Source organism: Podarcis filfolensis (assembly GCF_964270895.1).
Source record: "Podarcis filfolensis genome assembly, chromosome: 17".
NCBI classification, from domain to species: Eukaryota; Metazoa; Chordata; class Lepidosauria; order Squamata; family Lacertidae; genus Podarcis; species Podarcis filfolensis.
In genome coordinates this window covers 32,889,668-33,013,375 of record NC_139621.1, presented here as the reverse complement: position 1 = coordinate 33,013,375, position 123,708 = coordinate 32,889,668, and the positions used below count along the sequence as shown (strand labels likewise).

Below are 123,708 nucleotides of genomic sequence, written 5' to 3'. Positions count from 1 at the left end.
TTCGTGACCCCCTGGACCAGAGCACACCAGGCCCTCCTATCTTCCACTGCCTCCCGCAGTTTGGTCAAACTCATGTTTGTAGCTTTGAGAACACTGTCCAACCATCTCGTCCTCTGTCGTCCCCTTCTCCTTGTGCCCTCCATCTTCCCCAACATCAGGGTCTTTTCCATGGAGTCTTCTCTTCTCATGAGGGGGCCAAAGTATTGGAGCCTCAGCTTCAGGATCTGTCCTTCCAGTGAGCACTCAGGGCTGATTTCCTTAAGAATGGAGAGGTTTGATCTTCTTGCAGTCCATGGGACTCTCAAGAGTCTCCTCCAGCACCATAATTCAAAAGCATCAATTCTTTGGCGATCAGCCTTCTTTATGGTCCAGCTCTCACTTCCATACATCACTACTGGGAAAACCATAGCTTTAAACTAGACAGACCTTTGTTGGCAAGGTGAGGTCTCTGCTTTTTAAGATGCTGTCTAGGTTTGTCATTGCTTTTGCACCCCAATAATGCACTTTCCCAGGATCTGTACGAGGTTGAACATGGTTGCGGAAGAGGCGGAGAGGCTCTTTACTTTCTAAAATAATAATAATAATAATAATAATAATAATAATTAATAAAATTTATACCCTGCCCATCTGGCTGGGCTTCCCCAGCCACTCTGGGTGGCTTCCAACCAAATATTAAAATACAGTAGGGATGCTCCTTCTGCACAGATCAGAGGCAGAGATGGCAGAAAAACCTGTCTGTTTATAATTTGACACCCTGGTGGCTAGCTTCCTGCTGGTGGGTGGGTGGGTGGGTGGTAGATGGACCTCTGCCCTGCTTGTTGTGGTCCACTCTGCTTGTAGTGGCTGGATCAACAGCTCCTCCTCCAGCCCAGAGTCCCAAGGGCTGCATAGCTGTATGTGTGTGTGTCCCACACAGGGGCAGTGAGGGAAGGGCTTTCTTTCTGGGCTGCCCGATTGGGAGGATTGGGCCCTCTGACAGATTCCCACTTCCCTACTGGGGGAAAATGTGCAACTGAACCAAGTGGTAGGAGGTGGTGGTTGCTGCCTCCCTGGGGCAGCCATCCACCCCCCTGCTCTTTTTCATTCACTTTCCCCTTTTTTGTGGGTGGTAGTCTCTGGAGAATGGGGCCTAGTATATAAGTAAGTAAGCAAGGGGAGGAGTTGCTGCTGCCTCCTCCTGCTCTGTTTGGGCAGTCCAGCAGGGAGGAACAAATCCTTTCAGGTAAGAGCTGCCTCTGTCCAGACTCCCCCCCCCCCTTCAAAAGAATAGCAAGGAGAATTGGTGATTACTTAGCTGCCCAGAAGGAATGCCCATCTGTTCTCTCTCTCTCTCTGCTAATATTGGACTCACAGCAGGGGTGATGAGGGAAGACAAGAAGGCCTTGAAAGTTCTCTGACTGTGGGCCTGCTATAAACTAAGCCACCCTGGAGAGGTGAATGGTCAATGAGCTTTTTAAGTTCTTCATTCGCCACCTCTTAAAGGACAAGGGTGTAGACTAGAGGCCCATAGGCCCTTGATGTTAATTTAAGGTGAAGAAGCATCAGATGCTTCTAAGGGCATCTTCACATATTGCAACATTACTGCTATTAATATTTCAGGTGTATACTGTAAAATGTTGATGAGGCAAGCACTTGTATCCTGTTGGTACAGGTTTTAGCACAGTAGTGAATGTGTTATCCTCAAGATATTGTTGGACTCCAGTTCCCATCAGCCCCAGCCTGCTTTGCCATTGGTCAGGGATGATGGAGGTTGTAGTCCAAAAACATCTGGAGAGCCCCCACATTGCCTACTACTGCATTCTGTGTTTGAGGTTTTTATGATACTTTAGACTGGTATAAGTTTTTGTGAATTGGAATCTGTTATTTTTCTCTGCAGATAACTGCTACCATGAGTTGCCCACTCTGTGTGAGCAGTTTAGTGTTGGCGTGATAAACTTGTGTGAGATTGCTGCTCTTGTCCACAAAAGTACAGTGTGATTTATTGAGTTTGCGGAATATGGAGGGAGAGTTTGCATGTTACTTTATTTGTTCGTCACTTTGTGGCAAAAAAGTCTGAAAGTGACTTAACAAGATAAAATAAGAAATAAATAAATTTAAAGCCAAAAATCTAGCAAATGATGTGCAATACAAAATTCCTAAAACGCTTATCCTACAACACAATAGGAACAAGAAGTCCCACCTCGCCCCCACTAAATGAGCATTACATTTTAGAATGCAATGAGGAGAGCATTCTACAAATGAAAAGGCCACCACTGAAAAACAGATTTGTTCACATGAGCAGTTAATTGTGGAAGGGGGGATTATTGGGTTGTTGTTTTTTATTATGATTATCTACTTTGTCGTTTTATATTCTGATTTTATCCTGTGAATCTCCCTGAGACCTGCGGGTATAGGGTGGTATGGAAATTCAGTAAATAAATAGGCTAGTTGTGAGAACTGTCTGAGAGCCAGCAGCGTCTGCACCTCCTAATCTAGTGTATTCTTGTTGGCAAACTTCAGCTTTTGTTGCCATGTAATGAGTGAAGAGGCCCTAATAAGTACAGAACTAATGCTTCTCTTTTCTCAAAAGTATTGTGTATCTTGGGACGTGGGTGGCACTGTGGGTTGAACCACAAAGCCTCTTGGGCTTGCAGATCAGAAGGTCGGCGGTTCGAATCCCCGCGATGGGGTGAGCTCCCGTTGCTTGGTCCCTGCTCCTGCCAACCTAGCAGTTCAAAAGCACGTCAAAGTGCAAGTAGATAAATAGGTCTGGCATTTCCGTTTGCTGCTCTGGTTCGCCAGAAGCGGCTTAGTCATGCTGCCCACATGACCCGGAAGCTGTACGCCGGCTCCCTTGGCCAATAAAGCGAGATGAGCGCCGCAACCCCAGAGTTGGTCACGACTGGACCTAATGGTCAGGGGTCCCTTTACCTTTACCGTGTATCTTAGTTAGAGCTGAGGACTTTAGGATTTTTCCTGAAAGTCACACTAAAAGGACAAGTCCACATCTGTACTGTAGTTGGAAGGGACCCTGAGGGTTATCTAGTCCAACCCCTGCAATGCAGGAATCTCAGGAAGATCATACATGGCAGGTGTATACCACTCAGTGGTATCCAGAGTAGATCCACTGAGATGAATGGACCTAAATTGGTTGTGTACATTAATTTCAAAGGGTCTAGCCTGAATATGACTTAACATTAGATACAATCCATATTTATGTAGCTTTTAGACTCAAGAGGACATCAGACCAGTATCTGGTGTTTACTTCATATAAAATGTTTACTTTAATACCCACGGTTTTAAAGGATTTATGTGAACTGAAGAAAGTGTTTAAAAAGTTGGTTTAAAAGGGTTACATGAAAAAATTGATGCAAATCCCATGGGTATTTATTAGATTTGCTGAGCTGACAAATAGGATGTGTCTGACCTTAAGGAGCCCAGCTTGGGATTTCCTAGGGTGTTTTTCTGTGCCAAGTTCATGGAGCCTTTTTTAGTATCAAGGGCAACTGATCCACAGAAAAACATCAATTCGGGGGCTGCACACAACTATTAGTCAGGTAATTAACTGTATTCTATTCTCTTATAATTATCATAGGTTCATATATTGTAATGGCTGGAAGATGATGCTGGGGTTTTGCTTAGGTTCTCAGGTGGGGATCAAGTGAATGGCCTAAACCAGGCATGGCCAAACCAGATGTTTTCGGACTACAATTCCCATCATCCCTGACCACTGGTCCTGTTAGCTAGGGATGATGTTAGTTGTAGTCCCAAAACATCTGGAGGGCCAAGTTAGGCCATGCCTGGCCTAAACAATATAACTACCACTCCTAGAGAGAGGCGCAAGTGAAGACACTATGTTGGAGCAGGAAAGACTGGTGAGGGGGGAATCTTGGAACCCTTTCCAGTAGCAGCACTCAATTGGTTGCTGTACCCACTGGCCCTTTCTGGAAGGAAGTGGCTCCCTAGAAATGCTTAGAGGCTGGTTGAGATTAAACATGTGACAGCATCACCTCATAGATTAGAAGTTCCCCATCCTTGGTGCAGGTCCCCCCTCTTCGAGGAGACATATGTTCAAATCTCTACTTAGCCATGAAGCTCACTGGCTTGCCCTCCCAGCTTATTCTACCTCATGGGGTGGTTGTGAGATAGAAGGTGGGGGGGAGAATGCCCTGAGCAATTGGAAGAAGAGTTGGGGGGGATGTAGTGTCTCCTGCACTACACGGATGGCTGTCTTCTGGTGGACCAATTTTTCTTTTTCCTTTTCTCTGAACAAAACTTCTTGTAGCTCAGTGTAGCAGCTGAACAATATGAGGAGTAAGCAAGTTTTTCTTTTCCAAAAATAGCTATTCCTTCTTTCAAGTAGGTTTCTCCCAAACATAGGTGGCCCTAATCCCACACTAGTTATCAAATTTAAGAATTCCTGAAAGGCATCCATGTTGTCAACTTCTGTCTTGCAACTCACAGACAATCTTGACAAGAATTGGAAACTGCTGTTTATTAGGTTATATGTGATATGTGTTTTTCCCAAATCAAATTCATATTTTTGCTTGCATTACTTATTTTTTCTATATAGGTACAATTTTACTCACTATTTGCAGTTATTATTTAAAAATTATTTTGTTTACACCTTTGTCTAGGACAGCAGTTTTCAAACTTGTCATGTACCCTTTGAAAATGAGTGGGGACCCCGGTGGATGACTTAAACATTTTTCTTCAGTGCACCATCAAAACCAGTGCAGTATTATGAAAAACATGATAGTTGGGAACCAAAGGAATAAAACTGGAAATTTGTTTGTCTCCTTTATATGCCGGTGCCAAAACCAGACAATCCCAATCAGTAACTTTTGGGCAGTTTGAGATATATGGCTTCATTGACCAATAACTAAGAAAGCTGAACATGTCTGATACACTAAAATTACAGGTTGACTCAAAATACAGCATTGGGCACCCAGAATATGAACCCTAGGCCTTGTTACCCTATGCAATAAATTCAGTATTGGCCCTAGCAAGCTTGATCACTGTTGTGTTAAAAAAAAAAATCGAGTTCAGCACCAAGTACAAATATTCTTACCAATTCTGCATTCTTTCCACAGTCTACACAAATGGCATCGTAAGCCACCAAGAGCTTCTGGACTAGGACAATTTGCAAATAAAAATCTTAGTCAAATCCAGTACTAGATAATTTAATCCTGTGCTCTTGGCAGTTAATAGCTAGTTTGGTATATGTTCTGGGGTTTCAACCCTGAAGGCAGAAAAATGTGGACCTCATAACTACAGAGTAGGCACATTTCATTTTGGGGTGTTGTAGAAAGAGTCAAGTAAAAGTGCCATTATTAAAGCCGTTAGCGCTGTCTCATTTGGGTTACAATACCCATCCTTAGTCAATTGTGCTCAGAAATGATGAAGTCAGATTACAAGTGCACATAATAGCAACTGGAGCTACTGCTGAATGAAAAACCTTCAAGAGATGAGACTGGAAATAAAGGGATCTCTTTATCCTTTTTTTAAAAAAAGTGGTGAACTGTGAGAAGAGAACACTAGTGCTCCACATATCTCATAGGTTTTTTTGGGTTAAATATTCTAGTGTAAGAACTATTGATTTAAAATTATGGTTTTGTACTCAGGCTGAGATTATGCAGTAAGGTGATGCTGCTTGCTCATAATCTCAGATACAAAGAATCCTCAGCCTCAGAAACAACACTGGGCATACTCAAAGTAAAAAAGGAGGGGTTCGTCTCATCATGAAGTTTGGTTGTGTATGGGAGGCTGACGCAATTTACCAGCACTGTGGTCAATAGGTCACCCGGATCCCATTGGAGAATACCAAAAGAATGCGCCATCTGCGGAAGCGTTTTGCTATAGAAATAGAGAAGCTAATATATTAAGCATTTCACTGGGTTCTTAAGCAGGGATCTTGTGTTTGCTGCCCCATTTTCTTGAGCATTGTTAGCTTTATGGCATGGTATTTCAAGCTGTTCAGTTCTGTGCCTGTCCTCACCTGCACTAAAATAATTACTCATATGACCCAAAGGTGTGCCTTAGAACAGTACTTTTTCAGTGCTCTTATACCATTGATAACATTTTTGTTATTTATACTGATAGGAAGGAGAACTTGCTAAAATGGCAGTTTCATCAGGGATTTCATCAATAGAGGAAAGGGTTGAATCTGCGTCCACATGTTGTGTGATCCTAGTCCAGATTGGGACTCCCTGTGGTTACTTCTTGAAAACCACCACCAAATACACAGATGCCAATGCAAAAATGTATTTACTGTTGTAATTTTGTCCTCTGCTGGTACAAACAGGTAGGACGGAGCTACCCTAAATGACATGAAATTAACAAGAAAATAGTATTCCATATTCATGAATGCAATCTACGTCTTAGTTTGCACAATGTACTAGGTGGAATATATGTATATTTGTTTGTTCTAAATTCCGTATATTTCAACATTTTAATGGTTTTTCTTAAATTACATATTTTTGCAGGTTTTGGAAGAAAGGATGTAGTGGAACACTTATTGCAGACAGGAGCCAATGTCCATGCTCGTGACGATGGTGGATTGATACCTCTTCACAATGCCTGTTCATTCGGTCATGCTGAGGTAGTCAGCCTGTTGCTGTGTCAGGGTGCAGATCCAAATGCCAGAGACAACTGGAACTATACTCCTCTGCATGAAGCTGCTATCAAAGGCAAGATAGACGTGTGTATTGGTAAGTGCATCTTTCCAAAAATATGTCTTTTTTCCCAGTGGTTTTAAATAGTATCATATCTTATGGGCCTATAGTTACTATTGTATTTACTCAAGTCTAATGCGCCATCGAATCTAATGCACACCTCAGTTTTCAGAACCTTGAAACCAAAAAAAGTATTTGCTGGCGAATGTAAATGTCTCATCAATTCTAATGCGCACATCAATTTTTGCAACTTAATTTGGCCCAAAAAGGTGGGCATTAGAATTGAGTAAATACGGTAACTTGTACAGTGGTACCTCCGCTTACGAATTTACCGTATTTTTTGCACCATAACACTCACTTTTTTCCTCCTAGAAAGTAAGGGGAAATGTCTGTGCGTGTTATGGAGGGAATGCCTACGGGTGGCATGCCTACGGATTTTCCTCCTCTAAAAACTACGTGCGTGTTATGGTCGGGTGCGTGTTGTAGAGCGAAAAATACGGTAATTCGTTCCGGAGGTCCGTTTTTAACCTGAAACCGTTCTTAACCCGAGGCGCGCCTTCACTAATGGGGCCTCCCGCTGCTAGTGCGCAACTTCTGCTCACATCCCGGGGCAAAGTTTGCTACCGGGAGCACCTACTTCCGGGTTAGTGGAGCTCGTAACCCGAAGCGTTCACAAGGAGGATGGCACATAACCAGAGGTTCCACTGTAACAATAATACTGATACCTAAGCAAAAATATTCAGGTGCTACAGAATGTCTGAAAAGGCCTCTTTACATCAGTTCCTCTATATTTTTCAGCAAACTATTATGAAATATACAGAGAACTTAACTGATACAATCTTTGTTTTGGCTGTTCATCAACTTCCTTGGTTCTTTGTTTTTTGATGGATTCTGATTATATCTCCATTATCAGCTCACAGGTATTATCCCCAGACCAACTTGCCCATCGTGCATAAACCTCTTGTGTTTATCTTTCTTTCTGCAACTAGATTGTTAGTGGCCTCCTGTTGGAAGTCCAAATTATGTCTTTCCTGAGAGGAGTGGCTAGCGAAAGATCAGAATATCTGACACATAAATAGAGAGTCCTTAAGTGTTCATTAAAAACATATCTTTTTTATTTGACATGGTATAAGTTTTTTCCTATGTTAACTCTGTTGAGCAGCCCACTAAACCCCCTGCAGGTAAACTTGTGGAGAGGCTTTATTGAGAACTGAATTGACTCTCTCACTCACACCCCTTTATAAATATGTGATAGTTGAATGCGGTATTGAATTCTCAATTGTTTTCAGGTTTTCCTTCCCATTGTATTTTTCCTTTTATTTTTTCTATTTCTGCATGCGTTTGTATTCAGGTCTCTTTTCACTTTTAAGGTATTTTTGTATTGGTTTATATCAACAAATTTCTTTTTTTTTTAATGAAGGATTTTGGTCAGATAAATTATATTATTTGTTCACCCTAAAGGATAAAGGAGAAAAAAAGGAAAAGTGAGCATAATCCTTAATTATCCGGAATCCCTTTTGAAAGAAAAAGAAATTTACATGGCTGCCTGCTAGTGTAAAACACTGCACAATACTTCAGTTTATTGCTTTAGTTTCATGCTTTCATCTGTATAGGAGTGTAATAGCTAATATATGAAAAACTGAGCTGAACAAAAATCAGCATTATTAGTAATCCAAAGTCAGACAACTTGCTGTTACTGCTATGCTACCACCACACTATTCTATGTATAGCCTGTGCAGATTTACAGTCTAATAATTGTCTGGTAAGTCCTTGTAGCTTGCTAGTCTTCTGGAAAAAAGATAACTAGGGATGCAATTCTGTGGACTTTTCTGGTAGCTAGGCGTGTTTAGCTCAATGAGACTTGCATCTGAGTAGACATGTATAAGATGACACTGCAAATCTATGTAAGACAACTATACTTGATGTTCAGGAACTGCATGGCTAACTCCATGGGCCAAATGAGACTTTTTTCTTTGAGCAACAACTGCCCCCTCCTCTCCCTGGATAAGATACTTTTGAAACATGTTTCAAAGTCATTTGAAATGTGAAAATGGAGGGGGAGATGCTGGGACCATTTATGGCCAATGTATTCATTCTGCAAGTCAGTTTTCAGAGCTTTCCTCCTTCTTTGCACAGTGCTACTGCAGCATGGAGCTGATCCAAATATTCGAAACACAGATGGGAAGTCGGCCTTGGATCTTGCAGATCCCTCTGCAAAAGCTGTACTTACAGGTGAGAAGTATTCAGGTTATTGTTACCCTACTTTGTGTAATCAGTCTCTTAAACTACTCCTTCGTTTTTCTACTATAAAACAGCACAAATGTACACAGCATGTTTGCAGATTTCATTGTAGTACTTAGTGAGGACCAAATGTTCTAAATATTATTTATTTCATAAAATTTCATAAAGTTGCTTGTTGTGCTTCCTTCCTTACGGCACTCTACAACTAACTTGCAGTTAATGTATTTTGGTTGAACTGTAATGATACCAATATCATTTTTCTATATATTTACTTCATTTACTATAAACCATTTCAATCCTTTACAACTTATAAACAGAAAGGAACTGATGATCGTTTGTAGAATTAAAGAGAAAGCATGTCTAAAGTTTACATGACCAAATATGCTGATTAAATGAAGTCTGCAGTTTTCCATATCTGTTTTAAAGGGCTTAGGAGTTGTAGCAAGGGATGAAAAGCTAAAATCTGTATTTCAATTTTGGTGATCGATCATGATGTCACTGTCTTTCTTGAGAGTCTCACATTTTGAGGCTGTAAAGGAACAGAGTACTGAGTGAAATGTTAGGAATATAGTTTATTTTCTCATCTGTTTCTTTATTCACTTGCAAGCGAAAAGGAAGTCCTTTGAGACTCATGGGGAATAGAAATGAGGGGTGTTTTTTTATTTACGTGAGGATGACATAGTAGCTTGCTAGAATTATTATGGAAAGAAGAGTTTTGAGTCTGCAAATTATGTGAATCCCTGATGACTTTTCTCCTCGGACTGATTTTTTTTTAAAAAATTGTTTAGAATACTTATATCCCACTTTACAGCTCTGAAAGACTTTCATAAGCAGCTTACAAAAGGTTCTCAAGCTAAAATCATGCTCAAATCGAGTACAGGGACAGAAATTACATGGAGTCCATATGGAACCAAGATTATTTAAGGCAGCATTTCTTTCCCTTGCCCTTTAGGGTGTTACACCAGCTCCCACCAAAATCCTCTGCAGCAAGGGTGTGGAGCTGAGCACCTGGGATCCATGCAGTTAGAGCAGGTGAAATACTCCTAGAGATGATAAAATAAATGTTTTTTAATGACACGAAATAAATTAGTCAGCTTTGGTCATTCCTTGGAGAAAATTTTCTAGTTCTGTCCTGCTAGACCTGATAACCTTGGTTAGTGCTTTAAGTAAGACAGCCATGCCTTTGTTATTTGTCAGCAGCTTGTGGCTTCTGAAAAATTTTCTCTGCACTTTGGATCTGACAATTTAACTCTGTAGCCTGTAGTTTAAGACAGTGCTTAACCAGTGTTCTTTTTGGCACCACATCTTCATTATATTGATATGGCACAAATACATCAGGCCAACAATTTGGGTTGCAACTAGAAACATATCAGTTACAGTACTTCTGTTAGCATTTACTGTTTGTTAAAAGAAAGGTGCTATTGTTGATTCCTGGAGTAACAACGTTGCTTGGTCGGGAATATGGCTGAATTGCTCCATATGTATATTGCAAATTGTTTACATCCCTTTTCTCCACAAGGTACCTAGAAATGCATTCTAAAAAACGGAGGGTAAAAGATCACAGATAGGAAGATGAAGGACCACCTTTCATTGCTTTCCAAGACCCCAGTGTTTCTTCCTGCCTTCTATGTTCCTGAGTAGGCAATGAGGGTTGACTTTTGTTTCACACAAGCCAACATTCCAACACAGTTTAGGCCACTGTGTCAATTTCACAGGCAAAGTTCTATAAATGCATAATCAGATCCTATGTCTTCAATTGCAGCTAGTGAGTTCTTCAGTCTGATGCTGCTCATCTGCCAGGAAGGTAGAGAGATTGCTGATTTTAGGCTCAGCTAGTGCTGTAGCATGTAAGACAAGTCATCAGCCTATGTCAGTTCTTAGGGAAATTCCAGAAGTTAAAACAATTTCCTATTATTTATTTAAATAGACTGCAATAGAGAATTCTGTATGTTTTGTTAAGAAATCAAATTATTTAAAGTACAATTGATAAGATCTGATCAAAAGGGATTATGAACAACCTCCTATAGCATCTCAGTTCACATCCTTGCTTTGACCTTTTAGCTAAGCTGTGGTAGAGTCGTACTGTACTAAATTCGGCAGATAGTGGCAGCTAACAATCCATTGGGCTATTATTTTTATCCTTACGATAAGGTGAGGCATTTAGATGTCCAGTTAAATTGGTCTTCCAAGTGACCCCTACAATGTGCTGGGGTACAGAGAGGGCTAAGAACTCGCTCATAAAGACCATTGGGTACATCACACATCCAGGTGAAAGAATACATGGAACTCAAGCCACTGAGGCCTCTGATACTACGTTTGGAAGACTCAAGATTCATATAAAACCCAAAGAGTTACAAAGAAGTTAAGTCAATACTCCACCTTGCCTTGTACAGTCAAGTCTCTACCTGGGGACCTCAGACAGATCTTTCCCAGTCATTTATTCTGAGAGTAATACCTGGAGATGTACTCCAAATCTCACTTAAGCTGTGTGCCACGAACCGACACTGCCTTATTCCTAGCTTTTGTGATGCTGGTGTGTGAGAGAATCTGCTGTGAAAGGTATAGACCTGCACTATTTTCAGTTTTAAGTGTTTTTGTGTTGTTAATTATATCACCCTTCAGTTTAACTTCCCTCTCAGTCTTTTATCTGTTTTTAATGAAGGAGTTTATGTTTTGGCAAAGAAATGAAAATCCTGATAATGTGAATTTTTAATACTACATCTGTTCGCAGGAGGAAGAAAACGTGCATTCACCAGCTTATAACAAAGGGGAAAGAAAAGCAAATGTTCCCAAGCAAGCACATTGCTAGGTACTTAAAAAGATTAAGGGCACGGGTCCATAGGCACACATTAGCATATGCTAAATTATTTGTATAGACGCAAATTGCAATTTAAATGCCACAGAAGGCAAGCCAACTAATTTCCCATCCAAATCACCCCATATAAATTATTTAATTAACATGCACCCCAGCCCAGATGATCCCAAATCATTCCTCTTCAGTGTATTTACCCCGAATTAATTTCCCAACAGATTTCATTCCAAATGATTTTGGTTTCCCTACATATACCCCATCATCTATAGTTAATCTTAATTTATTCCTCAAATTTATACATTACCCAGTAACAAAGATCACCCTGCTCAATTCAGTTTCTTCAGCTCCATTACCCACCAAGAAAAACTTTGAAAAAGATTTGAAGCTGTGGACTAATTTCTAGCAATGCCGCTGTTCCCAAGGAATGAATGCTGGGGAAAGGGAGAAAGCCCTACTCAAAAACCGCTCCAGTGTTCCCTAGCTTACTTATTTCACACAAAAAGGGTGGGTGAAGTTTTTGCCACTTTCGTTAACCTTAAAATACAACCTTTAAAACGTGTCACAGAACCAACTAGTTTTATTATAGGTTGGTATTTTGTTGATGTAGCAGACTAAAATATCTACTTTTTGACATTTGTGTTACATTGGTTGTGCTTGGGGATCTTGGAAATGTATCCCTGCCCCAATAGAGGCTACACAAAGTAGGAGCATGCATTTTGAGGGGTAGAGGGAGGGTGATTCAGGGAGGGGAGATAGCATCATTTCTGGAAGCTGTACATTCCAAGGGGCCCTCTGCTCACCTGTGCTCAGATGCTGCGTGTCTGCCCTTACCAGCCTGGTGAACCTTCTGGAGGGCACCAGGATGGTGAAAGCTGTTATAGGCTAATCTATATTCTTACAAAGGGACACAGGTGGCACTGTGGGTTAAACCACAGAGCCTAGGACTTGCCGATCAGAAGGTTGGCGGTTCGAATCCCCGCGATGGGGTGAGCTCCCGTTGCTCGGTCCCTGCTCCTGCCAACCTAGCAGCAGTTCGAAAGCACGTCAAAGTGCAAGTAGATAAATAGGTACTGCTCCAGCGGGAAGGTAAACAGCGTTTCTGTGTGCTGCTCTGGTTCGCCAGAAGCAGCTTAGTCATGCTGGCCACATGACTTGGAAGCTGTACGCTTCCAAGCGAGATGAGCGCCACAACCCTAGAGTCGGCCACGACTGGACCTAATGGTCAGGGGTCCCTTTACCTTTACTATATTATTACAAGTGACAAATAACTGCTAACAGCCTTCTGCTGTCTAATTAAATACATTTTGATTTATTAATTATCAGAGTTTTAATCTACAGACCTTGGACAAAGCGTTCAGTCCCGTAGAACTTGGCAAACATGCAGTGGATTTAGTTGTGAGGAACTCGGGCTGATAGGTCACGCTCAGGGAAGACCTTTTGGGTAAAAGTTGCACTTCTGAATTCTAGCAAAAAAGCTGTTTGTAACTTGATGAACACAGCAAACCATCTGTGCTAAGGGTAGGGAACCTTTGATCTTCAGATGTTGTTGGAATCTTAACATCCATCAGCTCTAGCCAGTGTGACTAATGATGACAAATGATGAGCGCTGCACTCCAACAGGGTCACAGGTTCCTCACTCCTCTTCTCTGCCCTCAGGAACATCCTCCCCGCCAATACCCATCAAATACATGTATGTATGCATAATTCCTCGTGATCTTGTTCTGAAATCATGAAGTAGAAGTTTTGCTAAGAGGTATTGGCAGTATTGTAACTTGGGTAAAAATAAGTGAGGAATCGCAGCTAAGGGTTTTTATATTGGCCAAGGTACGACTTACGGTTCTTGGTTTATTTTCAGCTTCCTTGGAGTAGCATTTTAAATTTGCCAAAGTGTTTTATGTTCTTTTATTCTCACAACAACCCTTTAAAGTAAGGCCATAGTTTAATTTTATCAAAACATGGTTTATTCATATGCAGCCGTTCCACAGCTAAGCCAGGCTCAAGGTGGCTGCAATTCCCCCCAAAAATTACATAGTTCAGTCTGTTACAAAAATATAAGAAAATTTTAAACAGTCATAGACGATAAAGGGCAGGTGGAAATAGGCCAGCAAAACAGGGAGCAGGTCTTGTAGGTAAGATGAAAAGAACAGTACTACCACCTTAAGGACTATTATGTAGATTATTGCATAAGCTTTCTTGGGCCAGAATAGTCTTCATCAGATGTATCATTCTTGGTATTCCTTGATGTTTATATGCAATACTACTGTTATACACTTAAAACCAATTCATCTTGGCATAGCTACCTAGGATTGGATCTTACATGGACCAAGAACCATAAGCCGTACCTTGGCCAATATAAAAACTCTTAGCTACCTAGGTGGTGAACAAAAGATGAGAGCTAGTCTCATCTGGAGGTCGGAAGACATGCAGACTTGACTTGCTCTATGTGTTGTGTTCAAAGCTATGGCTTTCAGGGGTTCCCTGGAAACCTAATGGGTAATGGGGGAACAAGATCTGTTTGACTGTTAATTCTGCGAGTCCTTCCATCTTATGCTCAGCCTCTCTCTCTCTGTAAATAAAAATCCACAAAGACACTGCATTCTCTTGTGACCTTCATTCTAAGAAATCAAAACCCAAGGTAAGCTCTGGCACTCCCTAGTGTCTCACATTGGTTGGAGATTGCATCACACTGGCACCCTCACTCCTAAAGCAGTGGGAGATAAACGTATTTCCTCCTTCTGAAAGCATCACTAGCTAGTTGTTTCTGTGTCAGCATACATGTACTTGTGCAGATCTTTAGACATATGCAAAGGGTGCTTAACAAAATAAACTGGTTTGACTGCTTTAGCAGTACCTTCTGCTGCAGAATCTCATTTGACAGATATAAAGCCTGGAGGGACCCAAGATATCATTCAACCCAACCCAACTCAACCCAACCCTCCAATCCTTTATTAATACATTTGCTACAGGCTTAAAATGCCACTGGGCTATTTTTTCATTTTTATTGTAAGCAGTGGCTAGTAGGATATCCCTTTGAAAATGTACCACATCATTTTAAGTAATGGTACCCCACAGCTACACCATGCAATGGGTCTATGGCAAAGAGGAGGAATGTTAAATTATGGCTCCAAATCAACACCCCCTGCTGGGCTGAATTTTCTGAGTGGGTGTTTGGGTTGTAATTCTATATAATGAAATTAATAGTGAACTATAAATGAGGGGGCCCCCCAACATTTTATTGGAGGTCAAATTATTTTGGTAGACTTGGTCTGCCTTTACAAGATGGCTATCCCCCTTTGAAGAGAAAATGTTCTATGAACATGCTAGCAGCTGCTATTCAGACAGTGGAATGTGCTACAGTGACCTAGCAAATTGAATTAAAATGTTAGATGTTATCATCTGCAAAGAATTGTAGCAATAAATGGTCAATCATCCTGACTCCAACATCTTCAGCAGTAAAAGCAGTGATGTTAGGAGTGTATTACAACCGTGAACCAGAGAACTGCTGCTGATTTGCATGTAATTGCAGAAAATTGTAGCAGCTTGCATTTTTTTTAATGAGGTGATTGCGAGGACATAGCTGATGGAGAGCTTGTACTCTTTCCTGTGATATATTTATAATTCACTGTGTGAGTCTAGACGTAACAAATTTTTTAGAGACAGTAATAAGATATGGATTTACATTTAGATATCAAAATGACAGTTTGCACACTAACAAATTTTCAGCATAAATATTTGCAATGAAGTTAAAGTGGACATCTTAATGGAAATGCATAACGTAATCTGCTGAAAGACCAATGTTTCATACCAATGTTAATACTTAACCTTTTTAGCTATATGACCAGTTGAGATGAATGGGAATGAGTTTAGAAATCATGGTAGTTGGCATGATTCAGAACTTATTAACACATATGTTTGAAAGGTGCTGATAAACATGTGAATGTGAATTTTGGACTTTGCAGTGTTGTTGCCTGATCTGTCATCACTATTTCTGTTCCTCCTCCCATGGCCCTTGTTCAACTGTCTGTTTTCAGCTGTCTCTTACTTCCTTGCAATTTCTGTATTGTTGTCTCTGGTTATAGCATATCTCTTTATATACAGGTATATTTCCCACCACGACTTGGGGCAAGTTGTTTTTGCCTGCTTTCTTCTAACAACTCAAGGCCCTCTGGCAATTTTGATCTTGCGAAAATCTATCACATATTCCCCCTCTTTTCTCTATAGAGTAATGAGCTGTGGATACAGGAACTGCTTGTTTATATACAATCACAATAGTGACATCTTACAGTTGTGTTAAAAATCTCCTGGTAGCTCTAATCCACCCAACCCCAGTTGTTGGTTAACTTACTGTGATACCATGGAATGTTTACATACACAAATATTACCAAAAAATGCCTTGGGATTTTAAAAAATGCAACTGTGTACCCTTCCTCTGCTGCTGGTGTTCTGTCTCCATTGTGCTGCACTAACCCAGATGTCTAGCATCACCTGTTGACAATAGGAAAGGCAATTGGTATAGTGTTATAACAATTTACTGTCACAAATAGCACAGCACTAAAGGCTTAAAAAAGTCACTGTGTTGCATTAGATTTATGACATCACTGTCTGTTTTTCTTGTTAGATTAAGACAGAACATAAAAACTTTTCATCTTGTAATAATACGCTGCTTCAGATTTTTTTTATAGGAAATAGATCTCTGAGAGGCATTATTGAGTTTATATCTGTCCAAGTTTGACTTTTATGGTAGTTTGTTTGGTGCAGCCACAGTTCATCCACAACTTCATTGTAATGAGCTGCAGAAGGTGTGGCTATAACTGATAGAGCAGTTTTGATATGATTCTTGTGCATTGTACAAAATGCATGTGGATCTGTTTTAGCAGGGGTGGAGTGACAAGGCTCTTTGGGCCAGCTCAACTCCATGACAACCATAGGACTGTCCCACGTTGTCGCTGGCCGAACACATGGTTAGGACATACCCTTGATTTTAGTCTGGGGGTTAGTCTGGATTATTTTGTTGTTGGTGGTGGTGGTGTGTGATTTAACCCTGTTGGAATGGTCAGACCATCATCTGTAGCTTGGTATTGCAGCGCAGATCCCCACTGCAAAGTTGAGGGGCCCATGAGGATGGCCTGCCCCTGGATACTTACAGAAACTGACAGATGCATGAATGCTTTGGGAGATTTTCCAGAAGTCATATTTGACAATCATGTTGAGGTCTTGGTCTTGCTATAGAATGGCGAGATGCGCTGGGCTGTTGACATGATTGCACTGTGGATTTCCAGTTGGTCCCTGCTTGTCCAAGGATATTTTTAATATATTAAGCAGTTTATAAAGTCTAATTAATTAATTAATTAATTAATTAACAACACTCCCAGGTTACTTATCTTTTTGTTCCCCTGCCCCCAAGATCCACAGACTTTGGCAGCAGTGACAAAAACAAAAAGAATTAAATACAGCACTGGGGTGGATGGAGAGGTTTAAGACTCTGTTCAACCGGTGCTCTGATGGAGATGCAGTTTTCCCCTTCTCCTGCCGCAATACTAATAATCTGATGAGTGGAGAGAGGACTGCAGATGTCTTAACTGCATAGGGGTGGCACATGAAAAAACGCCTATCACAATGATATTAAATGCTGACACAGGTAAAGGTGGTGGTCTTTGAGGTATGGGATAAATGACAAAATACCATCTACCTCAATGCTTAGATAATGTTTCCAAAGTCTAATAAGTGGTAAGTGCTCATCTACCTTACTGTGAATCTTCATGGAGGCTTTTAGACTGTGCCCTGGTCATGCTTGTTTTTAAAGGCACATGGCATAGCCACCTTACTGAAGCCAAGCAGGACTGCATCTAGGAAACAGATGTAATCAGCTTTGAGTTGTATGGTGGAGAAAGGCAAGATATATACACACTAAATAAAATACAGGTATCCCATAGCAGTGCTCTTACTTTAAGAATCTTTTCCTTCAGCACTCTTACTTTCAAAAGAGAAAATGCCAAACAGGTTGTTTCCCTGCAACAAAGCCATCACTGCTGCAGGTCTCTCCTTCATTATGTTGCTGCAATTCTGACACTACTGTAGTAGCATTGGCTATCCCCAGCATTGAGCTAAGGCAGAAATCCCTCCCCATCCAGCAAGCATGGTCATGTATCCTCCTTTGTTTGAAGGGCTGTCCAATCATCTTGTTTAAAGAAGGGAGGCAAGGGTCTTGACGTTGCCCATCAACAGTTAACATCTTGATTGCTTAGGCCACCTGGTCTCAGCCTTCCTTGTAATGTTGAGATTCATTGGATTAAAAACAAAATCTAGTAATTGCTTCTAAATATGCATTTATACATACATATTAGCACATGCACATTTTATTGTGTGTGTGGATGGCCATTCTACTCCCCCCGATGGTTGTTGGTACAAGCCTTAAAGCCAACAACCTTGTTCTTCATTTGCCCTTCTGGAGTGATATAGCTTACAATTTCTGGGTGCATCTTCCCTTAATTCCTCGGTTCTGTTGGCAGGCTGCCAACTCATGAGCCTGGGAGACACTCCACTCCAGTACTTCCTATATGCCTCTATAGTTTTAAAAATGGCTTCAGTGATTCACTTTGCAAGAGAAGACAAGGAGGCTGCTTGAGGCCTGCCTGGGGGGAAAAGTAGCTGAAGAAGTTAAGTTGGTCATCTCAAGGGAGTGCATGTTGCAAGTCATATGTGCAGGACACGACCCTGGGCAGTACAGTCCAGTTAGCCATCAGTACAACAAGTGCCCCTTCAGGTCTATTATTCCAGTTTAAAATCCAGTCATGCTAATCAAGGAGTCGCCATGTCAGCTAAAGCAACAAAAGAAAACTCAATCAAGAGTAGTAGTGGGGTAGGAGAACTGAAAATAATGCCAATATATTTCACATCTGGCAACCAATGTGTCTCTTTGGTTTCAGATAGTACATGGGTAGATGAGTTTTAAAAGCCTGGGGCACAATTTTTCAGGGCACTCTAGAGGCTATGGTGGCTCATCTACCAGAAGTAATGTATTTAGTTTTAACTCTGGAAGTGTATATGCGATTCTGACCAAACTAGGCATCCTAGAGCAAAAGATACACCAGGAGACAGGTATTGGAAAACATGACTGCCCAGGAATTATGCATTTCTTGTATCAAATCAGTTTTGGAATTTGCTCTAAAGTCTTTGTTTACAAGTGACTATAAACTCCAGGTTTCCCAGTAAAAAATGTTATGGTTGCCTAGATCCACTCTACCTACCTAGATCCACTCTATCTACCTAGATCCACTCTACTGTAATCACTTACTGAATCACTCAAACTGCCAGGCCAGTACCTGTTGTCCTCCTTTGCTTTTCCTCCACTACATCTGGTTTCTGCTCCTTTGGGCACGTTTGCTGTATTTCAGGCTTCCTCAACCTTGGCCCTCCAGATGTTTTGAGACTACAATTCCCATCATCCCTGACCACTGGTCCTGCTAGCTAGGGATCATGGGAATTGTAGGCCAAAAACATCTGAAGGGCCGAGGTTGAGGAAGCCTGCTGTATATAGTCCTTTTAAGGACTCCATACAGTCTCCTGCCTCCTGATGGCTGAAGGAGAGTTCTCTTTTCCAGTTGCCAAGAAGCCTTTTTAAAGGGCTCCCTCTTGCTTACTGTTCTTGCTCTTGGCTTCAACATGCCCAGGTTCTCTTTCCCATTGCCCAATGGTGCTTTGATTGGTGATTCTCACTCTCTATTCTGCCTTCTGGAGACCCTTTCCTTACAGATCATCTGTTCCTTCTGTCCCCCGTGCGTGTGTGTGTGTGTGTGTGTGTGTGAGAGAGAGAGAGAGAGAGAGAGAGAGAGAGAGGGAGGTTTTTGTATGTCACCCTCTGGTCCTCCCTTCCCAGTTGCTCATAACTGTGCCCTAGTTTGTAAAATGAGTCCACAGAGAAATGAGTCCACTACTGTTCTTCCTTAAGCAGCACTGACCTCCACCTCACCCTTCCTTCTCTTACACCCTGTGTGCTTGCTCTTTCTTGTATGCATGTTGTTAGGTTAGTTGTGGTTAGAATCAATTGGCTAATTCCCTCACACTAAAGAACTGTGTATTGTTACTGAGTGATCACCATTGCCATAAAAGAGATGCATTGTTGCTGAGCTATTCCTCACTGAAGTGTTAAATATGTATATTTTGATTCTCTCCATTTTAAGACCTGCGTGAGTGTAAGTTGCTGGGTAAATCTGCCAATGCACTTTGTTGCCATTGTCTACATATCCTAATTCATGACTCTTCTAGAACATGCATATGTAAAACAAGTGTCTCCTGAAAGCCTAAGTATACAAATAATTCTGTATATTAATTCATGGATCCGGTTTTCTTGGCTGGCCAGGAAGAGGAGTGATCTGAGAGTGGAGGATATCAATATCAGTCCCTTGTCATGACTACATCACTTGTTGCTGAGATTTTGACTTTCAGCAGCTTACCTTCTCCGCAGAGGCAGAGGCCCTATTTGGATGGTCTGCTTTTGGAGGCTGATGGAGCAAATTGGTTTTCAGATGACTCGGAGCCAGCGGGGCAGGGGTGGGATTTTCTGATGGGTACAGTTGATGCTTTGTTGAAGCCCTGGCTGATCTGTGGAATATGCAGAAGGATTCTTGGTCTGTTAACGTTATCAGCCCTAAATATCCTCTCTTGCTTCATAAAGCTCTTCTAACTTCTTGGTATACATCAGAGCTTAGGGCAATGAAGCAAGGTGAGAGGTGGCTTCTTCGGAGGCAAGGGGAGCAAAACTTCAGGTGAATACAATCAAACACCCGTGAGTGCTCTTTATCAAGCCTAATCTTTGCTAGTGAAGAAGACATACATTGCTGCTTCCATTGCATCCTCACTGTGTTGTCTGGCGGAGCTTTTCCAGGTAGTATGGGGCCTTTTACATTGCCCAAAGGAGGCAATAGAATGGACAATGGCTTGGTGTGTCTTGTTTGCCAAGCATTTTGAGGATAAAGTCTTGTGCATCTGCCAGGATCTTGGCTCTGCTATTACAGTGCTTGGTTTGCTTTGGTCATCCACTTGTGCTCTTGCTGATAGCAACTAATGGATCACCAGCTGGGCCAGGGGGTGGTTAATGCCTCATTGCAAATAGGGGGTAGTCCATACCTACCTAAAGAAGGTGATTGTAAGACCACTGCTTAAGAAATCCTTAGTGGATTCAAAATCATTAATTATCTAATGTCCCCTTTGAGGGGAAGGTTCTTGAGTGTTTGGTCATGGGCCAGAGCCAAGCTCTCTTGGATGAAACCAATTTTCTAGAACCATATCAATGGGGGTTTAGGCCTGGTTTTCACACAGAAAGTGCTTTGGTCACCCTGTATAATGACCTTTGTCAGGAGAAAGTCAAGGGTGTGTGTATGCCTGTTAATTCTCTTTGATCTCTCAAGATGTGTTATGGTACAGTATGTTGTTATTCTGGGGTGAATGCCCTAGTTGGGGTGGGCAGCACCACTCACATCTACATGAAACCACTGAGTGAGGTCATCTGGAGTTTGGGAGTGGTTGTCAGCAATATGTTGATAGTAGGCAGATCTGTTTCTCCTTTAGATGTGGCAATGGACTAGGTGAGAACCAATAAACTGAAGCTTAATCCAAATAAGTATTGGTGGGTTCTCTAGATTGGCTGGGTGGGCCCTTGCCTGTTCAGGATGGGGGTTGCACTCCCTTGGAATGAATAGTTGCACAGCTCGTGGGTGCTTTTGGAACCACTACGCTTGTCTGAGACTGACATGGACTTAGTGGTCAAAGTGCTTTCCATCAGCTTTGGTTGCTGGCCCAGCTAGACCCCTGTGAGGATAAGGATAGCCTAACTTCTGTGGTCTGTGTCCTGGCAATAGGTTAGATTACTGCAATGTGTCATATGTGGGGTTACGTTTGGAGACTGTTTGGAAACTGCAGCTGGTGTAGAATTCAGTAGACTGATGGCTGACCTGAGCGAGATGGACTGATCATATAGCACCAATCTTGGCACAAGTGCATTGTGTACTAGTAGGTTTGTGGACTCAATTCAGGATGCTGTTGGTGACCTATAAAGCTTTATGTGGTTCAGGGCCTCGGTATACCAAGATATACCTCTTCCACATAAATCAGTCTGGACTCAACATTCATCACCTGAGGTTCATGTCTGTGTGCCCCCTCTGAGGGCCTTCTCAGTGGTGGCTTTCTTTTTGTGGAATGCTTTTTACTCTTAATTTGTAGGGGAAAGTCTCTTCTGCTCATTTTTTGAGTGGCGTGGGTTGATTTAGATCCACCCATTTGTGTACTGTGTACAGTATTATGGATGAACATTTTAGGTATTTATTTTATTCCTGTTCTTATGCTTGGCTTTATTTAATGTTTTGTTTTTATATTGCAAGTTGCTTTGCATCACTTTTGTGAAAAAGCAACGAGCAAATAATAATGTAGTTCTTTGAAATCATTCTGCAGATTGAACAAAGAAGCTTGTGCACTTTCCAATTTATTCATGCTTCGGCAGGATATGGTAAAGTCTGAAACATGCTTGTAACCTCGTTTTGTGTTGTGGTACTAGCAAGGTTGTTGAATGTAAAGCAAGGATGCCAATGATCCTCAAAATGCGTAAGTGTATTTCACCTAGAGATAGTAGGTTATCTGCTTCGAATAAAATAATTATATCTCTCTAGCACTGTTAGCAGTTTGTATTTGCATGTGAATAGTAATGTTTAGTGTTTCCACTTAGGTACTGCATACAAGGTTGTAACTGATGGCCAGGATCCAAAGTAACAGCTGGACTAGTTCCACGTGCCTAAGGGGAATTTATTGAACAGCAGAACCTTGTCTAGTTTATGATATGGTATTATCCATTATTCAGAAGAATAAAAAATCCTACTCGTTGTACAGAAGTCCTTGGACATACCCAATAATCCCTCTAGCACTCAGGCAGCATGTTCTGAATTTCTTTTTTCTTTTGAAAGACCAAGGAGCAAAAATACAGTGCAAGGGGGAGTGAATAAAACTGTATTTCCCTCTAGTCCTTATGGTGATATTACAGTATGAGAAGGATTAGACGACATACATTGGACGCACAAGGTCTCTGGTACTTCCAGCTAAAGCAGGCATGTCCAAAGTCTGTTTCGGGGGCCTAATCTGGCCCCCGTGGCAGTCCTGGGGTAAAATCCTTTAAAAAAAGCTCAGCAACTTTGGGGTAAAATTGTAAAAAAAGCTCAGCAAACTTTTGATCGGCCCTCACATATGTTCACTTCATCAAATCTGGCCCTCTTTGAAAAAAGTTTGGGCACCCCTGAGCTAAAGGATCTTGGCTAGCAGGGTTGGGAAACATCTCTGCCTGAGGCCTTGAAAAACCATTGATATAGTCAATGTAGACGATGATGGGCTAGCTAGGCCAATGGGCTGACACTGTAAGGCCACTTCATAGGTTGAATCCTATGAAGGCAAGTCTGTATTTATTCTTCACAGATATAAGTTGCATTTGCATGTAACAGTGAGCCCAAACTGCATGGTTTCTTTTAACTATAATATGTATGAGGTGTATTACCAGTGAATACTCCTGTTTCCTCCTCCGTTGAGCTGGCAAACAAACCATAGAGTTACTTCTGAGCAAGGATTTGTGCTTTGTTTCTCTCAAACTGCAACAAAGGAGCCCATGTTTTGTTTTTGGTTTGTTTGAGAGAAACAAATCATGAATGCTGATTAAGATGTGATGTTAAGCCAGCCACTTCAGGGCTTGTTTCCCCACCAACTAAGGAAGGAGTAAAATGGGATCTCTTGACAAATTACACAGCGTGGCTTAGTGTTGTGTATCTGTGGCCATTGAATAGAAATTATATGTGTACTCTCCAAATATCCCCACATTGATTTAACATTCATTCAGTAGTTGTGTCTCTGTGTGTGGATTTGTGCAAGTGTCCCTGGCAGGTGATTTTAATGGACATGTCGCTAGCCATAATTGTAAAGTGCAATGGTTTTTAATTGTAATATTTCTGTGAGTGAAAGGGCAATGTTAAGATGGCCTGGATACCGTAGCTGCTATTGTGATGGTTATTTTAGTTGTAATTTCCTGACTTTATGGCTCTTAAATTGAGGTGTACTCAGCATTTCCCAGTTCAGGTTTTTGCAACTTTTAAAATTTGAAGACCTGAGGGTTCAAATAATACTCTTCAAATCAAAAATGCTTCAGATATTCCACGGAACCCTTGGCACTGGGAGTTTAGCTAGAGTTCAGGACGTGCATTTAGAATTTTGCCCTAAGATACGAAAACAGCCAAATAACCTTTTAATGGTAGGTTTTAAGTGCAGCTTTCTGAATGCTTTTGCCCTTCCCCATCTCTTTTGATGCATTGCTTTCCTTAAGGCCAGAAGCATGCTCTTATGAGGCAGAGGCTTAGGAAGTTCTGACGTAAAATAACTGTTTTGCAAGATACTGTCAAGCTAGAAACAGATTCAGGGGGGTTGTGGCTTTACTTTTTTCCTTACGTTTTCACGCTATGCTAGTATGCCGTGATACAGTGAATAGGAAAAGTGGGGGAGGAGACATTGTATTCAGCTGCCATGCTGTTATCGGAGGGATTGTTTCTAGATACAGGTTTAGCATTCATTGGTTGTCTGAAGAAAGCCATTTCATCCGAGGATTGGACAAGAAGCTGCGTCAGTTTGCTGCCCGTCTCCAAGGCACTGGTGATGCTGCCTCCACAAGCTGGCTAACGTCACAGCTCCATCACCCAGCGGGGTGTGGGCTCACTCTCCCCCCCTCCCCCGTTCTGTTTAATTCTGTATTTGCTTCCTGCTGCATTTCTTAATCTGTCTTCTGCCAAATGCTAACAGCATGATATTTTGCAATCATTTAGGTGAATACAAGAAAGACGAACTCCTGGAAGCTGCTAGGTAAGTGCTGCTCAGAATACAAATGGTTTTTGAAGGGAGGATGTAGAAAGCCGGGATGAAAAATGGGCTTTTATGATCGCTGTCATTCTGTCATTACCCTATTATGAAATTATGCAGATAAACAAGGCTTGTTAGCATAGGTTGCTTTGGATTTTAGCCACTTGCAAAAAGCAAAAGAATGTGTTTATTTGTAATCATGCAGTATGATGGGGGTGCTTGCATTTTGACATAATGTACTCCAAATTCCATTTCTGTTTAGAGTGATCATTTTAGAAAGAAACAATACATTAGGATATTTTCTCTTTATTTTATACCTGAAAGGCATATTTTGCGTTTTCTTATTAAAGCCCCTCATAAGAAACCTTGAGCAAGAGCTCTGAAGCTATTTATAGTGTCTTGGGGAATGTAACAAAAATAGGTGTTTGGGAAACGTCTTTTCGGCAGATACATAAAACCAAGTAAAATATAAATTAAACATTAAATTGATGTTAATCTTTTACATGGTGTACCCTTAAAGGAAATGTTTCAAGTGTCTGTTTTTTGCAATTTGAAATGCATATTAGGTGGGTTCTTTGAACATGCCAGTATATAGAACAGTATATAATGTGAAACTCCATTTCAAATATTTTATAAGGGGCTCTCCCTCTTTTTTACTTCTCTGTCATGCAGGAGTGGTAATGAAGAAAAACTAATGGCTTTGTTGACACCTTTAAATGTGAACTGCCATGCAAGTGATGGGCGAAAAGTAAGTCTGTGCATATTTAACACATTTTGTCATTTTTACCCCTGACAGCTAAACTGCATGCCTTGTCAATTTGAAAATATTTTTAACCCATCACTTATGTTGGAAGTGTTGTAATTCGTGTCTGTTAACTATGAAATTAAATGATGCTATGCCTAATATTGATGGTTTGTGACAGATTGACAGAGTCAGTGGAGCGTGCACTTGAAATCATGCTATTTGTTTCAAATGTCAACTATTGGGCTATGCTTCAGATGGTTCGGCTATAAAAATAAACTGCATGTTTGGTCTGTTAATAGCTGTAAAATAACAGTCTGTCTAGTATTTTCTTTTTCGTGGTATTGTTCAGTTAAGAAAGGTAGGAGTCCAAGCCCCTACTACTATGCTTAGCATAGCTAATTCCATATCGGTATGATTTGTGCCTATTGAATTCTCTTAACTTTTGATATTTTTATGCTTTTGATGTCTGGCTGCAGCTTTATATAACGGGGATGTTGAATGAAATGGATTGGGTTAGAAGGGGAAGGGAAGAACCTACAATGACAGGCTACCAGCCAGACTTCATGACATGTTCTCTTAAATTACATAATGTGCATTTGACCATTTAATTTCGCTGCTTAGCTTTGAAATTTTGTAATTGGTATACTGGAATTTGCTCTTGGGACTGACCCAGGTCCACACAGATTAGGAATCTTATCCTTCGGTGGCTATTTTTAGGGTTTGCCAAAATCTTCATAGCATAGTCTCAAACAGGGATGACCAGCTGCTTTGGCCTGCAAGGCTGGTTCATTCCTGCCCAAGCTGAGCTGAAGAGGGAAGACTCATAAAAACTGGGGCATGTTGTGGCCCTTGGTCTCCCAGTTGTCTATTTTGGAGCTAAATCTTTTTTAAAATAATTTCATTTGCAATGCAAAAAGGGCCAGTTCAAACATTTTTTGACACAAACACTACAGAGCAAGGCTCATGTAAGTGCCATTTATTTCAATGTTTATAACTCCTTATATTTTATGGGACCATGCCCTTTCTTTTTAATAATGGTGTCTGTATAATCTGTAACTGAGCTAAAATTATACCCACCAGATTCTTGATTAGTTGTACTGATTTAAAACTTGGCGGCATGCATTGCGTGTGTGCGTGTGTATGATTATATATATTGTTTTGTTTTTACTTATATGTTAGAATGACCATCAGTTGGTTTTACTGTCACAATGAACTGTATACACTATTCCCCCCCTATGTGTCCGTAACTAAGTAGTTCTGAATCTCCTTAGAACTGTCTGTGCAAGCAACTTATCTTTAGGAATCATTCAGATGATTTGTAGTACTGTATTCTTAGTCTGATAGCATGGGGAAGTCTTTTAAGTGATGATATGCAACTGTGTGTGTTTATTTAAAGAGTTTTCTTTTATAATTTGTATTCTTAATATAGAAGTCCTGAGCAGAACTTTTTTATGTAGCTAAATCCCCACAGATAGTTAAATGAGGCCCAAAACAATATGCCATCAAGTGTAGTATTAATTGTTCAGGAATATAATGTATCTGAGTGTTCTGAAAGGAAATACAAAGGAAAGAAGTTCAGTGTATTTAAAACAATTGAGATGCAGTAGCAGATAAATCGATCAAAACCAACAGATTTCTATTCAAAACAAAAATAAAATTATTATTAATAACAACAAAACATTTATATAATGAGTATATTTGGTAGCTACTGTTGAGCTCCTCTGTTGAGAACTGTTCCTACCATGTGATGGATCTTGGGGTATCCCTACAGGTCAGCAAATGCTTATTTCTTTTTAATCTATTACTGTAACTGTGGAGGCGCCATTCAGTTCTCTCCCCTATCAAAATGGCTCATGTCTTCTTTGTTGAAAGCATACTCTCCAGTATTCAAAACTCTGCAGGACTCTGACCTGTTCACAGATATCCACCTGTGCAGCGATTGCCCTTGCTTCTGTCAGGGAATAAGTCACATATCACATAGGGAACAGTGCATACGTAATGCTTTTGAACCTTGAACCTTGATTGGGGTTGGGGAATGCTGCTGGCTTCTTCATTGACCAAAGGAATGCGATTTTGAGACTCTTGCCTTTCAGTATGTTTCATTCTGTGATACTGCTGAAGCCTTTTGCTCCTTTCCTTCATCTGGCATCCCCAAGGTTCAGTAGTGTACCAAACTGGATAAGTGTCTCGTTGCTCTGGTTTCACCATTAGTATTAAATCCACCCTAAAAGCCACCAAAATCAACAGCTGGCTTCAGGTAGAATTCAGCATGGCACTATTACAAATGTTCAGTCTATGCAAGCATATCAGCTTGCCAGATGACTCCCCATGTGCTGTTCAGGGTATGTGTGTTTCCCCCCCCCCCCCATGCCATTGAGGGGCACATCCACCCTTCATCTATAGGTTTCAAGACTCCACTATATTAGGCAGGAAATACCTAAGTTGAGTACCAGGTTACATTCTGCCATCTTTCCATGTCTAAGCATCCAATTAGGCCAAAAGGATAGGCGTTAACCAGGGGTGTGAACTTTTAGTTGGCCTAGTAAAGATTGCCCTCATGTGGATTTGGAATTTATCTGGGAAATTCCCTTTATTCTCATATTGTCTGTCTCTCTCTCTCTCTCTCTCTCTCACACACACACACACACACACACACACACTCCCTTTACTTCTCTGTTATGTTCAGATAAATGAGTAAAATGGTTTGAGCTTCAAATACTTGACATCGTTGATATAGGAAGATAGGCTATGCATGCCTAAATAAGAGACCATGGAGCAAGCCTTAATTTTGGGTTAGGAAATCCCAGCAGTCAGAGAAATGACTGCTGGCTGTGAAAGATTCATGTGCACAGCAGTCATTACTTAAAACACTAGTGTTTGTGCAACACAAACTGGTTCTAGGCACCAACATTAATTGCTTAGCTGAAATGTGAGGATGCGCTTTTTGGTATACAGTTATAAGAGGCTGTAATTCTTCAATAACATCTTCAACACTGAATATTGTATAGAATTTTGAAGAAACATATATACTGTTGCATTCCATCGTTCAAGCTCGTATTCTACTGAAGTTGTAGTACCTAATAGTCTCTGCTTATTAATAACAGCAAGAGGTTGGGGTGAAAAAAATAAGTCCAAGATACTATAAGTAATCCTATCAGTCATCCTGTATATTTTTAGAATCCATTTGTGCAATTTTTTGTATTATTTCTAATGAACCCATGACCCTATTATCTGTCAATGAATTGAATTGTAAATGAAGAATTGGCTAGTATCTGTGTGTGAATTCAGAATGCCAAGTGATGATACATATTGGCAGGAAATCAATGGCAAATATGCTCATCAAAGATTAAAAAATTAAACAGTAACACCAGGAAAAATAAATTCAATTAGATAATTCAGTTAGACAAACTATGTGTATTGTGTTGACACAATACAGAAGAAAATGATACAAACTCAATTTTACATTACCAAACAACTTTTACAATATTGCATTAAAATAAATTGCCTCTGCATTACTCTCCAAAAAGATCTTTTAAAGCTTAGCTCTGCATAATTGCTTCTGCGTGACGTAAGGGAAGTTTTTATAGTGGGCAGCAATGGAACCACAGTTATCCCTTTGGAAGCAGTCATATACAGCAAGGCTAGGAAACAAGAAGTTACCGAACTCCTTCTCCCACCAGTCAAAGCCTGCAAGGCCCAACGGTCTGGGATAATGTTGTAGTCTGACAGCATCTGGAGGGCTGCAGGTTCCATATCATTGCAGTGATGTCCAGAGTCCTTTTACCTCAGCAGCTCTAGTGGTTAAAATGGTAGTTACTTATTCCAGCTTTACTGCTGGTGCTCAAACCATCATAAAACACATTATAACAACATCTGCTAATTTATTTACTTCAAAGCAGTGAGATTCTGAGGGTTGTCATCAGTGTTTGTTTACACTGGATGAGAGTTTAGACCAGAAAAGGTTTCAATGTGCGATCTGTTTGTGTAGACTGGCCCTTAAAGGTAAAGGGACCCCTGACCATTAGGTCCAGTTGTGGCCGACTCTGGGGTTGCGGCGCTCATCTCGCTTTATTGGCCGAGGGAGCCGGCGTACAGCTTCCGGGTCATGTGGCCAGCATGACTAAGCCGCTTCTGGCGAACCAGAGCAGCGCACGGAAACGCCGTTTACCTTCCTGCCAGAGCGGTACCTATTTATCTACTTGCACTTTGAGGTGCTTTTGAACTGCTAGGTTGGCAGGAGCAGGGACCGAGCAACGGGAGCTCACCGCGTCGCGGGATTCGAACCGCCGACCTTCTGATCGGCAAGTCCTAGGCTCAGTGGTTTAACCCACAGCGCCACCCGCGTCCCGACTGGCCCTTAGTGATCTGCAGTTCTCCAGACTGCTAATTCTTTTAAAAGTTCTGCCCCTCACCCCATTAAACCTTTATAGTGCAAGTTCGGATCTCTGGACTCGCTTAACTGTTTGCTTTCTGTCATGTTAAAGTGTGTTTCTGGAACTTTCTGCAGTGTTGTTTCATGGTGCTGGAAACTGGAGAATAAAAGCAGCTTGATACAGAAATTAACTTCCTTTTCATGCTGTGCATACTTAACAACAAAGCCCCTAAACATAAATGGAGGCCCATAGGGAGATGCAAGACCAATGCAGAGCCAAAAAATAACTCATCATGCTTTCTGCAGATACAAATGAGCCAACTGAGTGCATCTTATTTCAGAAGACAGAGCCTTTATAGTATTTCACTACTTTCCTTAACTATCACCTAGGGAGAGGGAGCCATTTCATCTTCTTGCCGTTGCCTTGTATGCAATGTGGGAAAATGACTAGCACGGGAAGTCTTAAAAGCCTTTTCAATTCTGCATGTGAGAGGAAATAGGGCAAGTGTTTCCTTTCTTGCTTTGCTGTTATAAATCCATATAATTACAATGATGTACCATACCCAGACAATCTTTTGTATAAACTTGAAAAGAAAACTAGGCACATCTGTATTTGGAGTGGTTTTGGACGCTTCATGTGGGGGGGGGGGAAAGGAAGTTCTTACCTTCTGTTCTTGGTTATTCATATATTCTACCCTACTTGGGTATCATATATTGTTCTTCGTCCAAACCCTGTTCCCCCTTTATCCTTCAGCAGCCCTGTAATGGTACATGTAGTTTGAGAGACACTAGCCCAAGGTCACCCAGTGAGTTTCAGGACTGATAGAGTGACTGCACCATACTAGTTAGTTCAAGTTCAAATTCAGATATTAGAAGTCACTTGTTTTTCCTATTCACCATTTTATATACTGTACAAAGCCATTCTTTGTTTACAGGCTGTAAGTCTTAATTCTTGAGGGAAACAAACTCAAGTCCCCATTTTGGATTAGTTTCCCATTGTGTTTACATTTAACTACCATAACCAGGATTCTGGAAGACAATGTTTGCTTTTGTTTGGCTTTTAAATGATGATGCAATTGGAAAAGTTAATGGATTTTCACAAGAAGATTTTCTGTTTTCCAAGCATTGTGTGTTTCTTACCCTTAAATACAAAGTAATTTGAGAAAGTTCACTCTTACTGGTTACCTACTGAAATGCAAACTGGAAGATTTTCGTCAAACCCAGCAATCACATTCTGTATAACCACCCCAAATAACTTGTGCTAAGACTGCTTCCATTAGTCCCCAGATGACATCAATACACTATTCTACAGTCAGGAAGGAATCTTCATTTGTTTACACAAAGATCTTAAAGAGGATCATTCATAATGCTGGAATACCTGTGGAAGTGATAGGCTCATTGTGGTATGAGCAGAGGTGACATAATGGTTAGATTGAGTGTTCAACTAATACAAGGAAGATGCCACTGAGCCATTCAGCTTACTGAGTGATCTTAGCCAGTCACCATCACACTGACTTCTCATATATATATATATATATAGGCACTGTTTACAACCCTTTTTCAGTTCCATGAAAGAAAGATGGCATATAAATGTAAGACATACTAACACAAAAACAAAAAACAGCCTTTCAGTTTGAGCAAGGAAAAAGGTTTCTTTTGTTCTTGTGATGTTTTAAGCCCTTCATTGTTTTTCTCATCTGTAAAGTAAAAAAAACCTGCTAATGTACACATTCTTACCAAAGTGCCAATTTCTTACACTTTTCTTCAAAAGAGGAACCGTGATGCCAGTAAAACTCTAATCATTAAAGTTTCTTAAGTAACCAAAAAAAAAATAGTTAAATGTCTTCAAAGTCACCCTTTTTTCTTTTGGGGGGATGTGTTAACAGGATTGTAAAGTAGGGTGGTCCATTTTCCTTTTGAAAATGCAGGGTGGGAAAGCTGTTTTGCAAGGCTTATGATGATGATTTTTCACTACTAGGTACTAAATTATTTTAGACATAAGAATTTGAAAACTCAAGTAATGCAATGTTTCACTTTGGAATGTTTTAGGTGTTCAATATTTGGAAGGAAGAGTTAGAGGATTCTGTAGATGGAAAGAAAGCAGTTTGTTTTCAGCTTCAACAATTCAGACTATAGCAATGTTTGTTTACCGTTTACCTATGGCCAGTCACCTCATGTTTACCCTCAAATGAAATAATGCTTAAGGCATTATATTTATCATGTTAAAAGGGCTGTGTTTAGGACAAAAACACTGTCCTTTTGCATTACATCGGTACTAGTTTCTTTGTACTGCAGGGGTCACCAACCTTTTTTGAGCCCCTGAGGTTGATGAGCAATGTGTGTTCTTGAACATAGGTGTAATATATTTGGTTGCTTCTCTTATGGAGCTCCTGCCAGAATGTTTTTTTGCATCTGATTCTGATCCAGATTAGATGTGCTAGGATACCCAGTTTGCATCTATTAGAAACTGACTGGTGGTGTCGTGGTATAAACGCTTTACAATCAAAATACTTTCTCCCTTCTGCAGTTCTCTTTCCATAGGCAGAGCACTGTTTTCAACACCAAAGCTAAAAAGGCTACGATCGCCATATTTCCCTCCACAGAAGATGTCCACTCCAGGTTTTCTGGTGACCTGCTATTCCCTAAGAGCACCTCAGTTTTCCTGCATGAAACCGGCAGGGAATCTTCATCCTTGGTGTTTATCTTTAAACAATTTGCTTAAAACTGTTTCCCCCTTTCTGGAGTGAGAAGTGAGGTGTGAGGGAGAGTCCTGCTCTGAGTGTACCTCTGCTGTAGATGCCGCCAAAGAGACTGGAGAAAAATTATGCTGAGATGAAGTCACAGGGAAGAGTGGCAGATGAAGGCAAATACAGAAATGGGAAATAAAAAAATGGAGGGAAGTAAAAAAATAGGTTTTAGAATGCCGCTCCCAGAAGCAGGAGCTGGCGTGGAAATGTAACACAGCTGCCGGCAGGGAGAATGCTGACAATTTAAAGAAAAATAAATACCGTATTTTGTGCTCTATAAGACGTCACTTTTTCCCTCCTAAAAAGTAAGGGGAAATGTGTGTGCGCCTTATGGAGCGAATGCAGGCTGCGCAGCTATCCCAGAAGCCAGAACAGCAAGAGGGATTGCTGCTTTCACTGCGCAGTGATCCCTCTTGCTGTTCTGGCTTCTGAGATTCAGAATATTTTTTTTCTTGTTTTCCTCCTCCCAAAAACTAGGTGCGTCTTGTGGTCTGGTGCGTCTTATAGAGCGAAAAATACGGTAAATGCCAAAGGCGAGCACTGGTCGCACTACAGAGCTTGCCCCAAGCATGCATGTGTTAGGGGGCACAGAAGGAGCCTACACATGGCAGCTGCTCATTCTTAATTTCTTCAGTGCAGACATGCTAATCACATGATGTACCTTCAGTGTGTGAAGAAGGCTCCTGGGACTTAACGTGGCCAGAAAACTACACCCTAATTCTGTTCACCAGATATAAACTCTTGCTTGCCATGGCAACTGTAATTGTACTTCCTGGTTGCTGAGAGGACCATGATGGGACAGCAGGGTCACTTAAACAGTCTGGGCTAATTTCCCCAAAGCTGGAATGCAAGAAGCGTTTTCCATTAATTTGGGGGAAGCTAGACTGATTTAACCTAGAGAATGCTAATTAAGGTGAGACTTGGATTTGGTATTGGCAGTCAGTGAGAGAAGTTGAAAGTAGGGCAACCACTTTTAATCAATTGATCTGTTCAACAGATTAAATACCTTTTACATCAGTTTTAAAAAACTTGATCTCTTGGGTAGTGGTAGCTAGGTATGTCACTGGAAATATTCAGTCTGTTGATAAAATGCATATAATGTTATATATAATGATGTTATAACAGGATCTGTGATGTAGCCTTTTAAACTAAACGTATAAACTGATTGAACATTTGTAAATGTTTTTTTCTGTCTAAGATGAAAGTAGCCAGTTTCTCTTTTGTTGTGAAAGAAAGCAAATGAACACACTCAAAATGGAGACCGTATTTTAATGGTTAAATAGTGGGTAGAGGATGCACTTTTGATAGATTAATAGGGAGCTACAGAGAAGGCAGTAGCCAGAAGAATTTTTTTAATCGACTGGGAAGAGAAAACAGAGGAGAGGGGTATATTATTGAGGATACGTTTATCTCTATGCCCACCTCAAGTAGCTTATGCATGCCAGCTGTTCTGGTGTTTTGAGGCTGCTGCTCATGTGAGGTGGTTCCCATAGGAAATCTGTGCAGAACATAGAAGGTGCTTTGTAATTGCTCCCCAGCCAGAGTTGCCATTTCTGCCTGCAGTATCTGTCTGTGTGGAAACTTGCCTTACCCAAGGAAAGAGTCTTAATTTCATTCTTTTTGTTTCTGCCTTTTCTTACAGTCTACTCCGTTACATTTGGCTGCAGGATACAACAGAGTCCGGATAGTCCAGCTTTTGCTTCAGCATGGTGCTGATGTCCATGCGAAGGATAAGGGGTACGTAAGACATTATAATGAACTTTTTAGCGCTCGTAAAGCAGGTGGATACTAGTGAAAGGGCCTCTTAAATAGTGGTACCTAACAAAGGCTTGGAGGGACGCGGGTGGCGCTGTGGGTTAAACCACTGAGCCTAGGACTTACCAATCAGAAGGTTGGTGGTTCGAATCCCCGTGATGGGGTGAGCTCCTGTTGCTCGGTCCCTGCTCCTGCCAAACTAGCAGTTTGAAAGCACGTCAAAGTGCAAGTACATAAATAGGTACCGCTCCGGTGGGAAGGTAAACGACGTTTCCGTGCGCTGCTCTGGTTTGCCAGAAGCAGCTTAAACGTGCTGGCCACATGACCTGGAAGCTGTACGCCGGCTTCCTCGGCCAATAAAGCAAGATGAGCACTGCAACCCCAGAGTCAGCCACGACTGGACCTAATGGTCAGGAGTCCCTTTACCTTTTTAACAAAGGCTTATCCTTTGGGCAACAGTAAAACCTTGATTATTCTCCCAAGGATTTCAAATCTTGTAGATGTTACAATGATGTACATTTGGAGTAAAGTTTTGAGATCACAGAATTGATTAAGTATCACACGCTGCAGCTCCCCCCCCCCCAATGGCTTAGAGCAGTGGTTTTCAAACTGCATTCTGGGGGAGGTAGAGTGGTTCCTCGACAGATATGTCTGTGTGGAAAGTGAAGGGAGATAAACAGCAATGCTGTAGAGTAATTCAGAAATATCTTAAGACTTTTTCATATTTCCTACTGCATTTTTTTCTAGTGTGGTCGGGGTGTTTCCACGCCATATTTTTATTTGTCACACCTTTACAAATTAGTCTGTTAGATTATTGTAACAATTTTCTGTTCTTCTAAAGCTTTCCTTTGTGCTCTGACCTCATTTTTTGCATTCAGGATTTTTTTTTTTAAGTTCCTCTTCCCTTGCTTGTGAAGTAGTTGGAACCTTTGTACGAAGGCAAGGAAGAGGCGCATTTCAAATGCTGGAATAAGATACAGCAAAGTGCTTTAAGAAGTGGCTTCACCTAGGGCTCAGAAAGGATTTTAAAAGTTGGTCGTGTGGAACAGCTGCTGTGCTGCCTCTCTGGATGAGTTCAAGCAATCTTCTCATCTGTGCATCAGAATTCCCATTTGTGCAGGCCTGAATCATGTGACTGATACCCTGCATGAAACTGGGCAGTGCAGTGTTGCTTTTGTTACATGCTCAGATTTTCATAAAATCCTGCACCTGGCTAGAATCTATGACCAAGCATCTGTTTGAATAATAATGTATTGAGGTTAAATTACATTTTACATCTTTAAATGTCTCTCTTGCTGCAGCCAATTTGGTTCTAAGTTGCCTAATTATTGCTTTTTAGGTAATGTAATTTTAATGCTTTATTTATTGCAGTGGACTTGTACCCCTCCACAATGCATGTTCCTATGGACATTATGAAGTTACAGAACTGCTGTTGAAGGTAACGTTAAAGAGAAGTAATACCTTAATGTTACGTAATTAATTGAAGGAAATAATTAACATGTAGTGTGCTGTCGTGCTTACTATTTGTGTGTTGTTCTTTATTGTATGTTTATTCATATTTTTAAGTTAAATTGTGTACGTAGCATTGAAGACCCCGTGAACTAAACATGGCAATAGCAATATAAATGTCCTTAGCTGCTGTGCACAGCATATGCATGGAAATATGGTATGGCTTGTGGGGGTCTTTCTGTGTGGTCAAACAAATGAAAGAACAATATTTGAGGGACACACATTTCTCATCAATGAGGCCATTTTTCAAACAATAGCATATGATTAACTGAATTTGTGTGTGATTGTGACATTTGTGATTGAATTGTTCCACCTCTGAAGAATACACTGTAAAAATTAGGTGTTATGCCATCCATAACATGTAAATTTGCTAAATTTACTCTTTTACTGAAGTCCATAATATTTTCTATTATGCCATCTTATTAAAAACTAAGGGAAAATAACAGACCTGGTCCACATTCCACACATAGGAGAGTATATCCCCCATATTACAGAAACTGGGTTACGTCTAGCTAAATTATTACGTGATTGGAGTGACTTCTGCTCACACAATGGAACTTCTCCTTCTATGCAGCCCCATATATATCTGCTCCAGAGGGTTTGGGAAACACCCCAAGCAGATTTGGAGAGTTGGAGGAGGAAGTTCTGTTGTGCAAGTGGAAATCATGCAATAATCTTAAATTAGATACAACCTATTACTTGCCCCAAGCCAACCACTGTTTGTGGCTAAGTCGAGATTCAGCATAGGATGTTTTTTACCTGCTATGCTACACCAAGACTTACTAAAACTGACATTTATTTATTTTTTAAACTCCGTAATCTCATCATATTCTGAGAGAGACTCTGGGCTTTCACTAAACATTTGTTCCAAGGTTTCATTAGATAACACCTATTCTGTTTAGCACTGAAAGTTAACTGTGGTACTGACACTACATAGTAGGACTTGTACAGTTTAACTCTTATTCTTTCCTTACTTAGCACGGTGCCTGTGTTAATGCGATGGATCTTTGGCAGTTTACTCCATTACATGAAGCCGCTTCTAAGAATCGTGTGGAAGTTTGTTCTTTGTTACTCAGCCATGGTGCAGATCCAACGTTGGTCAACTGTCATGGAAAGAGTGCTGTTGACATGGCCCCAACGCCTGAGCTGAAAGAGAGGCTTACCTGTAGGTATCACTAGGGTGCAAAATACTGTATTTCACATCTAGAAATGCTCTTTGTGCTCTACGGAGTGTGATATTGATCACAGAATTCAGCTCCTTGTAAACCTCAACTTTTTTTTTTTTTATTAAAGCAAAGATGGTTGCAAAGATCATTTTGATGTGGGCATTTCTGGTGAAATCTTAGAGGGATTGCTGTGTAACATTTTGAACAGTCATAGGGTAGGGTTTCAATGCCTGGGGTTCCTTCGCATCCCTCATCATGACCAGCAGAAGCAGAATACATTGTTCGAATTAATGAAAAGTACGTAATAAATTATGCAAACTGAGAATAATCATGCTAGTTGCTTGTGTAATATTTAATTAATTACTTAATTACTGCCCTTATAATATCTGCTTCATATGTGTTAATAGATATCGCTATTGTCACAAAATTTGGGTCACTTTGGGACAACATTCTAATTTATTTCAGGCATTAAAAGTCAGTTCAGAAGCCTTTCCCTGCAACCTTTTTTCTTGTTAATCTTCTCTTATCAACATATTTGGCAGATCAGAAGTGTGTGTGTGTGTGTGTGTGTGTGTGTGTGTGTGTGTGTGAAGTCCTTTAGGCAGCATTTATACAAGTCACTGAGCATCTAAACTAATTTTGCATTTAGGCTGAGTAGCATTGAAATAGAAACCCCCCTTTTACCTCTCAGCCCAAGAATGTTATTTTGTCTTCACAATCTTCACTTGAGAGGACGCAATAGGACAGTTCTTGGTGAACTATGTGGAATTATATTGTCCCTCTTAACTGTTGTTTGGCTTTTCTAAGCTAATGCTGTATAATTCTGACAGTCATGAATATTGTTTATTCCCCTGCAGATGAATTCAAAGGACATTCCTTACTACAAGCAGCAAGAGAAGCTGACTTAGCCAAAGTAAAGAAGACACTTGCCTTGGAGGTCATTAATTTCAAGCAGCCACAGTCCCATGAGACAGCACTGGTGAGATCATAAGAGTCACTCTGCTTGCTTTAGGCAGCATGTAAGGTTTTGTATACATAATTGTGGCTGAAGTTATCCCATAGTTAAGACTGGCGTTTTCAAGGTAAATCTAGTTCAGCCCATCACATATCTAATGATGCTTGACCTGCCGTTGACTTAATGCTGAGCTAAGGAAGAACCTATAGTTAGCATCTTCTTTCATGATTACACCATTTTAGCAGGGATCTGAGAATTCTGCCATTCAAAATTAAATGTTTTTCAGTTGTCTGCTTTGAAATGAATAGTTTGATCGCTCAGTACATCGTGTATTTTTACAACTGTAATTGCTTCAGCAGCTTTCAAAATCTGCTAGAGTAAAAAAAAAAAAGGTTGCGTATCTGTAGGCACGATGGCACAAGCTGTAGCCTGTGCTGTGAGAGGCAAGGGAGGCAAGCAAACCAACTAATTTAGCTCCTCCCTTTATCCTCACTGCTGCCACCAAGTGTGGATAACCTGCCTGCCTCCACTAAAACAGTCCTTAACGCCTGGAATTTATTTAATGGCCCAGCGAACTTTCTATATCAAGTAGTGTGGTAAGGCAATTAGTATGGTGTGAACTACAAAGCCTCTTACACGTTTAACCCAAATTTAGATTTTGTGAAAGATTTTTTAAGGCGGCAATGTAAAAAGTAATCATGAAGGTCTTTATTCAACAGTAATGATTTGAAACAGTTTGAGCAAAGAAGATAAAATGAAAATAAATAGGAAAACATGTTCATCTAAACCTAGTCTAGATTGTTTCCCTACCCAAGTTGATACTTTTATCAGGCAGTGTCCATCTCTCTCATAGTTCAGCATCGTCTGTTCCTGGATTCTGGATGTGTAGCTGTCCTTTAGCTTCCTTCTTTTGATTCCAGCTCTTTCCTATTTCACCAGCACTGTGTCTTTCTAAACTCCATTTTCTAGCTTTACTTACACGCATTATTTCAGGTGACCAGTCAGAAGGGCAGTAGAATTCTGCTTGAGATTCTCTTTTCCATAATTTCGTCTTATTCATGTTTAGGTTTCATTTGCACCTCACGTGTTTGCTTCATGCAGTGAACTTCTGAGCTGCCTGGTTATAGAACAGAGAGCGAAAAGCAACCATTTTATAACCCAAAAACAATAGACAAAATGGTTGAAACAGTTTCATACTTCCACAGTTGGAAAGACACGACTGTAGAGCGCCAGTTCAAATATATCATAGTATGTCCTCTAACAGCGACCATGCTGAGGTTAAGATGAGGGATCATACTGTCCCTCTCACCAGCCCCTCCTCATTGGTGCTCAAATTCCCTTGCCACTGTTTGCTATGATTAAGGGCTACATTTGCATCACCAAAGAAGTGTGTGATCTTGTAACCTAGGGGTAATGAACCTGTAGCCCTCCTGATAAAGTTAGACTTCCACCAGCCACAGCCGGTATGGCCAGTGGTCAGGAATGATGGAGTTGCGGTTCAGTAACATCTGCAGGGCCACAAGTTCTCCTTCTCCCAGGACCAGCCCATCCATGCCTCAGGTGGTAGAACTCAAGGTGCACCCTCCCTCAATATCGGAGAAGTACCTTTGAAGGCTTCCACATTCTGATAAGACCTTGCAAGAGCTCCACAAAGTCCCCCTGGGCTCTTGCAAGATCTTGCTGGAAGCCACATCCACACAACCCTAATAAGTGAGGCTTTGGCATGGGGACGCATGGCACCTTCCTGTTTTGGCTCAGGTGGCAAAGCGCGGTGGGCCATCCCTGCCAATCTCTGGGATACGTAAAACCTATCCCAGAACATCTGGTGCTTTCTATTATAGTTTTGTACTAAATACATATGGAGTAGAAGCAACAGTTCATGTTTACTCCAGGGAAATGGAAAATGATTGATGCCCCCAAATTATTGCATTACACCTCAGCACCCCCCCAAAAAAGGCTGTTAGAGGTTCTAAGTGCACTTTTTGCATTTGTACTAAGATTTTCACATGAGAACAAGTTCAAAATATGATAGTACAGTATGTGCGCTATATTTTATATATTACCTGGTGTCCACAGAAAGGATACATGCATATGGAACCATGGACATTGCTGGAGCTCTGCTTGTCAATTTGTTGTGGTGGTTCCTACAGAAGAAGCAAGCCGTGATTCCATTTAAGGAGCAGATTGCATCTTTGGCACAGGGAATTACTCTGGCACATAAAGGGCTACTTGAACTTCAATCACTTGCATACAGTTCCATTTTGAATCCCTGAACCAGTCCTGAATCCTAAGAAGCAAATTCCTTGTTGGTACACTATTACGATTTATACAGGTTAACTGCAGCCTTCTCATCTTGTATTTCCAGCATGTCCTTCAGTTTTCCATGTTCTAACCCTTGGCTTAAGTTTTCCTACATTGACTTTTTTGCAGCACTGTGCTGTGGCTTCCCTTCACCCCAAACGGAAACAAGTCACTGAGTTACTGCTTCGGAAAGGAGCGAACGTCAATGAGAAGAATAAAGAGTATGTTTTCTTCTTTAAAACAGCAACATTTGTGTTTAGATGAAATGGACGCATTCTGAAACTTATTTATTTGTATCTTTCTTTTCCAAACTAGTTTCATGACACCTTTGCATTTTGCTGCTGAACGAGCTCACAACGATGTTATGGAAGTTCTTCATAAACATGGAGCAAAGGTAAATATTGGATTATGCCTAATTTTCCACACACTGTATTATACCTGTGGTCTTGTGTGCTAGTCCTACAGGTGTGAAAAATTAGGGAAACATTTGCTCTGATATTTATTTGTGGCTCTATGGAAACAGTGGGGGTTCGACTCTTTGCCTCTTTTCACACAAACAAATGTAGTCGTTACATTTTCATTGATACCAACTTTGATAGTTGGAAGTAATTATTTGCACACATTTCCTTTCCAGACATCTGAACAGAAGTCTGGGTCTGCTAGCATGAGGTTTCGGAAGAAGCTTGTTTGTCATAAGTTCTTTGACTTTGTAATCTCTGCTTGATATGATCCTGGTAAAAGTCTGCCTTGCCTTTGAAGAATTTACCGGGATAAAATGTTCTCCTTGTATAATTTCCTGCCAAGCTTTTAAAGATTCAATTTGGATGAGAGCTTTGATATTAGACAGGAAATCATAGGGTGCTTTCACATCTGAAGTCTGCAGCTCAGACCATGATAATACTGAGTATTATGGAATAAGGAGAGCTGCAATATGCCTTTTTTCAGCGCACCTGTTAACTATCTCTGCACTGAACCATCACAGCTACATTTCGCCCATTTAATTGTTTGGCACTAATGCCCTAGCTGCAGCTGGGCCACAAAACTCGTAATCTACCCACTTTTGTCCGGTCTAAATTTACATCTTTTTGTTCCAACCAACCAGTGTATAATCAAATAAAAATGCTAATTCAAATTGCTCCTGATATCCAGAGTGCTTGGGCGCATGTAATGTTTACATATTTTTCAAAGATAAAATAATGTTTTTCAAAGCCTATTGGGTATCATTGAGGCTCTTTCATTAGCTGTCCTTTTCAAGTTCCTTTTTTCTGTTTCTTTAAAACACAGAGGTGCAATTTCATAAATTAATGTATAAATGTTGTTACATATACTTCTTTCTTACTTGAGTATAGACTTGTTAGATTCTTGTTAGTTTAACTTGTTTTATGTCTTCTTTAAAGTGCAAGTTTCAAGACTGCTTATAAAGTGAGGATTTCTTATATGTTGCCAGGGGTCCCCAACCCATGAGATTCGTTCAACTGGCATGCTGCATGTCCACATTCATACGGATTTTTAATTGTCTTCTATTGCTTCTTTTTTTTCTTGTATTGTACCACATTTTGAATTTCTGTGGCATTCAGAATGTAATACAATATAAGAAATAAAAGAAGCCATAAAAATACAAATAAAGATCTAGCATTGTGCATTACAATTTCTATAACAGGTTAAAAAAAAACCTTTCAGTTGCCCACCAAGACAATCAGTAATTTTCAAGTGGTCCATGGGCAGGAAAATCCTGGGAATCACTGAACTCCTGAATGGTGAATTATACTTCTGATTCTGTGTGTTTGGGGTTCTTCAGAGTCTTTTCTGGAAATATGGTGACACGAGCCATACTTTTGGCTGAGATATGGTCAGTTTATTATTTGAGAGTATTAAATAGAGAAGTTCAGATAAAGAGATCTTGGTTGCAGTTCACAAGTAGTTGCCTTGCTGACACAGGCGAATGAAGTCGCTAAGGCCCAAGGGTACCAAGGCTTCAGGAAGCTGGAAAGTCCATAGCTTTGCAATAAGTACCAGCCTTGCAATAGTAGCAATGGTGGCTCCTGTTCTTAAATGGGTGAGTCCAGATTTGCAGTTCTTAAGTGCAACCTTTGAGGTTTCTTGGTGGCTGTTGTATGGCCTGGATTGAGGGGACCTTGAGTGTGGAGGAGGGGAAGAGAGAGAGTTTGTGGTTTGCATTCAAACCCCTAAACAGTTAAGTATATCTTCTTTATTATATCTTATTAGAGAGATATAACATATATAAACAATTCTTCAATTATGTCAGACAGATGCGTTTTAATTTAGGAATCTATTATATAGAAGTGCTATTCTCCAGACCTCTGTTTCTGTATTTGTTCCAAGCAGGTTTAATAGGATCATAAAATACAGTGATATACAGAATCGTGAATGTGTAGTGTGTTATGTTCCAGAATTTTGAACCAGCTGTTACCTTTTTTCTGTGGGGAAACATTTTAGAGAAGAGCCTTTGCGCTCACTGAAATGGCAAAATTGTTTACTCAGGCTGCTAATTAAATGACTTCCCCAAATTGCCATCTAATAAAATTTCAGAAGTGGGGATCCTGTTTCTTGATTAAAATAATGTATCTGGCCAATGGGTTACAGGAAAATGAGATTATTTGAATAACAGTGTCTTTTGAACCCAGTAAAGAAGCCTTCACCCACAGCTCCTAACCATACACTGGAGAGAATAGATGAGAAATGTACATCGAAACATTTACATCCTCTACCTCTAGAAAGTAAGGATTTAGGAAACACTGAGAATTCGAAACGGGAAGGAAATCAGTAATAAGAGGCCCTGTCAAAATAGTCTTCAGTTGCTGAGCTATTACAGATGATTGGCAGAACATAGGACAGTTATAGGTGCGAGTGCTGCATTGCTACACAGGAGCAGTAAAAAGTGCTGAAGTAAAAAATAATTGCTCGTTGAACAATGACATACATCCATTTTGACTTTCAGTAACATTTCACATAGGGAAGGGACTTGGATGTAGTGAAAATAATTCATTTCAATGGCAAACTCTTGCTTGATAGACCTGGGCAACATGACTTTGAAAGTGATGTTAGCATTGCTTATTTTAGCAGGTTTAAAACATGTGACTATCAGGTCTGCGCTGATGTCTGTCTGGTGGAGCTGATAGACCTGTCACTTTGTAAGCTGAAAGAGCTCTTCACAGTCTGCAGCGCAATTCATCACTGCATCAACATAATGTGCACAACAACAATCAATGTGACTGCCACAGTTTTTTGGGGAGGGGTTGTTGTAGCTTTAGTGAGCAGTGTAACTTTTAAGTGTATATATCGTTGGGAAGCCAAAAGTGGGCTGATGAATGAAGCTTTCATTCCATACCAGGCAAATAGTCGTTTTGGTATGTTAGCTCTAAGCCAGTTCTACTTAGGTCAGTTGGAATTTTTGTGAACTACAGATTTTGAAATTTGCAGGGTGCTGAATGGATATGTTTGAAGGGTTTTTTTTGTTTTGCTTGATATAAATTTAATATAGAGGAACCAGATACTTCAGGCAAGAAATTTGGGTCTGCATGGTGAGGGCCTTCTGGCCAGGGTCCCTAAGAAGCCACCTCTACTTACACTTGGGGAACTTGGAGCTATCAATTTAGCTCTCATTTTCCATAAATGAGGAATGCAGTGTGTGCTGGTTAGGACAGACAGTATGGTAGCTAAAATGCATATGTCACAGACAGAGAGGTAGTTGATCAAAATCAGTCCTGAAGGAGGGAAACTTCTCTTATGTAAACACCCATCTGCCCACAAGGGCAAAAACACTGGAAAAGGTTCATTTTTAACCTTCATCCAGATTGGCTTGGTTAACCCCAGTGGAGTAAGCCTTTAACCCAAAGATATTTGATCAGATCTGATTCAGTTCTGAGGGCTGATCATGTGTCTTTTTACCTCTTCTTCCAACAAGAAGTTGTTGAGGTTCAGCATAAGTTTTCAGGTAGGAGGAGAACCAGTTGATGCCCTAAAGGCAGATTAGCCATGCTGTTAACTTTGTACTTCCCTGCCATAACCTCTTCTTCCAAGAGTAATCTGGAAAATCAGGTATAAGTGTTAACTGGCCCAAGATTGCTAGCTATAACGGCTCCGATACCATGAGAGAGCTTGACAACTCAAAGGCAGCTTTGCAGGATGTGTCCCTTTTCACATAGCTGGGATGATGTCAAATGGTTCATGGCTGTTGGATTTCTGACCCTGGATGCACTGCAATTTCACATTCTTGTGCTTGTTGCCCTCCCCTTGAGAAATTCTGAATTTACCTGTGAAGTTCTGCTCTTCTCAAGGGAAGCAGGGTAGCCAAACCCAGCCTTAGTGAATCTGCTCCTACATACAGCGGTCCGTATATTATAGCCAGACGTATATGCCTAGAGGGGAGAATCAATTATCTACAGGGATCCCCTTTCTGACCCTGTGCTTAAGTTCCCTTGATATCTGGGCAAATTGTTCATCCTAAGTGGTAGGAGAGCTGGGAGTTGGGTTATGTGTGTTGTTTGAAGAATATTCAGCAACTCGAGTTAGTGTTTTGCTACGTACTACTGTATGTACTATGCTTTGATCTGCTCTTCAGTCCCCCCCCCCTTTTCTCAGCCAGACAGGTTCTTGTACTCTCAGATTGATTATTTTGACTACAGGGGAGAGTCCTTCCTTTAGGCACAAAAATGGAGACTGGTCTGTCAGAGCAAAACCCTATTTAAATGCTAGCTGCCCCCTTTCTCTCCCAAAACACATTTTCACATATAAATCCAGCATTTATGTTTCCATTTGTTACAGTAACTGGATATTATTTAATTTGTCAGCAGAATTGAAAAGCATGCATTTATTTTACAGTTAAATAAATGTGCTTATTGTACATTTAAATTTATGGTAGCCCCATTAATTTTTTTTACCTTGGTAACAATTTCCGTTAATCACCTACTTCATATGAAATAAATGTGCCTTCAAAGTAACGTGGAAGGACTTAATTGATCCTTTATTGTCCTGCTGTGTTACTGTTTAAACACAGCAGGAGGGGTAATGAAATTAGTGTCTTGTAGCCTTGGTTAACTTTTTCCCTTCCATCCACAGATTGTGAGGTAAGGTAGATTGTAAAGCATTTATAAGCTCTGTTTGGGTTAAGCACACACACATATATATTTCCCCCCTCAGATGAATGCACTAGACACACTTGGACAAACAGCTTTGCATAGGGCTGCTATGGCAGGTCACCTGCAGACGTGTCGCCTCCTGCTGAATTATGGTTCGGACCCCTCCATCATCTCCTTACAAGGTTTCACAGCAGCGCAGATGGGCAACGAAGCAGTGCAGCAGATATTGAATGGTGGGTGTTCTTTCAGACGATAATGATAACCAATGATGTGCATTTGTAATTTGCAGGAAAGGCTGATTGGTTCTTATTTTAATTAAAATAAAATTGCTTTGCAAATGAGGCTCAAGGCAGCGACTGAAAAGGATAAACAAAATGACACACTGAAACAATGTGACTCGATTTACAATGACTGTTAAAAAGTCACTGTAAACAGGATGACAAGCTCTACATGAGCTAATTTCAGACCTAGGAACTCTTTCCAATGTTTAATTATGTCAATTCTCTTGATACTTTAGTCACCCACTCCCTCTCCCCCTCCTCCTCCTGCCTCCCAGACTCTTTTTTATGATTTCCTTTACTGAGCTTGTTTTGAATGTTTTACATGCATCGTGTACCTATTTGCCCTTGGGCTAGGCAAATGGGAAACTTCCCAGTTAGTTAACTCATTAGGTGAATTTTTGAGAGCTGCTTTTGATGTTCCAAAGCCAAAGTGATTCTAAGACCACAGATCATATGGAACTGGGATTATTTAACAGCTGGAAATATGAATGGCCAATCTTGGGGTTTTAGCTTTTATAACAACAAAGAATCTTCATATGCATAGTTCTGGCTGGGGGATCAGAGAGAGGAATGGTAAATGCAGCAACCCTGTCCAGTGGCGTAGCGTGGGTTGTCAGCACCCGGGGCAAGGCAAGTAATTTGCGCCCCCTAGAGTGAGTGAGCCAGGTAGGGGCAGAGAGCTGCGAGTGCGAGCGCCCCCCCCCCGATGTTGCGCCCGGTGCGGCCGGCCCCCCCTGCACCCCCCACGCTATGCCACTGACCCTGTCCAGCTGTTCAGATCAGGACATAAATGCTTTAAAATCATAGCTTCTAATAATAAAAGCTGCAGCTCCACTTGAATGCTTTATTATTCTTTTCAGAGAAACACATCCCTTCAAGAAAATAAGTATGTTATAAGAAATATCCAGTTTACTACACCAAAAGCAAATTAGCCTTTTTTATCCATATATTTAAAATTCCAGCCAGCACATTATTTTGTACAATGTCCACAATCATGCAATCGGACTTAAGATCACGCAGTGGAACTTTCTTTCCTCTTCCCTGCCCTTCATCCCCCTGAAATTTGTGGAAGTGGAATCTATATGTGCCAGTAGTGTCCAGCCTGCCAGAAGACAGACACCATTAGATTTCTTGGGTTTTCTTTTGTTTTTGTTTTTGTTCTTGTTTTTATGTCTTTTGTGTTTTTCTATGTAGTATATTTATTATGTGAACCGTTCTGAGATCTGCAGATGAAAGGTGGTATACAAAACAAACAAACAAACATCTCCCTTTGTCACTTCCATGAAATAATTAGCATTAGTTACCCAAACTTCACCAGCAGATGCAATGATGTGTTGCAACAATTTGAAATTCAATATCAAAAACAGTGAACACATTAGACGTTACAAAATGCTTTACTGTTGCTAATTCTTACAGCTCCATAAGATCAGCTAGGCTGGATCAGACCCTGGGCCCATCTGGTTGAGCATCCTGTTTTCACAGTGGCCAACTAGATGCCTACAAGAAGCCCTCAGGCAAGACTTGAGCACAACTGTGCTCTGCCAGTAGCTGGGAACCATAAATGAGGCATGGAGAGTCCATGAACTCAACAGTGCTTAGCTTATTTTGTTGTTATTGCTATTTTGTTAATGTTTTATAGATTATAAATGCCATATTGATTGGTTATTCATACAATATTATGCTGTAATTGTGATGTCCGGCTTCTTTTTTAGTTGCTGTTTCGTTAATAGTGTTTTATATATTATAATTGTTTTATTGATGAACTGTTGATGATTTGTGGATTATTTTATATATATTATGCTGTATTTGCGGTGTTCTGCTATTGTTCTGTATTGTTTGTAAGCCGCTTTGAGATTCATTTGAATGAAAAGCAACATAGAAATTCAATCCATCAGTCAGTCATTGCTCTTTCCCCCCTAAGCTAGAAATCCTCAAATGTTATAACATTTCCTAAATGGAGAGTTGCTCCAGCCCCATGGTATGCCCCAGTATGTTCCTCTTATGGGGACTGCAGCTGACATGTAATTACTTGTCTAAGTTGATCCATTGAACTCATGGGGAAGGTGGGATTTATAGAATTGTAAAGTTGGAATGTACCTCGGGGGTCATTTAGTGCAACCCCCTGCAATGCCCAATGTGGGGGTTTGAACCCATTGAGATCAAGAGTCTCGTGCTCTACCAACTGAACTGGAACGTCCTGGTTTGTAGTTCATATTTCTGCTTAAAAGTTGTTTCTATAAATTCAACCTGTTTATACTTTTTTTGTCCCTTGTGTAGAGAGCACTCCTGTACATACATCTGATGTGGATTACAGACTGTTGGAAGCCTCTAAAGCCGGAGACTTGGAAACTGTGAAGGTAGGTTGGAGCAAATAACATCCAGTGTGTGCCTGTATACAGTGGTACCTTGGTTTAAGAACAGTCCTGTTTATGAACGATTCGGTTTACGAACTCTGCAAAACCGGAAGTAGTCTCCCGGTTTGCGAACTTTACCTTGGTCTAAGAACGGAATCTGAACGGTGGAAGGGCGGTGGGAGGCCTCATTAGGGAAGGTTTAAGAATGGACTTCCAGAACAGATTAAGTTTGTAAACCAAGGTACCACTGTATTACTGTCATCGCTTGTGTGATCTGCCTAAAAAGATAGGAGGAGGTATTTGGCACCACCAAAATCAGCCCTACCTTTCGTGTGTGATGATTCCCTTTTGGGTGCATTATAATGCAGCTTGCTGGTGGGCAGGTGCGTTTGACTGCTTTAGAATCAGTGGGATTAAATCAATCACAATTGCAAATAGAGCACAGTAAGACAGTTATGACTCACAGACCAGCTTGGATGTCACGATAAACCCATGGCTTATTGTGAGTAGACTTAAAAACCCTGTCTTACTCAAAAACATTTTGAATTGGTGTTCTTTATTGCAAGAGAGTCACTTCATGGTTTAAAATTTAAATAAGCAATTCAAGAATTTGCATCTGTAAGGCAGGACATGGCAGTAGCCACTGAGGCAAAAAAAGAAAAGAAAAAGAGAAGCATTAGCAATGAAACCTCCTCTCATTTTTACACTTTGAGAAGGTGGTAACTGCTTGAAAAGGTCTCTTTCACGAGTTCCTTTATGGATGTTTTTCTCTTTCAATTTTCATTTCACAGCAACTTTGCAGTCCTCAGAATGTGAACTGCAGGGATTTGGAGGGGCGTCATTCAACCCCATTGCACTTCGCTGCAGGTTATAACCGAGTGTCAGTCGTGGAGTACTTGCTTCATCACGGAGCGGATGTGCATGCAAAGGATAAAGGGTAACCTGGGATTCAATTTACGGTTTTGTGTCTGAATAGAATAGCTTCTTGCTTTCCAAGTCCTTTTGCTTCTGTGCTTTTCAGTACCTTATTCTTCAGCTGTATGGCCACAGTCCAGGGGTTCTATTTATATGCTCCGGTTTTGCAGCCAACAAAGGCAAACTCTTGATTAAATTTCAACCTGTTGGCCCCATCCACTACTGCCAGATGCTGTTTTTTTAGACGAAGATTTCTGCTTCTGGATCTCGTGAGGAAAAGGGGTTGCGTTTCATCAATGTTCTGATGATACCTGTCTGTGGACAAATTCCGGCTCCCTCAACCTGAAAAGCGAGATGAGCGACGTACCACATAGTCGCCTTTGACTGGACTTAACCAACCAGGGGCCATTTACCTATTTTACCTTTACCTTTTTACTAAATGTATATAATTTTTAAGGTTTGGAGGTCCATCACTTGTAAGAGACAGATGATGTCATCATTTGGAATGCTGATTTATCTTGAAGGATAACTACAATTTTTACTTACTTCTAGATCCTGACATGTTAAAAGCTGACATGTTTCTTTCTTTGATTAGTGGCTTAGTGCCCCTCCACAATGCCTGTTCATATGGACACTACGAAGTGGCAGAGTTATTGGTGAGACACGGGGCATCTGTCAACGTCGCAGATCTGTGGAAGTTCACACCGCTACATGAAGCAGCAGCAAAGGGGAAATATGAAATCTGCAAGCTCCTTTTAAAAGTATGCAACTTACAATTTCTTTAGACTTTTGAAGACGTGAGAAAGAGCTGAGTAACAGCAGGGCTTTATTTTTTTAAGAAATGGGGATCAGCTTCAGCATCTAGCCTGACGATGAGTACTAGAGAATGTGCTTACCAGTTGTGACATTTTGTCTGTTCTAATCAAATTTCAAAACTGGATTTTGAAATTTTCCAACTATTGAATTTTCTTCTACTAAAGAGCCTTCATCTAATGGAACCTGTGGCACGTGGTACCGCATGCAACATTTCTGAGCTAGTCAATAGTTCAGTTGGTACAACATGAGCCTCTTAATCTGGGGGTTGCCCACATGTTGGGCAAAAGATTCCTGCATTGCAGGGGGTAGGGCTGGGTGATACCAACTTTGCAACATCGCGATGTGTTGCCAGCCAAACATTGTGGTTTGGCGGTACACGTTGAAAAAACAAGATGCATTGGCCTCTGCCCGCGAGACACCGGGTGAAACTGCCCCATCTCTCACCTTGAAAGCTGAGGCTGTTTCCTCCAGGCGTGGGCTGGGACAATGCAGCTTGTTTGCGCAGCTAAGCTGGGAGGAGGGAACATTCCCCACCCCAGCTGAGACAGCCCCAGGGCTCTTCCCACTTGCCCGTGAGTGGGCAGAGCATCAGAGCTCCTTTAACTGCTTGCTGTGGGGAGTGGCAACCATGTTCCTCTCAGCCAAGCAGTTTTACAGAGCCCCACTCCACCGCCAACTTGCGGGAGCCAGCACAGGACTGAGGGCTCCTTTAACTGCTCGACTGAGGCAAGGGCAGCTGCACACTCTTCAGTTGAGGAGTTTAAAGATGCAGAAGGAGGAACAAGGTGTATCGACACCTCAACGATACAGCTTGTTTCTTCCTCTCCATCGTATGAGGGCAGAGTGGGATGGTAGTTTCACTAGTGATATATCCGCCGCCACTCCTGAGTCCCTCTGCTAGCAATGCCCGTTGCAGGAAGGAATTCTTGACTCCCTCCAGTGGATGCTGCTAGCAGAGGGACTCAGGAGCAGTGGCGGTTTCACCAGCAATATACCACTGAGTAAAACCAACATCATGGTCTGCTCCTCATACTGCTCCTGGGTGATACATTGATAAATCACCCAGGCCTACCAGGGGGTTGGACTAGATGACCCTTGTGGTCCCTTCCAACTCTAGGATTTTATGATTTCATGATTCTATGAAAATAAGATCAGAAATGATAATTAAAATTAAAATTACATAATGAATACAATTGTATTTTTACTTATAGGTTAGACATGGTACTCTTTTTCAGATTTACAGGCAGCCCCCCCCCATTTATGCGGGGGTTTCGTTCCAAGGCTCTGTGCGCATTGATGAAATCACACGTAATTCAAAGCCATTGAAAAAGCCTGCAAACACCCCAATTCACCCTGGTCCGCTACCATTTCACTCATTTAGTGATGGTTCAGTGGTGTCTTTATGACGTTTCTGGGTCACCTCTGGGTTTGGCGCAATCCGTGTATACACAGTCACACGCACATGGGGCTGCCTGTATAGTATCTCTGCAAACTTGCATACCTTTGCAAATAAAATCAGTAGTTTGTATGTGCAGCATGCCATGGAAAAATCTGAACTCATAATTCCTGGTTTCTAATTCATTGAATGTTAGCTGCAATAATTAGGACAAATTTTCGAAGTAAATCTGTTGGGGTCGGAGAGGCAGCGCATTAAATTTCTAAAGGTAGTATTTGTTTTTATGCTCTTAACAGAAGTGGTTCCTTTCTACAACTTAGTTGTATTTTTCTCCCTTTCTTCCTCCTCATGATAAGAATCATGTATCACTCAAATTGCCGCCATTGTGAAAACCATTTGAGTCCCTTACTGGTGTTTCATAGGTTTGACTCTGGACTTAAAAGGAAATTGCTCTTTATGTCTGCAGAAATATATGCATTGCATCAAAGCCTTCCCTCCAGACTGCATAAAATGTTAAAATTTCCTTTTGGTAAACTTCCTGTCACAACTTTGGCTTCACTGTATTAAAGTGAGCATGTGCAAGTCCACCATTTTGCTTCAAATGGTTTCCAAGATAAGCATCACTTTTCTCCCCATTGTCTCTTGTGGGAAACCATTTGAAGCTTGTCCAAGCATTTTTAAAATGTTCAGAGGATAGACTCTCTATTTGCTGGATTGAAACAATTGCTTAATCCAGACCACCATTTTGATTCCAACAGTGGTCATCCATATTATTCTGGGGAGCTTAAAGGAGGGCACTAATATCCCTTCTCTAGTTTTTTTCTCAGCAAAGAAAGGGTGTCATCCGCCCTGCACCAGTTATATAGTATTGCTGGATTGCTGACTATGTGAATGGGTTCTACATCTTTCTGTTACCCCCACAGCTTATGGAAGAGCAGTGCTTGTAATAACCATCCGTCTGGGGCTATTTTTGCAGGAGGAACCAGCTTAGTGGGGGAGGGAGTGTCCCTTCCTGGTCCTCCTCCATCAAATTATCAAGATAATTATTTACAATGTGATGTTGTGCCTGCAGCTGTCAACATCTAGTTCTGCACTGCTGTGAAGCAATTTCAGCGCAAGGGCAGGATTTTCTCTTTGAAAAATCACAACACCTGTAGTCAGACTTGTGGCTAACTGATTAATATTCTTTCATGGGCTTCTCACAGTTTCCATGGTATCAGCATTTCTGTTCTGGAAAGTCTCTACCCACAAGCCATTTTTTTTTTTTTGGTATTTTTAAAGGAACGTCTTCAGGAAGGTAGTATGAAAATTATAAAATCTGCTTTTACGACTGGGCCTATTTGAGGAGAATTGATAATTTTAAAGAAGAAGCAATCAAAATAATTACAAACCTTTTCTTCTTTTCTCTTTCCTCCTTCCTTTTCTTTGAGTTATATGTGGAACATATATTCATCTTGTAAGGACTCATAGCATAATGCTATTTTTCCTGAAATTGTGGGGGGATATCCCTGTTTGGGTTGCACCTCCCATTCACTTCAGAAGGCAGGGCTATGTAATTTACCTTGCACAAGAGAGAGAGCACTGCTCCCAGTTTTCAGTCCTGCCTACTCCTGGAGACAGGCTCAGGCAATGTTTGTACCTTCCGCCATTTTCTATTTCTGATTTTATTCTGTTTGCCCTGCCTTCCTCCCAGCTAGTCTGACTTACCCTGAGAAGAGGGATTGGGGGGGGGGGTCTTGGCTTGGAGATCTCCCTGAGAGGCAATATAGAAAGACATCAGGGCATCTTATCACCAGAAAGATGATAAAAGGTAAATGGACCCCTGACCATTAGGTCCAATCGTGACTGACTCTGGGGTTGTGGCGCTCATCTCGCTTTATTGGCCGAGGGAGCTGGCATTCAGCTTCTGGGTCATGTGGCCAGCATGACTAAGCCGCTTCTGGCGAACCAGAGCAGCGCATGGAAACGCCGTTTACCTTCCCGCCGGAGCGGTACCTATTTATCTACTTGCACTTTGACGTGCTTTTGAACTGCTAGGTTGGCAGGAGCAGGGACCGAGCAACGGGAGCTCACCCCGTCGTGGGGATTTGAACCGCCGACCTTCTGATCGGCAAGTCCTAGGCTCTGTGGTTTAACCCACAGCGCCACCCACGTCCCTGTAGAAAGATGATAGACCAGTGCTATTGTTAGACTTGTCCAAAGATCGATTTGAAAGAGCATTATCAAGTTGCTGCCAGAGCTTTGGCTTGTCATCAACCTTTCAGGGGACAAAGTTCTCCCTACTGGACATTTTGCTTGGTTCTTGATGCCCACCTTCATTTGGGGGTGACTAGTCACATGCAGTGAAGTATAACTAGAGCTGCAGCCAGGACCAATTCATTTTCATCCTAATGAGCTATTTAATCTTGTTAAAAGATGTAAAATAAGTAAATGGATTAAAGAAGAGAAAGCAGATTTAGTTCTGTTGCAGTGAACACATTTCAAGCCACCAGAATCTCACGGTTTAAGTACTGTATTTAAAGGAGATTCTCTTCGCTTGTGCTGCGATATAACACAAGGAAGTGAATACTTAGATCTTCCAACAAAGGGTATTTGGGTGTTTATAAGGATATGTGTTTGTAAGAGGGAATATTGAGAAGATAAGAACAGTAGTGGATTGAGTTTTGGATTTTAAGGTTTTCCTATGGTACTTCTGAAAGAGAGAGCGGTGTGTTGGATAATTATTGATTGGAGATTTCACAGAGTTTATGAGCTTCAAGGCAGAGTAACGTAACACTCAAACACAGTGCTAATCTTAGGCTTAAGAAATGAATAACAGAATAATTTATTTAGTGAGGGAAAATGCATCTCTTTATCTTGAATATGTGGTGTATATTAAAATATGTTTGCCCACATATTCTCTACTGGCATATACTATTAAATACATTAGGGTCTGTTTTAAGTAACACCTGCTGGTATTTATATATTCTTTCTTTTAGTACTGCATTACTTTAATATAGTATTAGAGGGGTATACACTATGAGTTGCACTCTTGAGTAGACCCATTTTAGTTTTACATCTGGAAATATTAAACTGTAAACAGTATATACTATTCTGCTTTTGTGGTCCTGTGGGGAGGGTGAAGGAATTGGAATCTTAGCCACCCTGCATTTTATTTCTGCTAGTAAACAGTAGAAATGTTGTTTATAGCATGGAGCAGATCCAACAAAAAAGAACAGAGATGGCAACACACCTCTAGACCTCGTGAAGGAGGGAGACACAGATATACAGGACCTGCTGCGAGGTGATGCAGCTTTGTTAGACGCTGCCAAGAAGGGCTGCCTGGCGCGAGTTCAGAAATTGTGTTCTCCAGAAAACATCAATTGCCGAGATACCCAGGGACGAAACTCAACTCCGCTGCATCTTGCTGGTAAGTGGTTTGTCAAGCTTTCTTTATCACAGCCACATAATTTATTCACCCCAAAATTGTCTTGGAAACAGTCCGAGCTATTTAAAGAATCATACATGAATGCAGCAGGAAGTGAGAGGTTCTCCATTAAAAATACAAGCGATTTTTCTATTAACCGCTGGATGTTCCGTTGATGCTTTGTTTTTCTTCATAAAGCCGGTTACAATAATTTGGAAGTTGCTGAGTATCTTCTGGAGCACGGTGCTGATGTCAACGCTCAAGATAAAGGAGGATTAATTCCACTACATAATGCAGCATCCTATGGGGTAAGCATTATTCATTAATGTATAGATTTTTAAGACTCTTATTCCCCCTTTCTGTAGAATTATCAAGGCACCTTACAATGCAAAACAAAGAAAAAAAAAAAACCCAGCAAGTAATAATAACAGCAATAAATAATGAAGAAAACAATCTATACCCCCAAATAAGGTGCAGCAGCAATATACTATAAAAGCTTGCTAAAACTGGTATAGGTGTAGAGTATATTGGTAGCTTCTAATTACTGCAGTTTTCCCTTTAAGTGGAAAGCCTGTCAGCTGGGAACCAGAAACATCTTTCCAGGACTTTTAATTGAAATAGGGTGAATAGATCATTTTTACCGAAACTGCTCCTTGCTTGCATATAGCTATTTGATAAGCTGGGGGTGAGAATTTTGCACCTGGCGAAAAATCTGATCAGCAGGGGAATGATGATTCTTTGCACGACGTGGCAGAAAAATGCACATGACTGTTTTCTAGTGGTCACATGACTACCATGATAAGTTACCCCTTGATAAATAGTCATCAGTATTTGCCAGTGGACTGGTGAAATCGAGATCAAAGTATTAGGGGAGGACAAGTTCCTAGGTTCCACCTTATCCTGCTCCCTTTATTTCATATATGCAATCAATAAGCAAGCCTTTTTCAATTTCTTCTGTTCCCATCTTCCTATGTAGAAATGGAAAAAGGCTTGCTTATTGATTGCAACTAAGAAAAGCCCACTTTAGGGAAACTCCAGGTAACTGAAGAACTGCAGGAGCCTCAGTATACTCCAAGTATGTTAAGGAGCTTCCAGCACTTAATACGTCCATCCATCCAAGACTTATAAACGCATAACCCATCATTTAAGAATGCTTTCTTTTGCACTTCCTTTATGGGTAATGCCTGCTTGCTATTCTACTCTCTTTTTTTATCTCTCTCTCGCCCCGCCGGCAGCATGTGGATATAGCTGCTTTGCTGATTAAGTACAATACCTGTGTAAATGCCACAGATAAATGGGCATTTACACCATTGCATGAAGCAGCACAAAAAGGAAGGACGCAGCTGTGTGCCCTACTTCTAGCTCACGGAGCAGATCCAACGATGAAGAACCAAGAAGGCCAGACACCTTTGGATTTAGCTACAGTAAGTCCATTCTGAAAAAGAAACAGCAGCTATTTCTATGCTGCAGATCACTAACTAGTACAGCAGCATGCTTTTCACCTACCATATTTTTCACTCCATAAGACGCACCAGACCATAAGACGCACCTAGTTTTTGGAAGAGGAAAACAAGAAAAAAAATATTCTGAATCCCAGAAACCAGGACAGCCAGCAGGATCGCAGTGCAGTGATCCTGCTGGCTGTCCTGGCTTCTGGCTTAGCTGCACGCAGCCTCTCCCAGGGAAGGGGAGCCTTCATGCCCTGCCCGGGAGAGGCTGCGTGCGGCTAAATCTCCCCCAAGAGCCGTTCTCCCTTTAAAGAGCGCATGGAGTGTGTGTGCGGCTCTTGGGGGCTTTTCCTTCTCCCTCCTTGGGGAAAAGCCCCCAAGAGCCCCACGCTCTTTAAAGGGTGCACGGTTCCTGTGAGCTTTTCTACGAGGTGGGGGAATCCCCCCATCTCCCGCAAAAGCCTGCAAGAGCCGCGCAGATCTTGTGTGTGGCTCTTGTGGGCTTTTCCCGCCTGCCTCCCACCTGCATTCGCTCCATAAGACGCACACAAAATTTCCTCTTACTTTTTAGGAGGGAAAAAGTGCGTCTCATGAAGCGAAAAATACGGTAATCAGCCACATTTATATCCTGAACTTTCTGTTAAGGAGCTCAGGGTGGCATATGTAAAGTAGGCCCAATTTTATCCCCTCAAACAACCTTGCAAGGTCAGGTAGACCTCATAGTGAGTTTCAAGACTAAGTAGGGACATGGGCCTACTTCTCTCCAGCCCAAATCCAGCACATGATTCATTATACTACAATTCTCTTGTTTTACATGAAGAGCAGGCAGAACTATGAATCTTATACAGATTGTGCATCTTTGTTTGTAAACCCAACATTTCGTCCAGGCAAATTCACTATGTGTTCATTCATTTGGTTACTATTGAACGATTGCTTTCCACCTTAAATTAGATTTTGACCCTGCTCCTTGAACTTTTATATTGAACTTTAAAAAGCAAGTGATGGCACCTGAAATGTGAACATGCGTAAAAATAATCTCTGTTTCAAAACAGCAGAACTTAATGCTTCCAAATTTGGTGTCCAAGGCTGATGGTATTTAACATTCACAAGCAATGCCAGTTTAAAGAACAGCTCAAATATTGAAATAAAAATTATCTAATCGGGGTACATCTTCAAGAAACAATTGAACGCTGGTTCTAATTATTATTTTTTTGTATATGTGATTTTCATGTTTTCAGGCTGATGATATTCGAGCCTTGCTGATAGATGCGATGCCCCCAGAGGCCTTGCCAACCTGCTTTAAACCTCAGGCTACTGTTGTTAGTGCCTCTATCATTTCGCCAGCATCAACTCCATCCTGTCTCTCTGCTGCCAGCAGCATAGACAACCTTGCAGGACCTCTGGCAGAAATAGCGGTGGGAGGGGCATCTAATGCTGGTGATGGAGCAGCAGGAACAGAAAGAAAAGAAGGAGAAGGTAAGTTTTTGTTGACAGTGCGAAACACTCAGGCTACAATCCTGTGCACACTGACTAGGGAGTGAGCCCCTGGTACCTAGTGGGACTTATTTATATTTATTCATAAAAATATTTATATATCGCTGTATCACAAAAATGTATCAAAGCGGTTTACAACAGTAAAAACAAATATATGTAGGATTGCACTGTGACTACTGTAATCTCTCACATTATCCTAATAAGTTTGCTTCATTATTTGGTCCAGCTGTAAAAAAATTAGAGTCCTGGGATTTGCTTTAATCAAATGAAATTTCATTTTGAATCAATAATCTTCCTGACCTTTTGTTAGCAATTGATTCCTGGGGTTTTTTTAATATTTCTAATTAGTGAAAGATGTGTTCTGTTTGTTTGTTTGTTTGTTTGTTTCTTTGTTTGTTTCGGCCTATAGTGGAAGTTTGACTTGTAGAAAGGAATACATGAAAATATAACCAAAGTTGTAAGGCTTTAGAAATAGTGGTGATCGTTAAGAGGGGATTAATACATTTGTGTAGTTTAACTATTGACAGTTATGAGTGGCCTCCTCATGCAAGCGATGCAATATCATCGGGTGATACTGATAGAAAAGCAGGCAGGAAGCATTGAACGTGCAATTCCTTATAAAAGAAGCAGTTGCTTAGTTTTCTTTCAAAAGTATTCTGTAGCATTAACCTGTACTTAACAGTTTAAATGTCACAAACTGTGAATCAAAGTTTCTGAACCTGCTTTTGGAATCCACTTTGTAGAAAAAAACACCTCAGCAGAAATACACCTAGTCTTCATCTGAATTCCTTAATAATTCTTCATATTTAGGTTTCTCCCCCTCAATCTACTTTCAATGAAAGTTTTCTCAAAGATGGATTAGTTTTTGCATTTAAAAATTGCATTTTGCAATTGATGTCTGGTACATTGTTCAGTATGTGTTTTCATCCTTTTGTGAAAAACACACTGCTGTGTCTCTCATTGTAGTTGTTGGACTTGACATGAACATCAGTCAGTTCCTGAAGAGTCTTGGTCTGGAACATCTTCGGGATATCTTTGAAACAGAACAGGTAAGATCCTGCTTGCTCCAAAGTAGTGCTCCACTATTTTTTAGTCTTATAATACACCTAGAATAGTAGGAGATACTGTCTAAGATTGGAGGAACTGATGCAGCTAGTTTTGTGTGTGCAGGGGCCTTTGGACTTTAGTTTCCAATCAGCATAGGCATTGGTAGTTTTACTTTCCCATTCATTTCAGTAGGGGTAAATCAGTCAAAAAGACAGATCCCTGTCCTAACATAAAATACTTATTTTTGTTCTTTTCTGTGCTTCTCAGATTACGTTGGATGTACTGGCAGACATGGGGCACGAGGAGCTGAAAGAAATTGGCATCAATGCCTATGGGCATCGTCATAAGTTGATAAAAGGTGTAGAGAGACTTCTAGGTGGGCAGCAAGGTGAGTCTGCTAAAGCATCCTGCATCAAAATCAATTGGAGCTTTGTCTACAGACAGTAACCGCCATCCTTCATACGCTGTAGAAATCTTTCAGGAAGGTCCTTAGGTAATGAGCGATCTGGGCAACTCTATCTATTCATTTTTGTAGCCTCATCTCTATTAGAGAATCTCAGGCTTGAGCACAGCAGTTTTGCCTGATGGACTTGAAGGCAACAAGGAAAAGAGCATCAGAATAAAATATAAACCTCTTTTTAAAAATGCAAATGAAATGAGAGGGTTTTATCTTCATGCCTAAGTCATGACCCCAATCTCAAACTATTCCTATTGCCACAGTGTCGGAAGCTTGTCACCAACCCTTCCCATGCGCCTTTTAAACAGCAATTCCTCTTATGGTCCCAAGGAACCACCATGCCAACCTATTTCCAAAGCCCTTTCTCTTAACGGCGGTCAGGGAGTCAGCATGTTACATGCACTTGGCTAAGGTCTTGTTCAGTATGTATTTTCAAGAGAATTGAGGGCTGTGGAATATAAATTACTTGTAGAATGGATGCAGTATTTCAATGTGCATGTTCTGTATTTCAGGCACCAATCCTTATTTGACTTTTCACTGTGTCAGCCAGGGAACTATCCTGATAGACCTTGCTCCTGACGACAAAGAGTATCAATCTGTGGAAGAAGAGGTAATTACAACTGTAAAGACATTTGGGACTGGCTCATTCGTGAATGTATTAAACTTCTTAAGGCTGCTTCCACACCAGATAGAGAACTGAAAGTTGGCGATCACCTGATCGTTCAGTAGAGGGACTAGTAATTTAATTTACTAATTACCTAAACCTTCTGAAATAGGTACTTTATACCTGTCTGTTGCAATGTGGGACGCAAAATAATTTCCTGAAAGACACAAGTAGTCTAACACAGAGCAACACATGGGGATGGAAGGTTGTGGTGTGAAATTTGGTTTCTCCCTTTATACACTTGAATCCATCTTTTCCTGGAGGAAAATTCCATTGGCAGACAGGAGCCTATCTGTGTTTGTAAATACAGTTTGTATTGTGCTGATAGAGTTGCAAAATATCCTAGGGTTAATTTTGTACCTCTTGTTTCCAAAACCTGTGTAGTTGTACTTTAAACATGCCTTGGCTTAGGGCTATGTTGAATGCTTCGTGTTTCTCACCCTCTAGAGATAAAATGAGCATTCCTAATTACTATGTCTTATGTTTTAAATGCCCCAAATGCTAAGGCTGCTGGATGACTTCTTGTTGTTAATACATTTGTAGCTGGAGTTATTCAGGGCCCTGCCCTCCTAGGCAGGAAAAAGCCCTGCCAGGCAGGAAGCAGGTCTTCTAGGACTCACAGCCAAGATGGTCTCTAGATATGAAAAAGAAAGAATTCCTTCTGTAAATAAAAGTTTTATCTACCCACTCTCAACAAGGTTACAGGGGAACAAATAGTGGTAAACCTGATAGGCTTCTCAGTCCCCATAACTCAGCACAAGTTCTCATTCACTAAAGGGAAACAGTATTCAACCCTTTATCTGCTGTGCTCATCTGGTTAGATGCCCTTACAGCCCCACGAGGGGTTGAACCTTGTTGGGAGCAGATAGGAGCTTATATTAATTGAAGGAGGTGCATGAAATGAGGATGGGAGCAACTCAGAAACATGCCTCCTTTCCAGATTATACTGGGCATGGAGCAGGTGAATGGGAAAGTTCCTTCTCTGTAACAAACAAGACTGCGGGCATCGCTATCTCTTACTCATTCTTTTACTGAAGAAAAATATTGCAGAAATGCCCACCTTTCTCTTTTCCATTGCTGCCTCCTTCCTCAGAAGGATAGGGAGAAGAGTAAGAAAGGTTTATTCAGAGCTTTCCTCTCTGGGCTGGGGAGATAAACACTGCTTCTGTATTTGCTCCCCCTCCAGACAGTCACAGAACGTAAAAGGCAATAGATGTAAACACCAGATTAAGATGCAGGCAGTATTTCTGAGATGTCCCCTTCTGGGTGTCTTACTGTATACCACTTGACTGTTTTACAGATGCAGAGTACCATCAGGGAACACAGAGATGGTGGCAATGCTGGGGGGATCTTCAACAGGTATAATGTCATCAGGGTAAGTGTCAATGACTTTGAAAGCCTTCATATGAAACCGCTACCAATTTTGCTGATAACAAAATCCTTGCCTGGCAGGATAGAGGACCCTTAGGTCCTCTAAATAAAGCGATCGTAGGAATGGATGGAGTACTGTTGAGAATTTGAGCAGCAGCTTTGAACAGAAAGCCTTTACATTACTGTTTATACTGGCCTTTTAGACTGGGGGCCATAATTAAGGAAGCAGGTGAAAAGGGACCACAATATTCACGAGGCTAATATATTTCCAGTTCAGGATCTTCATAAGTAATCACACCCAGTGCTCCTCCTGACCTTATTTCAGTTGCGTCTTATGACCAGGCACCCCCAACCTTCAGCCCTCCAGATATTTTGAACTACAATTCCCATCATCCCTGACTACTGGTCCTGTTAGCTAGGGATCATGGGAGTTGTAGGCCAAAACTTTTGGAGGGCCGCAGGTTGGGGATGCCTGCTTATGACCCTTCAAGGTTGGGAGAAACCAGTTCAGTGGTGCTCATTTTCCATATCAGAGTGCTTGTTGCCCCTGCCTTTATCCGCTTTAAAGGTAAGAGACCTGCAGCAGCACCCACTGCTTTTCCAGTTTAGAAAGAGTGCCACAGCAGCCTTTGAAACCTGGTGGAATAATGTTGCCATATGCCTTTTCTCCTTGGGGCCAAATGTGTTTTGGTCCAAGCCATTTCTTCTCTGAATTATACTACATTGTACTTAATCTACTAACATATATTCTCCAGAGAGTGTTAAGTATTTCTATTCTGGAGGAATCGTGGGTGAAGCTGCAGCTTGTTATACAAGGCTACAAAAGGGGATAATTATTATAATGCTTCCCATTGTTTGTGCACATGACCCAAATTCAACCGAGGCTCCCACTGGAGGAAGGATGGGGGGTGCAGTTTTCACCAGTTCCTGCTGCAGCTCTGAGTACCACTTCCCCTTCCTTTTCTGAAGGATCCCCCAATTCTCTGGAGCGCCTTTTCATGGGATTGCAGGAAAAATTACCTCTCCTCTCTTTCATTCAGTGGAGTGTCATACAAAGAGAGCTAGCCCTAAGATCTCCCTTATATTTAGTAATACTGTTTTCTTTTATTTAAGATAATCCCACATATTTTTAAAATGTCAGTTTATATGGAAATAGTTTATCTGGAGTTCTGTTTCTCTGGTTCAGTTATTGCTTATCTTTTATCCTTTTAAAGATTCAAAAGGTGGTGAATAAGAAGCTGAGGGAGAGGTTCTGTCATAGACAGAAAGAGGTCTCAGAAGAAAACCATAACCACCACAATGAACGCATGTTATTTCATGGTGAGTAGCCTTGCCTCATCTAGTCATCTAGTCCAGGCTTCCTCAAACTCGGCCCTCCAGATGTTTTTGGCCTACAACTCCCATGATCCCTAGCTAGCAGGACTAGTGGTCAGGGATGATGGGAACTGTAGTCTCAAAACATCTGGCCAGCTGAGTTTGAGGAAGCCTGATCTAGTCCAACCCCCTGAAATGCAGGAATCTGAGCTACTTCATATATGACAGGTGGTCATCCAACCTCCAAGGAAGGAGAGTCCGCCACCTCTCGCGGGAGTCTGTTCCACTGTCAAACAGCTCTTATTGCAGAAAGCTCTTCCTGATGTTTCATCAGAATTTCCTTTCTTGTAACTTCAATCCATAATTTGTGTTTTTGTTCCCTTTGGGTTGTATCCAGTGTTAGTCACACACACAGCAGGCCCATTGAAGTTAATGGACATTAGTTTTCTGTTTCGACATCATTTCTTCACCCCCAGTTCTTCCTCTGTTAGTTAAAAGTAGGGTGCCAGGGAAAATGATGGAAGAGGCACCCTACCCCTGGAGTCAAAGGAGCTTGCCAAAGATTCTGGAGAGTTTAACAAATGTTATTGCTCATTGGTGGCCACAGTATAAGGAAATCCCTTTGCAGATGTTGAAAAGGATCAGAAGTCCATGTTGGTGCTGGTGGTGTTCAGAGATTTCCTATATGTCCCAGGCAGTCTCTATCAGAGAAAGGGACTGGTTGAGCCTTAGTATTAGCCATGCAGTATGAATGACTATATTTCTATTGTACAAGTGGGGGGGGGCGGAGAAGAGCCTTCCTTCTTTCTTTGCAAACAAGCCCAAACTCTTTCCAACACTGGTGGTTTGTCCAACAACATAATCAGTAGAAATTCAGAACTCTGGCTGTAAGTGACAGTGCTATCTAATCCCAGAGAATGGCTTACAAAGCTAGGCGGCTTTGTTTTTGTGTATATTCAGCAAAATTTGAAGTAGAGAGCTTGCCGTTTCCTCATATATATGGAAATCATAAATATGTACTTGAAAATCTCCAGTGCAGTTTCTTACCCATTTGTCCATTGCTTCCGAATTTGATTTAATTAATTTGCATTTGAACATGGAGGCTGTATACCACATGCATAAGCAACGTGTTTTACGTTCTGTTCCAGGGTCCCCTTTTATTAATGCTATTATTCACAAAGGATTTGATGAAAGGCACGCATACATTGGAGGCATGTTTGGAGCTGGGATTTACTTTGCAGAAAATTCCTCTAAAAGTAACCAATACGTATATGGAATTGGGGGAGGCACAGGTTGCCCCACGCATAAAGACAGATCGTGCTACATCTGCCACAGGTGGGTTTCTGGTGACCTGTTTCACCCCGTAAGCCAAATGTAATGTTTTTTTTTTTTCTTTAAGAGTTCTTGGGAGAAAAAGTGCTGGTTGAGCATCAAACTGGAAATAGAAGGAAATGCTTTAAACTTGTCAGGTCTTTCACCCGGAGAAATGTTTCTGTTGTGCACACTGACAAATTCTGTGTACTAAATAAAACCGCTGATAACAAAGTTTTTGCTTCACTGCCACTTTGGCCGTAGTCCAACATGCAAGTAGACACAGCTTGAGGAGCTAGTTATTGACAGAGGACTTTCATCAGATCTGCTGTTTAGCCATGCTTCTTTCCTAGGTTAGCCATCTTATTTCTCCCTTCAATCATGAATCCTGAAACAGGGGAAATCCGAATTCTTTTTCACTTCAGTAAAAATTTAGTCATGATGTGTCGTTGGCTAACCACTCTGAAATCATGGATTGTTGTTAGCTTGCTGGTTGTAGCTTTTCACACAAAGCAATTGGGCAGCATGTGAGAGTATGCTGCCTTTTCTAGATAACCTGCGGTAAGCCAGAAAGCCTGGCTTATAATGTACAAATGCAGCCTAAAATACAACTTTTGACTGCTCTAAGAACTTTGGGCATTCAAAGTAAATAGCTTAAGAAGTTTCAGGTAGCTGCACACTGGAGCCAGTGTGGTGTAGTGGTTAAGAGCGGTAGTCTCGTAATCTGGGGAACCGGGTTCACGTCTCCGCTCCTCCACATGCAGCTGCTGGGTGACCTTGGGCCAGTCACACTTCTCTGAAGTCTCTCGGCCCCCACTCATCTCACAGAGTGTTTGTTGTGGGGGAGGAAGGGAAAGGAGAATGTTAGCCGCTTTGAGACTCCTTAAGGGGAGTGAAAGGCGGGATATCAAATCCAAACTCCTCCTCCTCCTCCTCTTCTTCTTCTCATCCCAAGCATTCCTTCTTTCCTGCTAGTGACATTGCTTTGTTCATCTTGTTTTCCTCCCCCTTTCAGGCAAATGCTCTTTTGTCGTGTGACGCTGGGGAAATCCTTCTTGCAGTTTAGCACCATGAAAATGGCCCATGCCCCTCCTGGGCATCATTCAGTCATTGGCCGGCCAAGCGTCAATGGACTTGCATATGCTGAGTATGTTATCTATAGAGGAGAACAGGTAAGCAGTGTACGTGGTGCTTCTGTACAGCTGGGTGATTGATGTGCTAATTGACTGTACCAGTCAACTGATGCGCACTGCCTATGTGTCACTAAAGTCCACCTGGGCTGCCTCATGCTTTGCGCAGCAAGCTCATCCACTGAGTGTACTGTCAGAGTGACAATGCTGTTTCCTGCAGCACATTTATGGTTTGCTGTCTTGGTTGGCCAGGATAGATAGATAGATAGATAGATAGATAGATAGATCCATATATATATATGGATGTTTAAAGACACATGTGCCTTTCATGCTTCACAAAGCAGACGTGATTGCTACATGTTTCCTGCCACAAATGCGTAAAGCATGGGTAGGCAAACTAAGGCCCGGGGGCCAGATACGGCCCAATCGCCTTCTCAGTCTGGCCCGCGGACTGTTCGGGAATCAGCCTGTTTTTACATGAGTAGAATGTGTCCTTTTATTTAAAATGCATCTCTGCGGTATTTGTGGGGCATAGGAATTTGTTCAATTCCCACCCCCCAAAAAATATAGTCAACCCTGCCTGGTAACCCTAAAGGCTCCTAAAAGATCCAAATTGTTTTATAATACATGCAACAAGAGATATCTCTTTGCCACTGGAACATTTGAGCATTTACCTGTGGTAAAACAAAAACATTTTATTGGGTTTCATTCCATCTGTTTCACTGATTCATATTCAGTGGCATTTTTAAAAGCTGCCCCCACCCCCGAAAACCCTCTCTCTGTTAGTCCTTGGGCCAGACACTCCCCCTCTGTCTTATGATGCAATGTTGAAATTGGGTAACTTCCCTGTATTACCACCCTGAGCTTCTCAGAGGAAGGCGGGGATATGAATGTGATAAATAAGTCCCAGCGTGCTGCTTGCAGGAGGCAAAATAGTGTCGCTCGCCTACCAGCTCTGAACATTGGACAGAAAAAAGACTCCAAGCGACTTCCTGGACCAGCAGCTGCCATTGTGGTGGATGCTTTAGAAAGCCTAACGTCTAAAACGTAGCTTTCAACCTCCCATGCCCTTTTGACATTCAGTTCTTAATGCTCTGCCCTTTCTCTTTAGTAGCACTTGTTCAGATGGTAGTTTCTTTCTGAAGAAAAGGAAGAGCTTAGTGGCCGTGGGCCAGAGGGCTCCTGCGGCCTTTTGCAGGAGGGGGAAATGAGCATCTGATAACTATGGTGGGCAGCACGGAGGGAACATCTTCCAGATAGAGGATGCAATGTCTGGAGGGGTGATGGATGCCTTATGAACGTGGACATAGTGTTGCAGTACACTGGAAAAGGGTTGTATTCTGTTGGAAGCGACCTAGAGTGGCTGAGGCAACCCAGCCAGATGTGCAGGTTACAAGTAATACATCATCATCATCATTATCATCATCAGCATCATAGGGAGGGGTGGAATAAGTGGGCTGAAATGTGATTTCTTTCTGAACCTCTGAAATGCATAATTTATTTGTATTTGTATTTATCTTCTTGTTCATAGGCTTACCCCGAGTATCTGATTACATACCAAATTGTAAAGCCAGATACTCCCTCACAGACAGCAACGGCCGCAGAGCAGAAGACCTAGTAAATGCTGTTTTGGTGAAACAAATCAGATGACTTTAATAACTTGCGGACTGGATGGATGACATTAGTTTCAAAACATCAACGTTTTATGAAATGCTTGTCACCCTGGAACTAAGCTGTATGTGTTTTATAAAGCATTGCTCTATAAACAGATGTGAGTAACGGATACGTACTCAATTGCTACTATTCCTTTTGAGGAAATGTTTACAAAGGTTTGCCTTTTAACAACATATCTCAGGCTCACTTTCCCTGCAGTTGCCATGTGTGTGACGACATCATTGCTTCAATCTGGGTGTTTGGGAACATTATTTAACAAGCAGGGCTAGGTCAAGACCATATTTTTAAAAATAAATTCTGATGCCACTGCTCTGGTTGTGTGATGTGTGCATAGCTTGTATTGAACCCATGCCGCCTTTTCAGAGTTGGTTGTCTTTTCAAAAAGTCCTTAGTTGGCTATTTATTTTACTCCCCCCACCCCTCTGCCCACTGTGTTACGAAAATGAGCCAGGCCCTTCTTGAGGATATTTTTTGCACAAAGTCAAATTGACTAAAATCAATGAACAATGCAATAGGAATTTCTTGTCCAAGAAGGTGTTAGAGCTCTAGTTCTTTGGTTTGAGATTCTTTTTGCACTTTTTATGAACTCTTCTTTTTTTATGTTACTAGAAGCGTAGTTTCGGGGTAGAAACCTGTCCTTTTGACCTTCTTGAGTTCCTCTTTCGATAAGAGGAGTTCATACTAGTATTCATGTAGCAACCTCATTTTAAAAACACCCCTGTCCTTGAAATGTATGAGTTACTTTGCTAGGATGAACACAAACGGATAAATCTGCCAGAGGAACCTGTGTTTAATGGCATGTTTCAGTCATCGCTTTCTCTCTGGAAAGAGATCAAGCAATGGGCCTTGATACTGCTCCTTCTGCCCATCCCAGCCTTCTCCATCCCAGCGCTTAACAACACAGGGAGAAATGAGCATGTGAACAAAAGCCCCAGTGGTTGTTTGAACTGGACATCTCATGTAGTTCTCTCCATGAAAACAAGCCAGTGGGGGGGGGGGGATGAGCCCGCCATTGGTACAGTCCAAGAGAAAAAAATCTTTCCCACACAGGGGCTGTGAGAAAGTGAAAATTGTCCTTAAGCTTACAACCAGAATAAATTCTAAACTGTTACATTGCCGACGGTCTCAGTCATGTGCTGTATCAGCAACTGTCTTCTGACGTGCAAATTGTGCGGGGTTTTTTTTTTTTTAAAGCACCAATTGATCAAGTAGCGTATTTGCATTTATCTAATCCCAGAAGCCTGACAGTTATTTTCCCTCCATTAAATTTGTCCCCATAAATCTTGTTTGTATGTGAAGAAGCCTCTTTGTGACCTACCTGTCTATTTTCAGAGGTCTAGCCACAAAAAAAATAATTTTTCCAAGAGAAGCAACTTTTTTTAAAAAACAACAACAACAATGCAAAATAGCTTTAGGGGAGAAAGGAAGAAGTTGAAAATTAAGTAGCAATAGAGGTTTATAAATAGGATATGTAACAGAGAGATTGCAGTGTTTGTTGTAGAAATATAACCTTGTAAAATCTTTAGTCTGAGGAGGTCAACAGCCAAAGAAGGTTGAATTGCTCAAATTACAGTTCTTCCATTAAAGGTTTTATTATGATTATTTCTTTAGAGTAACAACAGCAGACTGTGGCAATTATTTTACAACATATACTGGCATCTGCTTGGAAATGGTGGCAAAAAATCTTACCTGCTGACACAGCAAGCACAAGAACAAAACCCAAAAAACCTTTTGGAAAAAATGTCTTTGCCAATAATAATCATGTAGACTTTGACATTGGTCAAGATCAGTACTTGATTCAAGCTGACGAAATGACTTCTAATATTAAGAGAGACCAGATGAAACAAGCTTTGACAACTGTGAACCTTTCCCTTTGCTTCTGTTGTCCATGGCCACTTCAGTCTCGTTGGGTTTGTTGGCTTACAGTGTAGGACTTTGAAGGCCAAAGCTGACCAAAATAGTTTTTCTTTTAATTAAGAAGGCATGTTGGGGCTTCACTGTTAGCATTCTGATTACCATTCATGTTGGGATTTATGTTTTTAAGCATAGCTGGGGGGATATGGCAACTGCATTGCAAGCTAAAAGACTTTTCCGCCAGCTTCACGTAGTTGTTAGTCGTAACCCAGCTGTACTTCATAGTTAAGTTAAATGGTTAACTTGGATGTGGAAGTTCAGTGTTCCTTTCTCTCGGGAGAGAGAAGTCCCAGTTCTGTGGTTGTCTTTCTCCTCCAGTGTGCGAGTTCACCTAATGGATGTTTTAGATTTCATCTTGAGTCCTAACAGCCAGATTCTCAAACTATGGCCCCGATCTTTTAAACTGCCCGTGTTTTGTAACTGATGTTTTGTGCAGAGTAAAAGGTGCTGTACGAGGAATTCCATTTGCAGTGGCTTTTGTCTTGTAGTTACGTGATTCTGTTAACCCTTTCTTGGTCGGACCTTGAAAAATACGCATTGCATGTTTGCTCCAAGTCTTCAGAGATCTCAAAGCCTAACATGGATAGTCTTAGAAAAATGAAATGCACACCTGGTGTTTACTGTCCTTCAGAATAAAATGATAGCCACCTTTCTCTCATACAGGAGCTGGTATTGCCCCAAAGAACTCACAGACTGGATTCCTAAACCCTCTTATTTCAGAATAAATTCCATAGTAATTATTTCAGTACAACTTCTTACTTGCTCTGGGGAGAAGGCCTGGTAAGAGCTTTGGGCATAAGCACACCCCTTCCTTCCAACTGTGAAGTCGAAGTAACACGAATTGTGTTATCTTTAAATAAATGCAGTATCTCCTTGGCCATTAGGTTTTTTAAAAAAGCCACTCCTTACAGGATGGATTAAGAAGATGCTATAAACATTGTACAATTTATTAGTTTCATCCTGCCCTGGGAAGGAGGGCTACTAGTTCACGAGAGTGAGGGCTGACTCACTGGGTTGAGAGACCTCAGAATTTAGTTAACAGACCTCAGTCACAACATTATAGAAACACAACATTATATAATGCCATTGCATTATCTGCAGATCCCTGACAGATGTATTTGTATGATGCATGTCTTGGCGAACGAGACATTTATCACATTGCATTCTACATTTTTTAGTATATAGCTGCAGATGTAAATGTGTGACAAAGCCCATGGTGATTATTTTTGGATGCCCCAAGTCACACCATTTCAGTGACTGGTATGTTGCTGCTACAGCAGCAAGGTTAATTTGTTTGCCGAAAATGGGGTTTGCAAGAAACAAAACGTCATTTGCAGAATTTGCCTTTTTTTAATGTCACGTTGAATATTTGGTAGAAAAGAGATCTGCACCATAAAAAAAAATGTTTTCAATGAACTCTCTAAGAATAGCTGTTTCCTCTTTCCAGGGAACCCTGACAAATTGTAGCAGGTTTTTTTTTTTTTTTTTAAGAGGGTGGGATAATAAAAGATGGCAAGTCCCTCTTTTCTGGCTAAATTATCTGGGCCTCATGATCTTGGGGCAAAACATGAATATTCCACGAGCTATGATTTGAACTCCTGAAGTGGTGAGGATGTGTATGCATTTTTTGTTTGCTTTAAACCAGGCATAGGAGACTCTGATTTTGATAGAAGCAGCGGTGCTGCTGGGAACTGCACTGTGCTGTTTCCAACTCCAAATTGTGCCTCTCCCCAGCTGCTGTAAGTCCAGCAGCAGGAATAAAGCAACATGTGCCTCTGTTGTAGGGGTTGTGTTTTTTTATTGCGGATCCACAGGACAGTTTAGAGCAAATGGAATGACCCAAAAAGAAGGATGGGAGAAAAAATCCTCCTTTAAAGCAAAAGAAGAAGAGTAGATCAGTTACTGGATCTTCCTTATACAGGCGACTCCCCACTTACACAGGGGTAACATTCCGGGGCCCAATGCGCATAAGTGAAATTGCGTGAAGTGGGCAGCGCCGTCTAAACACCCTTTAAATGCCCTCTTTGCTGCTGTCTCTTCAATCCATGCCAAAAATACTGTATCCAAAAATATCCACAACTAGAATTGAACCTCTGGCACTGGCAAGAGGCTCGAGGACGCAAGGGAAAGCTGCTGCTGCTGCTGTGCTAACCTGCGTGGCTGAGCAGCGTAAACAAAGCCCCACTGGGTCTCCAGTCTCTTCAGGGCTTCCTCTGCTTTCACTGACGTCCTCTTCAGGCTCCGGGGAGAGTCTCCTTGCGAGCCATGAGGTCTCTCCTACTCCCTCCCATCATTCCCAGGTTTGAATTGAATTATTTAATTAATTGACTTATTTAAAGAGCCTGGGCAGCTCAGTTGGTTCAATTGTGGTGCTGATAACACCAAGGTTGCAGGTTCGGTCACCCTTTTGGGACAGCTGAATATTCTTGCATTCCAGGGGGTTGGAATAGATGATCTTCAGGGTCCCTTCCATCTCTAGAATTCTACGATTTAATTATTGCCCAGTGCTGCACATATACATGGCCACTTGCAAGTAGGACATGCATTAAGTAGTGGGATGCCTGTATATGTTCCAGCTCTTAAGAGATTGGCAGGAGGATCTGCTAGCAGGGCTACCATTAGGCAGAGGAGATTTTGGCGTACCACTTAAAGGATAGCGAATCACCAGCTAGTCAATATTTTTACCACCGTGGATAGGGAGGGGGTTGAATTTTTGGCCTTGCACATCAAAGCGTCTGCCAGGATACTGAATTACAGCCCATCACGGGGGGAACTTTGGATGCTGTTTTCAGTGCTGTTAGTCTGCTTAATTTAGTAGTATACTTGGCAGCATTTTAATAACGTATTAAATAACAACTGGAAAAATTAAAATGCCATGTTTGTGTGGCTGGTGGATAAAATGGAGCTGGTTTGTTCCCTTAGTTCACATTTACAGTAGCCTTCTCAGCATGGGCAGAGACTGCAGTCAGGTTCTGTCACATGGAAGCCTTAGTATTTGAATGTGAGAGCTGTATCCATGGCCGCTGAAGTTCGCATTGCAAACAAAATTGCTGCGAGAGAAGCCTAGCCTTCCCTGCTCCCCAGGCGATGGTGTGTAGGCTGCTGTGAATGTGAATAGAGCCCGTGAAATTGGTGGCTGAAGACTGATGCATTTTATGCTGCGTTTGCTTGCAGCAATCCTGGTCTCAAATGTTAAAATGTCCATATGAATATGAGCTCTAATGTTTCCACCCACCATACGTCTGATTATTGTGCATCCTAATATCAATACCACTTCTGGTGCTTTCTGACACTCCCAAGTATAAATCTCCCATTCCCAGCTGGTTTCATGCATGCAAGTGGAACTAGATTCGTAGTTATTGCTGCAACAGCCAATGTCACTGACAGAAGCCTTCAACTGTTCTCAAAGGAATTCTTCTAAAGTTGGGTTCCTCGCATATGTAGAAATGGCTCCCCAGGATTGTACCCAGTAGGAGCAAAGCTGCATGTATTCTGTGATTCTTCTGTAGCACTGAAAAAAGTTGCAGGATAGTATTGGGTGTAGGACTCCTGCTAACCTCACCTGCACCAAAACACAGTTTTCTGGTGCTTTATACTGTGTGGGCAATTACCGTATTTTTTGCTCTATAAGACTCACTTTTTGCCTCCTAAAAAAGTAAGGGGAAATGTGTGTGCGTCTTATGGAGCGAATGCAGTCTGCGCAGCTATCCCAGAAGCCAGAACAGAAAGAGGGATTGCTGCTTTCACTGCGCAGCGATCCCTCTTGCTGTTCTGGCTTCTGAGATTCAGAATATTTTTTTTCTTGTTTTCCTCCTCCAAAAACTAGGTGCGTCTTGTGGTCTGGTGCGTCTTATAGAGCGAAAAATGCAGTAGTCTGCTGAAGTCAGAGGGCTGATTGAATAAAATTTTCATAAATTGAGGCTAGGACTTCAGTATCCTTCATAGCTCCTTGCTATTCCCTAATACAAAGGTAGAACAAATAATGGAAAATTGTAGAATTACATGAAATAGTTAACACATGGGAAATAAGATCATGCATATTTGCTTAGTACATACCGTATATACTCGAGTATAAGCCGAAGCACCTAATTTTACCATAAAAAACTGGGAAAACTTGTTGACTCGAGTATTAGCCAGTTCACACCACAAACCTGGTGGTGGCGGCAGCGGCGAAGGAAGACCAAGCAGCCCGAAAGAACCCTCATTCGAGTATAAGCCGTGGGGGGCTTTTTCAGCATTAAAAAATGTGCTGAAAAAGTCAGCTTATACTTGAGTATATACGGTAATTTAGACAAGCTGCAGAAACTGGATGCAGAATTTTAATTTTTTTAGAATGGAATCTCGCCCAGGTTACCACCATGTCTGCTTAGAGGTTTTGTGAAGCACAGAGTTGGGTTTTCTTCATATTAATAAAAAGAACGTTTCTATTGGAGGAAAATATGGCTGTGATCACAGAGGACGGTAATATTTTCACCTTCACTTCCTATCATGGTCCTTGTGGTTTGTTGCTGTGAAGGTGGAGGAAAGAAGACTAATTATGCATCGAAGTTGAAATGTGTCTATGGCGGTGAATACTCATTTGTGTTTGTAGCTTACTGATCGACCAGAAGGTAGATTTGTGTGTGTGCTGGTTCAGTTCAAAGTATTACTGGTAAAGGGTTTAAAAACTTGTCTGTTACAATGCAATCTCAACTTTCTTTTCCTTTTTTTTTTGCAATTGGCAACTTTGCAGTAGCCATCAACCTGTGTATACAACCCTCCTAACAATTTTAACACCTAGTTATTTCCATAGGCACTACCAACTACTAGCTTTGCATTAAAAAACGAAACAAAAAAAAACCCTTGTATAACTTGCTTGCATAGCTAGCCTTGTGTTCTTGATACCTGTTGGCCATAGAAGAACATATGAAATCCCAAAATGGCCTTTCATTGTTTGTGACCTGGAACTGGGATGTTTATTTCCCCCCCTCTTGCTAAAAGAGGATATTAGAGTCTCTTAACTTAACCAATGTGATGGAATTTTGCATAAAGCCAATGTAACAACTTAGATCTTACTGTGCTTTAACTTAATGTCTGACCTATAAGTACTTGTGACAGATTAAGATTCAATAAACACACTTTTTAAAAACGTTTTTGGCGGTTTTTATCATGTGTTAGGAGGCACCAAAGGTTGTACCACTTTCTTCGATTGCTTACTCCAAAGGCTGGTTGTTGCCAGAGCTCACTATTATTTCCACATTGCCGCAATGTGTGGCATGGGATGCAGAAGCTCACTTCATTTCTTTTAAACTTTCTGGTTCTTACAGCTTATTCTACAGCGTGAGCAACGCTTTCTGAAATCTCAGAAGACAGGAAGAGATAAATCTGTAAGAAGCTAGTGGAAGGGTTTGTCTTGTGTGGTTCCTTGCCTCTCCCTAGGACTAGCCAAAAAACAAAACCAGAATAAAGTAGTAAAATATTGCAGGGGGAATTGCTGATATAATAATGCAGTCATCCAACTTCAAGGATCTTTAATCTGCAATAGTGACTGTGAGGGAATTATGACAGGTGCAGCTATTTTTAGTGAAAATTACATATGCAGTAAAGCAGTTATCTAAAAGGTACAGGATAGGGTTGATCCACCCCGTTGTACAGTTTAGTCAGTGCCTGGTTTTCCTGACACTCAAACGGCATTCTGCAGCATAGCTCAGCTTTGCACTATCTGGGTAAATGGTATTTCTATTTATACATTAAGTGCAGAAGAAATAATGTAAGGGCCTTTTGTTTTATGGTGCAAATTTTTACACCTCTCCACTTTAGCCTCATTCCATCCCCCTTAAACTGTGTTCCGGTGTCGGCTAGGGTTCATTGATAAAATGAGGAATAGCAAATTCCTTTCAAATAAACCAACTTGTTCACTATTGCCATTTTTCCTCTCCAAGACCACACCCAAGCAGGACCAAAGAGCCTCTTATTACTTTGTATGAAAGAAGACCATTACTGGAAATTTATTTTGAATGATCATTGTCAGACAATAAATTAAACACTTGATAACCTATAACACACACACATGCATTTGAGACAGCCTATACATAAAAATATAGAGGTGGGAGTTTGGGCTATTGCACTGGTGGGAGGTGTATCAAAAGCTCATTCATAAAGGTGAGTGGACTAAGCCACCTGCTTTCAAGGAGGTATCTTTGCTTCCTATCCTTTGGCCATGGAGAGAACAACAAGCTGGGCAGTGCCTGTGCAAGTAGCATAACTAGGAGGTGTGGGTGTAAGTCTGATTTAAAGCGTTGGGACTGAAAATTGAAGACTTCAGTGTAATCATTCCATACTTAGATGAGCTGAGAAGAGAGGGCACAGACCACTTTGCTTTCTCGCTTAAGGCTTGCTTGCAGGGATACACACGTGGTTGGGGGCTGTAAATTGGCTTTTGCACTTGGGGTGAAGCATTCGTAGCAGCAGAACGTACAGATGTGAGGAACTAAGGGGAGCCTAGCAGGTTTTATTCGAGCCATCACACAATCTGCAGGGGAGCATTTCCACCCCTTTCTAACATGCCTAAATCCCATGGGGGGGGAAGCCTTTCCCCTCACCCCACCCCACTTTAAGCAACAGATTGGAGTTGTACATGGTGTAGTATTTTGAAGAGAATGGACACCTAGCAAGGAGCAGAAAACATGCACCACAGTAGCATCCTTCCTATGCGTCCATTTCCTCCTGTGACACCACAAAAGTCTGCCATCACCTCCTCCTCTGCCTGGACTTTTGTCTTATGAACAAGAAGAACAGAGTCACACAATTCCAGAGTCCTGTGCACTGGGACTGAAGTTAACTTTGTTCTCTCCTCTTTGATCTGCTATAGGATATAGAAAGTGAGCTTTCTGCTAGGCTTGTGCAAAAGGGAACCAGCAGCAGATTCTTTCAGAGCGCCCCCAGGGAGGGAGTTCCTTGTTTGACGGCCTTGACACTCTAGTGGTCAAGGGCAGCAGCTGGCTACCACATCTGAAACAACAAAACAGCTACGGATCCGGCCTACTTCCGGTTGCCTCCTCTCTGGAATACAGAGGAGGCTGCTTTTTAGGTGATGTGGTAGAAGAACAAACGCCCCACAGTGTACTAGATTTCTGCACGAAAGTCCCACTGAAATAAAAAGCAATCGGTGGAATTGAAGTATAAGATTTTCTTCCAGCTGCGGCACAAGGAAAATAAGCGGTTCGGGAAATGAAAATGGGAATAGGATATTTAAAGGGGGGGAAGGGAGGAAAAAAAGGGAGAAGTAGGCCGATGTTTATCAACCCGCAGAAATAAATGACTTAATTGCAAGTATTACTGAAGGCCTTTGTGCAGTTGAAATTGATCAGGAGCAGGTTCCGGATTGACGAAAAGAAGCACTCCTGGACACATTGCTGGAGCCGTGAGTGAGTGACGGGTGAAACAGAGTCCCCATGTTTAGGGAGCGGGTATATTGAGGGCAAAGAAGGGCTGGTCTGAATCCTTATGACCCACTTCAGAGAATCCCAGTGAATACAGCTAACCCCTGATCAAGCCCTGCTTCCTGCCTTTTATACCCTGCAGTATACAAGTTTGGTGAAGTTCAGCCTTAGGGTAATAAATTGACATATTTGACATGTTTCTTTGTTCGATTAGTGGCTTAGTGCCCCTCCACAATGCCTGCTGATATGAACACTACAAAGTGGCAGAGTTATTGGTGAGACACGGGGCATCTGTCAACGTCGCAGATCCTTTGTCCTATGCCCTTTTAAAATGTGGTTTTTTGGGGGGGGGCGTTGTTGGATTGTTTTTATTTTGATGATGGATTTTGTGGCTTTATATTTTGATTCTATTCTGTAAACCACCTGAGACCTGCAGGTATAGGGCGGTATATAAAATCAATAAATAAATCATCATCATCTGTGGATGTTCCCACCACTACATGAAGCAGCAGCAATGGAAAAATATGTAATCTGCAAGCTCCTTTTAAAAGTATGCAACGTATTTTTTTTAGAATTTTGAAGACACAAGAAAGAGCTGAGTAACAGCAGGGCTTTATAGTGTTTTGTTTTTTTTTAAAAAAAGGGGGATCAGCTTCAGCATCCAGCCTGACAATGACTTCTAGAGAACTTGCTTACCAGCTGTGACGTTTTGTTCGTTCCAATAAAATTTCAAAATCCAACTGGATTTTGAAATTTTCGACTACTGAATTTTCTTCTACCAAATAGCCTCGAACCCGGTAGAGCATGAGACTCTTAATTTGAGGGCTGTGGATTCGAGCCCCACATTGAGCCAGGTTCCTGCACTGCCGGGGGTTGAACGATTCTATGCCCTAGGAGTTTTCACTACAGGATATTCCTTCACAGCACAGCTTCTACCAACACTACCATATGGTCAGATATAGAAGAAAGTTCCTTGCTATTTTATCCAATTGAACCAACACACCCACACTGTCCTTCTGCCCCACATAATAAAATAGTGCCTCAATATTTGAAGTTGCAACATGCAAACCTCAGAGACAAATCTGGGGCTCTCCAGATGCTGGATTCCCATCGGCCCCAGCCAGCTTGCCTAATGGTCAGGGGTGATGGGAGCCACAAAGTCCCCCCCTTTACCCTACCCGATGCATGCCAGTGGATGCACCATGTTTGTGAATAAAGCTTTGTCCGTGTTTTGGGGGGTGGGGGAAGCATTCACCGTTAGGCTAGACACCCCAACGAAAGAAAGGTTAGGAGAAAAACCATCCTAAGAGTATGGAGGCTAAACCCATCAAACTTAAAAAACATCTTACTCGAGAAAGGCTCTGATCTGTGAAATTTTCTTCCACATGTCAGTAGTAGAAAGGATCAGGCTTAAAGCTGCTGGAGATCTTGGTGCAACTCTCCCCTCTATGGACAGAAGGTAACTAAACGGTACAGCACAATACTCTGTCCATCTGTACCAAGTGTGGAAACGTTGGTCTTTGGACATTGCTGGACCACAATTTCCAACATCCCTTCCCAATGCAGCAACATCTGTACCGAGGTTCTCTGTGAATCTGTTCTTCCCTGCTCCTCTTGTAAAGGGGTGGTTCCATATTTGTCTGCACCCCACAGAAGGTAAACATCAAGAAATCCGAGAGCCAAAGAATCAACGTGAAGTTGCCTTTTTATTGTCTGCCTACCCCTCCAGAGGGGGTCTTCCTCTCCATCTCTACTGGAGGGCTTCTCTGATGCACACAGGTATTGCTTAATTTTGCTGCTGCTTACGTGTGGCAGATCACAATATAGCTGATTAGAATGTTTCGCTTCTAGACCAACTGCTTTTTTGAAAAACTGCATTAGGAATATTTTAAAGGGCACAGATGTCAGGTTGGGGGAGACCCTAGATGCTGGTGAAACCAATATTGGATTGGGCCATGCAGTACCCAGGGAGAAGAGGCTACATAAGCTAGCTGAGCCTTCACCAAGTTGTCATTCTCCAGGTGTTGCTGAACTACAACTCCCATCATCCCTGACTATCGGCCACATTGGCTGGGGATGATGGGGAGTGAAGTCCAACATCTGGAGGGACCAGGTTTGCCACGGCTGGTAGCTTATTCCTCTCTAGAACCACAGAGAGCGGTCCATATAAACAGGACGCCCAAAATCAAACCAGGGGTTAAGTCATTTTCCTTCCAATGCATGCAGGAAGGGCACTGCTTAGGCAAGTAACCGAAAGTGCCAACCATGAGGAAATTCCACACTGAATATGGTGGATTCCAGCTCCACACCAACATTTCCTAAACAAGTGTGTTTGTTACTCTCAGCCAAAACAGAAGCCATTTTCGATCTGATTATTTTTACACAGAGCTGCTTCGGTGGAATCCAAGAACGGCTTTGTGAGGTAATAGCCACCCCTTTCTCCTACTTCAAAACCACCCTGGGCCTCTTAATAAATAAGAAATAATAAGAAATAATAATAGCAGCAACCAAAAACCAGGCACTTTGAGAAGCTGTGGCCTCAGACCCCATGCTGTAGGCCACCTACACGCACCAGGAACCAGCTGGGGAAATACACCAAGAGGAACATTGGCAACACAGTGAGCTCCCTCCTCCTGTCTCAAGGCGTGCGTCTCCCTCACTCTTCCCCACACACCAGAACGTGACGATTTCACAATTTCAAACGTTTTTATATATTATATATATACTTTAAAAAATGAGGTAAGTCATCTTGCCACAAAAAGACATGCTGCAGCCACCTCCCTCTCCCCACCCGAATATTCCAGCTGCAAGGGTAGCTGTTATTGCTCTGTCTCTGGGTGGACTCTGATTGGCTGCTGGGTGGGCAGAGTACGTTATTGCCATTATCAGTGGCCAACGGGGCTGCCCGGCTTTCTGTCCTTGGGTCGCCCCCAGGCGCAACCCACAGAGGCCTCCTCTAGCAAGTGGGAGAAGTGGTGATGGGGCTGTGCAGGTAAGGGAGGCTGCTGGCAGTGGAGTGCACAGCCACCGAGACCGGGAAACTGAAGACGAACTGGGAGGTGGGCGTGGAGGAGCTCTTCCCCCTTTCCCTCAGCGTCCCCGACGGGCTGGCGGCCTCGGCGGCGCACGACGTAGCCAGAACCTGGGACTCGAACTGGAGGAGCTGTCCCATGAAGCTGAAGTTGGGGGAGATGATACTGCGGCGTTGCTTGACAAACTCAAAGGCTTCCTCGAGCTTCACCCGCTTCTTCATGATCAGGTAGGCCAGGCAGATGGTTGCCGATCGGGAAATGCCTGCTTGGCAGTGCACCAGGACGCGGCCGTGACAGGCCTTCACGGAGTCTGGGGGAAGCAGAGCAGAAAGGTCAGAATAGGGAGGAAGCAATGTCAACAGGCAAGAATCCTTCGACAGCCAGGACTGTGCAAGGATATACAGCGGTATCTCGGGTTTCATACGCTTCAGGTTACAGACTCCGCTAACCCAGAAATAGTGTTTCAGGTTAAGAACTTTGCTTCAGGATGAGAACAGAAATCGTGCTCCGGCAGCGCAGCGGCAGCAGGAGGCCCCATTAGCTAAAGTGGTGCTTCAGGTTAAGAACAGACCTCCAGAACGAATTAAATGCTTAACCCGAGGTACCACTGTATAAGTTTTTAACATATTACAGTGGCACCTCGGGTTACATACGCTTCAGGTTACATACGCTTCAGGTTACAGACTCTGCTAACCCAGAAATATTACCTCAGGTTAAGAACTTTGCTTCAGGATGAGAACAGAAATCGTGCTCCGGCGGCGCAGCAGCAGCGGGAGGCCCCATTAGCTAAAGTGGTGCTTCAGGTTAAGTACAGACCTCCGAAACGAATTCAGTACTTAACCTGAGGTACCACTGTAACTATCATTCATACAACAAAACTTCTCATCTTATACAATGTTTTCTTTGGACTTCCGTCAACACCTCTGATGATTTTCCGTTCTTATCACTTCTTATGCATTTCTTAATTTCATATTACCTTTAATTATCTTTAACTAATAATTCTCCTCATTGTCTTTTTTTTGCAATATTTCAAATAATTCACCTTACTAAACATCTTGCAAACCTGCTAGTGTAACCTGTTCATCACAATTACTTTTCAAATAGTTCGTAAATTTACTCTAGTTTACTCCAGTAGCTAGAGACCTGAACATTTGCTCCACTGTTTGGAGCTGGACCCACAAGCTTCAGTTTTGAAGCCTGTGTTCCACTATCTCTGCCTCACACACCCAACTTGCCAAGATGAACGTACCTATGTATTCAATCGCTTCCATGAACCAGGAGCTGATGTCGGTTTTGTGGTTGTCTTCCACCGGGATGCATTTGTATTGAAAATGTCCTTCAAAGTGGTTTGGGCAGTCCGAGGAAACATTCAACAAGGCGGTGATCCTCAAGGCGTCCAGCATGTCTCTCCGGGCGGCGTGATGTGCGCTGCCAAGGAAGAGGAACGGAAGGATTTCCACAGGGCCACCCTGCTCTCCGGAAGGGGAAGCGAGAAAGGAGAAAAGAGAGGGATCACTATGACTGAGAGAGGGAGAAGAGGAGTCCCAACAGGAAAAGGAACCGGCAGAGATGTGTGATGCTCACAGAATTCATGAGCTCCACAAAACACATCTGGCGAATGCCAGTGACATTGCTGGACTCGCAACAGGGACAAATAAGCAACTGTCCCCATTCACAATTCTCTAGTGATTCTCAATCGTTGCCAGAGAATCACAATAGCATTATGTTCGATGCTTTCTGATCTTAAAGCTGTGGGACCCCAGCTTTTCCCCTCAAACCTGTGGAGGGCATGCTTTGAAATGGAATTGGCTATACCATGTGGTGTTATATATTCTGTAGGCTTACGGTGACTGAGCAAAAACACAAAACAAAAAGGGTGCAGCAGGAATATCACTCTGAATTGCATTTAGTGATGCAATTTAGCTTGCTGAGTAATGGTGAGCGCACAATTTCTAATCAGGTCTTGGGCATCTGTCTCTCTTGAGAGCATTATGCCGCTATCCCAAACAAGACTCTGTATCACTTGCTGACAGCACACCTGCAGCAAGGTGAACTGGCTTTAGAGTCACTTAATAATAGTTTGCCAAGATGTCCATTCTGAAACTTCGCTCTTCATTGAAAATCTGAACTCTCCTAATAAAACCTAGCCCTTTTGATTCATGCAACTACACTTGTGGGTTCTTTCCACAAAATTTTAGTTCCGGAAGGCCTGGGAGATTCCACTCCAAAGATCTCCAGATGTTGTGAACTGCATTTTCCATCATCTGTCCTTGACGACTGGGGATGCTGGCTGGAGCTGATGAGAGGTGTAACCTACAATATCTGGAGGGTGTTGGCTAGACTATCCATGCTCTACTCCTAAGCAAAGGAAGGCCACCAAGTTCAAATCCCTACACCATTCACTCTTGAATTACGACTGTGTGTCAGCCAGCATGACAGTAACACCCACACAAGAAATAACAATCACTATTGGCTGTCTCCCACGTTAGTCACCCTCGGGAGCTAGAAATTAATGGACATGACTAACTTAGGCTCCCTAATTATAGTAGGTCTACGCCAAGTATAACTTGGTTGGTTGGATGCAACCTTATGGCTCCATGGCCTGCTAGACTAGAAGCCACTACATCCAAACAGCGTACCAAAACATCTTCATTGTTCAGCAGACAACAATAGGTGTACACCTTCTCCCAGCAAGGGAGATCTATATACAGAAGCAGGTTCCTGGACATTCTCCTTGCTGGATTGAAAGACACATGGCCAGATGCACATCTGCATTACTTGGACACCACATTAGAGTGGCATCTTTTTACAAAGTATGAATGGGAAGAACTAGTACAGCCACACACAACGTATAGTGGGGAACTGCTTGCTGGTTTCTCACTGGCATCCAACTGGCCACTGTGAGAACCAGGGGCTGGACTGCATGGGCCTGATCCATGTTCTTATACTATGCAAATTAGTAAGGTAAGGGGACCCCTGACCATTAGGTCCAGTCGTGACCGACTCTGGGGTTGCGGCACTCATCTCGCTTTATTGGCCAAGGGAGCCGGCGTTTGTCTGCAGACAGCTTCCGGGTCAAGTGGCCACCATGACTAAGCCGCTTCTGGTGAACCAGAGCAGCACATGGAAACACCATTTACCTTCCCTCCGGAGCGGTACCTATTTATCTACTTGCACTTTGACATGCTTTTGAACTGCTAGGTTGGCAGGAGCAGGGACCAAACAACGGGAGCTCACCCCGTCACGGGGATTCGAACTGCCGACCTTCTGATCGGCAAGTCCTAGGCTCTGGTTTAACCCACAGCGCCACCCGCGTCCCCACTATCCAAATTAGGCCAGGCCATTTCGCCACTTCTAAAATATTCCGATGGAGAACATATTCTCCAGGGCTCGGAGATCCTGTTCAAAGTGCAAAACCAGACCTCTGTTGTTTTAAGGACAGACAGGTTGTCTTTGATTCTTACGGATAATACACCAACCAGGAGACTGAATTCATATTGACAATTCAGACAGAACGAGGGTTTAAACGGCAATAAGCTCCGGAAGGCCAACCTGATCGTGTTGCGGTGTCCCACAGGAGCTGCAGCTGTGCTCAAGGTACTCTGCAGTTGCCACAACGGACGCAGCAGTCGGAGATTTTGTCTTTGCACAGAATTCCGGATATTCCGAGTGAAACCTCTCATAGCCGCCTGAAAGATAAGCAACATCCCAGTGTTAAGAGTGTTGGACCTGGGAGATCAGGGTTCAAACCCCCAATCGGTCGTGAAGCTCATTGGGTGACCTTGCACCAATTGCAGCCTCTTAACTTGCCTCGCAGGGTCGTTGTAGGGATTAACTGAGGAGGTGGGCAAACCATGTACTTCTTGGAGAAAAAGGTGGGCTATAAATGCAATTAATAAGCTCTTCTGCTTACCTGCTTAAGAAAGCAGGAGGAGATGGAGATGTCAGTTGCCAGAGATCTCCACGCGGTTGCAATGGGACCCATGGCAGTCACAAAACGCGCCTGGCGCCTGGCTAATTTCTAACACTGAATCCAACATTGCATTTTCAAATATTGTCCAAGCTCTATTTACTACGGATGACTTCATAGTTTCCTACCGACCAGGCCGCTTATCGCTGAGGTCTCCAACGCTATCCATCTTTTACCAAAAAGTGCTGTTTTCTCCACATCCACAGGTCACCTGCTGAGAGGCCCACAAATCCAGCTGCCAGGTGGCCAACAGCTCCTCTCTCCCCTCTGGGGACTGATCCTGCTGCATTCAAAGGGCTTGGCCCCAGAGGCAAAGCAACCTGCTCCGGTACCTGGAGCGGGACTCATCCCAGGGGGCATGGTGCGCGTCCCAGGGGGCATGGTGCGCTGCCCGGTGGGTGCACGGTGAACAGCGCGTGCCCCGGGGTGCCGCTGATCGGGGGTCGGCATTTTGTCCCTCCCCCTTTTGGAATGGCACATGGAGCGGCCCAGTCCGCCCCCTTGGAACGCCACTGCTTGGCCCAACACATGGCGTTTTACTGCAAACGGGAAGTTAACTTGGGGCGGGAGGAATTTATGCGCTGGGTGTCTTCTCCAGCACATGCAGAGAGCACAGGAAGACCTTGCTTTGGATTTGAAGAAGAGAAAAAAGCAGTGATAGCCCCTCGTGTCACTCCTGCTTGTCCCCAAATGAACTGACTATAGAATGATCTGATCCACTGGGTCTTCTGCTTTGTTCGTTGGTTGAACTTTATGAGTTACTTCTGTTGAAATTTACAATTTGATACTATGAATCGTATATCTTATTTATCCAAGATCACAGCCGGTTACGTCTCATGTGTTTATGGAGTATGCTTTACGTGACCATAGGTTTGTTGGTTGTTGCTTTGTCCCCAAAGCCCTGCATGAATTTGGCCTCAGTTCTATGGTGCATGCAAGATCTTAATAGCCGCCGTGGAACGTATTAATCTGTTCAGCAGTCATTGGCACTCATAATAGCTCTGGTAAGGACCACATCACAGTGATCTTTAGCTTGGACAACGACATAGTCTAAAAGGTGCCCGTGGTTCGACTATGTTTTATTTTATTTTTTGTCGAAAGAGTGTGTTGGTAATACAGTGGTACCTCGGGTTACAGATGCTTCAGGTTACAGACGCTTCAGGTTACAGACTCCGCTAGCCCAGAAATAGTGCCTCGGGTTAAGAATTTTGCTTCAGGATGAGAACAGAAATTACGCAGCGGCAGCAGGAGGCCCCATTAGCTAAAGTGGTGCTTCAGGTTAAGAACAGTTTCAGGTTAAGAACAGACCTCCAGAACGAATTAAGTTCTTAACCCGAGGTACCACTGTAACAAGGTTGTGCGCTGCACATATAGTCAAAAGTAAAATTCCGTTCTGGTTGCTGTTGCCAATTCCTTCTTTCCCAATCTTACTCGGCTACGTGTGATTGCCAAAGAAGAAGAAGCATGCAAGAGAACTTGGGAGGAGGGAGGCCATTGTCTCACTCACCCATTTTCAGAGTTCTCTGCAGCTGCCAGAGGACTTGAGGAAGGCAATGGGGCTCAATGACAAGCACAAAAGCTGGCTGGCTAGCATGCCAACTCGCCATCTGTCAATCCGAACCCTTTTAGCACACTCACAAACCTAGCCTTCGGGCAAAAATGCTCACATTCCTTGATTAGTATCACCCCTGGATATTTTTGGAGCAGGGGCAGAAGTCCCACTTCGATCACAGTGCAAGACAGTCACGATATGTGACTTCATAAGCTCATCAGCCCAGTATCACAAGAGCTGCGTAGCATGATTGATGGAATGCTGCGGAATCTCTCTCTTCCTGCCATATCAAACAGGTACAAACACTGCACTTATCAGGGTCCTATCTGGCTGGTATGCTGCATTCAGCTGACTCACAAACCACACGGGGCCCTTTCAAGTATCTACACTTTTTCCTTCAGGGACTTCCCTTTTGCTCGTTCATTTCTATATGTTCTGAAGTTTTATTTATTTTTAATAGGCATTTAAAATTTTCATTCTGTAAACTGCTTTAAGCTTCGTTGTTGAAAACAAATATTGCATGCACATGCACACACACACACACACACACATTCCCTATCCAAATTTGGGGGTTCCCAAATCATTGTTTGAAGTCTCCCCCCCCCTTTAAAAACATTGAGGTCCCATTCAAAAGATGTCCTGGTCTCCCTTGCTCCAACACACCTCCCACTATTGGTGTGGAGGGTTGGGGAACTGGACCTAACCAACACATTCCAAAGAATCCTGCAAATTCCATTCAACAAGAACCAATGATCCCTATATTCAGAACAAAATGCTTGTTTAACCTGGAGGTAGGCTGTATGAATTGTGTGTTGCTTTGTAACGATTTGTTGGGTCTCTGGACTGTAATAAAGATTGTTGTTGTTGTTTTTTTTTTTTTAAATATTTTATTAAGGGTTTTCTTGTTTTACAGTGTAAGTATAATGCCTCGTATTTTTTTTTTTTCTTCCATGTAACAATTTTACAAATCTGTTTCATTTGATGAGGCATTAGGGAGAGAAGAAAAGAAAAAAAAAAGGAAAGGGGGTGGAGGGAGGGGAGATGGATGGGGGTGGGGTCGGGTAGCGGTGTTTCTGTTATGCTTAATGTATGTAGAGTTTGGTGTCAGCGTGCTTGTGTTGTTCACTTGTGTTCCTTTGGTGGTGAGAGAGGTTGGGGTTGGCCTAGGGTGTGATTGTTTGTTTGTGATTGGCTGTGGTGATCTTTGTTTTCGTGTGTGAGTGAGGTGGGTGGGTGTTTTGGATCAGGTTAGCCATATTGATTTGTATGCTGTTGGTGGATTATTGTCGTTGTCCTGTTGGGCTGTGTATGTGATAAAGGGGAGCCATACCGGGGTGAAGGTGTCTTCTTCTGTTTGTCCCCGTGTCAGTTTCAGTTTATTAGTTAATTTTTCTAGTAGGGCTGTTTCCCATACTATTTGGTACCATTGGTCCATGCTTACTCCTGACAGGTCTCTCCAGTGTCTGGTTATGGTGTTTCTGGCTGCTGAAAGTAGGTGGGTTATGAGTTCTTTGTGGTGTAAATGGGCATTGTTGTCTTGGAAGATGTTTAGTAGGGCCAATTCTGGGGTGACGTCTAATACTTGTTTAGTTATTTTACATATTTCTTGTATGGCTGTTGTCCAGAATAGTTGGATTTTGGGACACTCCCACCACATGTGGAGGTATGTGCCTGTGGAGGTGCACCCTCTCCAGCATTTTGGTGAGGTTCCTGGGTGTATTAGCGCTAGTTTCCTTGGTGTTAGGTACCACCTGTAGGTGAGTTTCAGTGTGAGTTCTTTTCTTTTCGTTGATATGGATTTAAAGGGGGGTTTAGACCACATTCTGGTCCATTGAGTGGGGTTAATCTCATAGCCTATGTCATTCTCCCATTGTTTTTTGATTGCGTCTAGGGGATTTGCGGGGTTTTGGAGTAGTATTTTGTATATTCCCCTGGCGTACCACCCATTATTCCACCATGCAGCACAAAACCTCCAGATAAAAACCTGGCGAACCAAAGGCTTATATCGCCTAATAGACTTTTATAAAAATAACAAACCCTTGTCAACACAAGAAATACAAGACAAACTAGAAGACACCCAAATGCCCTGGTTAACACAACACCAACTACATGCCCTCTTAAACAACCCAACAGTAAAATCAGCAGCAACTAGACCCCTGACAACCTTTGAAAACCTCCTCCTAACAACAAAGGGAAACGGTAAAGGGGTGGTATCCGCAATAAAGATTGTTGTTGTTGTTTCTTTCTTTCCATTCAACACTTCCACCTTTCTTGCAGCCCTTGACCCTCAATACTTCTACCATAGAAATGTCTTCTTCCAGTCTGTCTCCACATTTCATGCATTCCTCTTTTACCAAGCCCTCAACATCCTTTGTTCCCACAAAGATCAGAAACTTTGTTCTGGGAAAACCGCTCACCTTCCCAAGGGGCCGGAGTTGCAGACTGGCCACGAGCGCTCCCCATGTACAGCGGGGGGCATGGCGATGCCGCCCATATCACACCCCACAGCCGACCAATCGGGTCGACCGTGGGGCGTGGCTTACCGGATTTAAACGTCCACAAGGCTCCTGCATCGGATCTCCCACCCTCCCACCCTATTTTCATGCGTTTGCCATCTTGGCCTTGCTATGGACTACGGTTGGTCGCTGGTTGAGGGGGCCCAGTAGGAATTTTCCCACTTGGCAAATTGGCACCAGCCATGTGGTTTTCGCCTGCCTTGTAGCGATCGTCACAACTTTGTAAGGTTTGGCAGTTAAAGGTAAAGGGACCCCTGACCATTAGGTCCAGTTGTGGCCGACTCTGGGTTTGCGGCGCTCATCTCGCTTTATTGGCCGAGGGAGCTGGCGTACAGCTTCTGGGTCATGTGGCCAGCATGAGTAAGCCGCTTCTGGCGAACCAGAGCAGCGCAAGGAAACGCCGTTTACCTTCCCGCCAGAGTGGTACCTATTTATCTACTTGTACTTGATGTGCTTTCGAACTGCTAGGTTGGCAGGAGCAGGGACTGAGCAACGGGAGCTCACCCCGTCACGGGGATTCGAACCACCGACCTTCTGATCGGCAAGTCCTAGGCTCTGTGGTTTAACCCACAGTGCCACCCGTGTCAGGCGGTTAGGCATTGGTAAACCTGGTTGATGGGAGGGGAGGTTGTGTCCTTCACCTGCCCCTCCTCCTTAAGGGTATTCCCTTAAAGGGATTCAGGGGTGTGGATCTTGTCCAAAGCCCGGGTATGGGCTAGGGCCATGGCACGACTCCATCAGGGACCCTGGGGGAGCTTGCAGTTGATTTACATCAACAGGGCTCCCCCTACTGATGGTTGACCCTTAGGAGACTACCTGCATGATGGGCAGGAGTCAGATATAGCTGGTTCAGTTCCAGTGCCTAAGCCAATACCACTCACATCTGTAACCAATAAAGTTGTGGCCTTATTTATCCTATTAACCCAAAATACTGGTGTCTGTATGTTTCATTATCAAAGACATGGGGTGGTGCTCAGGGCCTCGCCATGCAAAACCTAACCATCAATTTCTTGCTTGACATTCTGCATGCAAATGAGCGCACTCAGTACTTGGGTTACATGAACCTTTCTGTGTAGAGAACAGCAATCCAATGGTCTCATGACTCTCACGAACACATGATTCTCCAAAGGTAGTATTATCCTAAACCACATACCAACCAAGTGAGGTATGTGGAATGCATTTATAAAAATTAGCATGACTTGTTAATAATTTTACATTCCTTGGAATAGTCCTACTACTAATATACCCATTTATTGTATTGTTATCAGCTGCAACGAAGGGTTTTCCCCCTTCGTTTTATTTCTCCACTGAATTTTTATATTAAATACAAATTTGGGGGCGGAGAGGGATGATTCTCCAAGGGTGATCTAACGAAGGATTGCATGACTGAAACAGAAGTACTTTGTGTGACTATTGAACTGGCCAACCAACTAACAAACAAAATGCACCAGCCTGAGTAAGGAAGATTTATTCAGTAAGATGTTCAAGAGACTCTAAAGGTAAAGGGACCCCTGATCATTAGGTCAGGTAGTGACCGACTCTTGGGTTGTGGCGCTCATCTCGCTTTATTGGCCGAGGGAGCCGGCGTACAGCTTCCAGGTCATGTGGCCAGCATGACTAAGCCGCTTCTGGCAAACCAGAGCAGCGCACGGAAACACCGTTTACCTTCCCGCCGGAGCGGTACCTATTTATCTATTTATGTACTTGCACTTTGACGTGCTTTTGAACTGCTAGGTTGGCAGGAGCAGGGACCGAGCAATGGGAGCTCACCCCGTCGCAGGGATTCGAACCGCCGACCTTCTGATCCAAGTCCTAGGCTCTGTGCTTTAACCCACAGCGCCACCCGCGTCCCTTAACAAGAGACTCTATTTGCTCCATTTACTACTGTCCAATTTAATTTTAAAAAGCCCTTTAACTTCGGCAGATATAAACAGGGTTGTGTGTACTGTTGCATACTTAAAGATCAAATTCTGTACACAGGCAAGCTAAATCAATTTCAGTGTCCTGAATAAATTATGTGAACTGTGGAAATTTGAACATTACTGTATTTCCAATGCTGTTAGTCCCAGCCCACAAGATGCAAAGTTTCTGAAGAAACCACTCAAACTCTTATTCATGCACCTCTCTAGTTTCCAAGATTTTAAACTGGGTGGCAACCATATATTTTTTAAAAAAATAATCTCAGTTGATTCTTGGTTTATTCTTAGCTTCAAAATGTACGACAGCATTTAATATTGGGACCTGTCACTACAGCATCATTGCCAAACTACAGATAATGATAGCTGAACAAGCTAAAATACATTCCTTGTGATGTGTATCAAATTGTTTAATTATCTGCTTCAGTTGGGAGAACACTCAGTTTAAACTTTATACTGCTGTGAAGCATGAATAGTGCGGAGGCAGGCCTCTCTGTGCTGCTGTTAATATAAATTACTCTGAAATATTTGGGGATTTTCAAACCACTCTGCACTTGATCTATCCCAGATCTGGCCTTATCAACACCCAAAACGTTTTAATTGCACTTGCGTACGATTGTTGCAATCACAAGCTTTTCCATTACTTTTCACCCATTCATGGTGGTGTCACAATTTTCCAGCAATCGCTGGCACATGGTGCACTCTGTAAGACTTTGTTTCCTACTGAGTCAAAGGAAAGACAGGAATTCCATGGAGCTTCAGAGCAACAGCCCCTCAGCTGATTCACGGGTTAAGTGACAAATCCATCGCCCTAAGACACCAAAACGTAAACAGCGATCTGGATGATCACCCGAGATTTGCACACTAGTCACTTGGCTGATCAAATATTGTCTGTTGATTATTTCTTGACGGTCAATTATCCTAAGGAGCCATCACGCTTGAAAAATTAATCTGTGGCCTCCTCCGCACAAATGCCTTTCAAAGCTGACTTTTGTTTGCCTCTGTATAATACAACTTATTTCTATTTTTACCTCTTTCCCTACTTTTGTAACTCTAGTTTGACCGCAATTTTTAAGGATAAAAGCAAAAGGTGAACTGAATAAGCGAATCATTCACAGAAACAGCCCCTAACACCGCTAAAAATTGTGATAATTCATTGTATTTGTTGGAATATGGTTTATTGTTTCGCCGTAACAGGCAAGTTTGTTTTTGCACTTAAATATATATGATATCTTTATTGTCATTGTCCCATGCAGAACAATGAAACTAAAAAACTACATAAAACATTCAACAACCCCTAAAAACTCTGAAACCCCATTTTAAAATACACTATACTATAGAGACACCTTATGCTGTGTTTAGAACCAGAATTGCATTTGCATAGAAACTGTTTCTCAGGCGGCTAGTACTGGCCTTTATATCCCTATACCTTTTTCCAGAAGGCAGAAGCTGAAAGAGATAATTTCCAGGGTCCGTACTATCCTGCGCTATCTCTGCCGCTTTGTTATGGCACCTGATAGCATAGATTTGATCTAAGGTGGGAAGAGTGCACCCAATTATTCTCTCTGCAGTCTTTACAACCCTGGACAGCATTGTTTTTTGCATTTGTACCAAACCAATTGGGGTTGCCAATGGGGAATCTGTGAACACGATGGCAGCTTTAAAGTCTCCCACCAGCAAAGTCTCAGAGCCCCCCCTCCCCACTTGGTAATAGGTGGTTATCTTTTTGTCCTTTGAAAAGTACATAGAGCTGAAAGAGGAAGTCAGAAGAGTGGCCTTCTTTCCCACTTCCTCTCTCTGTTCTTCCTGCTTTTCAAGACTCAGATTAAACTACCAGCTCAGATATTTACCAAGATCCCTTGGAATTGCAAAGAGAGAAAAGTTATGCGTGTGAGCATGAGTTTTCCGGGAGAGGAGGGGAGGTGATAACAGAGGGAAGGAGAGAGTGGTGCCCACAGAACTCACTCAAAATCCAAATGTGTCCTTGAGCCCAATTTAAATTGCAAAGGATCTTTTGTTATTTTGTTTGACCCAATCTTTCGGAGCATTCAATTACCCAATCTAGGACCACCACTAGCTCCCAGTATACACTGAGGTAGTCCCCAACACAGCAATTAAAACAACTGGAGAAAAACGCAAGACATCTACCGGTAGGTTTGTATGGTTTTACCACGTGCTAAAGCAGGAAGCCCACTAATCATTTTTAAATGCTAAAATATAAAACGGAACAGCAGCTTGCCTCTTCAGCAGTAAAGTCGATGTAGTGAAAGCCCCAAAAGAAACCAATAATCTGGATATATGGCATCATAGTTTTAAATCGGAATCTTCTTTTTCATGTATTTTTATTCATTTTCAAGTTATTATGGAACCACAGAGACAGGTAAACAAGAGCAAAAGTTCAATAACGTCCCCAGCTAAAAGCATTGCATACCAAACCTTAACATATTAAATAGCAACACTCAATCGAAAATCATGACAACCATATTTCTCTAGATGTCACACTGGGAGACACATGTAAATCTAAAAGGAAACTATATGAAATAAAATCCCACCATACTGAATAGAAATTATGTGGATCTCCCTGTCCCACAGACCTGTAACTTACGTGCTATGTTTTCTGCAACAACTAAATTCCAGAAATATTTAGACCAGGCATAGGCAAATTCTGGCCCTCCAGATGTTCTGAGACTACAATTCCCATCATCCCTGACCACTGGTCCTGTTAGCTAGGGATGATGGGAACTGTAGTTCCAAAACATCTGGAGGGCCAGAGTTTGCCTATGCCTGATTTAGACCATAAGGATGTAGTCAGAATTTTTTCAAGCATCATGGGGTAGGCAGAAAGGAAGAAGGTATGTACTGCTTGTTCTTCGCAGACTGCCAGAGCAGCAACGTTCAGCACAACCTTTGCAAACCACTGGCTTAAGATCACAACCAAGTATTTGTTTATTTTTGAGCCAACCTCACTCTCAAAAGTGACTTGAAACACAGAGAGAGACCATGGCTCATACCTTTCCAGGAAATACCTGGGCTCAAGGCCTGGTCAAAAGGCAACAATATTCGGCTGAATGGACCACACTGTATCTGACAGATCAGGGATAGGCATAAGTAGGCCAAATCACCAGCCCTCCAGCATAGCTCCTGCCTGCAAATCCATCTTAGTCCCCAAACCATGCCGCATGTGAGTAAACAGCAGAGGTCCCCAAGGCACAGGCAACTGGGAGGGAGCAGCTGAGATGCCCCAACGGGAGAAGATGAGCTGGTCCCTCTGCCTCTGTTGTAGGAAAAGGAGGCAAAAGACTCATCAGCCATAGACAACCTATGCTATCTATGGATGCTTCTCAGCCCTTGCAGAACTCAAAACACGGCCTCCATTAAAATGTTAGGCCCTGACCAGGGTTATAAACGCAGCTTCGCACATTTGCAAAATAAGAAAAATCCTCCACTAGCTTGGAATCTACATCGTTCTCAGGAGATGGTGCCACCAAAAGCGGTTTTTCTACAGAAACTGGTGCAAATATCCTTCCAGGGCACATGAAGACATATACCCAGGCATGGCATCAAGGCTGTGTGTTGCTTTGTTCCTTTTTTTTTATCCTTGAGGATGCATTCCTAAGTCCCGAGAAGGGAGAGGCCGTTCCCGGGACAATAAAGCAGGATCTTTCCACCCACCCAGAGCTTTTGCAGTTCAAAAGGTCACCAGCAGCCTTCATGCACACACACGCACACACACACACACAGCCCATATGACAGGTCAGATGGGCAGGAAACAATCTCCGGATACAATTCAGTCTACTATTTCCAAAGACCACACCAGGAGGGACCGTGAAAGAGACTCCCGCTACCCGGAATCCCTGGCTGGGACGGATGTGAAGGAGGTTGCAAGAGGGTGATAAAAACTCCCTCTTTTTTCTGAGTATTGCATAGTATTTAAGAAGCACATCTGAGGGAGGGAGAAATGGGTGCGAAACCTCATGGTGACGGAGCCTGCGCCACTAATGCATGGCACATGCAGAGTGCACGGCGCTGCACAAAGGACAGAATCAAGGCTGTCTCTTGCCGAAAGGAATCTCTTCCTACTAGGTGGAGCTGCCTGCATGGGGAAGGGATCACCTGCACAGTTTGGCGGCGAGGGAAGGGAGTAGGCGAGGGTTGGGGAGCCAATCTGAGCCCTACCTCCAATAACTTAACGAAAGAGTGTTGTTCCCGGAGTTCAAGCCAGGTCGGGAAGCTCCCACTCTCAGGGCTTGAAATGGGAGTCGCACATTGCCCTAAGAGGCGCTCCCGTCTGAACGCTACACGACCGGGCAACACGGAAGTGCGCAGGCACGATTCACAGAATTGTAGCGTTGGAAGGGATCCCGAGGGTCATCTAGTCCGACCCCCTGCAATGCAGGAATCCGGCTCACAGCCACCCCTGGGTGGTCTCGAACCACCAACCTTCTGGTTAACAGCCGTGACCCATCCTTGCGCGCCCTCGGCTGGGTCCGCGCAACTCCTTCTCCCCGGAGGTCTTGGGCCACCCCCCACTCACCTTTCTTTTTTTTTTCCAAATTTTTTTATTGGTTTTCACAACATTATAAACAAAGAAACACATAAGCCAAACATAAATCATAGCCTTATTTAAAAAAAAGTACACTTATTAACATTGTTAAGTGACTTCCTCGCTTCCCCTTGGTTGGATTTTAACGGTTTTCCAAATCACAGTTCTTATAAAATTTAACTTAAACATTAGCATCCTTAGATCTTCCCATTATGAAATTAAACCTATTAATTCACCACTTAACATAAAGAAAACCCTGAGCCAATTAGGGAAGGTGCCCGCTCACCTTTCAGCAGGCAGATGTCGGCGTGCTGCGCGTCCCGGCGCAGCGCCCGCACCACCAGCGCCACGGTGCTGTCCTCCCGCAGCGCGTCCGCCCGCCCGCTGCGCTCGTCGTACACCACCACGGCCGAGTAGAGCCCCGAGCGGAGGCGGGCGCGCGCCTCGTCGTCGGCCGGCAGGATCTGCTCCAGGCTGACGGAGCCCTTGGCCCTGCGCCGGACGATGGTGTTGCAGCGCACGTTGAGCGCGCCGCGGATGTGGCCCGCGCTGTGCGCCAGGAAAGGCCTGCAGTCCAAGAGGAGGCACTTGCCGCCCTGGCCGGAGCCCCCGCCGTGCAGGAGGCGCTGCAGCCCCACGCACTCCATCTCGCGCAGCTCCGCCATGGCCGCCGCCGCCGGCGCCGCGCAACCTCCCTCCCTCTCCCTCCTGCTACGGGACACGGGCCTTAGCGCGCTCCTCTTGCGCGCAGCCCTAGCGCGGCCGCGGAGAGGGAATCGCAGCTGCTGCTGCTGCCGCTGGTGGCGACGGCGGTGCTGGCCGCGCGCCCTCCGGAGCCCGTGGGAGGGTCGCTTTTACTACCTCGCCCCGCCCTCCCGGCTCGGCTTTCCCTCTCCCCGCCGCCGGGCCCCATTCTTGCCTCCGCTCGCCTTGAATGGAACGCGCGACGTCACAATGGGAGGAATCGAACGCGGCCCCGCCGCTTGTGCGCGCGTTCCATTCATAATAATAATAAAGGAGGAGGAGGGGCGGGAGGGAAAGGAAGGAGGCGCGTTCTACTGGCGGCGGCCCCAGGCTTTGTGAATGGGAAGCGGAGCGCGGAGGGGCGGCGGCGATAGGGAACACCCAAGCAACTCAAGGGGCCGCTTCCGGGCTTTCTCTGTCATCCTGGCGCGATCCGCTAAGCACTTGGTTCGTTGGTTTGTTTGCTGCTGCGTCAAGTTTCTCAGGAAAGCCCTTCGGTTTTCCGTGGAAAGCAGCGCCGGGTCGCGGCCTCAGCTGCGCGCACATCCTGGCGCCGCCTTTGGGGTTTTTTCTGGCTTTCTGATGGGCGCGCGCACTTCTCAGGTTGAAATGAGAGGCCCGAATTCATCGTCACCCTTTTTAAACAGGAAAAAGCCGCTTTCAGTGAAGTGGGAAGCGGGTGAGGCGGGGAGGACTTGGTCCTTTCATCTGTCGAGTAACTTCCGCCCTGACATCAGTCATGTGTCGCCAATCTTTACTTTTCGATGCACGTTTCTAAAATTCTCAGCATTCCTGGGTTAGATGCTACAGTCCAAACGCCACTTACCTGGGATTAAAAGCAACTGAATTCCATGGGGCATGGTTAGGATAGTAGCTTGACTTTTTCCAGTCTATTCTAGTCGTATTAAATAGTATTTATAATACTTTACTGATTGGCAGGGTGGTGTTCCCCCCCCCCCCAGCCAGAACTGAGTTCTGCCACCTCTTTGTAGCTGTAGTGTCAGGCTTCGGGCAGCACGACGGGGGCAACGTTGTAATGTGGCCGCAGCCATGGCGGCGGCGAGGCAATTGGGCGGAGAAGCGTTCCCCTCCCCCCAAAAAAGTTTTTGTTTCCCCCCTAAAACATCTTTGGCTCCCCCCTAAAAAAAGCACAACAACTTAGAGTTGTCCATACCCCCCCCACTGCTGACTGGTTATATTTGTTGGTCTTGCATTTTATTGTACACTTAATCATTAATATTTTAAAGTACTGTCCTATAAAATAATAATAAGATTTGAACCTGAGACTGAATAAATCTTATTTCATTGATGCCTCATGATGCCAAATTTTGCCTAGTCCACATCCAGCCAAATTTAGTAGATTGCGTCCCAATTTCTTGCCAGTATTGGGGCCAATTGCAACTCACTCCTGGAGAAAACGGGTTTTCACAGGACCACCACACTCTAGGAAAGAGTTGCCCACCACTATCCGCTTCCCCCACTCAATTGTCCTGATTTGCTGCTATTTAACCAAGAAAAAAATATACACAAAATACGCACATTTCCTGTTAACTTTAATTTGGACCTAAGCTGAGACACAGTAATCGTTCAAAACAAAACAAAACACCCCAGAAGTCTCTGCGCTTTCAGAGTTTGTCAGAAGAGAGACTTGAAAAGATTTGAACGTGGGACTGAATAATCTGTACTCCTGGCTTCTCACCAAAAACTCCCTGGATAAGATGATCTTCCTATTGCATTATTTAATTAAGATGTCATGTTGCCCAATACATTTTTAATACCTTAATTTCACTTTAAAGGCACACTCAGTCCTAGGCGGCACTTCGTTCATGAATGAGGAGACTGAATCACATGAGCACACGAAAGTCCATGTGAACAGACCTTCCAAAGGATTTTGACATCTGGAAAGGGCATGGCTTCCTGGCAGGCTTCTGAAGTGGCACATCTTTTTGTAGAAAGTAACGATGGATAGAGGCCAAACAGGGACACATTCCAAATACTTAGATGTCTCCCCGTAAAATCACTGGTCCTTAAAAATACTTAATGTTGGCTGCATTCAAGCACTCAGTGTTGAGCTTCACGGCCCTTGTTTCTGCAGCTGCTACAAACTGAGATATTTCTCAGATGTCTGGCTAGAGACTATAGTGAGGAAGCCAGTAAAAGAATACTTCCAGGTACTTATTTGGGGAGCTGCCTGACTAGGTGCATGTAAGCCAAACATCAAGAGCTAAATAACTCTTTGCCTTTGGCTCAAAGCCTGAAACACTGAAAAAACAGAATTAGGCGTGTGCGGATGAAGACATAATTTAGTAAATATTTTCACGGAAATGAAGCAGTCAGGATTTCTGAGGAGCAGAGAATCTATGCTTATCTGGCAGTATGGATGATATCACATTACTTAACATTTAATTGCCAGGTTAGATTTAAGTGAAACCTGAAATTGCTGGGTGTCTGTGCATTTTTTATTGTCCTTGCTATTCCTGACCTAAACCCACAATATATATGTCTTCGTTTGGAGAGCAGAACAAACACATAAACAAACAAACCTTACAGAAATGTCAGCTATCGCTTTGAAGAAAGCCTGCTCTCATGCTGAGGCCTTGTCTTATTAACCTCGGAGTGCGTGAGAACGTTTTCAGCACCTGTTCTGCAACTTCTGTCATAAGCTAGCTTGCGTTCTTTTTCCCCGAGGGAGCGACTTTGACTCTGTTGAGGCGATGGGAAAGTTCAGGTCGATTCATAGCAGTTACGTTTTAGGAAGTCACGTGGTTTGCCACAGTGATGTGTTACTCTCTCGTACACCATAAATAGTAATTACCTCGGGGATTCGTATTGAAATTTCACAAAGCGAGGAGGTTCCTTTCTGCACCTAGTAATTATAAGTGTGCACAGAGTTCTCATCAGTCTCTCAGGGAAAGTAAAGAAAGGTACTTATAAGAAGGGAGAGCCACATCGCTCACAAATCTACAATGAAGAGGAACCTGTTGAACTTCCAGTCTGAAGCGAATGCATATAAATGTATATAGATTTAATATGTATCACGATAGCTTTTATATACAGTGGTACCTTGGTTCTCAAACTTAATCCATTCCAAAACCAAAGCGTTCCAAAACCAAGGCATGCATTCTCGTAGAAAGTAATACAAAACGGATTAATCCGTTCCAGACTTTTAAAAACAGCCCCTAAAACAGCAATTTAACATGAATTTTACTATCTAACAAGACCACTGATCCATAAAATGAAACCAATAAACAATGTACTGCAGTCACACAATCAATCAATCAATCAATAGCTGAACTGGGTTCCACACAGTCACAAAAGAAAAAGCCGCAAAAACAAAAATGCAAAATAAATAGCAAAAACAGACAGACCTCAGCGTAACACTCAGATCGTCAGCATAACACTCAAAATGGAGCACATTCAACTTCCAAAATAGTTCGCAAACTGGAACACTTCCAGGTTTGCAGTGTTTGGGTTCCAAGTTTTTGAGCATCAAGGCGTTTGAGAACCAAGGTACCATTGTGTGTGTGTGTGTGTGTGTGTGTGTAATTGTTATGATATAAATGCATGCATCTTATGTGAGCACTTTTAAGTCCTGAAGGGCAGTATTCAACTAATGCCGTGTACATACTACTACCCTTTTAAAGCACATTTGAAGTACGTTTCCCCCCCTCAAAAAATTATGAGTACTGGAGTTTGTTAAGGATTGCTGGGAATTGTAACTCCATGAAGGGTAAACTACATTGCCCAGAATTCTTTGAAAGAAAGCATGTGCTCCAAAGGTATCGTGGGTACACAGCCTAAATTTCACTCAGAGTGGACCTGTTGAAATAAAGAACTCTTAGTCATATTCATTAACTTTTGTGTGTCTGTCTGCTGTAAGCAAAACTTAATTGAATACCACCCATTGGTTTCAACCAGGGAAAGTTACAAAATGTGTGTTGAATTCCCACCACTGAAATCAAAGAGATATAGAAGTCTTCAAGGACAGCTAGAAACAGCTTGGAATAGAATAGCATATTTAAAATCAAGCTCTTGAATGTCTGTGTTACTTTCCATAATCCATTTTAGGAAAGGGTCTTCTGTGCCACAAGCAGCACAAAATCCAACAATGTGGAAAAGCCCACAGTCTTGAGAGCCAACCAGGAAAATATCTTCTCTCACTGAGTTCACTTTTGGAGCTACCGATTGATGATCCTCAGCCGTGATCTGCCCAGATTCTGCCCACTTCTGTTCTTGAGTGGACCAATACAACCTAATCTATCCTCCCTCTGCCTTTGGGCAACATTTGATCTAAAAAACCTCTGTAGTTGTGATAGCTACTGCAGCAGCACCCAGCGCGGATGGGAGGAGATTAGACCCTCCAACGGTCTCTATTTTCCAGGGACGGGTCTCAGATTTACAGAAGACGTCCCAGTTTCTGATTTGATCCCGGAATGCCCCGCTTTTCCTTAGGACGTCCCTATTGTCATTGGAGAAATGTTGGAGGGTTTGGAGTTATCCAATACCCAAGGCATCTGAACGCTGAAGTTTTTAAATGTTTTATTATGTTTTTGTATATGTTGGAAGCTGCCCAGAGTGGCTGAGCCAACCCAGTCTGATGGGCGGGATATAAAGAAGAAGAAGAAGAAGAGGAAGGTGGTCCTTATTTTCATCAGATAAATGGTGGAGGGTATGGGAGATGCTACTGGTAGAACAAGGAGCTTTTTGCCAGTTCCTAGAAGCCACATCACTCTGACATTAACAAAAATTTAATAATAAACAAACAAGGGAGTCGCTGCACTCTGGGAGCGCATTGCCCCACTTTCAACAGACATACCTAATTCTGTTCAGACTTGAGCTCTGGGAAAACTGGTTCTGCTTGTCTGCTGCAGAAGCTGACTCTGAGCCATAGTGACCAGCTAAGTTCTCACATCTCACCACCAGCTCATATCACTTTTCAATTTCATTTCAATTTTTTAAAAAAGAATGATCCCAATATTGTTGTTTTCAAATATAAGGCAACAAGGGACATGGTTGCAGAAACCTACCAAATTCCTTTCAAGATACATTTGTGAAAAGGTGGAGGTATGTGGGTCATGTGGGGCATGTGGAGAAAGACCAGATTGTCCGTCAAACATTCTCTGGAAGTGTGGAAGGAGGCCAGCTCAAGCTGCAAATGTGGGGCAGGAGTGGGTAGGCAGTGAGCTCTGATCTCTGGGTATGCACTCCTACCTTCACTTTGGCAGATCCTTTGAGTAGATTTAGTTTTGCCGTAGGAGTAGGGGGGGGGGGAGATATTCCTGATGCATTTTCCCAAAACAGACATCTCAAGAACAACGAAGGAGCTGGTAGCAAAGTTCACCGCTCTTTTCTTTTCTTCTTACAAAGCGAACCTGATCACCTCTGCCATCATCTTGCCATGTGCTTGGTGAATTTGCGAAATTGTCCTGCTGCCTGCTGTTTATCCCAGGGCAGTTTGATGACACCCAAAAGCATCCTGCCTCAATCAATATTACATATTCATGCAAACACTTGCATTTTTCTCATCCCAAACTTGACTCCGCTGAGGTTGGACCAGCAGTTCTTGGCTGGACTTTGACGCTTTCAGGCCTTTGACATGCAGTCAGTGAACTTGCAGAGGAGGGAATAAATGGGGCAGCAAGAGGTAAAAGAAGGCAGAGTAACCAATGCAGATCTTAACTTTGGACGCTGTGTATACACACACACACACACACACACACACACACACACACACACACTAAGGGCCAGACGGAAAGGCCTCGAGGGCTGCATTGAGCTCCCTGATCTGAGGTTCCCCACCCCTAGGTTAATATAAACTGAAGAAGGCTTCCTTGCCAAGGCTGCAAGGCTAACTGTATCTACTCAGCAGCAAATCCTACTGAATTCAATGGGCCTTACTCCCAGGTAAGTGGGGTTAGGATTGCAGGCTAGGTTGGGCAAGGCAGATCAAGCTTGCTTCTCACTCCCTGTCAGAACTCTGCTCCAAATGGCCACACGCCCCAGGAATGTGGAAACAAGCGAAAGGGCACGATGGCATCTGCCAGCTGACAGAGCCACCAAGGAATTGCACCATTTCTTTATTGTTACTATTTTAATGAAATATCTCACCCTAAGGAATTGCACAGTTTCTGTCTGAGCAAGAATCTTAGCCAGGGGAGATCAGCCTCACCACATTATTCTGGCACTGTCATATTGGATCTCCCTCCAGTCCACACTTTCACTCACATGATTTGTGTGGTTTTTAAAATTTTTAAAGGCCTTTGTATTATTTTTTTTAGCCACTCTGGCATATGGTCCTTTGTCTGTACAATAAAAATATAATACAAGAAATAAAAGAACAGCACAATTCTGAAATTACTTCCTCCTCCTCCTTCTCCTCCTTCTTGCCCACCATAACTTTTTATAAAGTAGGGCTGCCATATGTCCAGATTTTCCTGGACATTACCAGGATTTCAAAGGTGGAATTGACATCCAGGGGGAATTTCTGATAGGCGGCACATTGTCCTGGATCTTTTGCAAGTCAAAGCTCAACAACTTTCGGGGTGTCCTGGTTTTTACTTTTTGAAATCTGGCAACCCTATATAAGGTAAAGGGACCCCTGACCATTAGGTCCAGTCGTGGCCGACTCTGGGGTTGCAATGCTCATCTCGCTTTATTGGCCGAGGGAGCCGGCGTACAGCTTCCGGGTCATGTGGCCAGCATGACTAAGCTGCTTCTAGCGAACCAGAGCAGCGCACGGAAACGCCGTTTACCTTCCCACTGGAGCGGTACCTATTTATCTACCAGTACTTGCACTTAAATGTGCTTTCGAAGTGCTAGGTTGGCAGGAGCAGGGACCGAGAACCAGGCGCTCACCCCGTCGCGGGGATTCAAACCGCTGACCTGATCAGCAAGTCCTAGGCTCTGTGGTTTAACCCACAGCGCCACCCGCATCCCTATATAAAGCTTCTATTAAAAGTTTGACTGTACATTTTTGCCCATGGAAACCCTAATATGTTATAATTCAAATCTTTAATAAGATTATGTATTGCCAGAATGTATCCAGGACTCACAGATATCCTGCCTCTGAACTTGGGGGCTCCATTTAATTATTGGAAAACAATAATGGATGGACCTTGCCTCCATGAATATGTCTAAAACTAGACATTCTCTTGTCTTGTTATGTCAGCTCATTCACATGTTTTAAATTACTTTTCCACTAAAACTCTTGTGCTGCACTTGAAATGTACTCATGCATCTGCTTGCCGCATGATGATTCAGGGATTCCATGTTTTGAATACTACAGATCACACAATACAGTATGCCAGTGTTGCAAAACTGCATGCGTATCTTTCACTGCATCATAGAATTGCAGAGCTGGAAGGGAACAGGAGAATCATCTAGTCCAACCCTCTGCAATGCAGGAATCTTTTGCCCAACATGAGACTTGAACCCACAGCCCTGAGATTAAGAGACTCATGCTCTACTGACTGATCTATTGGGATGTCAATGACTGGTAGTGCTTGCATGCACTACACAAGAGCCGCTGGATTTTTACGCAGTGCTCAGCATTCCTGAGAAACATTTCTGTGACTCCAGCAAAACACAGCAAATTTCTCCGAAAGGATCGGAAGCAGAACTAATCTAATTTTGGCAGCAGATAACTTTGATGAAGTATGTGATAGAAGGAATATATATATCAGACACTGCTTAAGGCAGTTGCCCAACTGTGCTTTTACCATGGCAGAATAATATGGGGTTGGGGACATTTGCGGTGTGTGTGTGTATGTGGAATGGCAGATAGGAGCAGGATCACCTGCTCCTTCGTCCTTGTTTAAAGCTCCCCCAACGGCGCTGTAATCTCTTTTCCCTCAACTAGGCCTAGACTGGAAACAAGCCCAGATATTTGTGAACTTATCACTTTGCACCTCTTCATTCAAAATCCATAGGCACATTGTTATAAGAATTTTAAGGCCTTATATATATAAAATAAAGGGTAAAGGGACCCCTGACCATTAGGTTCAGTTGTATCCGACTCTGGGGTTGCGGCGCTCATCTCGCTTTATCGGCCGAGGGAGCCGGCGTACAGCTTCCGGGTCATGTGGCCAGCATGACTAAGCTGCTTCTGGCGAACCAGAGCAGCGCACGGAAACACCGTTTACCTTCCCACCAGAGCGGTACCTATTTATCTACTTGCACTTTGACGTGCTTCTGAACTGCTAGGTTGGCAGGAGCAGGGACCGAGCAACGGGAGCTCACCCCGTCGCGGGGATTCGAACCGCCGACCTTCTGATCGGCAAGTCTTAGGCTCTGTGGTTTAACCCACAGCGCCACCTGCGTCCCTATGTAGATGTTCATAAATGTACCAAGCAAACACATACAAATATGTGAACCGCATGTCTGAAACCCACAGAAAAGTCCTGAAACCGTTTTCTCTCTCCCAAAATGACCTAAAATATTTCTCTGCAAGGTTAAAGGAAATGGGAAATCTCCCCATTGTCTCTTTCACAAATCCTGTCTTAAGGTCACATTTAATAGGGCGTGCCTGTGACCTGGACTCAGGAACTGAGTATTTACCATTACAAAGGAATCGCCAGACTGCCCAAATAATGTAATTGTTATGTACTGAAGTTCTCACCCTGGGCCAGCAGGGGGATACTGTAGATAGTTTTCACTCAGGTCCGCATATGCAAATAAGGAATTGAAAGTGACGTTCAGTGATTGGATAGTTACAGAAAGTTGTTACTGTTGCCTTCTAGTGGAGCTCTATATAAGCAGGCTGGCTGAACCCTTCAGTTCAGTTCTGTTCTGGCCTGTGAATAAACAAGAGCTGTTTGAAGAATCGCTGTGTCGTCTGATATGTTCACCCACAGCTTAACAGTAATCAGTTATCATTCTCAGGTAACAGTAATGAATTCCAACTAACTACCCAATCAGTGAAATCAACTCTCAATCCTTCATTTGCATACTGGTGGCCCAGAGTGAGAACTGCAGCCAGTCTGAATACATAACAACAACAACAAAAAAATCCCTGCTTCTTTCTTTCTTTTTACTTTTGCAGGGGCTTCTTCCTGATGTGCTTACCTGTGACATGCAAGGAGTTCTCTGGAGGAATGATGGTGATACATGCACTCTGCTGCCCAGTCAGAACTCTGAAGGTGGAGTCCATAATTCTACCACCTCCTCCTGCCTCAGGTGCTGAACGGCTCCTAGAGTGGGACCGCTGGGAGACACACTCTCTACAGCTGCCCCCCCCCCACTCCACCAACAGGATTTTGTGAGGAATTCCCTTGGAAACCAAAGGCTGAGAAAAAGGCTTTCGAAAGGTCATCCTGCTCAAAAGGCTGTAAAACCGTGAGCAGCAAAGGAAGCAGAAGGTTAGCAGTCTTTGGAGTTCAGGCGGTAATTTGTGCAAAGGAAATACCTTTTTTTTACTTTGTCTGCAAAAGTGCTGAAGTGCCACAAAAAAGGTCCAGCTACAGAGATCAGGGGGCAGCAGCTTCCATCAATAAAAGGGGCTTTAACTACCACAGACCCTAAAGTGTCCCTATTTTCCAGGGACGTCCCTGATCCAGAGAAGTCATCCCTGTTTCCGATTTGATCCCAGAATGTCCCTCTTTTCCTTAGGATGTCCCTATTTTCATTGGCCTGTTGTCTTTGTCCATTGAGTTTTCTTGGCAGGGATACTGGAGTGGCTTGCCGGTTATGGTGCTGGAGGAGACTCTTGAGAGTCCCATGGACTGCAAGATCAAACCTATCCATTCTTAAGGAAATCAGCCCTGAGTGCTCACTGGAAGGACAGATCGTGAAGCTGAGGCTCCAATACTTTGGCCCCCTCATGAGAAGAGAAGACTCCCTGGAAAAGACCCTGATGTTGGGAAAGATGGAGGGCACAAGGAGAAGGGGACGACAGAGGACGAGATGGTTGGATAGTGTTCTTGAAGCTACCAGCATGAGTTTGACCAAACTGTGGGAGGCAGTGGAAGACAGGAGTGCCTGGCGTGCTCAGGTCCATGGGGTCACGAAGAGTCGGACACGACTAAACGACTAAACAACAACAACATTTGCATTGGAGAAATGTTGGAGGGTATGGAGTTATCCAACCCCCGAGCTGTCCGAAGGCAATCCTGTACAGGGAAGGGTTTTTTTAAATGTTTAATTTTTTTATTATGTTTTTATTTATGTTGGAAGCTGCCCAGAGTGGCTGGGGCAACCCATTAAGATGTATGGGGTTTAAATATTGTGGAATGGGACATCCCTATTTTCATCAGAGAAATGTTTCAGGTTATGCTACCCTAAGCGTATGTTCCTAAATACTCTTCCTGGCTTTGCCCAAAGTCTTAAAAAAGCAGGAAGAGGGGTTTTTATTTGCCCTGAAGGAACCCCCTATAAGGGACGGAAAGCTACTCTTAAGGGCAATTCATTTCCTTCGCAGCTAATCCAAAGAGCTGCCTATTATATCGCTGCCGCCAGGGAGGCAATCAAGGAAGGGATTCCGGGGGAAATGAATTGTCAAGGCTGGCAAAGATTTGTATGACGAAATGTCAATAGATCCCTTGAATTAAGGCAGAGAAATGTACGCCGTTTGTAATTGTCAACCTGATTCACAGTCAAGGGCTCGGATCTCGGCTGACTGGCAGCTCAGCCCGAATGCATTTACTTGGACACCAGCCTACTCCCCCCCCCCCGCCCCCAATTTCAGTAGAATTTATTTCTGAGCACTGGAAGTGCAGCTCCAATTTTACAGCTTCAGCTCCAGTCAAATTAGAGGCTGGTTGTAAATTCCAGAGCCACTCTAGAATTGATAGACGTGGTTCTTTTGCCCTCAGCCTACATTTGGAAATGTGATCTGAATTAATATCTGCACGCCAAGAGAACTGCTGTAGCGTTGCCAAGTATGCTGGGGGGGGGGGAAAGCCCCCATCCATTCAAATCTCGCTTTAACCTTGAACTCACTTGATGGCCTAAGACCAGCTTCCATCCTATCTCAGCCTCACTGCCTATCCACCATTTGAAACGTGATGGTGCTTCTATTGCAGCTGTTGAAAGATGGCTGAGTTTGCAAATGTGAAGGGGCTTTCAGCTCCTAAACTGTGTTTGATCCTCTACACACATTACAGTTGGGTTGGCAACCTCAGTCCCCTCTCTCCACCTAGGGCCTGCTCCCTGGCTTCTGCACACAGGAAGTAGGAGTTGCTGTCATGTCTATGCCCTCTGGATTTCATCTGCCTGAATTATTCGAGACTCGCATTATCACAACCACCAGCAAAGCCCTCTAAGACATTGAGCAGCCTAGCGAAATTCTCCTGTGACTACGGAAGCAACTGTTAAATAAAACTCAAGTCCCCAAGCAAGCCGGTTTTGTTAATAGCATCTCTGCAGGGTACACCGATAGTAATTGAGGGAGATGCTAATGAAGTCTGTCTGGGAAAGCAAAGGGGGAAATTATGCGAGGAAGAGAATTAAAAAGAGGGCGGGGGGTGTTGTGGGGGGATAAATTGCAGCCCTTCTGTTTTACAATTTCTTCACAAGTCACGTTAAATTTAAATCATGCTCACAAGTCGCTCTTAAATTGGTTTTTGCCTTTTCCATGCAGATTATTTGTGCAGAAACTCTACATCACTTTGTCAATAAGACTTGGAATGGTTGGTCGTGTTTTGGAGCGTTAAAACCTCTTTAAAACATATTTTTCCATCTGTAATGGAATTATGACAGGGAGGAAAGATATGGAGGGAGGGCTTGCACTGCAAGGACCTGTGTGTGTGTGTGTGTGTGTGTGTGTGCGCGCGCACTCTTTACCAGAGACACATCACATAAGCATGCTCACACACTGGGGACCCCTCAGTGAGGGGCAGGTCGCCAGGGGTCATAAGAAACTGCCTCATGCCCGCTTAGACTATATATCCATCCAGCTCAGAATATTGTCTCCTCTGACTGACTACGACACTGTTGCGATCAGATCCACGCCACATACCGTATTTACTCGAATGTAATATGCACATTTTATGGGCAAATTACGTCACGAAAATTAGGATGCACATTATATTTTATGGTGCATTAGATGCGACTGCAAGCTTGAAAAACATAGGAAATACATTTTTGGTTTCAAGGCTTTGAAAATTGAGGTGCACATAAGATTCGATGGCACATTATATTCGTGTAAATACGGTGTTTAAAGCACATCCAACGCACACATGATTTCCCTCAAAGAATCCTGGGAGCTGTAGTTTTTATCTCTGTGAGGGGAAGACTACAGCTCTCAGAACTCTTTGGGGAAGGTATGTGTACAGGAAGTACTTCAAATGTATGGTGTGGATCTGCGCCTCAGGCACAGCATATTATCGTCGTCCCCATCATCTACTCTAGGGGTAGCCTAGGTGTTGTTGGACTCCGACTCCCATCAGCCCTAGCAAGCACAGCCAATGATCAGGGACGATGGTCCTTGTAGTCAAACAACATCTGGAGGAAACCAGACCAATCTCCTAAGGAAGTATATTCTGAAGTTCCAGCGTCCTGACTGGAAAAGCCCTGCTCTCTAAGGAGATATTAACTACTGAAAATGATGGAAGCCAGAGCAGCACATTGGGTTATAAAATGTTTGCTTCTGCTTCATTGTCTAATATATCAGAAGCAATGAAGGCCAGAATGAAAAGTGCTTCCGCCGTCATTTGTATGGGGGTGGGTGAGTGACATGAACCTTTCCTCAACAGAAATCTGGAAGTGCAAATAATTTGATTGTCAATGAGCTCAGGCAACAATTGCGGGCCATCTGCAGTCGATGCCCAAGACTGTGGCTGCTAATTATATATAGCAGCTTATATGATCTAAACTGATAATTGGGTTACTCACGGAAATGCCTCTTTGCATCTCTAAAGCTGATGGATGTACTGCCATCATGAGCTTCAGTCCTTCATTTTTATGGCTTCTCACAGCATGAGGAATAAAGCTGTTCAGATCCAATGACAAGCATACATTACAAGAGAAGAACAGAGTCTACAGGCTTGGTCCCAAGGCCGGTCCTCCGTCTAAGATCATAGAATCATAGAATGGTAGAGTTGGAAGGGATCCCATGGCTTATCTTGTCCAATCCCCTGCAATGCAGGGATCTCAGCGAAAGCATCTATGACTAGGTAGTCTAGTTCTTCAGTTTGCTCCCAAGCAGTGATATCCATCACACAATGCTCTTATAGGGTGGCCTTCAAAGACCAGGCACACAGGTGCAGGTGATGTTTTGATCACAAGGCAGAGACTCCCATTTGGTACCCAGGGGCCCCGTTCAAAATCCTGGTGTTGATTGTTTACTTCCTGGTCCAGAATTACTGGAGGAATGCATTACACCTCAGGCTAAATGTAGGAAGGTACCTTGGAAGGTGCAGACAGCGGGGATAAAGACACAGGCTAAAGTACGAGGTGACCTCCCTCAGCAACTGGCTGATCAGAGGAAAGAACGTCCATGAGAATGGTCCTCCAGCATCACCGGACTTCCCAGACCAGGTAGGGCATGGACAGCTACAGCACACAGGAAATGCCTGGTACTTCCCTTTTTTGATTAGCAGCCCAAGCGGAACAAGAAGCTTAGCCAATGCCTGTTTCCCAGACCAAGTCTCGGAATCCCTGAGATAAGCGTCCCTTTGTACCCTAAGCCCTACTTTTTCCAGCAGTGGTAAATCTGTATCTGGATTATAATGTTGTTGTGGACTAGGTGTCCACAGGGCACCAGAGAGAGGGAATTCTCAGTAGTCGTGCCCACCCTGTGGAACATCTTCCCGTCAGATGTAACGGAAATAACAATGATCTGATTTTTAGAAGACATCTGAAGACAACCCTTTATAGGGAAGTTTTTAAATGTTTGGTGTCTAACTGTGTTTTAATTTGTTGGGAGTCACCTGGAGTGGTTGGGGGAACCCAGTCAGATGGGCAGCATATCAATCAATCAATCAATCAATCAATCAATCAATCAATCATCTGGCTGGGCTGAAGTGGACGTAGCCACTTCAGAATGCATGTTGTAGCTTATGTGACTGGATGTTTCGCCACATAGAAAACTCAGTATCAGCCAGTGGCGTAGTGTGGGTTGTCAGCACCCGGGGCAAGGCAAGTAATTTGCGCCCCCCTAACCCGTGGATTTGCGCCCCCTAACCCTAACCCCCAGATGTTGCGCCCGGTGCGGCTGGCCCCCCCTGCACCCCCCACGCTACGCCACTGGTATCAGCTGAATGATTCATACCACCCATTTCCCTGACACTATTGTCTTCTATGCATAAGAATATTTTTTTTCCTCGTGAGGGAGGGTACACCCAACTGCAGTTGAAAAAGTACAGTCCAAACACAGGTTTTCTACCTTATTAACTACTAAGCCTGTGATATGCTGGGGAGACTCTGTGCTCCCTAATGTTATCTTAAGTAAGACAGATGACTGCAAGGGCCAGTACTTTTTCTGCTGTGGAATTCCTTCAGGTGAAAGCCCACTTGGATAGTTAATTTGGGGACTTCTGCACCACTGGATGATTTTTGGGGAGTAAAGGAAGATTATAAACGTAATAATAAATAATTGTGTGATCGGCTGCTGTGTTATGTTCATTAAGGATTGTCTGGGTTTTGCATTTATATCTATTCATTTGGGGGAAGACATTAGATCTAGGAGACAGGACAGAGATGTTAAGGCAGCACAAAAATAAATAGTCGTGTGTTGGCACCAGTGAGACTCATTTTCAGGGATTTGCCTATCACAATGTTTTATTATTGTCTGTTTGTAGCTGGGTTTTCAAAAAGGAAAAGAAAGGGTTAGAGAGAAAAGATGGTGTGTGGTCCCCTTTAACTGTCTGTCCTCCTGACCTTAACATTCATGCGCTTTTAGGATTTCTCTGGGCACCCGCAGAGAGAAGAAAAACAACCTAGAAAAATAAACAAACCTGAGCATCCAAAACAGCCTGCAAGACAACAACTGGTAAGGCCATAAAAAACAATCGCTTTCAAATTAGCCAGATGGCAACTCTGACTTCCTGAGCAATATAAAAGGAAAACGGGGGCGGAGGGATGCCAAGAATGGAAATATTTGTAACGGTTCAAGAAAAGGCCACAAGAATGATTCAGAATAAATGTTACTATGTGAAAAGTAAGATCTTCACACTACCCGTCGTTCGGTCCCAGCTCCTGCCCACTTAGCAGTTCGAAAGCACCCCTAAGTGCAAGTAGATAAATAGGTACCGCTTTATAGCGGGAAGGTAAACGGCGTTTCCGTGCGCTGTGCTGGTGCTGGCTCGCCAGAGCAGCTTTGGCACGCTGGCCACGTGACCCAGAAGTGTCTCCGGACAGCGCTGGCTCCCGGCCTCTTAAGTGAGATGAGCACGCAACCCCAGAGTTGGTCACGACTGGCCCGTACGGGCAGGAGTACCTTTACCTTTATCAGTCACCAGGGAGCCAGAACTGCTTGGGAGAGATGAAAGTTGAAGGTGGCTTGGAAGGCGTACCTGTGTTTGTGGTGTGAATGCTAATCCCACGCTCACCTTTCAGAAGCAGAATGGGTAAGACCCTTTGAGAAATCCGAAAACAGTGAGGATGAGGCAACTTAATTGTGTGTGCACCATGACGACAGATGCCTCTGTAGTTTGTTAATGATGCTCCGAACTGTAGCACTGTCTCTCTCTATCACTTAACTATGATCAGTCTCCAGCCTCTGTGGCAGATCTGGGGTTCCCTGTGCAGGTTGTGAATCAGCTCCAGCGCTTCTCCATAAAATATGCCACACTTTTAAAAGCAAGTCTCAGGCCATCAAAGGTCACTGGGGAATCACAATTCCAATCTTAACATGCCTAACAGTGTATTACATCTCCTCACCTGCAGCAGAATACTACAGTGGTACCTCGGGTTAAGAACTTAATTCGTTCTGGAGGTCCGTTCTTAACCTGAAACTGTTCTTAACCTTGAGGTACCACTTTAGCTAATGGGGCCTCCCGCTGCCACCACTGTGCGATTTCTGTTCTCATCCTGAAGTAAAGTTCTTAACCCGAGGTACTATTTCTGGGTTAGCGGAGTCTGTAACCTGAAGCGTCCATAACCCGAGGTACCACTGTAGTTCACGTGCAACTTCTGGGGCCAAGCAGTGTTGGTTTATTTTATCAGCCTGGTCTCATAATTATGCTCCCAGCTTGTTCCTTGGTTAGTATTTCTCCCACACACCTGTTACCCAGCTCTGTGTTTCAATTCACTCTGTATTCCATGCTTTACCTGTACAGTACCATTGTTTTGTAATTTGTTACCAGTTTGTGGTTTGTGTTTCGTTTTCTTTCCCATCACCAAAAACAACAACAATAAAGCTGCCCAGAGTGGCTGGGGCAACCCAACACAATGGGCGGGGTATAAATAAAACAACAACAACAACAACAACAACAACAACAACAACAACAACAACAACAACAACTGTTCTTTTTTTATAAACTTTATTAGGTTTGTATTCAACACAATCAATGTAAGCACAATAGAAAATTCATAAATCCAGATTCTGCCCCCCTCCCTTGACTTACCCCAACCTCCTCTTCCAGTTCTTTAAATATTTGCTACTTCTGCTTGTTTTATTTCCCTTGATTTTAAAATCTTTCAACAAAATATTCTTACCATTTTGTACCATGTCTTTCCAAATTACATACTACAGTTTATTATTTCCTCAATTATCGCTCCTTAACTTACACACTTTTCCCCTTAATTGTAAGTGTTTACTCAAACCCTGCTAGTGAGTCCACGTCTTTACAATAACGGTTCCCAGTCTTTTTAAAAGTCTTAATTGTCCTTGTCTCTGAGTTTTCCCATAAGCTTCGCCATTTTGGCATAGTCCATTAATTTTGCTTGCCGTTCTTCTTTCGTTGGTATCTTGTCGTCCTTCCATTTTTGGGCTAGTAAACTCCTAGCTGCTGTTGTAGCATACATGAATAGCTTCTTCCACTCTTTTGGCAAGTTCTGTCCTGTAATGCCAAACAAAAAAGTTTCTAGGTTTTTTAAACAAACGTTATTTTAAACACCTTTTTCATTTCATTATAAATCATTTCCCAGTACGTAGTTTTTGATTACTTTACAATTCCACCACATATGGTAAAAAGTGCCTTCTTTCTCTTTGCACTTCTAGGACTTATTAGAACTTCTTCTATACATTTTAGCAATTTTCACAGGAGTTATATACCATTGATACATCATTTTCATATAATTCTCTTTCAGAATTATACAATTAGTAATTTACTTTCCATAGTTTTTCCCAGTCTTCCATTTGTATAAAGGTAAAGGTAGAGGGACCCGACCGTTAGGTCCAGTTACGGACGACTCTGGGGTTGCGGCGCTCATCTCGCTTTATTGGCCGAGGGAGCCGGCGTTTGTCCGCAGACAGCTTCGGGTCATGTGGCCAGCATGACTAAGCTGCTTCTGGCGAACCAGAGCAGTGCATGGAAACACCGTTTACCTTCCCGCCGGAGCGGTACCTATTTATCTACTTGCACTTTGACGTGATTTCGAACTGCTAGCTTGTGCCCAAATAATTTTTCTTGACTAGGGTTCCATTCTCTTTGCTAATGAAGGTTTGCTTAAAATAGTGCTAAACCACCAGTCAGGCCTGGAAGGATAAAATTATACACCTACATTCCTGGAGTAATCTGACTAGTTCCCTCCAAAGTATTTATGGGTACTTAAGTTTGATTGAATAGCTATCAGCTAGGCAGGCAGGAGAGGGGAAAAGGTTAGAGCTAGGCCTCGTTGCCAGGGTGACAGACAAGGAGATACACATAACCAACAGGACCGCTGCCTTGCTGGCTCCCAGGGTGGAGTTTGGGGTACTATAAAATACGAAAGCCTTAATCACCAGGTCTGGCCCCTCGCAAGACCTGTGGGTCCATTTCTCTCTCACACACGCAGAGAGCCCCAGGAAGTCTTCCCGCAAACAACCAGATCTTCCTCAGTTTTCTATCCCCTTCCTGCATGTCTCTCTGTGTGAATTTGACTGTGCCAGGATGTCCTCAAATTAGATGTGTTAGTAATATGGTGAGAGCAATTTTCTGCTTCAGATTCCGTTTCCTGCGCTCCTGTCATAGTCATCCCTGATTGCCTCATCTCTTCGTCTCTCGAAAGGTCAATTGTCCTCTGCCTGGAGCCAATGATGGATCACAGGGATGCTCTGTGAAGATCACACTAGGACTCAGGATTTTAAAACCTGATTTATTATTAGATGGTGTTGTTAATTAGTTTTATGGCAAGGGCTATAAGTGAACATTTGCTGTAACGCTTACAGTTAACCTCCCTTTACCCTGCTTTTTAAAAAGCCAATCATTCTCCATCGTGACTAAATGGCACTATTCTTGGGGACTTCCTGGGCTTGTCAGTAATTATTTGAAAAATACAAGGGCACAATCCAGACCAATGTAAGCAGTGTGTGTCCATGGAAGAATTAAACACCTTCTTGACTTTCTCTCACTGAAGCAAATGAGATGCAAAAGTGCTTATACTTACCTTTGGACGGCTCATGTCTCAAGTTTATTAAAAATCTTTGCATCCTATATTTACTCAAGTATTTTTAAGTCCCCTTAAAAGCAGATGTAGACCAAGTCCAATGCATCATAAAGGCTACAATTCTACACACACTTAGCTGGGAATAAGTCCCTTTGAACCCAGGTGGGTTAACTCCTGAGTAATGCATAGGATTGCACTGGAAATCTCTCTGTTGACACTTTTTATTTCAAAAATATCTTTTTAAATTACAGGCTTGCCATGTGACCTCCAAAAACAGACTCACCGTTATGAGAAAGCACATCACATCTGGCCTTGAAACAGAGGCCTCCTTGCACAATAGTTTGGTTGTCCCTGCCAATTTGAAAGCAAGCACACCTAGACACTGAACTTTCTAAGTTGCCAGAACACCTGTAATCAAAGATGCATCTGCACCTGCATCACACCTTGCCCAGGTCTCCTCCCAATTCTCCTTGCTTCATGATCCACCATTTACTGACAGAAGATTGGGAAGCTATTGATCATGAATTGTTAAAAAACAAAACCACCCTACGTAGCAAGCTCCACAGCATGTTTTCCCCATAAGGCCACCTTGTCTGTTACCTTTGCAGGGAGAATTGCTCCTCCAGTAGTGTCTGGAATGCAGACAGACCAGATCCATAGAGAGACTTCTCACACCAGTGACTGGGAACGCTAGGAGGGGAAGCAGCCACCTGATCCAGCCAACCTAGACACACAACCAGTGATACACCAAGTGAGCATCTTCTGAGCAAGAGCACATTGCCAGGAAGGTGGTGCTTGAAATGGTCCTTTGGTGCAATGGTGGAGTTAAGAATCAAGCTCAGTCACTGAAGTCACCACCCTCCCATGCTAAGCCACCCTCCCGTTGGCTTAAGAAAAAGGGAGCCAATTGTTATTTGGGCAGTGTGGGATAGAGAGGGATAGAGAGACAGAGAGAGAGATAGAGAGGGATAGAGAGAGAGATAGAGAGGGAATAGAGAGACAGAGAGAGAGAGGGATAGAGAGAGATAGCAGTTGCATTGGAAGTAAGCATGGACACTGCAGGGATTTGAACCCCGTCCTGGGAACCAGGAGCGCCGACCACCAGTGTCTTTTGCTTTTTTTTGAGCAATGCAACAAGGGGAAAAGCAAAACCTGAGAGAACATTCTGTGAATGTTCTCTCAGGAAAAAGAAAACCTTAAGATATTAAGAAGAGCTCTTTGGAGAGCCCTGTGGAGAGAGCAGAAAAGAAAATGAGAAAAAGGAGAGACCAATACAAAAGACATTGTTTTGAAAACAGACGACTTAGTGGTAGAATGTGAACTTACCTAAAGCAGTACTGTCCTAATGCAGGTGACTCTCTGGGAAGCCTGAAGAAAAGACAAGCTGGAACAAAAGAAGAAGTCTTCTCCTACCTGCAGGTGAGCCTCATTGCGTCCTAAATGTCCTTCTGTCATGGAATACCATTTTGACTGCCATTTTATTTGAATCTGGATGAGCCATTAATCTAGAGGGGCAGAACAGAGACATCTAGAATCACTAGTTTGTCCCCAGTCACCTTCCACCAATCTTACAGAAAATGAGATTTTTTAAAAAAAAAACCCAGCTTGCTTACCACCATGACTTCTGGGACTCTGCTGGAAGAGCTGGCTTTATTTGAGTGTTGCAGGATCTTTGGAGAGACCTGTGAAGAGACCAGCAGAAAAGAAAATGGGAAAAAGGAGAGACCAATAGAAAAAACATTTTCTTGAAAAAAAGACAACTGAGTGGTGGAATGTGAACTTACCTAAAGCAGCACAGTCCAAGTGTAGGCGACTCTCACTTCAGGTACACTGAACTCTGAAAAGCTTGAAGGAAAGAAGAGCTAGAAGAAAAGAAGAAGTCTTCTCCTACCTGCAGGTGAGCCTCATCGGGATGACATGGAATAGGGCCTCTTCTGACGACTTCGTCACCCCAACCTGAAAGAGTCTTAGCCCAATGAGTTGCAGACGGAACACAATAGACATTTCCCCCTAGACATGCAAGGGATACTCTGAGAAACCTGACGGAAAGACGAGCCAGAACAAAAGGAGAGAAGGGCTGGAACAAAAGAAGGAGTGTTCTCCTACCTGCAGGTGAACCTCATTGTGGTGACACAGAATAGGGCCTCTTCTGACAACTCAGTCACTGCAACCTGAAAGAGTCTTAGCACAATGAGTTGTAGATGGAACACAACAGAGATTTTCTCCCTGGCCAACCAAGGGATACTCACCTAAATGTCCTTCAGTCATGGAATACCATTTTGAGCGCCATTTTATTTAAAGCTGGATGAGCCATTAATCTAGAGGGGCAGAACAGAGACATCTAGAATCACTAGTTTGTCCCCAGTCACCTTCCACCAATCTTACAGAAAATGAGATTAAACAAACAAACAAACAAAACAGCTGAGGGTGTACCACCTTATGCTGAAATACTGTACTTGCGGACCACTGTTTGTTAACAGCAAGAATGGTAGAGTAAATTAACCTCAAATTAGAAAAGGTAGTGTCCCTCCTGGCTGAGTTGGCGTTGTTGGCAACCCGGAACAGTCCTATTGCCACCCAAGAGTCTGGCCACAGCGCTCTTCCTCAACAAGATCTTCAAACTCAGGGGTGTAGCTGTTCTTGTGCCAGAACCCGTAAAACCTCTTACAGAAAGAATAACAAACATGAAAACAGCAAACTAATCCTGCAAAGCTCTCAAGTAGTTCTCGATGGTTACCCTTTTAATGGTCTGCTCCCTTTCTGGAATTCAATTGCAAGTGCAAAGTGAAATTTCAAACTGTTGCTAAACATCCAGCGCGACAATCTTACCACGGTAAACCTGCTTTCATCGGACTCTCAGCATTCTAGACTTTTATTATCATTCTCTGATTCAGTTATTCCAAAACTACTTCTGAAATACAAGACCTGCCTACAGGATTATTATAAAATTATCTTGAGGCATGTTGCCCAATGACATAATATCTGAAGCTCAGGCCGCCTTTCACAAGAATCACTCAACATCAGACCATTGCCTAGCGCTGTCCCTCCTAGCTGAGAAGTAGACTAGACCTCTATAGGGAAAACTATTTGTGGCCTTTATGGACCTGAAATCGGCCTTTGACTCTATTTCCAGATCCAAATTACAGTCCAAATTACACTTGATATTGCAGGATACATGCCTTTTCTACCTTATATTTCCCCCCCCCCCCAGCAGCTTCATCCTCAAAATGCCTTCTTTGCTTTTCCACACTGGAATCGACACGTCACCCCATAGATTCCAATTAGGTAAAATATTCTGATCCGTGACGAGTGCGTTTTGCTGCTGCTTCTGCTGCTGCTACCTGCGGCACTTGCTATCCACCAAAATCTTGGCACACTCATTCTAAGGGAGAGTTACAGATGCTAGATGCCACTCTCAGGGCTAGATGAAAAACAAAGAACTTATAGTATTTTAAAATAAATAAATATTAAATATTTGGGAGCCGCCCAGAGTGGCTGGGGAAACCCAGCCAGATGGGTGGGGTATAAATAATAAGTTATAATAATATTATTATTATAACCTCAGGAAGGTAGTCCACACAAGGACTTTCCAGACTTTCTAGCAAGAGACAAGAAGTCAGTATGCTCCCAAAATCCCTCCCTTCTCATCTCTTCTATTTCTGTCTTCAGTAAAAAACTTATTATCAAAGTATTACTAAGAACATTGCAGAGGGCTTTCAGTTATTGTGTTACCAGCTACACTTCATCAGCCTGGATCCACCAACACTTCTTGCTTCTAAGTCTTTCCTATGCTAAAGTCTTCCCAATCTTGGCTTTTCTAGCTTCAGCAATGAAAACCTCACACTTTTCCTAACATCAGATGGCTTCTCTAGTTGCCTTTTAAAAGAAAAACTTTCATTTCCGCTACCTATTTTTCACTGTGCTTCAAGCAAACTTCATACCCATCTATGTGCTTTCATGTGCTCCTTTTTACATCCAAAGACTAGTTAGTTTGAAAAGTAAGCAAAACTTGATTTATCCCCTTCATATTCCTTCATTTTCTCTTGGCTTCTCTAGTTGTCATGTGGTGTTTTTTGTTTTGGTGATTATCCTTAAATTCTTCATCTTGGTATTTTTCTGAGTTTTCAGTTTAGATTTTGCTTGGCCGAGCTTTCTTTTGGGGACTTTCTCAAAGTCCATCTTTTGTCTGCAATTGACTGTCCCTCTTTGATTAGGATTAATTCTTCTTTGGTCTTCTAGTTTCTTTCTGTTTCCGTTTGATTTCAAAATTATTGCCTCTCCTAACACTTTTTAGACAGATACATTATATATATATATATATATATATATATATATATATATATATATGCTCACAGGTGAAAATTATGTGTACCTCTTTCTGAAGTTGTAAACAGTAATGTTTCAGTAGAGTAAAATCCCTTTGTTTACTTAAAAAAATTAACCTAAAGTTTCAGTTGTGTTTTCAAACCTGTTTCCTCTTCCCCAGCCAGGTCTCTCTCCTAATCCCTCTGCCCCTTAACTCCTTCAGCTTTGACCAGTGAGAGGGCCAACACCAGTTGCATGGCCAGGGACAGGCTCACTCACTGGAATGTGGCTCGCTCCTTCCACCACCTGTCATAATGACACATAAAAAAGTCCCTTGCAGCATTAATACAGTGGGTGTAAATGTCTTCATTTTCAGCATGCAATTATTGCAGGGCTTTGGTGAGGAATTAGTATTTTCTTCCCACATTCATACATTCTGGAAATAAATAAGTGTGTTTCACACTGTTCCTTTCATCATCTTATTATTAAGGTGACTCCCTCGCCATTTCATCTTGACCCACACTTGAATAAATCTGCAAACAGGTGTGTGTTTACTCAGAAATTAGTCCTGGTATATTCTATGGGCCTTACACCTTTGTGTTTTTAGGATTGCTGCTGAAGATGTTGGATTGGGGAGGGCATGCTCATCACTTCTTGGCATTTATTAACCCATCGCACTCGAGTGACCACCGTGGTGAAAAAGGGCTGAGGGAAAAGCTATGGGAAGAAGGGCTGGCTTGGGACCATGGGCCTAGCCAAGGGGGCAGGGGGCAGGTGCCTCCCTAAATCAATAAAAATACTTAACTAACTGAGGTTCTGCCCTCCCTAACAAAAGTCTGCCCCCCCCACAAAAATCCTGGCTACGCCCATGCCTGGGACTCAGCGGCCCCCATTGAATTCTATGGAACAAAATAAACAGGCTGCAATCTGGGGCACAGCTGAGAAGGACAGCAGTTGCTTCTCACTCCAGACACTTGATACTGCATACACACATTTTAGTCTAGAATCAATGGTGCCTGAGTGCTGGTGTGTGGTTTTAAATGTACAGGCAGTGACTATTTTACGTGCATCTGATTGAGGTGTGACCGTCACACACTCATCTCTGTGGACCTTGAAGTGGCCCAAAAAGGGGGTGGAACAAGACAGGGGCAGGGTGGGGGGTTGGGGTGGGGGGAACAGGGTCCATCAACAGGCGTGAAGACCCAGAACGCAACCCCCATGCAAATGGGCAGTTGCCTGTCATCCACACGTTCTAGAGCTATTGCACATTTTTGTCTGAAAAGTGCTTCTTGAGATTGTGTACACCCTATGGGAGCAATTCAGTGTTGTCTTATTATTGAATGCTCTGTCAGCGCAAGTGGCTCAACTTGCCAGATGGAACAGTCCCTCCTCTCTGAGACTCCATCCCAGCATGCTTTTAGAGGGGTTCTCCTGACCCTCCCAGAGCCATATTGGGGGAACACACAGGCAGGGGGCAGCGGGGAAGAGAAGGGAAGACACTCCATTTCACAAGCAAATCTCCATATGCAGGGTTTCTGCTGAAAGGACTCATTAGGTGACTCCTACCCTATACCAGTCTAAACCACTGAGCCTTGGGCTTGCCAATTGAAAGGTTGGTGGTTCAAATCCCCGCGATGGGGTGAACTCCCGTTGCTCGGTCCCTGCTCCTGCCAACCTAGCAGTTCGAAAGCACGTCAAAGTGCAAGTAGATAAATAGGTACCGCTCCGGCGGGAAGGTAAACGGCGTTTCCGTGCGCTGCTCTGGTTTCGCCAGAAGCGGCTTAGTTATGCTGGCCACATGACCCAGAAAAATTGTCTGTGGACAAATGCCGGCTCCCTCGGCCAGTAAAGCGAGATGAGTGCTACAACCCCAGAGTCGTTCGCGACTGGACTCAACTGTCAGGGGTCCTTTACCTTTACCTTTTTAGGGAAATCAAAGCATCAGCTGATGCATGAATGAGCATATGATCTCCTTCTTTGTACAGGTGCCCATTCATCCCCACTGCCCAGCAGAAGCAAATTTCCATATGCAATGGTGTTTTGATGGTGGTTGGAGCATGCTGGGCTTGGAAGGGGGAGGGTGGAAAAGATGTCCTTCCTGGGAGGCATCTGTGCTCTGGCCACCAAAAGGTCATCTCAGGGGAGGGGAGGAAGCCCACCAGCACCTGATTCTTAGCAGCTTGTTGGAAGGTTTATGACGTTCCTTTATTGCTCTCATTTCCTTGAGGTGTATTGAAAGCTACAAAACACCAAAGGCCAAGGAAATGAACGACTTGGAATACGGAGGCAAGTGTTCATCCCCAACCAAGCCTCAACAGTGTCTTAAATTTAATGAGATGGATTTTGTCTTTCAGGCAACAAAGCTTGAGCTACCTTCAGCATCTTTTCAACCATAAAATAAAAAGCATTGCAATGGGGATGTTGTGGTGTCATGTAAGTGAATTTATGGCACCATCTTTTGTATGACTAGATTGCTGGTTAAGTGTTGGCTGCTTGTTTTTAGACCTGGTTCTAGAATTAGACCTGGTTCTAGAATGGGTGGCTGCTAGCTCTGGAATCTGTGAGCTAGCTGGTAGGGTCCTGTTCATGTTCTTGACCATTGGGCCTCTCTAAAAGTAAATCCCATTGGTGAAGTGTGCCTCTAATTTTAATTCAGAAAACGTTGGATGCCTCAGGTGTCAATACCCTGCAAATCAGAAACACTGGTGTATAAGTGAAGATTAAGATATGGGCTGGGAAGGCCTTGCTTTAAATTTTACCTCAGCTATGAATTCTCTAGCGGGCTTTAGCTATGCTTGCCATTTCTATGCCTCAGAAATGTCCCCACTCTGGCAACATACCAATAAGAATACAGTGGTACCTCGGGTTAAGTACTTAATTCGTTCCAGAGGTCCGTTCTTAACCTGAAACTGTTCTTAACCTGAAGCACCACTTCAGCTAATGGGGCCTCCTGCTGCTGCCGTGCCGCCGGAGCACGATTTCTGTTCTTATCCTGAAGCAAAGTTCTTAACCTGAAGCACTATTTCTGGCTTAGTGGAGTGTGTAACCTGAAGCGTATGTAACCTGAGGTACCACTGTACTGGCCTATTTTACAGGGCTGTGGTAAGGCTGTCTGAGAAAACGAAAGCAATTTGAACCATTTTGCTTGCCTCAGCAGCATGCATGGGGGGTCAGAGACACACACACGCCTCAAACGTGAATACTATAAATGTTCATTATTAACAGAAATCTTCTTTTTTAAGTTTGCAGAATGTGTTTATGCCTAGCTAGGTGTCAGGGAACTGTCATCTGAGACGAAGGAGGTGAAAGGGCTCATGGAGGGTGAGAGAGACCACTCAGCGGAGGAGGGGACCAGCAGGGGGAGAAGTGGAGTTACAAGGGAAAGTGAGTCGGAGGGAGAGCTCAGAGATACTTCAAGCGGGAACAGTGGAGAGGTTTCAGGACCTCCCGTAGGCACACCCACTCCTCGGCGGAAACTGTCACGCCGAGAGTCCAGAAGACGCGTTTCCGTCAAGGAGCTTTTATGCTGGAAGAAGTTCCGTAAACGCCCACTGTCCGATTCAACGAGCGATTGATGGAGCCATGCTTAAGGAGCTCCATCACAGACAGAGGTTTGGGAACTTAGCCAAGCTCTGAGGGATCAGGATTTTACGCACAAGCAGCTCACCATCCCATCACAGCAATCGGACAGTCCCTGAAAGCAGCTTGTGCAGAGAGGCATCATGAGCAACCCAGCTGGAGCCGGAGGAGCAGCAGGAGCTGGAGAAGGTCCAACTCTGGAAGAAAGGTGCAGAGTTTTGGAACTCCAGCTAGCAATGCAAACGGCGAGGCTAGAAGAAAGGAGGGCGCAGGATGCAGAAAAGGCAAAAGGCGCTACACTAGCAAGAAAGATGCCAGGAATGGTGCAGAAGTTTGGGGGGGACCCCAGGAACTACCAAGCCTTTAGGACAGAGATGCAGTATGCTCTTGAACTGCAGTTTAACGACTTTCCCGATGAGGCATCGCGAGTGGCGTTTGTGATTGGCCATCTCGAAGGAGGGGCGAGAGACTGGGTCCGGCCCCTGATGGCAGGGAATAGTGACATGCTGAAGGACGCGAGGAAGTTTTTTCGCGCCATGGATTTGATGTTTTCCAGCGAGATTGAACAGGGACTGGTGCGCAGACAATTGATGGCTTGCAAACAGGGGAGCCGATCAGTTCGTGAGTACTGGACTGAGTTTACAATGTTGATACATAAATTGGGGTGGGACCTATCGGCGGAACCCATTCAAATGCTCTTTGAAGAGGGGCTTTCTTCGGCGGTGAAAGACGAACTTTCCCGGGCGCCCAGGGCGGAGTCTATGGACCAGCTGACCAAATCAGCGTTGACCATTGGAGCGCGCCAGGAGGCAAGAGCCTTGGAGAAGCGGGAGGGGAAAGGAGAGCGTTGGAGGGATTTCCGCATTCCAGAGATTCCAGAACCCAGTTTCCCGCCCGGAGAGCCGATGGAAGTTGGAACAGCGCGCGCGCGCGCAGTTTCAAATCCCAGTGAAGGGAGGAAGAAGGAGGGAAAGAGCGCCAAGAAATGTTACCTCTGCCAGCAGCCAGGTCACTTTGCCAGAGTCTGCCCACAAAGAAAGGAATGGCAAGGGATGGCGGGAGCTGTTGGGGGGAAGGAGGAGGAAGTCCAGGAGCCAGTAAAAGCCAGCGCCTGTCTGCCGCTGTCAGGGCACTGCAGACAGGCCAAGGAGCAGTAAAAGTGCCCACTCCGGAACCTCCAAGACCAGCTCTAGTAATAGAGGTGCTGCTAGAGCTGGCAAACGGATACCCACTAAAGACCAAGGCGCTGTTGGACTCAGGCAGCTCCTGTAATTTTATGAGCAAGGAGTTTGCAGCTGAACACCAGATACAGACACTCCCTTTAAGCAACCCCCTGCAGGTCACCACGATCGATGGGAGGGAGCTGTTGGGGGGAGAAGTTAGCCTACAGACCGTCCCAATGGTTATGAGGGTGGCAAGGCACACTGAAAGGATAGCATTCAATGTAGCCACCCTGGGAGGGGCGCCAGTCATTTTGGGAATGAGCTGGCTAGCGTTGCATGACCCGCTAGTGGGCTGGCATCAGAGAGTGGTCTCCTTTGGGTCAGCACATTGCCTGGAACACTGCAAAGAGGGAAAGGTGCCAGAAGGGGCAAAAGCCTCCCTAGCAGGGATGGAAGTGGCGGACAAAGGGAAGGTGCCCAAACAATACGTTGACCTGAGCAAGGTCTTCAGCGAAAGGGAAGCAGATAAACTACCACCGCATAGAGACTTTGACTGCCAAATTAACCTGGTCCCTGGGGCCCAGCTCCCCGTGGGCAAGCTGTACGCCATGTCAGACAGGGAAATGCAGGAGTTGAGGGAGTTTATTGACAAAAACCTGAAGAGAGGTTTCATCAGAGAGTCCAGAGCGGTGGGGGGCAGCCCAGTGTTTTTTGTGGACAAAAAAAACACGGATAAACCGAGATTGATCGTGGACTACCGGCGGCTAAATGCCGTGTCAGAACCAGTGACTTTCCCCATGCCCAGAATTGATGACATTTTGACCAGGGTGAGGAAGGGAAAGATATTCACGAAACTGGACCTGAGAGGAGCGTACAACCTGATACGAATAAAGAAGGGGGATGAATGGAAGACAACGATGTTCACCCCCCTAGGGGCTTTCGAATATCTCGTTATGCCCTTTGGATTACAAGCAGGCTCCGCCTGTTTTCAATCGCTCATGAACCATGTACTGGGACCTTTGCTCTACAAGAATTGCGTGGCCTTTCTCGATGACGTGCTGATATATTCAGAGAATGAGGAGCAGCATGTAAAGGATGTCAGGGAAGTGCTGAGCCAGCTGCAAGCAAACCAGTTGTGGGTGAAATTGGAGAAGTGTCAGTTCCACGCCAAGGAGGTGGAATTCCTGGGGTACCGCCTATCAGACAAGGGATTAGCCATGGATCCAAGCAAGGTACAGGCGGTGCTGGAATGGAAGACACCAAAAACGAAAAAAGATGTGCAAAGGTTCTTAGGGTTTGGGAACTTTTACCGTAAATTCATCAAGAACTTTGCCCACTTAACGGCTCCCATCACGGACTGTCTGAGCAGCAAGAAGAAATTCGTTTGGACGGCGGAGGCGGAGCACGCTTTTGAGGAATTGAAAAAGGCATTCGCTTCGGAAGAACAGCTCCTGCATGTGGATTTACAAAAACCCATGAGAGTGGAAACTGATGCCTCAGACCGCGCGGTGGGGGCGGTGCTGCTTCAGCCAGGGAGCAATAAGTCGGAATGGAGACCGTGTGCCTTCTTTTCGCGTAAGCTGAACAAATCCGAGAGGAACTACACGGTATATGACCGAGAACTACTCGCCATTCACGAAGCGTTCCGGAGATGGAGACACTTACTAATTGGTGCACAGCATAAGGTACAAGTATGTACGGACCACAAGAATTTGGAGTATTGGAGAACGGCACGAGTGCTCAACCAACGACAAGTGAGATGGGCCCAGGAGTTCTCCAAATTCCATTTTGAAATCTGCTATGTGCCAGGTCCAGAAAACATCAGAGCGGACGCTCTCTCTCGCAAACCTGAATATTTGGAGGGGGAGGGAGCGCCAGAAGAGAGACATGTTATCCCAGAGGACCACTGGGTGTGTGGTGCGGCCTGGGTGGGGCAAAGAGAACTGGTAGAGGGAACGGTAAATGATGAGTACGCCCAGGATAAGCTCAGAGGTTTAAGGGGAGAGGGAGAAGACCCCGGAGGTTTTGAAGAAAGAAACGGGGCATTGTATTACAAAGGGGCGCTATATATACCTGAAGGGGAATTGAGGGGGAGCTGCACGACAATCCCACAGCGGGGCATTTTGGGCAACACAAGACCATGTGGTTGGTGACCAGGGAGTTTTGGTGGCCCAAGGTGAGGGAGGATGTACGGGAGTATGTGAGAAGGTGTGACCAATGCCAGAGAGCCAAAGGAGAAAGGCGGGCGCCAGCGGGGTATTTAGAACCGTTGCCCACAC

At 43.2% G+C, this 123,708-nt stretch overlaps 2 protein-coding genes and 1 long non-coding RNA gene across 3 annotated transcripts; 1 reads left to right on the top strand and 2 right to left on the bottom strand.

The window, feature by feature from the left end:
- Window positions 1-6,466: 6,466 nt before the first annotated feature.
- TNKS (tankyrase) lies at window positions 6,467-73,351 on the top strand. Its single transcript, XM_083592985.1, has 26 exons — window positions 6,467-6,689; window positions 8,790-8,885; window positions 24,549-24,585; window positions 25,255-25,330; window positions 34,089-34,183; window positions 35,573-35,639; window positions 36,689-36,875; window positions 37,734-37,855; window positions 40,262-40,353; window positions 40,448-40,526; window positions 45,293-45,464; window positions 47,790-47,869; window positions 48,658-48,803; window positions 49,377-49,542; window positions 54,183-54,402; window positions 54,598-54,707; window positions 55,635-55,823; window positions 57,086-57,323; window positions 58,308-58,390; window positions 58,656-58,776; window positions 59,358-59,455; window positions 60,810-60,884; window positions 62,095-62,200; window positions 63,343-63,529; window positions 64,521-64,677; window positions 66,167-73,351. Exons 4-26 carry the CDS (start codon window positions 25,277-25,279, stop codon window positions 66,251-66,253), a joined length of 2,931 nt encoding a protein of 976 aa, XP_083449111.1. The 5' UTR covers window positions 6,467-6,689; window positions 8,790-8,885; window positions 24,549-24,585; window positions 25,255-25,276; the 3' UTR covers window positions 66,254-73,351.
- A 4,980-nt stretch (window positions 73,352-78,331) lies between these two features.
- DUSP4 (dual specificity phosphatase 4) lies at window positions 78,332-94,340 on the bottom strand. Its single transcript, XM_083593776.1, has 4 exons — window positions 93,460-94,340; window positions 82,229-82,365; window positions 79,926-80,145; window positions 78,332-78,986 (listed from the first exon to the last, which is right to left on the bottom strand). Exons 1-4 carry the CDS (start codon window positions 93,836-93,838, stop codon window positions 78,601-78,603), a joined length of 1,122 nt encoding a protein of 373 aa, XP_083449902.1. The 5' UTR covers window positions 93,839-94,340; the 3' UTR covers window positions 78,332-78,600.
- Window positions 94,341-113,817: 19,477 nt separating this feature from the next.
- Window positions 113,818-115,256, bottom strand: LOC310753049. The gene is made up of 3 exons (XR_014543116.1): window positions 114,489-115,256; window positions 113,996-114,064; window positions 113,818-113,887 (listed from the first exon to the last, which is right to left on the bottom strand). It is a non-coding gene; the product is annotated as an uncharacterized lncRNA (long non-coding RNA).
- Window positions 115,257-123,708: the final 8,452 nt, after the last annotated feature.

Excerpts from the sequence above, each read along its gene's own strand:
- TNKS (XM_083592985.1), top strand. The coding sequence starts at position 25,277 with ATGGCTTTGTTGACACCTTTAAATGTGAACTGCCATGCAAGTGATGGG. Across the intron at positions 59,456-60,809 it reads ATCAATCTGTGGAAGAAGAG|ATGCAGAGTACCATCAGGGA; the intron begins GTAATTACAACT and ends ACTGTTTTACAG. Across the intron at positions 62,201-63,342 it reads TGAACGCATGTTATTTCATG|GGTCCCCTTTTATTAATGCT; the intron begins GTGAGTAGCCTT and ends GTTCTGTTCCAG.
- DUSP4 (XM_083593776.1), bottom strand. The coding sequence starts at position 93,838 with ATGGCGGAGCTGCGCGAGATGGAGTGCGTGGGGCTGCAGCGCCTCCTG. Across the intron at positions 80,146-82,228 it reads GGACACCGCAACACGATCAG|GGTGGCCCTGTGGAAATCCT; the intron begins GTTGGCCTTCCG and ends TCCGGAGAGCAG. Across the intron at positions 78,987-79,925 it reads GGAAGCGATTGAATACATAG|ACTCCGTGAAGGCCTGTCAC; the intron begins GTACGTTCATCT and ends TGCTTCCCCCAG.